Source organism: Muscardinus avellanarius (assembly GCF_963383645.1).
Source record: "Muscardinus avellanarius genome assembly, chromosome: 16".
Lineage (NCBI taxonomy): Eukaryota > Metazoa > Chordata > Mammalia > Rodentia > Gliridae > Muscardinus > Muscardinus avellanarius.
The window spans coordinates 28,565,518-28,708,583 of NC_137802.1; the positions used below are offsets into that span (position 1 = coordinate 28,565,518).

Below are 143,066 nucleotides of genomic sequence, written 5' to 3' on the forward strand. Positions count from 1 at the left end.
AAATTAAAAAAAATTTTTTTAAGTACTTGGGATTGAACCCAAGGGCACTCTACCACTGAACTACTTTCCAGCCCTTTTTATTTTATTTATTTATTTACTTTTTTTTTTTGCGGTACTAGGGATGGAACTCAGGGGCATTGTACCTCCGAGCTACACCTCCAGCCCTATATTTTAGTCTTTTTAGTTTTGAAAGAGTCTCACTGAGTTGTGAAGGGCCTTGCTAAGTACCAGAGGGTATCAGTGAACTGTTAACCTCCAGTCTCCGCCTCCCGAATGCTGGGATTACAAGCGTATGCCAACAACCTGGCTCTTTTTTATTTTTATTTTGAGACAGGGTCTTACTCTGTTGCCCAGGCTGGACTCAAATTTGTCGTCCTCCTATTTCAGCCTCCTAAGTAGCTAGGGTTGCAGATCCGTGCCATCACTCACAGCAGGAGGGATATTTTTTGGTACTGAGGATTGAACTCAGGGACAGTCTACCTCTGAGCTCCACTCTCAGCCCTATATTTCATTCTTAATTTTGAAACAGGGCCTCACTAAATAGCTGAGGCTGCTGGAGAACCAGGATCCTCCTGTCTCAGCCTCCCAAGTACTAGGATTATAAGTGTACACCACCATGCTCATCTAGGAGGGGTGTGTGTGTGTGTGTGTGTGTGTGTGGTACTAGGGATGGAACCCAGGGCATTCTACCTCCAAGCTACACCCCCCAGCCATAATTTTATTTTATTTTTTTCGGTACTGGGGATGGAAACTGGGGCGTTCGTCTGAGCTACAACTCCAGCCCTATTTTTTTTTTTTATTCTTTATTTTGAAACCAGGTCTCACTGAGTTGCAAATGGCCTCACTAAGTAGCTGAGGCTGTCCTCGAACCATGCTCCTCTTGTCTCAGCCTCCAAAGTGCTGGGATTACAAGTGTGCGCCACCATGCCTGGCCAGGAGGGATCTTTTTATATTACTTTCGTAATCAAAATCCTTCAAAGACTCCCCATTGCTCTTAGGGTGAAGCCCAAGTTCTTTTCTTAGGAAACTTATAGCTCTTCACAACCCTGCCCTGAGGGTTGGTACTGAGGCTTGATCTCTGAGCTATACCCCAGCCCTATTTTTGTTGCTGGTTTTTTTTTTTTTTTTTGGTATTGGGGGTGGAACCCAGGGGCTTTTCTGCCTCCGGGAATATAGAACCTCTGGGCTACACTCCCAGACCTATTTTATACTTTATTTGGAAACAGGGTCTCACTAAGTTGCTGAGAGCCTCACTAAGTAGCTGAGGCTGGCTTTGAACCTGTGCGATCCTCCTGTCTCAGCCTCCCAAGCGCGGGGATTACAAGCGTGTGCCACCACGCCTGCTCAACCCAGCCCTTTTTGAGACACGGTATACCTAAGCTGCTGAGGCTGGCCTCAAACCTGTTATCTTCCCTTCTCAGTCTCTCAGTCACTAGGATTACAGGCTGTGGCTAAGTCTGGACTCTTTACACTGACCACCTTGCTTTAACTTTCAGCCATACCCAATTGCTTGTAGTTCCCCTCCCACACGGGTGCTTCACATGCCGAGCCTTGCCCACGCGGTTCCTCCTGTCTGGAATACCTCCTCTTCACCTTCCCACATTGCATAGTTCAAGGGGGCATATCCTTTGGGGGGACTTCCTGGGTCCACACGGACTCCCCCCCACCACACACACACCTTTAGCTTCTATATTCTCTGAGGTTCTTGGAAATCTAAGAAATCCTAGTATTGAGCATGGCTGTTGGTTCCTAACTAAACCATTTCTGGAGGGCAAAGTCTGGGTCTTACCCATGTCTGTTTGTAGAAGCTCAATAGATATTCAGGCATTTAGTGGAGCCTGCCCAAGTTCTTTATACCTGCAGGGATGGCACAGTGGGGTATGTTGGTGAGAGCTGTCCCTGGGCTGGAGAAGCAGGCTCCAGGGAGCATCTGGAGGGCCAGAATACTACAGGGCTGCAGGCATCTCTGCAGAGCGGCCAACTCCCCCACATCCCCTTCTCCCAGTTCCCCTGGAACCAGGCTTCCTGGCCCAGGTCCTGGCCAATCCCCAAGGTCTGGGTATAAGAGCACCTTAGCCGGGGCAAGGGAGGCAGTGCCACTGACCTTCCCCCCCCCCCTCCCCCCACCAGCTGCCACTTATCCTTCTGGGCTTCTTTCCGTAAAGAAGTTCAGCTTCTCTTCTGTCCCCTCAAGGCTGTTTTCAAAATCACACCCCATGCAGACAGTTTTATTTACAAGGAAATCTTGGCAGGATCTTGACTTGTTAGTAGAGTAGAGATGGCGGGGGAAGGGTGATGAGAAACAAAAATAGTTGAAATGATCACACTTTCTGAAACTGAGATGAAAATTGGTGTCTGTAGCGAACTCGCCTAATTAGAATGAAGTTGATTTTCTTCTCTGGTTTAAGGGGAACAGTAAGTGCTGGGCGCGCTGGTCACAGGTGGCATGCTGAGGTTGGGGCTGTGCGTTTGCTTTATGAAGGTGAAGCCTTCCTTTCACCTGAAAAAGAGCCTCAGGTTTGGGAGGGGAAAGGAGAGGGCAGAGGCCAGGGCGTGGGGGGGGGCGGGGAAGAAGTTTGGGAGGGTGCAGCCTTGGTGCAGGCCAGGAAGACTGGGAGATATCACCAGGAATGCCAGTTACAGGCAGAGCCTCTGCTTAGAAGAGACGGACTCTCCTGCAGGGAATCAGCTGCAGATTCCCCCTTCCTTACTCTTTTGCTAACTTCTTTCTACATCCCCCTCTCCCAGGAGGGGAGGGAGGATAGAGAGCTCAGTGTGGTCGGTGTGGTCGCATGAAGCCTGGGCAGAGTCTTACAACTCCGGGTGCTGGGGTCAGAAGTCTAGGGTTTGGGACCCCAGACCCCTCCCCTCATATAACTTCTCCCGGCTTTCCCGGACCTGCCAGAACCTGAGGCCAGAGCATTAGAGGCAGAAGGGTAGCTGGGGGGGGGGAGGGGGGTCCGGTTCCCCTAGTTAACCCTGGCGTGGCCAACTTAGTGAAAACCTCGCTTCCACCTGCGTCACCTATCTGCTGCCTCCAAGGGAGCCTTAACCCGGTGGGGAGACGAGCCCGGGCGGGGGGAGGATGCCGGCGATCGGCCCCCACTTGCCCGCCAGCCCCGCCGCAGCCCTCCCGGGCGGCGCAGCTCGGAGCGCGGCGGCGGGGCGGGGGCCTGGGGGGTGGGGGCGGGGGCAGGGGGCGGGGCGGGGGGCCGGGCAGCCCCGCCCCCGCCCGCGCGCCGCCCGGAGGAGCCGGCGGAGGCGGAGACTGCGCGCAGAGCGGGGCCGCGGGCGGGCGGCGGGGCCCAAGGGCGCCCTCGCCGCGGAGCCGCGCGCGGAGGCCGGCGGCGCGGGGAAGTTTGGCGGCGGAGGCCGGGCCGGGGTCCCGGGTGGGCGCGCGGGCCGGGCCATGGGGGCGGGCGCGGAGGCGGCGGGGCGCGCGCGGAGCCCCCCGAGCGGCGCGGCGCAAAGTTAGCGCGGCGGCCCGGGACCCGCGGCCATGGGCGAGCACCCGGGGCCCGGGCCCGCGGTGGCCGCCGGCGCCGAGGCGGAGCGCATCGAGGAGCTGGAGCCCGAGGCCGGGCAGCGGCGGCCCGCGGCGCCCGAGGACGTGAGTGCCCCTCCTCCGCCCGGGCAAACTTTCTGGGGGGCCCCGGGGCGGGGGCGGCCATCCCACCCCCGGCGGCGCGCAGGGGCGCGGGGCGCCGGCGGGGGGCGCCGGCCGGTCCCCCCCGCGCCCCGGCCCCGGGCTCCCCTGCGGGACGCGGCCGCCGCTGCGCCAGGACCCGCCGGCCCGGCCCCCCCGCCGTGGTGCAGTGCCCGGGACACGGCGTCTCCCTGCAGAGGCGGCCGCGTCACGGCGGTGCCCCCCCGACCTGCGGACTCCCGGAGCCCGGGGAGGGGCGGGCGCCGCCGCAGAGCCCCCGGCCCCGGCGGCGCACACCCGGCCGGACACCCCCTGGTCCCTCCCCAGATTAGCGCCCGCCGGGCACCTGCCCCGCCGCGACACTGATGGAAATTGAAACTGGCCTCTGTCCCTGCGCCGGCCGGAGCCGCTTTGCCCCCAGAGGGGGCTCCCGAGTCCGAGATCGCGCGGCGCCTGGAACAGGCCCGGGGGCTAGGCGGGGAGGGGCCGCCCCCGAGGGCTTCCCCGCCATCTGCTGCCCTGGGGTCGGTCCGGAGGGTCCTGGGAGGCGACGGCGGATCCGTACTGGGAAGCCCTGGGAATTGGAGTCGCTTTAAGCGTCTGCTTCCAGGGTTAATCCGCAATAGGGACGACAAACGGGGCAGACCCCCTGCCCTGCCCCCTCCCTCCCTCCCTCCCTCAGGGTGGGGAGATGGAAGCGACCCCCCAGCCCAGACACACCTACAAAGCCAGAAAACTGGAAGGGGGCTGGGGAGTTTAAAATCTCTCTGGCATCTGTGGTTAAACCTATCACTTCCTTCTGGCCCTAAAACCCTTGTATAATCAATCGCAGGTACCCACCACTCACTCAGCCTTGGAAGAAAATAAGTGGGTTTCAGCACATTGGATAGCCCTCCCCCGGGGGTGGGGGGATTCAGCAGGCAGAATGTTCCTGTTTATGCGAGGGTCTGTTCAGTCGGGGTCTCAGCCCCAGCGGGGGCTGAAGGAGTTGCAGGCAGAGGCCTGGGAGTAGAAGCATAAACTTCAGGCAGCAGAAGTTATCAGAGCCCTTGAACGGAGCAGATGCCTTGATTTGGTAACTGTTGAGGATCGTCTTTTTTTTCTGTTCATTTCTCTACCCAACCGTCCCAGACCAGGGACACCCCCTTTGCTGTGAGTTCCCTCTCTCTGCTCATTTGGGGAATTCTAACCAGGTTGTTCCCGTCGACCCCTGGGCAGCAGCTGGGGGGTTAGGTCAGAGACCTCGGGGAGGCTGCAGAGACTGTGGTGATAAGTGTCTTTCTTTCTTTCTCTTCTTCCTCTCCTGCATGGCCTCCCTCTGCCAGCACTGGAAAGTCCTGTTTGATCAGGTATGTGAGCAGTTAAAAACACCCCCCTTCCTTCCAGCCCTGCTTGAAGTCAGGCTCAGTCCCCCTGCTTGCGTGGGTTTCCCTCGCTCTGCGCTCCTGGGATGGTGACGTCGGTGGAGGTGTGGCTTAGCGCATCCCCCAGCTGAGCCGGGCTCTCCAGGTATCAGAAGAAGGCAGAGGGCTCCCCTGGGAGGGTCCTTCCTTCTCTCTTCCCAACTCCTGCGGCACCAGAGCTGCGTTCATACCATGTAAAAAGTGGACAGTACATATACTGAATGCCTAGGACGTTTTTTTCTGTATGCAAGGGGATTGCAGTAGGAGACTGGGGAGGTGGGGGAAGGGCTCGAGTTAACCATCCATCCAGCTCCCTTTCTACCTCCCCCATCAAAGTCCCCGGCCACCGCTGAAGTCATACCTCTGCCAGCCCTGGGGGGCGGGGGGGGGTGACTCACAATATGGGCTCTTTTGAAAGCTGATTTTATTTCTTTAATTCTGCAGTAGGGATGGAGGAGTGCTGGGAGGTCATAAATAAAAAATAGTTTGTGATTATTTTAAATGCCCAGAGTGTAGGTGTGGGGCACAGGGTTGGGCATGCCAAAGCTTTTGGATCAGGAGATGGACGTTTGACCTTCAGTAAGGAAAAGGCTCTTTTCTTTGCTAGGTCCTCAGGTGCTACTGTGTTGCATTTCTTCTTCCGTCTTCATCCCCTGGTGCAGAAGGAGAGCAGGCGGGAGGTGTCCCAGGCTGTGTTTTAGGGGTGGGTAGTGAGCACTGCAGTCCTGGGGTGATGATAATTGTGCCATGAACTTCTATGCAACTTTAAGAGATGGTCTGTTTGAGCCAGAGGAAATGTGTTGCGTTAGAGGGGAGATGAGGCTGAAAAAGCAGTTTGAGCCAGATCCTCATTGTAGGCAGGGGAAGACTTTGAAAGGTTGTTTTGTTTTGTGATACTGGAGATTGAACCCAGGGGAATTCTACCTCTGAGCTACACCCCCAGCCCTATTTTTTATTCTTTACTTTGAAATATAGTCTCACTAAGTTGTGGAGGGCCTCACTAAGTAGCTGAGGCTGGCCACGAACCTGCAATCCTCCAAGCATTTGCCACCATGCCCAGCTAACTTTGAAAGTATTTATTTATTTATTTATTGTTTTTATTATTTTTTTTTGTAGTACTGAGGATGGAACCCAGGGGCATTCTACTTCTGAGTGACACCCCCAGCCCTTTTTTTCTTTATTTTGAAACAGGGTCTCACTGAGTTGTAAAGGGCCTCACTAAGTAGCTGAGGCTGGCTTCGAACCTGTGCAATCCCCCGTCTCAGCCTCCTGAATGCTGGGATTACAAGGGTGCGGTTGTTTCAGGTTGTTTCCGAATGATCCTATGTGATAGTGGGATAGACATAAAATGGATTGCAGGGATTAGAAATTAGCCAGTGGCCTGCTATAGTAAATAAAGGCAAGCACCTTTTGTTAGACCGCTTCCATAACTATAATAAATACCTGAAAGCTGGGCATGGTGGCACACGCTTGTAATCCCAGTACTTGGGAGGCTGAGACAAGAGGATCGCAGGTTCAAAAACTTGCTAAGTTGTTGAGGCCCTTCGCAACTTAGTGAGACCGTTTCTAAGTAAGAAATAAAATTGGAGCCGGGCATGGTGGCGCACGCTTGTAATCCCCGCGCTTGGGAGGCTGAGAAAGGAGGATCGCACAGGTTCGAAGCCAGCCTCAGCTACTTAGTGAGGCTCTCAGCAACTTAGTGAGACCCTGTTTCCATATAAAATATAAAAAAGTTCTGGGAGTATAGCCCGGAGGTAGAAAGCCTCTGGGTTCCACCCCCAGTACCACCAAAAAGAAAAAAAAAAAGAAAGAAAGAAAATTGGGCTGGAGCTTTAGCTCAGAGGTAGAATGCCCTTGGGTTCAACCCCCAGTGCCACCAAAATAAATAAATAACAGATAATTAACTTCTAAGGAGAAAATGTTTATGGTGCCTCATAGTTGTGGAGATTATAGTCCATGATTGTTTATCCCTGTTGCTTTGGGCCTTTGGCAGCACATCTTGGCAGAAACATGTGGTGGAGTAAAAAAACTGCTTACCTCATGGCCAGAGAGCAGAGAGAGATAGAGGAAGAGACCCGGGTCCCAAAATCTCCTTTGAGGGCGTACACTCAGTGACCTAGAGACCTCCCACTAGCCCCCCTCTAAAAGTTTCCACCACCTCCCAGTATCTCCAACCTGGGGACCAAGCCTTTTTATTTTTTATTTATTTTGTGTGTGTGTGCACGCGTGCGCACACGCGTGCTAGGGCTTGAACCCAGGGACGTTCTACCTGTGCACTACACACCCAGCCCTATTTATTTTTCATTTTGAAACAGGATTCCATTAAGTTGCTGAGGGCCTTGCAGTGTTGCTGAGGCTGTGCTTAAACCTTCAACCTTCCTGTTTCAGCCTCCCAAGTACTGGGATTACAGCTGTGTGCCACCACGCCCAGCTGGGACCAAGCCTTTAACACATATGAATGGAAATGGAGAGGGTGATGGGACAGTTGGAAGGTCTGAATAGACCTCCATTGGCCCAGGGGGACCACATACCTAACTGAGAGCCCGACCCTAGGAGGAAAGGGGCGGGTGGGTTGGCAATAGTGACAGTTTTGAAGCTGGACATGGTGGTGTGTGCATGTAATCCCAGTACTTGGGAGGCACAGACAGGAGGATCTCAGTTTTGTGGCCAGCCTCAGCCACTTAGTGAGGCCCTCTGCAACTTAATGAGACCCTTTTACCTATGAAGAATAAAAAATAGGCCGGACGTGGTGGCGCACGCTTGTAATCCCAGCATTCGGGAAGCTGAGACCGGAGGATCGCAGTTCGCAGACAGCCTCAGCTACTTAGTGAGGCCCTCGCAACTCAGTGAGACCCGGTTTCAAAATAAAGGATAAAAAATAGAGCAGGGGGTGTAACTCGGAGGTCGAATGCCCCTGGGTTCCATCCCCAAACTCACAAAAAAGAAAGAAAGAAAGAAAGAAAGAAAGAAAGAAAGAAAGAAAGAAAGAAAGAAAATAGGGCTGGGGTTGTAGCTTGGAGGTAGAATGCCTCTGGTTCTACTCTCCGTACCACCAAAATAATAATTAAAAAGTGACAGCTCTGGTTTCTGATGAGTTTCATTTGTGGAGCCAGCTAAATGCAAATGCCCAAGTGGGGATAAAGATGTGGCATTGCAGGGTGAAGGATGGGGTGAGCCTGGCGGAGGATTTAGGGTTCTCCTCTGCTTTACCCACGGGACCTGGCTGTGGCTTGAGTCGCCTCTGCCTGCTCCTGTCTGGATGGGTTAGAACATCTTGCCCTCCACTCCCGAATGCCACCCACTCTCCCTCTGGCCCTTAAGAGTGTAGCAGCTGCTGGCCTGATGCCCCACGCCCAAGGCAGGAGGGAGCACGCTGCCGCCACTGCTACTGCCACCACCAACTGCCAGCCCTTCACACCTCCTGCCAGATTTAGAATCAGAACCTAGAACAAAGTGTATCATGCTTTTTTTCTCTGTGTCTTTCACATTTGATTAATTTCCTTTGCCAGTTCCAATGTGTGTGTTTACATTTTAAAACAAACCACTTGGATGAATGGAGGAGAACTTGCAATGGGAAGAGTTTGGAACTCGAGGGAACAGAGAGAATGGGCAGCACCCAATATTAGCTGGTGGCCCATAGAATTCACTCTCTCCAACTGAAGGGAGGTCCTGTGTGTCACAGGGACATTTCCCTGCGTCTGGAGAGGCCCCTCCTGAAACCCTTCTGGGCAGACAAAATTAATTCAAGGAAAGAAACTGCCAAATCTTACTCTGAGTCAGGTGAGGTAGCACACACCTGTAATCCCAGTACTTGGGAGGCTGAGACAGGAAGATTACAGGTTCAAGGACAGCCTCAGCACCTTAGCTAGAACTTCTGTGGGTTCAGTCCCCAGTACCAAAAACAAAAACAAAAGCTTATTCTGGACAATTTTACTTCTCAATAAGTTCAACCTGTTATCCGCTCCTCATCCTTCACTCCGCCTCAGAAGCCTATTTCTTCCTTCCTGTTGATGCTTCCTGTTTAAGGAGAGCTGCTCCTAAGCCTGGCTTTGACTCTGACTGACCTCTAGTCCCTCTGCATTCGGTGCCCTGTGCTGTCAGCCATCCCTCCACCATTCCCTGATGTCCCTGAGTAGTCTTAAGTGAAGAAAGTATGAAGCTTCCCCATAGAGGCCCAGCCTCAGCCTCGAGGATGGCAGGTTGTTTAGAAAAGCTGGAAGTAGCAGGCGTGGTGGTGCACGCTTGTAATCCCAGCGTTCAGGAGGATCACGGTTCGCGGACAGCCTCAGCTACTTAGTGAGGCCCTTCACAACTCAGTGAGACCCTGTTTCAAAATAAAGAATAAAAAATAGGGCTGCGGTATATCTTGGAGTTAGAATGCACCTGGGTTCCATCCCCATTATGGCAAAAAAAAAAAAAAGAAAGAAAAAAGAAAACTGGAAGGTCGCAGTGGGGCACAGTGGCACACACCCATAATCCCAGTACTTGGGAGGCTGAGACAGAATTGATCACAGGTTCAAGACCAGCATGCAGTAACTTAGACCCTATTTCAAAATAAAAAGTAAAATAGGGCATGGTGGTATGTAGTTCAGCAGTAAAATGCCCTTGGGTTCAATCTCTAGCACCACAAAAATAAATATAAAGAAAATAAAATTGGAAGATTTTATCTTTCCTGCCTCTTCCTTTGTGCCAGCTTAAAGGTAGGATTTGGGGAGTGGAAGTTTCCATGGTCCCCTGTCCTGGCATCTGTGTGGTCTGCTCAGGCAGGGATGTGACAGGACCACTCCGTGCTGTTCCTTTGCCCCCACTCCTTCATGAGCTGCAGAAGTCTCCACAGACAGGACACCTGGGGGATGTCCGTTCAGCTCCCAGATGTTGTACCTGTCCATTTTAGACTCGGAACTTTTCCCGAGGGAAGTGTCTTTTCATATCTTTGGGATCTGAACTTTTTTTTTGAAATATTTAAATAGATTTTAAAGTTACCATAAACTTCAACCTGTTGTTATAGTGCAGTATCATGATAAAATGTCTTTTTTTTTTTTTTATACTGGCGATGGAACCTAGGGGTATTCATTGTACCTTCGAGCTATACCCCCAGTCCTATTTTTAGTCTTTTATTTTTTTTTAAACGGTCTCACTGGGTTGCGAAGGGCCTCGCTAAGTAGCTAGGGCTGTCCACAAACCACGATTCTCTGGTCTCAGCCTCCCAAATGCTGGGATTATAAGTGTGCGTCACCACGCCCGGCTAAACTGTCTTCTTTTTCTATTGTCAAATCAGTGTGGCTTCTCCTCCACGATTCCTTCCGTGCTTCAGACCTGAGACAGTTTGCATCCCTCTCCAGACATCATAAATATGTCCCTTTCCTGTTACTCTTTTATGATTAAGAACACAATCATTGCCAGGCATGGTGGCCTATGCTTGTAATCCCAGCGCTTGGGAGGATGAGACAGGAGAGGATTGCACAGATTCGAAGCCAGCCTCAGCTACTTAGTGAGTCTCTCAGTAACTTAGACCCTTTTTCCAAATAAAGTATAGCATAGGTTTGGGAGTAGAGCCCAGAGGTAGAAAAGCCCCTGGGTTCCACCCTCAGTACCACAAAAACAAAAAAACAATCAGAGCCAGGCATGGTGGCGCATGCTTATAATCCCAGCATCTGGGAGGCTGAGACAAGAGGATCACAGTTTCATAGCCAGCCTCAGCTAATTAGTGAGGCCCTTTGCAACTTAGTGAAACTCTGTTTCAAAATAAAGAATAAAAAATAGGTCTGGGGGTGTAGCTCAGAGGTAGAATGCCCCTGGGTTCCATCCCCAGTACCACAAAAACAAAAAACAAAAAAACCATCACAGCTGGGCATGGTGGCACACACTTCTAATCCCAGCATTTGTGAAGCTGAGACAGGAGGATCACAGGTTCAGAGACAGCCTCATCTACTTAGGCCCTTTTCAGCGCCCTGAGACCTGTTTCAAAATAAAGAATAAAAAATGGGGCTTGGGGTGTAGCTCAGAGGTAGAATGCCCTGGGTTCCATCCCTAGTACAACAAAAACAAAACACCATGCCTGGGTCTTATTCTTTATTTTATTTGTTTACTTTTTTTTTTTTTTTTTTTTGCGGGTCTGGGGATGGAACCCAGGGGCATTCGATCTCCGAGCTACACCCCCTGCCCTACTTTTTATTCTTTACTTTGAAACCGGGTCTCACTGAGTTGCAGAGGGCCTCACTAAGTAGCTGAGGCTGTCTGGGAACTGCGATCCTCCTGTCTCAGCCTCCCGAATGTTGGGATTACAAGTGTGTGCCACCACACCTGGCTTTATTCTTTATTTTGAAAGAGGGTCTCACTAAGTTGCAGAGAACCTTACTAGGTAGCTGAAACTGTCTATGAACTGCAATTCTCTGGTCTCAGCCTCCTTCTGAATGCTGGGATTACAAGTGTGTGCCACCACACCCAGCTGTCTTTTTTTTTTTAGGTTATGTTTTTAATTTCTTTCTGAGCCCTAGAGAGGTTTCATTCAAGGTCAAATATATATTTTTAAATTCTTTATTTTTGAAATGGGGTTTTACTAAATTGTGCAGGGTCTCGTGAAGTAGCTGAGTCTAGCCTTGAACCTATGATCCTCCTGTCTCAGCCTTCAAAGTACCAGAATCATAAGCGTCTGCCACTAATCCCAGCCAAGGTAAATTTTTTTTTAGTGGTACTGGGGTTCCTAGAAACCCTTCTACCTCCGGGCTACACTCCCACACACCTCTTTTTTATATTTTTATTTGGAAACAGGGTCTCTTAAGCCAACCTGCGTGATCCTCCTGTCTCTGCCTCCCAAGCCCTGGGGTTACAAGTATGTGCCACCATGCCCGGCCAAGGTCAAATATTTTAATCAAAGTGGAATAGTGGGCCAGTGGCAGATGTGCCCTGGAACTTTCTTAACCTGTAAAAGTTCTTCTGGGTTGAAAAAGCTATTTCCAAGCAGGATATGGTGGTGCACACCTGTAATCCCAGTACTTGGGAGGCTGAGGCAGGAGAATCACAGGTTTGAGGACAGCCTCAGCAACACATCGAGACTCTGAACAACCTAGGGAGACCCTATTTCAAAATGAAAAATATGAAGGACAGGGGTGTGGCTCAAAGGTAGAAGGCCCCTGGGTTCAACCCCTAATGCCAAAAAAGAAAGAAAAGAAAAGAGAGAGAAAAAAGAAAGAAAGAAAGAAAGAAAGAAAGAAAGAAAGAAAGAGTGAGTCGTTTCCAGGTTCACCCTTAAAAATGCATCCAAGATCTTCAAATGTTTAATGAATAAAAAGAGTTTGGAGCAGAGTTCTGTTGAGTCAACAAAGCACAATTGCTTTCCAGCTCTAGAGAGAGAGAGGGAGAAGAATCAGAAGCCACTCCATCATGCCTCCCTTTCCCCTTCTTCCTGGTTAACATGAATCTCCCAGACCCCCAAAAGAAGCCCTCATTTTGCTAATTTCCCAGACGGGAAGTAGACAAGTATTGGCTGTGTCACCAAAATTCTAAGCATGTGCTACACACAGAGCATGGGCAGCTCAGATGGGCTGCTGAGGGCTCAACCTTGGCATTAGAGACAGGTGAGCCTGGGTTCATATCTTACTGACTTTGTGTCGGGGCAATTACATTAGCTCTCTGAGCCTCAGAGTTCTCTTCTCTATAAATTGGGTTTAGGGTCACTGTGAAAATTAAGTGGCAGTGGCTACTCCCTTTGCAATCAGATTCTAGTGGACGTGGACAGGTGTGTCTTGACTGGGGATCAGACTTTGCTGGGAAAAAGCACAAAGACCACTTCTGAGATCTAGCCCCAGTGGGGAAGGCGGCTCCTCTGGAGAGTCACTTTTGAGCCCACAGGACTTTTCTGCTTTCTTTTCCCTCCCCCTCCTCCTCCTTCTCCTTCTTGTGGCACTGGCAATTGGACACCGAATCACTCTACCTCCAAGCTACACCCTCAGCCCATTTTATTTATTTTATTTCTTATTTGGAAACAGGGTCTCACTAGGTTGTTGAGAGCCTTGCTAAGTTGCTAAGGCTGGCTTTGAATCTTCAAGTCTCCAGTGTTCCAAGTTACTGGGATTACAAGTGTGCACCACCACCCTTGGCTGACTTTTCTGCTTTATTTTCCCCAGGGACTCCCCACCCAACCCCCTTCTCTCTGGCCAAGCCATCTTCCCCCGGCCTGACCCCAATGCCTATCTCATTTGTAGTCCTCCTGCAAGCTGATTGAAGGGGGTCCTGGGAGCTGAAAAGAGGTTCATATGAGACCGCTGAATGGATTAGTGAGGAGCCACAGAGGAAACACCTGCCCCAGAGACAGCAGCATTGGTCAAGGCCCCCAGAACACACGATTAACCATTAGAGTGAGGTTCCCAGAGAGGGATTAACCATTAGAGTGAGGTCCCAGAGAGGGACGAAGCCTTGGGTTTAACTGGAGCCTTTCCTGGGCTCTGTACCACCAACCCCTTATCAAGTGGCCTCCAGGACCCTGTGACCATGGCCTCCCCTCCACCACAAAGCCAGCCTTCACACCCTGCTCCTGCTCCAGGACCCCATTAGTTACGCTGGGGTTAACCCTTTTATCCCTGACCACTCACAGAAACACATTTGATAGTGGTTGAGCAGCAGGGCCAAGGGATCTGAAATCATGCTGGCGGACTGCCCAGCTGACACCACACACACACACACACACACACACACACACACACACACACACACACAAGTTTAAGCTAATGACACATCAGACTTCAGCCCTACATGTGCCTTCTTGGGTTAAAATATCCTTTCTGGGGCTATGGTGCTCCTGTGTCCCCCAATACTGGGTGGCTGCTGCCACCTTGAGAGCCATAGGTTATTAGAAGGTCATTGGAACCATCTTGTCCAACTGCTCATTTTGCAAATGAGGGAAGAGAGGTCAGTGGCCTTGTGAGGTCACTTGGGGTGATGGAGCCAGAGTGCCTGTGTTCCTGCCACCAGGCCCTGCAGAGTCTCATTTGCTTATTTGGTGCCCTGAGTGGTGACTAAGGCAGGCAGGGGGACATGCGTCTGGACCACGTACTAGCTCTGTGACAGTGGGCAAGCCAGGCATCCTCTCCAAGCCTCAGAGCTTACCTGTAAACTGCCTAGAACAGTACCTGCCCCTTGGGTGAAGATGGGTGCTGTGTGCATAATGCCTGGCACAGGGGGTGGTGAGCACTGGTTAAGTATCCGATGCAGCCAGAATTTAAGGAAATGAGCACTGTTTTCAAAATGTGGACTGACTTGTAATAGATCTGAATCTTTAAGCAAAGTGCCTAGACTTTCAGGTTCCTGTCTCCTGTTCAGCTGCTCTCTTTAGGGCAGAAACTGGACACCCCCTCCTTGAACTTTTCAGAGAGAAAGAAGAGGTTCAGACCCAAAGCTACCTGGGAAGTGTTGGCGTCAGGTGCTCTCCTGGCCTGTCTGCCTGCAGGGACAGGCCTGTGGTCTCCAGATGGGCTGGCCTGGCCTCCTCTCTGCCTGGTGTTCCCCTCTGGCAATTCTTGCTGGACCTTTAGTTGGTGGCCGAAGGTGGATTGCACCCAGAGTTATAGACCTGAGTCTGGAGTTCCAGACCTGAGTTAAAGTGTGTGAGTCTTCAGCCATGGACAGCTTTTCTTTGAAGCAAAGTATAGGTCTGCGTGGGTAAAATTTCTTTGAGGTATCAAACACTGAGTGTCTATTGTGTACACATAGGTCTGTGGTTTTGTTTTAATTTATGAAGTGAAAGTGCTGTCCACTCTTTTCAGAGGAGGAAACTGAGGCCCGTGGGGACGAGGCTTACCCAAAGCCTCTGTGGCTGGTGTGTTTGTCTCTGAGGCTTCTGGGTGGTTTGAAACAGGGTAGCAGGGCTGTAAGAGGTGGCCGGTTGCCCCTCGATCCTGTCTGCCTGCTCCTGGTCTGCATTCTGCTCTCCTCACTGTCCAGGAGCTCTCTTTCTGGGGGACCAGAGGGCCTTTGGTGGCTTCCAGAAGCAGCAGCAGAGGGCAGGGTTTAGGTTGAAGAGGAGACGGGGCAGATGACAGACCCCCTCCCTGCTCCTACCCGCTCGGGCCCGCTGCTCCTGGCTTTTTGGTCCCGATATGGCCTCAGTCCTCAGGTGGCCTTGACAGGCTGGCCAGATGAGTCAGCTCGGGCGCGGCATCACTACTTGTCCCGAAGGGGCCTGCTGCTGAGTCACAGCCCCCAGCGCCCCCTCAGAGTCTGTTGCATGGCAAAGAAAGAGGAATGGGGAATCCGTGGGCTGGGAGGCCTGGGGTAGCTTTGAAACAGGCTCTTCCAGTTGCACCCTCAGGCGGGGAAGGCTGAGGGAGAGAGGCTGACGCCTATTTCTCACTGCCCACTCAGTCCCAGCTTCCTGCATTCTGGGGCAGGTCTGAGGCCTCTGTCCCTTCACTGCCCAGGTGTGGGGAGAGCTAGGTGATTTTCTGGAAATTTGATTGTCCAGCCACGGATCCTGGATGCAGCCAGGATCCCCCTTTTCTGCTCAGTCCCCACCCCCAGTCAGCCTGCCAGTCCCCTGGGATTCAGCTCTTTGGCCTGCAGGAGTACAGATGCTCAGGGGCCTGGTGTAGGGACTCATGAAAAGTCCCCTGTGAGGCCTGAGCTGCCTCCCCAGCCCCTAGAGTAGCAGCTGAGCGCACAGACGTAATGTGCCTGGGAACCCTGCTTCTCTAGCTGGCAGGGGCCTGGCCTGGCCAAACCCGGGAAGTGGGGAACACCAGGGCCCCTCCTACTTTATCTGCGGAGGCCTGAGGTCTTTGGGAGTCCACTCCTCACCCCATCTTGGAACAGGCAGGATGGTGCCTGCTGCCCATGGAGTGCTATGGTCTGCTTGGCTCTCTCTGAGAACCCCAATTCTTTATCTGCTAAATAGGACTAATAGCACTTAACCTGAGGTTGGTGTGAGAATAAAAATATGAAAGGCTGGGCACCGTGGTACATACCTGTAACTATAGTACTTGGGAGGCTGAGACAGGAGGATCAGGTTTAAGGCCAGCCTCAGCAACTTAGTAGGGCTGGGCATCTAGCTCAGAGATAGAACACTCTTGGGTCCAATTCCTAGTACCCAAATTAATAATAATAATAATAATAATAATGATGATGTAATAAAAGAATTGTGGAAATCATTTTTTTTTTTGGTAGTACTGGGAATTAAATATAGGGGCATTCTACCTCTGAGCTACACTCCCAGCCCTATTTTTTTTATTTTTATTTTTTATTTTTTTGTGGCACTGGGGTTTCTGGAAGCCCTTCTACCTCTGGGCTACACTCCCAGACCTGTTTTTTTTTTTTAACATATTTTTATTTGGAAACGGAGTCTCTTAAGCCAGCGCAGCTGGCTTCGAACCTGCGTGATCCTCCTGTCTCCGCCTCCCAAGTGCGGGGATTACAAGCGTGCGCCACCATGCCCGGCTGCCTACTTTATTTTTATTTTGAAATGGTCTTGCTACTAGGTTGTTGAGAATCTCACTACTTGTTGAGGCTGGCTGCAAACCTGCAGCCAGGATCTTTCTGTCTCAGCCTCCCAAGTACTGGGACTACAGGTGTGCGCAACCACACGCAGCTCCCAGCCCTTTTTAATTTTTGTTTTGAAACAGGGTCTCACTAGGTTGCTGAGAGTCTCACTTAAATTGTTGAGGCTGATCTTGAACTTGTGATCCTCCTGTCTCAGCCTCCTAAGCACTTTGAGCTGTGTGCCACCATCCCCACCTGGAAGTTAGTATTTTGAAGAGTCTGGTAATAAGGAGGTCAAGAGGAGAGCACAAGGTTTTCTCCATGGGACAAATTAGCATCCACATTGGCAAGGAAGGAAGCACTGGGAGAGAAAGCTGCTGTTCCCACCACCTTGCCTCTGACCTCGGCAGCTGCAGCTGGGACCTAATTTATGGGGTTGTAAATATCCATGAATGGGCCAGAGTTCCCTGGTGGGCTTTGGCTGATGGGTGGGGACAGTTGTGCTGAGCCATAAATCCTTGGGCAGCCTTGTTAATTCTGCTCTGCTCAGAAGCCGGGTAATGATGCACGGAGTCAGCAGATGAACCACCCCTCCCTCCCCAGTGCACAGGCCTCCAGGGGTCATTTGCTGGGATACACTCTGCTTTGGTGGACCAAGGGGAGACAGTGGGGATGGCATGGGAACCTGTCCCGGCTTCTCACTTCTGTACTCAGAGGCCTTCACGGGTCGCAGCTGGTTCCGTGGCCCAGGTGCTGCCTTGGGTGTCTCTGTGAGCACTCACCGTCTCACTGAGGTCCTGGGCCTCTCTAGATGCAGGAGAGGGAGAGGGTCTTCCTAGAGAGAGAATTCATATGCTAAGAGTAGGAACCAGAATTGTGCTTGACCTGGAAACGCAGTTTGTGCAAGTCACACATACATAATAGATACGAAGTAGACTTCTTTCTCTTCTGCTTCACTGCTGCCGAGTAAACTCTGAAGCCGAGGTAGGGGAGAGTCGATGCTGCTGTCCTGGGTGCTGACAGAGTTTGCTCGCTGAGCGCTCAGCTCAGCGGCCCCATTAGGCCAGTCACTGATTTTTCAGCTTCCCTGGGGACCTCGTGTCCCCAGTCAACCTTTTGGCTGGGCCCGGATCCCACAGACTTCTAACTTTGCTGGGGGACTCCAGCGAAGTGTCAGCTGCCTTGAGAGTCTGTGCCGTTCGTGAGAGGGCTGGCTGGCAGTCACTGACAATGGGGCTGCGTTTCACAAAAGGGGAGCTTGACTCTACTGTGGACTCATGCATTTATCCTGGAGAGTGTCCATGCGGCCTCCCTATGAAAAAAATGCTATGAGCATGGTCAGATCAGATTGGAAAATGCTGAGTGAACAAAACCAGCTGGGTTTCTCTACCACCATCTTGCAGAGAGACCTGTCTGTGGGTTTGCGCCTTGTGCCCCTCTTTGAGGATTTCCCAAACCATGAGACCACAGAATCCTTATCTCATGCACTCCCTGGGGACTGGGGGTCCACAAAACACACTTGGAGAAGTTCTGCATCAGAGACTGTATTTCATACAACTGAACAGGACGGAGGAAAACAAGGGCAGGCAAGGCTGGGGCCAGCAAATACAGATCAGAAAGCCTCACATCGTCCTATCTTGAGCGCTAACTTACTCTCTGACCTTCACTTAGTTTTTTTCTCCTTTGCTTTCTGCATCTGTTGCCCTATCCAGAAAGTGTTGTGATGTGGGCCACACCTGTTATTTAGTAAGTATGTATTAGATGGAAGGATGAGAGGACTGGCCTGCTAGGGTCTCTTATGCTTTTTCTAGGCACAGCATCCCACAGCTCCTGGCCCTTCTGCCTGGGTATGAATTTATCTGCACTAAGTATTATCTGTGATAATGAATTTATCTGCACTAATTATTATCTGTTCAGACTTGAGCAAAACTCAGTTCTTGGTGCCTTGGTTTCCCAGCCTCAGGAAAAATGGAAATGGGGAAACTATATAATTTTTTTTTCTTTTTGCAGTACTGGGGATGGAACCCAGGGGCATTCTACCTCCGAGCTACACTCCCAGCCCTATTTTTTATTTTGAAACAGGGTCTCGCTGAGTTGCGAAGAGCCTCACTAAGTAGCTGAGGCTGTCCATGAACCATGATCCTCTAGTCTTAGCCTCCCGAATACTGGGATTACAAGTGTGCGCTACCACGTCCGGCCTGAAACTATATAATTTATAAGACAAGACACTTTGAGAGTGCAGGGATCCCTGCTAGTTGTCATCTTAGGAGTCTTATTGTAAACCAGGAGAGTTTCAGGCTAACGAGGATGGGTGTTGACCTCAGGTTCCTGTGAGGTAGCAGACATTCCATATGTGTCTGCAATCCCAATACTTAGGAAGTGGACACAGGAGGATCTCAAGTTCGACTCCAGCCTCATCAACTTTAGTGAAATCCTGTGTTCAGAAAAAAAAAAAAAAAAGAGTGGGGGTATAGATTAGAGGTAGAATGTCCCCGGTTCAGTTCCCAGTACCAAAAAATAAAACAAATCCAAATATGTTGGCTCTTACTGTGTCGTGGTTCAGCTAGGCAGTAGGCAGAAGGCCAGTATATGAACAGGCCTAGAGCAGAGGCTCAGCAATGCCCTCCCTGCTGCCCTGGGCCAAATGAACTTTGCAGTACTTCTGGGAACCGCCAAGATTCCTTGGAAGGACCATGTTTATTATAAGGCTCTAACCTGCTGTCCCTCTCCCCAGGATCACCAGGAGCCTCTCTGGCAGCATGGACCTGAATGGTCCCAGCTCCTCCTCCCCATGCAGAACCACCTCATCCTGATCCCAAACTCCCCTCAGCCCCTTGACTGCCCTGGGGTTCAGAATGGGAGACCCCCTGCCGGTGGGCCACGTGGCCTGTGGCTTTCTCTTCCCCTCCCCCCTTCACATGGTGCACTTGTGTGCACAGGCACAGGGTGGACATGGGCTGCCCAGAAGGGACAGCGGTGGCCACTTGATTGATGGAGAAACTGAAGCAGCATGGTGGATTGAACTACTTAAATGGCACTGTGGCTGTGGGACGAGGGCTTCTTCTGGAATGCTCCTCCCATCCCTTACCCCAAAGAGGGGAAAGGACCTCAGGCGGCAGCAATACAGAGACAATTTGGCAGATCCTTTCCAGGCTAAGCCCCGGGGTGGGAGACAGGGGATGGCTGCCTGTGTGTGCCTGTGCGCCTGTGTGTGTGGCCTCAGGCTGGGGAGAGCTGGTGACCTAGGGGATTAGGGGCCAGAGGGCTGGGCACTGGTGGGATTAAAAGTCCTTTGGAAGGTCTTTTCAAGGCGAGGCAGGTGGGCGGAGGCAGGGAGGGTCATTCCCGCTCCATGCCTTTCTCCTCCCTCTGCCCATCCTCCTTGCTTGCTGAAGGCTGAATGCGGACCCCCCACCCCAGGCTGGGCCCTATTCAGGTGGCCCCAGTGCCATTCACAGCTCACATTCTTCTAGCTGCCCCATCAGCCCAGCCCAGGTCGGACAGCCTTGAACTCACCCAGCCCCATCTTTCCAGGCGCGCCCGCTGCTGCTGCTGCTGCCGCCAAGGTGGGTGAATCCAGGGCAGGAGTCCCTGAGAGAGGGCAGCACGTTATTAAGGAGGAAATTGCATTTACAGGGCTCAATTCCCCGAAATCTCCAAAGTCTGTTGCTAGTATGATCTCATCCCTTTGGCAGGCCTGAAGGAGGCCAGTGGGTGTGACTGTGCTACCTCCCCACAGAGAGGTGCCCCTCGTGAGGCAAGGGAGGCTGGTGATGCAGGAGAGGTGCCCCTCACTGAGGCAAGGGAGGCTGGTGATGCCGCCCCAGGACCTGGCGAGCTCCTCCTGCCCGTGTTTGCTCCAGCCCCCGCTCCCCACGGGTGGCAACCTACTGGACAGATGGGGCAGTTGAGGCTTCAGCTGTTGGCTTACCCTAAGTCCCACAAACCCCCTCGAGTGGCTGAGCAAGGAGAGGGTTTTGCCATGCACCTTGCTGTCCCACCTCCTTTAGAAGCTCCTGGCTCCCTTTGGGGTCTGTGGGTTCTACCTCTCTCTTTCTCCCCTGACCTCGTGCCCACACTCACTGTCAGCCTCGGCCCTCGTCTTCCCAGACGTTGGTTGGGTACTGGTCAGAAGGTGTCCTGTGTGCATCCACGGAGCCGAAGCCAGCCCATCCACTCTCTCCCTCCCCCTCGTTATCTTCTAGAGTCCCTGAGGCCTCATTATTAGGGGAGCAGTGACCCCCATTGTCTGGCCTGTCTGGCCCTGGCGTGAAAGGTAGAGTTTTGGCAGAGAGTGGAGCCTCGGCCTGGTTCCAGCTCACTCTCTGCAGTGTGGAGGAGCCTGTTCTGTGCTTGGGGCAGGGTGGGCAGGCAGGGCGGGTCTGGGGGCTGGAGGAACCACAGGGCAGCCCCTGTCACTAGGACGACAGCAGGGAGCCCTGGCGGGGAGGCCCGGAGGAGAGCAGGTGGCTCTTTGTCTGATGCTGATCCCAGCCCCCCACCCCACCGCCCTCTGAGCCCTGGAGGAGGCCCCTGAGAGGGGACTGGCTTCCTGCCCCCAACACAGGCAAAACCAGTGGGCAAGAGAGACTCCCTTCTGTGGGGCAGACCAGTGCCCTCTGGGGTCTTCCTGGGACCTGCACCCCCACCTGCCCACCCAGCTCTGGCAGGGCCAGGCGAATGCATCTCCATAACAGAGGGAGTCAGCCAGGGGGTCCCTTTCTCCTCTAGACCCAGTTCCTGCATTTGAGCAGTAAGGAGGCCAGGACTGTTGCTGCCGAGGCTTTTTCCTGCTTTAAAAACCTCTGTTTAGCAGAGGGAGGGCAGGGTACACACTTGTAATCCCAGTACTTGGGAGGCCCACAGGTTCAAGGACAGCCTCAGCAAGTAGTGAGACTCTCATCAATCTAGTGAGACCCTGTTTTAAAATAAAAAGAAAAAAAATAGGGGCCTGGCGTGGTGGCACAAACTTGTAATCCCAGCATTTGGGAGGCTGAGACAGGAGGATCGCTGTTCTCGAACAGCCTCAGCTACTTAGTGAAGCCCTTTGCAACTCAGTGAGACCTTGTTTCAAAATAAAGAATAAAAAATAGGGCTGGGGGTATGGCTCAGAAGTAGAATGCCCCTGGATTCCATCCCTAGTACCACCAAAATAAATAAATAAATATAAATATAAATAGGGCTGGGGATGTAGCTCAGAGATAGAATGCCTCTGGGTTCAATCCCCAGTTACACACAGAAAATTCTGTTTAAACTGGGTGTGGTGGTGCACGCCTATAATCCCAGTACCTAGGAAACTGAGAAAGGAGGATTGCAGGTTGGAGGCCAGCCTCAGCAATATAGCAAGATTCAGCAACTTAGTGAGACCCTGTGTCCAAACAAAAATAAAAAAGACTGGAGTATAGCTTGGAGGTAGAATGCCCCTGTGTTCAGTACCCAGTAAAACACACAGTACACATACACATGGATCTACTATATCAGCTGTAAGGGGTCAAATAAATTATATAAATACTCTGCAAATATTAAGTACTTTTATCCTTTTTTTTTTTTTGTATGGAGGATTGAACCCAGGGGTGTTTTACAGCTACATCTGTAGCCCTTTTTTCAATCTTGAAATAGGATCTCACTAAGTTGCTGAGGCTGGCCTTGAACCTGCGATCCTCCTGTCTCAGCCTCCCAAGTACTGAGATGACAAAACGTGTGCCACCTTGTGTGGTGGTATTCTCATTCTTAATCTTTGCAGAGCAAGGAGTAGGTGAGTTTCCTGAACTATTTGGTGAGGAAAACCAAATCGATTCCAGCCCTGAAACCTGGTATGTAGAGTACAAGTTTTGGGGATGTGTAGGCTTTAAGTAGGTTTCCTTAGAGATGCCCTCTCTTGTAGGGTTCTGGGGAGGATGCTAACTGCTGACTCTTGCTCTCGGATGGCCTTAGAAACGCTGCACATAGACTCTGCTTTCCCAAAATAGTCTTCATTGACCTTATCTGAGAAGTGGGAAGCATGGCTTTGGTCTGTTGCCTGCTCCACCCCCCCACCCCCCCTCTGGTGCCAGGGATTGAACCCAGGAGCATTCTACCTCCAAGCTATATCCCCAATCCTATTTTATGTTTTATTTTGAAACAGGATCTCACTACGTTGCTGGGAGTCTTGCTACACTGGTGAGGCTATCATCAAATATGGGATCCTCCTATCTCACTATCTCAGCCTTCTAGGTACTGGGATTACAGCATGTGCCATGCCTAGCTTTATTTTTTTTTTTTTATTTTTAAAACGTTTTCGGTGTGCTGGAGGTTGAGCTCAGGGTGTTGTGCATGCTAGGCAAGCTCTCCACTACTCAGGAGAGACAAGAGTGTGGTTTCCTAGCAGGGGGTGTGTGGGGATGGGCATTGGGTGGCCCCTGCAAGGAAAGAGGGGCAGGAAGGTTAAGGGCTTCTGTGGGAGAAATAAATTAGATCCTGCCTTTTAAAAATGAACCCATGAGGCGTTTTGTGGAAAATTAGCACCTGTCTATTCGCTCAAACATCCTCTGCCCATCCATCCAGCAAATCTTGATTGAGTGCCCACAAGGCTAGCTCCGTGCCGAGCTCCGCGACAAGTTGTGATCCAGGCCCTGGAGGAGTCCTGTCCCGGCCAGGAGGCGGATGATGCTGAAGAGGACGGTGTGGGCGGGGCCCGCGGCTGGCCAGAGCACAGCGGGCAGTGAGGACCAGGGTGGGTGGGCGTTTGGGGAAGGGCATATCAAAGGAGTTGGAGGAGTAAGTCCGAGGCTCCTGGGAACATGGAGGAGGAAAGGAGTGCTGGATAGAGGTACTCATGAGTACAAAGCTGCAGAGGATTAAGAGACCGGTGTAAACCACAGGCCATGCCCTGAAACAAAAACAACAGAGCTGTGTGTCTTTGGGGGAGCCTGCCAGTCCTGCAGCCGTGGGTGTGTGTAAGTGGGGCTCTGGGAGGGGGCTGATGGCCAGATGCAGAGGCCAGATGCAGAAGGACTTCTCATGCAGTGCTTCCTGTGCCCTAGGGCTCCCTACATCTCCCATGAAGTTCTAGTGGCCCAGCCCCATCTCCTGTCACTGGGAAGGTCTTTTGTGAGTGTGTGTGTGTGTGTGTGTGTGTGTGTGTGTGTGTGTGTAAAACTGGGGATTGAACCCAGGTGCATTCTACCCCTGAGCTACACCCCCAGCCATTTTTATTTTTTATTCTTTTTATATTTGTGGTACTGGGGATTGAACCCAGAGGCTTTCTACCTCCGGGCTACACTCCCAGACCTATTTTATATTTCATTTGGAAACAGGATCTTAATAAGTTGCTGAGAGCCTCACTAAGTAGCTGAGGCTGGCTTCGAAACTGTGCGATCCTCTTGTCTCAGCCTCCCAAGTGCTGGGATTATAAGCGTGCACCACCATGCTGCTTGTTTTATTTTTATTTTGAAACAAGGTCTCACTCCCAATATGATACATACCTGTAAGCCCAGTACTTGGGAGACTGAGACAGGAAGATTGCAGGCTTGAAGCCAGTGTCTGGTAACTTAGTGAGACCTTGTTTCAAAATTTAAAAAGGGGATGTAGTGTAGCTCAGAGGTAGAGTGCCACTGGCCACTGGGTTCAATCAATTTTGTACACCGAACAAAAAACAGGGTCTTGCTGAGTTGCTGAGGGTCTTACCTAACTGCTGAGGCTGGTCTTGAAGCTGTGATCCTCCTGTCTCAGTCTCCCAAGTACTGGGATTACAGGTTTGCACCACCGCTGCTGGCAGCACACAGGTCTTCTGTTGAAATGTTCTCCTGTGTCCTCCCCCGTCCCCAGCCTCATAAATTTCTCACCTTACTCTGCTCATTGACTTTCATTCCTGCTTTCCTCTCTGCAAGCAGAGGAAGGGCTGAGGAGAGGTGGTGGTACTTCCCTGAGCCTCAGTTTCCCTCTCCATACTAGACAGCTGAATGCAATTGGTCCTGAAGGATGCTTGGGAACATCTCATACACCAGCTAGGCTTCTGTGGGCAGAGCACCAGGGACAGGAGCTGGGGGTGCTGGTGACCATCCAAGCCTGTCAGTGCAGGGCGGGCGTGCTGTCCTGCTGACCTCCCTGCTATCTCTGCTTCCCCCTCAGTTGGACCCTGGGAACACGGGCTATATCAGCACAAGCAAGTTCCGGAGCCTCCTGGAGAGCCACAGCTCCAAGCTGGACCCACACAAAAGGGAGGTACTCCTGGCTCTCGCCGACAGCCACGCGGACGGGCAGATCTGCTACCAGGATTTTGCCAACCTGGTGAGGGTGCTGGGGCCCTCACCACCGGGAGGGGCCTGTTTGAGGGGTTGTGACTGAAATGCATGAAAGAAATATAAACAAAGGGACCTGTTGGCTCACAGCATTGGAAAGGCCCAGGCTTCAGCAAGCGAAAGGGTGCCACTGAGTACCCAGTTTATCTTTGTCTTTCAGTTCTGCAACATCAGCCCATCCTCAAAGCAGCTCCTAGCAATTCCATACCCTCCCATAATGGCACCATAGTAGCTGCCGCTGTTCCAGCCCTCACGTACCCCCAGGCTGCACCATGTGGTCTCTTTCTCTGGTAGCTCTTGCCCAAGTCTTGGAATTTTTTCTTTTCCACCGACCTAGATTGTGGTAGTGGGATGTATTGACTGACTCTAACCAATCAGTGCCCACTCTTCATTGCTGCGAGTGGAGTCAGTTCCACCAAATGAAGTAGGTAGGTTATTGCCGGGAGCAGAGGGAGCGGGGGAGTCTGGGAGCAGTGCAGCGAGAGGGAGGCTGAGCTGGTCAGACCTGCTGGCGTGGTCCTGTGTCATTGGAAGGCTGGAGCTTGGAGGCTTGTTGTGCATCCTGCCCCAGGGTCTGGCATCTTGGGCTGGGACTTCTGGGATTACTGTGGTGAAATTGCATTGGAACTCCCAAGCCACAGAGAAGCAGCAGGCTCAAGCTTTGTGGGTTTGGAAGGACCAGGCTGGGACTAGCTGGAAGGCCTTCATCTGGGATGGCTTGCCAGAGGGGGTGGGCTGGAAGCCAGATACTGACAGCGAGAGACAGTGGGCTCGGGAGCGAGGAGGGGGCTCTTTGGTGGGGCTGCCACCACCTGGCTTGGCTGAACCCAGACCTTGCCGCTGCCTTCCAGGACAAGGGCTCAGACGCCTGTGCCTTGCTTTGGCCTGGCTCAGCTCTGCCTTGCTCCTATCCACTGCTGGGCCCAGTGTCTCACGAATACATCCACAGTCCCCACACTGGGTCCTGGGGCTGGGAGAGCTATGTCTCTGGGGCTCTTCCCCAGAGGAAGGGGCTAGGGCGTGGCCCTAGGGTGCAGGTGGGAGGCAACAGAGGCTTCTGGAGGCTGGAGTAAGCCAAATGACCAGCTGACCGCTGGGGGAGGCAGCCAGCACCTCACAGAGGGTGTGTCTGGGCTGCTGAGGGCAGGGCTCCATGTGCACAGAGCCTCACAGTCCTGGAGGAACTCCTGAGGAGGGGCGGCTCTCATGGCACTGCTCTGGGTTCTTATTTCAAAGACCTCCCTGAGAGAGAGCTGTGTATCCAAGGGCTGCTTCCCTTCTGCTCTGGGGTGTCTGAGGACACCACTCCTACTTGTCCCAGACATCACCCCCTCTGGGAAGCCTGCTGGCCACCTTGGGACAATTCAGGCTCCCTCCTGAATGCTCTGAGCTGTGGCTGCTGATTACCTCTGTGTCCTGAGCATCTCTGGGCCCCTGTATCTTGTAGCATGCCCGACACTTAGTAGTCGTTCAGTAAACTGTGTTAGATGGTTGACGAATGAGTGAATGAAAGGAAGATAGCATGAATACAAACAAAGGCTCTGGGTTTGAATTTGATGGCTTCCTAAAACTGCCTGTGCAAGCTGGGCGTGGTGGCGCACGTTTGTAATCCCCACGCTTGGGAGGCTGAAACAGGAGGATCGCACGGGTTCAAAGCCAGCCTCAGCTACTTAGTGAGGCTCTCAGCAACTTAGTGAGACCCTGTTTCCAAATAAAATATTAAAAAAAAGGTCTGGGAGTATAGTCCGGAAGTAGAAAGCCTCTGGGTTCCACCCCCAGTACCACCAAAATAAATAAATAAATAAAACTGCCTGTGCCTCAGTTTCCTGTGCGGCTGAATAGGGAGCTTTCATAGTCCTCATCTCATAAGTAGACTAGTTGTATCAAATGAGCCCATGTGAACCCTGACACACATTAGGAGTGCAGTGGCTGTTGCTTCTTATTAGTATAGAAAGAGAAAGGTGGGGTTAGGCCTCAACTAAGGTGAGTACTGGCTTGGTGTGAGTGGGCTCCCCGAGACCTCAGCTCTGACCTGGTACACCCTGTCTCCTGCACAGATGAGCAACAAACGGTCCAACAGCTTCCGCCAGGCCATCCTGCAGGGCAACCGCAGGCTCAGCAGCAAGGCCCTGCTGGAGGAGAAGGGGCTGAGCCTCTCACAGCGACTGGTCCGCCATGTGGCCTACGAGACCCTGCCCCGGGAGATTGACCGCAAGTGGTACTACGACAGCTACACCTGCTGCCCCCCACCCTGGTTCATGATCACAGTCACACTGCTGGAGGCAAGGACCGGGTGGGGAGAGGGTTGCCCAGCGTGGCGGGTGGGGGAGGGGCTATCGGAGATTATGAGGGGAAGGAGACATTCCCCTCCACTGAAGACTGGTTGAGTATAAAATGGCTGGTTGTCACTGCAAGTCAGACCTAGTTATAAGTGCAAGAGTTGCTATAATCCTGGACCGCAAAGGAATATCATCATCATTATTATTATTGGTACTGGAGATTGAATTCAGGGATGTTCTACCTCTGAGTTATACCTTCAGCCCTATTTTTTTTTTTTTTTTTTTTGGTGGTATTGGGGTTCCTGGAAGCCCTTCTACCTCCGGGCTACACTCCCAGACCTATTTTTTACATTTTCATTTTGGAAACAGGGTCTCCTAAACCAGCGCGCGCGGCTGGCTTCGAACCTGCGTGATCCTCCTGTCTCTGCCTCCCAAGCGCGGGGATTACAAGCGTGCGCCACCACGCCCGGCTACCTTCAGCCCTATTTTATTTTTTATTTTGGGGGTGAAACCCAGTGTCTTTCTACCTCCAGGCTATACTCCCAGACCTATTTTATATTTTATTTGGAAACAGGGCCTCACTAAGTTGCTGAGGGCCTCACTAAGTATCTGAGGCTGGCTTCGAACCTGTGCAATCCTCCTGCTTCAGCCTCCCAAGCTCTGGGATTACAAGCATGAGCCACCACACCTGGCTTTATTTTTTATTTTGAAACAGGGTCTCACTCAGTTGCTCGGGGCCTCGCTAAGTTGCTGAGGCTGGCTTCAGTCCTGCAGTCCTCCTCTCTCTGCCTCCCAAGTACTGAGAATACAGGTGTGTACCACCATGCCCAGATGCAAAGAGATATTATGAAGATTACTATTTCCAGCAATTTTTGTTGCAGTGAAGTCCCCACATGGCCACCCCTGTGGAAACAATAGCAGCAGAAACAAGGCAATAAATTCACTGATTTGAGGGTTTCAGCCAGGCAAATCCACTAAAGCACATGTTCCTCTCCAGCTGGGCAAGGTGGGCCAGTCCCTGGCTCCCCTGGGACCCTACTCCCCACCTAAAGTGGAGTCACCCACAGGAAGCATACCTCTATTTACAGTCTTTCTGAACACAAAAGCATCATGCACATACCTCTGGGAGGGAATGTTTATGAACAAGTAAATGTGGGCTTAACATATTTTAAAGAACATTCTCCCCTCTTGGGAGTCAGCCATACCTATTGTTATGCAGAAAAATATCTTGCTTAGGCAACATAATTCTAAGCTACTTTCTCTCCTGGTTCCCACGCGTAGTGGAATTCAGGTCCCCCTGCATTCAACCCAGGCTCCCGCGCTGCCCACCCCAGCACCGGCTCCTGGGTGGACCATTAACTTCCCTTTGGCATTTTATGATCTCACAGTGTTTGTCTTCCAATGCCATGGATCTAATTACTGCCTCTGCATATGTTCTTGCAAAGTTCCTGCCTAATCAGACGGCAGGACGGCTCCACACCCTTGCATCTTCCTTCTCCTTCGTCTGTTTCGCTAAATCAGAACACTCTGCTCTGCAGGCCAGAGCTCCTCTGTTTGTTGTTATGGCTTTGTCCAAGTACATATTGAAGTTGTGGTTTTTCTGAGATATTCTTGGACTCATTCTTCAAGTGCTTACTGTGTTGGTCTATTTATTAACATCTATTTGAGGACCAATAATAATGAGATGCCTTAGAAGCTGTACGTGCTGCCAGGCCACCCGCATGGAGTTTGGTGGACAGAACAGCTTCTCAGAAAGCCCCGAGGAAACGCAGTTGCCAGGAGCCTAAGCCATGCCCAGGCTCAGCCTGGCAGGTCTTAACCTGACACTAATTATAGCTTCCTTCTCTGAGTGTGTGCTGGGCATGAGGCTGGCTCTTTGTTAGCTTTATTATTACTTTTATTTAAAAAAAATTTTTTTTTGTACTAGGGATGGAACCCAGGGGCATTCTACCTCTGAGCTATACCCCCAGCCCTTTTGTTTTTGAAACGGGATTTTACTAGGTTGCCAAAGGCCTTGCTGAGTTGCTGAGCATGTCCTTGAAGCTAGGATCTTCCTCTCTCAGCCTCTCAAGAAATGGGGTCACCGGTGTACACCACAATATCTGGCCACTTCATCACTTTTAAACCTCATGATAGCTGGGTGTGGTGTGCATGCCTGTAATTCCAGTATTTGGGAAACTGACACAGGAGGATCATGGTTCGCAGCCAGCCTCTGCACATAGTAAGACTCTCATCAACCTAGTGAGATCCTGTTTCCAAATAAAAATAAAATAGGAAGCCGGGCGTGGTGGTACATGCTTGTAATCCCAGCATTTTGGGAGGCTGAGACAGGAGGATCACAGTTTGCAGACAGCCTCAGCTACTTAGGCCCTTCGCAACTCAGTGAGACCCTGTTTCAAAGTAAAGAATACAAAATAGGGCTGAGGGTGTAGCTCGGAGGTAGAATGCCCCTGGGTTCCATCTTCAGTACTGCAAACAAAACACAAATAAACAAATAAAAATAAAATAAAGCTATGGATGTAGCTCAGAGGTAGAAAGCCTCTGGATTCAATCCCCAATGCCACACACAAAAAAAACAACCAACAAACCTATATGGAAGGGGTTAGTGAATTATTATTGAAATTAAAGTTAAAATTTTCTACACCTGCCTGCATGGGCCGTGTGTGCAAAGATACCATGTGACCATGTCGTGATCACTTAATACAGAAGAATCAAACAAGTGGGGTGGAGGTGGCTGCATGTTGAGCTGGGCACTGGTTGTAGGATGCATCATGTTCTCTGAGAAGCAAGGCCGATGTCCCTGGAGGGATTCCCAGTGCTCATCAGCATGATAAAGAGGGCTTGGGGACAGTCTTGCTCCTGGTGACATGTCCTCTCCGCTCTGTGCTTTATCCAGATTGCTTTTTTCCTCTACAATGGGGTGTCGTTGGACCAATTTGTGCTACAGGTGACCCATCCACATTACCTGAAGAACTCCCTGGTGTACCATCCTCGGCTCCGCGCGCAGGCTTGGCGCTACCTGACGTACATCTTCATGCACGCGGGGTGAGCACCTGTCTTCTTTCTACTCCCAGGAGTCCTGTGGAGAAAGAATGGTCCCGATCGCCCGGGGTGAGATGTGTGAGTGTGCGTATCCACCCATATGTACACATTTTGGCAGTGGTAGGGATCGAGCCCGGGCCTTACACAATCAAGCCAAGTGCTCTACTGCAGCATTCGCTCCCCCTGGCCCTGAAGCCGAATTTTTGCTTAATTCCATGGACACAGGATTTGAAATGGCTGCTTGGAACTCATCTCATACCAAAATATACAAGTCAGTTATTGAGAGTGTATGGGAAAGGGAACTACAGAAAGAAAACTGCTAAAAGCCAGAGTGAGATCAGCGCTCACATGTATGGCAAGCCATTCTGTGTATTTGCTAGAGAGATGTGAAATTGGAGCTGCGCTCGCTCCTACAAAGAGGGGCGTGAGATCAGCTGCCAGGCTCCTGTGGGTAAGCTGAGAGTGTCCCCATGCAAGGGGCTCATTTATTGGAAACACCTTTTTTTTTTTTTTTTTTTGGTGGTACTGAGGGTGGAACCCAGGGGCTTTCTACCTCCGGGCTATCCTCCCAGACCTATTTTATACTTTATTTGGAAAAGGATCTCACTAAGTTGCTGAGAGCCTCACTAAGTAGCTGAGGCTGGCTTCAAACCTGTGTGATCCTCCTGTTTCAGCCTCCCAAGAGCTGGGATTACAAGTGTGTGCCACCACGCCCAACTTGGAACCACCTTCTTCCCCAGGAGTCTTCACACATACTGAGGCTCTTCTGAGAAACTGGCAATAATTGCTTTTTCTTTTTCTTTTTTGGTACTGGGAATGGAACCCAGGGGCATTCGACCTCTGAGCTATACCCCCTGCTCTATTTTTTATTCTTTATTTTGAAACCGGGTCTCATTGAGTTGCGGAGGGCCTCACTAAGTAGCTGAGGCTGTCCGTGAACCATGGACAGCCTCCTGAATGCTGGGATTACAAGTGTGCGCCACCACGCCCGGCTTCTCAGCTACTACTTAATGAGGCCCTTTGCAACTCAATGAGACTCTGTTTCAAAATAAAGAATCAAAAATAGAGATGGGAGTGTAGCTCAGAGGTGGAATGCCCCTGGATTCATTCCCCAGTACCTAAATAAAATAAACAGACAGACAGACAGATTGATTCCAGGGTGTTAGGAATTCAGGACACAAGCCTACCTATCCGAGGTGCCTCACAGGTGTCCTCCTGAGTAAGCAGGCACCCACAGGTCCTCAATGTAGCCCTGCTAGGCTTTCACACAGGGTCCTGCAGACCGGGAGCAGAGCCCAGTCCTCTTGTGTGCTCTATTACTCTAACTGAAATCATCCCCAGGTAGCTGTTCATGTGCTGTAGGCTCAGTTTATTTATCTCTTTTTTTGGGGGAGGGGGGGTGGTACTGGGGTTCCTGGAAGCCTTTCTACCTCCGGGCTACACTCCCAGACCTATTTTTACATTTTTATTTGGAAACAGGGTCTCCTAAGCCAGCGCATGTGGTTGGCTTCGAACCTGCGCGATCCTCCTGTCTCGGCCTCCCAAGTGCAGGGATTACAAGCATGCGCCACCACGCCCGGCTGTAGGCTCAGTTTAAATGAAATAATGGATGTTAAAATGCTTTGTAGGTCGGGCGTGGTGGCGCACGCTTGTAATGCCAGTGCTTGGGAGGCTGAGACAGGAGGATCGTGCAGGTTTGAAGCCAGCCTCAGCTACTTAGTGAGGCTCTCAGCAACTTAGACCCTGTTTCCAAGTAAAATACAAAATAGGTCTTGGAGTGTAGCCCCAAAATAGAAAGCCTCTGGGTTCCATCCCCAGCACCACAATAAATAAATAAATAAATAAATAAATAAATAAATAAATAAATAAAGCTTTGTAGTCTTGTAAGTCCACATTGACTTAATAATAGTAATGTTACAGTATTTTCTGGTACTATAAAGACTTGGCTACATACCCATACTTTTTGTGTGTGTGTGTGTGTGTGTGTGTGTGTGTGGTACTGAGGGTGAAACTCAGGGGCTTTCTACCTCTGCGCTATACTCCCAGACCTATTTTTTATACTTTACTTGTTTTTTTTTTTCTTTCTTTCTTTTTTTTTTTTTTTTGGTGGTACTGGGGTTCCTGGAAGCCCTTCTACCTCCGGGCTACACTCCCAGACCTATTTTTACATTTTTTTATTTGGAAACAGGGTCTCCTTAAGCCAGCCTGCGCGGCTGGCTTCGAACCTGCGCGATCCTCCTGTCTCCGCCTCCCAAGCGCGGGGATTACAAGCGTGCGCCACCACGCCCGGCCTATACTTTATTTGGAAACAGAGTCTCACTGAGTTGCTGAGAGCCTCACTAAGTAGCTGAGGCTGGCTTCGAACCTGTATGATCCTCTTGTCTCAGCCTCCCAAGCGCTGGGATTACAAGCGTGTGCCACCATGCCCGGCTACATACCCACACATTTAGCAATAAGATCTGGCCCCAGATAACTAGAAGTGTGCAGAGGCAGGCATTCACAGGGCATGAGGTCTGGGTCCCTCCCTGGCCTTGGGAGTCTTGGAGTAGAGCAGGTCTTTTCTTAGACCAGGAAAAAGAAGATTTCTTTATGCCACTATTTTTTGGCTATTTTTATCTTTTTTTTTCTTCCTTCCTTCCCATCCATCCATTTACCCATCCATCTATCATCTCTCCATCCATCCTGGGGATTGAACCAGGAGGAGTGCACTACCACTAAGCTACATCCTCAATCCTTTGTGTGTGTGTGTGTGTGTGTGTGTGTGTGTGTGGTACTAAGGATTAAACCCAGAAGCATTCTATCTCCAAGTTAAACCATAGTTCTCTTTATTTTTTATTTTGAAATAGGGTCTTGCTAAGTTACTGAGGGCCTGGTTAAACTGCTAAGCTAGCCTCAATGGTGGTAGTGCTAAGGATTGAACCCAAGAGCATTCTAACTCTGAGCTATACCCCCAACTCTGTTTTTTTTTTTTTTAATTTGAAAAAAGTCTCACTAAGTTGTTGAGAGCCCCCACTAAATTGCTGAGGCAGGCTTTGAACCTGTGATCTTCCTGTCAACCTCCCAGTGCTAGGATTATAGGCATGCACTGTTACACATGACCCCAGCTATTTTTAATTTTGAAACAGGGTTTTGCTGAGTGCCCTAGGCCGGCCTTGAGATCCTCCTGCCTCATGCTCTCCAAGTTGCCTTGCTCCTCTATAAGACTTGAAGGTCAAACTTTGGTTATTAAATTAAATTAAATTAAATTAAAATTTATTTTATTTTATTTTTGTGGGTATGGGGATGGAACTTAGGGGCATTCTACCTCTGAGCTACACCCACTGCCCTATTTTTTATTCTTTATTTTGAAACAGGATCTCACTAAGTTGCAGAGGGCCTCACTAAGTAGCTGAGGCTGTCCGCGAACCACGATCCTCCTCTGGTCTCAGTCTCCCTAATGCTGGGATTACAAGCGTGAACCACCACGCCCGGCTGAAGGACAAACTTTGAATTAATAAGTTACAAGAGATTTCTTTAATGCTTGCACTTTTTCAAGAGCATCTTTCTCTTTCAGTATCAGTAGCTCTAGCAATAGAACCAGAGTGACCACAGGACCTGGTGAACAGAGTGGGTCAGACCAATTATAAATCTGACCGCTCACCGGTGTCTGACTTTCAACCAGTTACCATCCATTTCTGAGCCTTGGCTTCTCACAGCTGAACCCATGGAGCTGCTAGGTCTGGACTAGTTAGTTGTTCTCATGGTGGCAGGTGCAGACACTGCCAGCCACCACCCAGGTCCCGTACATGTCCCTGTTTCAGCTGGCAGGAACACTCTTGCCAAGGTGATGTGTCTGCACTGTCCTCTCACCCCCTCCACCCCCAACCATGACTCCTCAAAGGCAGTCTCTCTCACTCCTGGGTCCTCAGCATCTCGGTACACTGTTTGATTGATTGATGAATGAATGAATGAATGAATGAATGAATGATGTGGTCTGTCACAGGATAGAACACCTGGGGCTCAACGTGGTGCTGCAGCTGCTGGTGGGGGTGCCTCTGGAGATGGTGCACGGAGCCACCCGCATTGGGCTCGTCTACGTGGCTGGCGTTGTGGCAGGTAGGCAGGCGGGTCATGTCCAAGACCTCCCCAGGTGGGCTGGGGTCCTATGGGTGGGACAAGCCCCAGATGCACAGAATGCTCATCACCAAGGCACTAAGTTGTCTGGCAAGCAAATCTTCCGCTTCTAAGGAGGTTGCAAGGGGCGAGCCCCCCAGAGAGGGAGGTGTGTGATCATGACGAGGCGGGGAGAATTCAGATCAGGAAAAGTAATATATATGTCACTTATATATTTTTTATATATACATATATATCTTTATCTTTGTGTGTGTGTGGCACTGGGGATTGAACCCAAGGGCATTCTACATTTGAGCTATACCCTCCAGTCCTATTTTTTAATTTTTCTTTTGAAACAGGGTCTCATTAGATTGATGAGAGTCTCACTACTTGCTGAGACTGTCCGCAAACCTGTGATCCTCCTGTCTCAGCCCCCAAGTACTGGGATTACAGGTGTGCACCACCGCACTTGACTTCTCTCTTCCCTCTTTTTTTTTAGGGGGGTACTAGGGATTGAACTCAGAGGTGTTCTACCTTTGAATTATACCCCAGCCCTTTTTATTTTTTTTTATTTGAAACAGGGTCTTGCTAGATTACTGAGAGTCTCACCAAGTTGCTGAAGCTGGTCTCAAGCTTTTGATCCTCTGTCTCCGCTTCCCAAGTACCAGGATTATAGGCATTCGCCACTGTTCCTGGCCCTTAACCATTGTTGGTCGCAGTAAGCTTGAACGGGAGCTAATGAGCTCTGCCTGTAGGGTTGTTAGAGGCTGGAGAAGCCATGGATGAAATGACAGTACTCCATAAACAGCAAGAGGCTGCGGCAAGATTGCTCTGGGGACACCAGGAGTGTGGGTAGGGCCAGGCAGCTTCCTGGCCAGGGCAGCACCAGAACCCACAAGGAGATCTTGCCGCTACTCGGACCAGCCCCTTGACTGACCCTCTGTGGACAAGAGCGTCTATGCTGAGAGGTGGTGGGCTCTCGCCCCACCGGGAGGAGGGCTGCCTTGCACGTGTGTGGCTGTGGCAGGTGACCATCGCTGGGCAGGTGGGAGGGAAGCAGGGGAGAGCAAAGCAGTTCTGCAGGAACAGTCTCGCCGCCCCTCTTCTGAGCACAGGGATCTCCCTGTGATGTCTCCAACTTTATTGCTGGCTCTTTTTTTTTTTTTTTAAACAAGGTTTGCCGCCTCATCTCTTCAGCTTGACAGCTGTGCCCAAGGGAGCTTTGTGTGTATGTTTAAGTAAGACCTTAATCCTTTCTGAGTGGCATTAAAATTGTCATCAGGAAAGAGGCACAGCTTCGGCCTTGTAAACGACAGGCAGGCAGGGACCCTTGGTGGTGACTGAAGTGGCTTCAGAAATGGGAAAGCCCCCTCCTCCCCCACCCCAGACACACACGGGCTGGTCTCATTTGTAAACCTTGGCCTTGGGCGAGTCTCCGGTCTGAATCCCTGTCACGCCTCTGCGGACCTTGGACAGCGCCCCCCAAGCCCTTCCAAGAATCCAGCAGCCACCAAGTCCTCCACAGAGGTCTAATGAGCACCTCTGTGTTCCAGATTGCTCAGCCACCCACGCACCTCCTGGTCCTGACATCTGGGGATTTATAGTCGCATTTCCCTACCTAGAGACTCAGAGTCCCCGATGTTAAATGGCGAGGAACAGGCAAGATACTCGTAACACTTGCAGTTCACAGTCAATTAGATGGGAGTGCCAATAACCTGGAAGACAGAAATAAGATCCAGAATGGCTCAGACTTCGTCCCGGAGCAGATGACACGCATCGCTTGCCAGTGATGTCAGCATAGGCAGAGCGGGGCGACAGGCAGCCCGAGCAGGGCTTCCAACCACGCGGGGGCCAAGGGCCTGCCGCATTCCGCCTGCCTCTGTCACTGAATCAGACCAGAGGGCACTCTGGTCAACACATAACACACCATCGATCTCCAGGGTTGAGTCCATTGATCTGCTGCTGCTCACCCCTGCCCCCAGCTCTCCTCTAAGAGGGGACCTGTTAACAGATGCGGGAATTTGAATGGATGCTAATCAGTGCCTACATGTGTAGCCATAATTAACTCTCACACCAACTCCACATGGCAGGTACTGTTACTCTTCACTGGGTACAGATGCGGACACCAGGCTTTGAGTAAAGTATGTGTTCAATATGTGGGAGGCCCTGGGTTCAATCCCCAGCACCCCAAGAAACAACCAAAAAAGAATCAGCTAGGAGTGGTGGCCATGCCTATAATCCCAGTACTTAGAGGCTGAGACAAGAGGATTGCAAGTCCAGGTCAGCCCTAGCAACTTGGTCCCTGTTTCTAAGTAAAAAATAGAAAGAGCTGGGGTATAGCTCAGAGGTAGAATGCTTCTGGGTTCAATCCCCAGTACTAGGAGAGAGGGGGGGGAGGGGAGTACAGCTGGGCATGGTGGCCCATGCTTATAATCCAAGCATTTAGGAGGCTGAGACAGGAGGATCTCGATTTGAGGACAGCCTCAGCTACTACTTGTGAAGCTCTTTGCCACTCAATGAGACCCTGTTTCAAAATAAAGAATAAAAAACAGGGCTGGGTGTGTAGCTTGGGGGTAGAATGCCCCTGGGTTTCATTCCCAGTACCAAAAGAAAAAAGAAGGAAAAAAGAAAGTAATGAAACTGAAGCTTACAGGGTAAGTGACCTGCCCAAGAAGACGCAGCCTGTCAGTGATAGAGCTTGGCTCAGGCCCAAAGGCTGCCTCAAAATGGTACCATAGTGTAAAGAGAAGCAAAAGGTAATCCTTTTCCTTTGTGCAGTTGATTAATTATTAGAAACCAAGTGAGACTGTAATAGAAATCTGGCCCTATTGTTTAATTCCTGTCCTGTGAACATATTTTAGACCCAGAAGCATCGTGCTTTGTAGATAACAGCTCATGGGCACATATGGTGCTCCAGGCCTGTGATGAGGGGTTCACATATGTCATCGCCCATAGTCATCGCAATAATCCTATGGGGGTACTGCTGCCCTCTTATTACAGGCAATTCAGAGAGGTAAAAGCACTTGTTTAATTTTCCCAGATAAAAAGTAAAACTGGGAGCCAAGCGTGGTGGCGGACGCTTGTAATTCTAGCCTTTGAGAGGCTGAGACAGGAGGATCATGGTTTACGGAGAGCCTCAGCTACTTAGTGAGGCCCTTTGCAACTCAGTGAGACCCTGTTTCAAAATAAAGAATAAAAAAATAGGGCTGGGGGTATAGCTCGAAGGTAGAATGCCCCTGGGTTCCATCCCCAGTAATGCAAAAAAAAAAAAAAAAAAAAAAAAAAAAAAGTAGAACTGGGGTAAAGCCCTGTGTGTCTAACCACCACATGTGGCCAATAAGTAAATTATGGCCAACAATTATGGTGCTAACAAGTGAGGTACTTTAAAGACCATCACCAAGTGTTTTATTATAGATTATAAGACGTGTGCATCCCCAGAGCCAGGCACTGCTAGTCAATAAATATTTTGCAGAATAAAAGAATCTATAAGTAAGCTGGGCATGGTGGCGCATGCTTGTAATCTTAGTACTTGGGAAGCTGGGGCAAGAGGATCAGGGTTTGCAGCCAGCCTTAGCTACTTAGTGAGGCCCTTCACAACTTAGACCCTGTTTCAAAATAAAGAATAAAGGTAGGGCTGGGGTTGTACCTCAGAGGTAGAATGCCCCTGCGTTCAATCCCCAGCACCACACACACACACACACACACACACACACACACACACACACACACAGAAGAATCTGTAAATAAAATTATATTGCTTAAAGGTAGAATAAAATAATCCATGAATAAAGTTACATTGCTTAAAGGTAGATGTTCTTCCCTTTGCTATTTGGGTTTTCCAAATGGCCAAGGGGGATGTTGGAGAACACCTGCCTTAGTTTCAGGCTAAAATTACCACACCTGTGCCTGATGGCGAGCTCACTAGTGTACCACATGCTGCTTGTGGGTCCAGAATGTGTTTTGGAGAACAGAAAGCCCTGACTAGAACTGGGCTGTTGGTCTGCTGCTGCGCAGAGGTGAGTATGTCACTCATTTGCCATTTTTCCCCAGATTTGTAACAGCTTATGCATCCTCTCCGGCCCAGATCCTGCTTTGGGATGGCCTTTATTTATATACATACACCCCCTGTGTTTGTGTTTACTCCCACACAATCTCTCCAGGCCCCCAGCAATCTGCAGGAGATCTTAGGAAAATCCAAGTCATTAACATCAAGATTCCACCACCTGGACCTGAGCCTGGGCCCCAGATCTTGGGCCAAGCCCGAGGTTGCTGAATTTCTGATGAAGAAGGAACGCCCGAAGCCCTCTTTATTGGTGGTGGTGGGGGTTAAGCTTTGCTTCCTGAGTCCCACCCCATTCAGCCAGAGTTGCTCCCTGTGCTCTGCCCCATGGGTTCGGGAACTCTCAGAAAGGTTTTCTTTGAAAAGGGTATTTCATGCTTACAATTTGGAAAGCCTTAGTCCAGTTCATTTATAGATGTAGAAACCAAAGCCCAAAGAATTCATGGGTTATGCCTAAAGTCATACAGCTAGCCAGCTGTGCCCCTGTTCCATACCCCTGTCACGATCCCGAGCTGGCCTCTGGCCCTGGGGTCAGTGCACCCAGTCATGGGTAGGGTGAGGGAAAGGTCAGTGCTGTGCAGGCTTGACCCTGCCGGGGCCCTCCACTGCCCAGAGGCTGTTCTGACGCCTCTCAGTCTCTGCTGGACCTGGCTGGGGCAGAATAAGGGATCTGGTTTGCACAGACCTGCAGGAAGAAAGAGGCCAGCCCAGGGAGACTGCAGCGTCCTCTGTCCAAAAGGTAATTAATGAGGAGCTGTCTTGGGCAGCCAGCCCTACACAGCCCTGCAATGCAGCCTCCTCAGACAGCCCTCCGCTGGGGAGCGTGGGAATCCTTTGTCATGCAGATCCTGATGTCTGTCTGTTTGCCACCCTGGGATTTTTTTCTTTCTGTTATATATGGCTGACCCCATGTCAGCCATATATAATTTTTTTTTTAAAAATTTAAAAAAAAATTTTTTTTTAAAGAGAAGAACGTTATCTGACAATAGGTCAATATCTAATTAAAGCCAGAGGGAAGGCATGAAGAGACAAAGAAAGATTTACAGTTGCCCTGGGTGGGAAGAAGAACTTGGGAGTCCTCAGCTCATGACAGTTTGGGTGTTTTTTTTTTTTTTTTTTTTTTCCTGAGGAATTACATCTCCATTGAGACCAAGAAATGGGTTGTAGGAATCTCTTCCTTGAAAGATCTCAGTGAATGCAGGATCCTTGAGAGAGGGCATGGAAAGAAGTGGTGACCTGTGAGGTCATGGCCAGGAAGCTGTGTCTGGATCCAGCTGGTCAGGTGCCCTGGTTCCTGGGCCCAGTCTCGTGTGTGTGTGTGTGTGGGGGGGGGGGTACTGGGGATGTAACCCAGGAGCATTCTACCTCCAAGCTACACCCCCAGAACTATTTTTTTTTTTTTACTTTATTTTGAAACAGTATCTCACTGAGTTGCAAAGGGCCTCACTAAGTAGCTGAGGCTGTCCATGAATCCAGATCCTCCTGTCTCAGCCTCCCAAATGCTGGGATTACAAGCATGCGCCACCACGCTGGCTCCCAGTCTTCTCTTAAGGTATGGATCTTCCACCTCTATAGAACTTGCAGAATTCGACTTTCTGCCTGTCCCTCCTCTCTCCAGCAGCTAATTGGCTCATGAGCCTGCGGGCATTTTCCAGTGGTGATTTCTGCACACTCACCCAAGCCAGCCACGGCTCATCCTCTGCGCCCTGGGCTCTACCTCCTAGTTATTTTTAGTCTCCTGTGTCCTTCCCTGGAAGCCAAAGCATTGATCACACTTAAATGAGACCAGAACAATAAATTTCCCATCTCCTCTCTGCCCAGCTTCCCTCCCAGGACAAAAGATTGTCATCTCTTAGACCAAGAGCTGTAGACCTCCCTTCCCCCAGAGGGTATGACATCATCTCTCTCATCCTGGGGACTTTTCAAGGACATTTTTCCTCCCGAGAAGCCCCACTTGGGAGAATCTATTGGCCTTTTGTGACTTAGCTCAGCTGGAGGGAGGTCAGAGGTGATGCTAAGCAGGTTTTTAGATGCTGAGCAGAGGGAGCTTTGGTAGAGGCAGAGGCAACTTCTGTGCTAGTTGAACGAGTGGCCGCCCCTGCGGCCAAGAGCACTGACTTTCATCAGGATAAGAGTTTGGGGCTGGGTCTGTAGCTTAGTGGTCTAGTGCTTGCCTACCTTTCTGGTCCTGGCTTTGATTCCTAGCACTGCAAAAGCAAAGAAATGGGTTTTGTGTTTTGTGTCAGACAGATCCCACTAGGGGACTCTGGGCTTGGAGCCTTTCCGCATCTCTGTGGTGAGGCTGCTAGCACCTGCATCAAAGGGTGGTCTTGAGAGTAGAAGGGAGGATGGATGTAAACACCTGCCCAGCATCTGACTCACAGTGCCCCCCACATGGCAGCTGTTGCTGTGATAAGTGCAGCTACCATTTTTGCTGCTGCGCCAGCACAATGCCAGGCTGAAGCTGGGATGAGAGGCAGATGGTCTGGGTTATAGCCCAAGCTCCACCCAGGACAATTTGCATCCCTTCTTTTTTTGCAGTCCTGGGGGTTGAACCCGGGGGCATTTGCCTCTAAGCTATACCCCAGCCCCTTTTTATTTTTTGTTTTGAAACAGGGTCTCACTAAGTTGCAGAGAGTGCCTCGCTAAATTGTTGGCTGCAGACCTGCAATCCTGTCTTAGCCTCCTAAGTACTGGGATTATAGGTGTGCACCCAGTTTGCTTCCTTTTTTTTTTTTTTTTTTTTTTTTGAGGGGGTACTGAGGACTGAACGCAGGGACATTCTACCTCTGAGCTATACCTGTGTTATACTCAAAGTCCTGGACCCCAGGGGGAGAAAGACCACCACCACACACAATAATGCAAGAAAACAGAAAGGGGTTTATTGGGGAACTTGCTCAACTTAGGGTCCAAGTCCCTCTAAAGCAGGGGAGTCTCGACAAGGACCCCGAGTCTTTGTTCCAAGGCAGTTTTATATATTTCAGTCATTCAGGTGGGCTGTGATTTACATTTCAGTCACTCGGGCTGTGATTTGCAAAGGAGTTATCTTTAAACCAAAAGGAATCTTTGCTGCTGTTATCACAAGCAACTGGACAAGATACTTGGTGCCTCCCATTTGGTTCGTGCCTCCTGAGGTTGGTTGGGAGTTTTTCATCCTGACCCAGGTGCCAAAACTGACACTTAACTGTTAGTTGTATTCCTGGGAAACTGAAACTCAGGCCTAGCATGTTTGCTGTATGGATAAAGCCTGTCACGGCCCCACTTTGGTCCTACAACCTGCAGCCCTATTTCATTTTTATTTTGAAATAGGATCTCACTAGTTTCGTGAGAGTCTTGCTACTTGCTGAGTCTTTCCTCGAACCCGCGATCCTCCTGTCTCAGCCTCCCAAGTCCTGGGGTTACGAGCATGCGTCACCGCGCCCGGTTCTCGGTTCCTTTCTTTGAGTCTTGGGTTTCCATCTCTGAAGTGAGACAGTTGACTCACTTAGTTCATTCAGCCATAAACAAATTCTCTGGGAAACTGATAGGGCTCCAGGGTCATCAGTGGAGGAGGAGATGGGCCTCTTGCTGTAGAGTCCTCCTACAGCAAGTGGGCTGGGGCTGGGGTGGGCAGCTGAGCCCCAGTTTCAAGAATTCTCTCTTTTTCTGTACAGGGTCCTTGGCTGTGTCTGTGGCTGACATGACCGCACCTGTCGTGGGCTCTTCTGGAGGGGTGTATGCGCTGGTCTCTGCCCACCTGGCCAACATCGTCATGGTGAGCTGCTCCTATTGCCCAGGTGGCTTCCTCGCCTCTCCTCTCTGCTGTCACTGCGCCTGGACATTAATGCACTCTTTCCCACTGACTGGCTGGCTGGCTCATTCATTCATTCATTCATTCATTCATTCATTCATTTATTGTGTGGTACTAGGGATTGGACCTAGGGTACTCTAACTTTGAGCTACACCCACAGCTCTATTTTATTTTTTTTATTTTGAAACAGTGATGCTAGTTGCTGACGGTTTCACTAAATTGCTGCGGCTGGCCTCAAACCTGTCATCCTCCTGTCTCAGCCTCCCAAGTACTGGGATTAGAGGCATGCACCACCATGCTTGTCACTTTATGTTTGGGAGGGGTTACTGGAGATTGAACCCAGGCACATTCTACCTCTGATCTACGCTCCTATGCCTTTTTGAGTGTGAAACAGGGTCTCACTAACTTGCCAAGAGTCTCACTAAATTGCTGAGGCTGGTCTTGAACCTGCAATTCTTCTGTTTCAGCCACCAAAATACTGAGATTATAGGCATGTACCACCATGCCCAGCTATTCATTGACTTTAAAAAGTTTTAAAATTTGTCCACTAAGCCGGGCGTGATGGCGCATGTTTATAATCCCAGTGCTTAGGAGGCTGAGACAGGAGAATCGCACAGGTTCGAAGCCAGCCTCAGCTACTGAGTGAGGCTCTTATCAACTTAGTGAGACCCTGTTTCCAAATAAAATATAAAATAGGTCTGGGAGTATAGCCTGAAGGTAGGAAAGCCCCTGAGTTCTACCCCCAGTACCATTAAAAAAAAAAAGTTGTCCACTAGCCTGCATGATCATTGAATTCCTTGTTTGTCATAGATTATTAGAAGTAAAAGGACCTTAAAGATTATCTCACAAGAATTCTCAAATAAGAAAAGAGGCTCTGAAGCTGGGCGTGGTGGCGCACGTTTGTAATCCCAGCATTCAGGAGGCTGAGACCTGGAGGATCACGGTTTGCAGACAGCCTCAGTTACTTAGTGAGGCCCTCTGCAAATCAGTGAGACCTGGTTTCAAAATAAAGAATAAAAAATAGGGCAGGGGGTGTAGCTTGGAGGTAGAATGCCCCTGGGTTCCATCCCCAGACCTGCAAAAAAAAAAAAAGAAAGAAAGAAAAGAGGCTCTGAGAGGGTAAGTGAGTTGTCCAAAGACACAAGCAGCCAAGCATGGTAGTGTGCACCTGTAATCTGGGTACTTGGGAAGCTGAGACAGGAGGATCACAGGTTCAAGACTTGCCTCAGCCGGGCGTGGTGGCGCACACTTGTAATCCCCGCGCTTGGGAGGCAGAGACAGGAGGATCTCGCAGGTTCGAAGCCAGCCACGCGCACTGGCTTAGGAGACCCTGTTTCCAAATATTAGGTCTGGGAGTGTAGCCCGGAAGTAGAAGGGCTTCCAGGAACCCCAGTACCACCAAAAAAAAAAAAAAAAAAAAAGACTTGCCTCAGCAACTCAGCAAGACTTCAATAACCTCTTTGGATCCTGTTTCAAAAAAAAAAATTACAAAGAGCTGAAGGTGTAGCTTGAAGATAGATTGCCCCTGAATTTAATCCCCAGTGCCACACACAAAGTCACAATCGGTTGGTTGCAAAATTCAGACTTGAACCCACATCTCTCTCCTGGTGCCCATTCAAGTGCTCCCTCCTGTGCCTTCACGGTGCAGGGCACTTCCATTTCCCACAGTCCTCTTTGCCTTTCGCTGAAGGGCACAGCATGATGGTTAAGAGCAGAGTGATGGAGCCCGGTGGCCTAGCTCTGACTCCCAGCTACTGACTTCCTCAAGGGTAACCTGAGGCAAGTTACTTAACTGCTTTAGGCCTCCGTTTCTACATCTGTGAGGTAAAAATGATATATAATAAATGAGCCGGGTATGGTGACCCACGCTTATAATTCCAGTATTTGGGAGTCTGAGACAGGAGGATCACAGGTCCAAGGACAGCCTCAGCAAGTAGTGAGACTCTCATGAATGTAGCAAGACCCTGTTTCAAAATAAAAATAAAATAGGGCTAAACATGGAGCTCAGAGGTAGAATGTCCCTGGGTTCAGTCCTCAGGACCAAAAAAAACCCCAAAACAATATAAAGCTGGGTGTGCTGGTGCACGCTTATAGTCCCAGCATTCAGGAGGCTGAGACAGGGAGATCATGGTTCACAGCCTCAGTCACTTAGTGAGGCCCTTTGCAACTCAGTGAGACCCTGTTTCAAAATAAAGAATAAAAAGTAGGTCTGGGATTGTAGCTCAGAGGTATAATGCCCTGGGTTCCATCCCCTGTACAGCAATAAATAAATAAATAAATAAATAAATAAATAAATAAATAAATAGCCGGGCGTGGTGGTGCATGCTTGTAATCCCAGTATTTGGGAGGCTGAGACAGGAGGATCATGCAGGTTTGAAGCCAGCCTCAGCTACTTAGTAATGGAGGCTCTCAGCAACTTAGTGAGACCCTGTTTCCAAGTAAAATATAAAATAGGTCTGGGAGTATATCCTGGAGGTAGAAAAGCCCCTGGGTTTCATCCCCAGTACCACAAAAAATTAAAAAATAAGACCATAAAAAAATATTAACTAAATGTTTCTCAGTTTTCTCTAGAAGACGTCAGGCTAGGCTCCGGCTAGGGAAAATCTCAAGGGCAAGATTACTTTTGTAATCCCAGTACTTGGGAGGCAGAGACAGTAGGATTTGGATTCTCTGCCAGCTTCAGTTACTTAGTAAGGCCATGTTTCAAAATAAAGAATAGAAAATAGGGCTGGAAGTGTAGCTCAGATGTAGAAAACTTTTTTTTTTTTTTTTTTTTGGTGAAGGAAGGAAGCAATGATGATCAGAAAAAGCACAGCTTCTTTGGGGCCTCTGCTCCCCCATTACTAGCGTCTCCACCACTGCGTTCGCCCACGTGGCAGTCATATGAATGGGCAGTTACAGCAGTTTTTGGAGTTCCTAAATTCCCCCAGGTTCTCTCTCTCTCTTTTCTTTCTTGTACTGGGGATTGAACCCAGAAGCACTCTACTTCTGATTTATATCCCCAGACCTTTTTATTTTTCACTTTGAGACAGGGTCTTGCTAAATCTCACTAAGCAACAGGCTGGCCTGGAACTTGTGATTCTCCGGCCTGAGCCTCCCAGGTCACCGCGATTGCAGGCGTACACCACCGCACTGTCTCTGTGTCGTCGCCTCTGTTGCTGTCATTGGCCTTCTCCACTTCCTCCTCCTCCTCTTCTTCTTGAACCCAGGGACATTCTGCCTCTCAGCTACACCCCAGCCCTTTTTATTTTTTATTCGGAAACAGGGTCTTGATAGGTTGCTGAGGGCCTACTAAGTTGCTAAGGCTTTCCTCAGACCTGAGATCTTCCCGTCTCAGCCTCCCAAGGGCTGGGATTCCAGGCCTGCACCACCACGCCCCGCTGTTTTCTTCTTGATTCAGCCCATCCTTACCTTCCTCATTCCCAACACCACCTGTCTCCTGTGTCGATTGAGAGGGAGCGAGGGAGGATGCAAGTGACTGACCACGCTTGTGCTTGGCCTGAATTCTGGCAGCTTCCAGGGAGTACTTAGAGACTGCAGTGCGGGGAACGCGTGTGTAACTGGGAAAGTCCAGTGTGTGTTCTTGTGCGCGTGTTTTTATATACACGCGCACGCAGTTCAGTCTGCTCAAAGCCCGAGAGCACGGAGCTGCCTCACACGGCCCTCTTAAATGGGTCATCCTGAATCGGTGCCGCAGCCATCCCCAGACACAGCTCTTCCTCCCAATTCTGCCTCCTCGTCTCCTCCTCCCCCTGCCCCAATTCCTCTCAGCAGGGGAGGAAGTACTGACCTCCTCCCTCCCGTCCTCCCAAGATGGGCATGTGTCTGGGGGATGAACGGGCACAGCTGAAGGAGAACACGGGAAAGAAGAAACAAACTGGAGTTGGTGGAGATGCCCGTCCCCCTTCCCACGTCATGGGCAACACCCGGGAGCTCCCATGGCGAGGGCGGCCACCCGAGGGCTGCAGAGCAAGGCAGAGGGGCCCAGGAGGGTGAGAGCGGTTTTGTTCCAGCTGCTTTCTGGCCAGTCGCCCGCAGCCGTGGCTGTGGAGGTGAGCAGGCCCAGCAGAGCCTTATGCCTTCCCAAATCCTTCCCAGCCCCAGGGCGCTTTGCAGTCCCTAGAGCATGGTGCGTGGGTAGCCTTCTTTAGAAAGTGCCATGGTGCTTATCGATGGAAAAACCTCACCTTCTCACTAGAAAGGTCACTTTCCTTCGGTCAGGGGTCATCTTTACCCAAATTAGCTCAGTGCTGAGTAATTCAGAGATGCACTGAGGCAACCCCATTTGAAATCCTTTTTTTTTTTTTTTTTTTTTTTGGTGGTACTGGGGGTGGAACTCGGGCTTTTCTACTTCTGGGCTATACTTCCAGACCTATTTTATATTTTATTTGGAAACAGGGAGCCTCACTAAGTAGCTGAGGCTGGCTTTGAACCTGTGTGATCCTCCTGTCTCGGCCTCCCATACACTGGGATTACAAGATGCGCCACCATGCTCGGCTGAAATCCATTTCTAACAGGGTGTGGTGGTGCACACCTGTGATTCCAGTACTTGGGAGGCTGAGACAGGAGGATTGTAGATTCATGGCCAGCCTCAGCAACTTAGTGAGGCTCTCTCAGCAACTTAGACCCTGTTTAAAAAAAAAAAATAAAATAAAGCCAGGTATGGTGGCTCACACTTGCAATCCCAGTACTTGGGAGGCCGAGACAGCAGTATCATAGGTTCAAAGCAGCCTCAGTAATGTACTGAGTCTTTCAGTAATTTCATGAGATCCTGTTTCCAAATAAAAAAAAATAAGTCTGGGGGTATAGCTTGGAGGTAGAATTCCCCTGGCTTCCATCCCTAATACCACCACACACACACACACACACACACACACACACACACACACACAAATTAGGACTGGGGTGTGGCTCAGAGGCAGAATGTGTTTGGTTACAATCCCCAGTACCAAAAAAAAAAAAAAAAAAAAGTTTAGGCATGGTGACACATGGCTGTAACTTGGGAGTACATGGGAGGCTAAGACAAGATTGCAAGTTCAAGGCCAGCTTTAGCAATTTAGTGAGTCCCTCAGCAATTTAGCAGATCTTTGTTTCAATATAAAAAATGGACTAGGCTGGGCATGGTGGTACACATGTGTAATCCCAGCATTTGTTAGGCTGAGACAAGAGGATCATGGTTCATGGCCAGCTTCAGCTAACTGAGGCCCTCCACAACTTAGTGAGACCCTGTTTTTTGTTGTTGTTTTGTTTTTTCTGGGTCTGGGGATGGAACCCAGGGGCATTTGACCTCCGAGCTATACCCCCTGCCCTGTTTTTTTTTTTTTCCTTTATTTTGAAACTGGGTCTCACTGAGCTGCAGTGGGCCTCACTGAGTAGCTGAGGCTGTCTGTGAACTGCAATCATCTGGTCTCAGCCTCCCAAATTCTGAGATTACAAGTATGTGCCACCATGCCCGGCTATGAGACCCTGTTTTAAAATAAAGAATAAAAAATAGGGCAAGGGGGTGTAGATCAGAGGTCGAATGCCCTGGATTCCATCCCCAGACCTGCAATAAATTAAATAAATAAATAAATAAATAAATAAATAAATAAATAAATAAATAATAGGGCTGGAGGATGAGCTTGGAGGTCGAATCCCCCAGTGCTGGGAGAAAAACAAAATGGACTAGGGCTGCGGTATAGCTCAAAAGTAGTTTGACCCTGAATTCAGTCCCCAGTACCAACTGGCCCAAACCCATGTGCCTGTAATCCCAGCTACTTAGGAGGCTGAGGCAGGAGGACTGCAAGTTCAAGGCCAGTCCAGGCACCATAGTGAGAACTCATCTCTCTCAAGTTAGTTCAGTGTCAAAACAGTTGCCTGGCATGTGGGAGGCCCTGGATTCAATACTCAGTACTGCCAAAAAAAGAGAAGAGAAAAGGAAAGAAAAGAAAAGAAAGGAAATCTAGATTTGAATCCCATTGTCACCATCTTTATGGCTGTGTCTATCACCCTCACCTTCGCGGAGCCCAGTTCTTTCATCTGAAATCCCATTTTCTCAAGGTGGTTGTTAGGAAAACATGCAAAAATGACCTGAAATGCTTTCCATAGGGACAATCACTATGCAGCTGTGAAATCACCTGCGCACATATGTATGTGCACACAACCAGAAATTGTGTTCTTTTGCTTCAAATACATCTTAGAAAAGTATTTAGCACTCTGTTCTCAGGAGTAGCTGTTTGAATGGGAGATTCTGCCTTAAATTAAAGTATGTCCAAGCCGGGCATAGTGGTACACACTTGTAATCCCGTACTTGGGAGGTTGAAACAGGAGGATCACAGATTCTAGGACAGTATCAGCAACTTAGTGAGGTTCTCTGCAACTTAGTGAGACTCTGTTTCAAAATTAAAAAAAAAAAAAATCAAGCTTGGAGTATATCTCAGAGGTGGTAGAATGGATTCCATCCCCAATACCCCCCCCAAAAAAAATGTATGTCTTATTTTTTTGTAAAAATATTGAATTCCAAGCCAGGTGTGGTGGCGCACGCTTGTAATCCCAGCATTTGGGAGGCTGAGACAGGAGGATCGCGGTTCACGGACAGCCTCAGCTACTTAGTGAGGCCCTCTGCAACTTAGTGAGACCCTGTTTCAAAATAAAGAATAAAAAATAGGGCTGGGGGTATAGCTCAGAGGTAGAATGCCCCTGGGTTCCACCCACAGTACCACAAAAAAAGAAAATTGAATTCCAACAAGCTTGCAGTTTACATCAAAGAATTAATCAAATATTTCAACGAAAGATCTGGGTTGCAAAAAAAAAAAAAAAAAGCCACCTGCCATCAAGGCTTCTCATTTTAAACGTTAGGAATATAAAAAGCTACCTCCTCATTGAATAATTTATTAATTGCCCTCTGCTCAGGCCCAGAGGCCAGAGTTACACTTTTTAAATATACAAGATATTTACTTGCACTTTGCTCATTGTGTCAGATGTTTTTCTAAAACATTTGAGATCTGAATTTTTGCAAATTGGACCAATATTATCAAGGCACAAGGAAAGAGAGTTGTTTGAAAGACGCACGATTCTATTCTAAGGTTTATGTTTAAAAGTGAAATTCCTTTTGCAGGACAGATAATTGCTCCCTGATTTATCTATGCCATGCTTTCATGTTTCCTCGGCTGGTTTTTCTTGAAGTCATTTGATAAGAAACTGTTTCTGCCAGGGATGTATAAAGCTTTAATGGAATGGAGCTCCCTGCCTGGTTTCCACCCCTGTGCTTTTTTGTTTGTTTGTTTTTGGCAGTGCTGGATGGGGCTGGGACCCAGGGCCTCACGCAGGCCTGGCAAGCCCTCTACTACTCAGCCACGCCCCCTGCCTCTGAGCTGCTCCGGGGTTGGGTGAACTGGGGCACAAGTGACTAGTTGGCCCTCTCTTTGCTGTTGTTGAGTTACTACCTCACCCTGTGTGGCTCTGGGAGAGAATGAAATTAAAGGACTGGGAAAAGGTTTGTGTTCCCAGGGGCCACAGGTGATTCCTCCTTTATAGCAGCAGCAGTGCCAGCTATGTGAGTTTTTTCTTCTCTCCTGGTGTTTCATTGCAATTGTTTTATTGGAGGAATAACAGGTCGGGGTGGGAGGGTTGAGGGAATGTCATCTCTTTCCTCCAGGGGTGTTATTCTAGTTAGCTGCTGGGAGATGGGTCACTTCCTGGCATTCGCTCAGTTTGGGGGTGGGCGGCTAGATCCCAGAGCGTGAGTGGATGCAGTGCGACCCCATCTCTGAGGTGTGGTGGATGTAGCCCTGCACTGGGAACCCCATCTGCTTGCCGTTAACTCACCAGGACCTTGGACTAGCCTCTCTCCATCCTCAGTTTCTTCTTCCCTAAAGGTCAAGGCAGAGGACTGGATCAGTCCAGTGTTTCTGGCAGGGGCCCGGCAGGCGCTGTAAACTCCCGAGGCTGCCCGGGAACACTGTGGGAAATGGGAAGCCCACCACCTGCTCTGTCCAAGGTCATCCTGATTTCAAAATGTTAAGGTCACTTTGCTTCAGGTCTGAATACTAATAGCAGACATTTATACAATGCCTGCCCTCTGGCCAGTTGTTAGTGCTTTATGCATGTTAATTCATTTCATGCTTATACCTACCTGAGGAGACAGGTAATTGACACAGGTGCTATTGTGATCTCCAATTCACAAATGAGGACACTGGAGAAAAAGGAATTCTGAGCAGGGGGAAATATATATACACAAACATACATATATATGTACACATACATACATATTGAGGGGGAAGCACGGAATTGAACCCAGGGCTTTCTACCTCCGAGCCAAATGCTCAGCCTCTTTTCAATTTTGAAACAGGGTCTTGCTAAGTTGTGGAGGCTGGTCTAAAACCTTGATTCTATTGTTGCACTCTCCCAAGTACTGGGATTATAGACATGCACCAGCACACCTGACCAGACCAGGAATATTGATGGTGCTTTGTATGTGTGTGTGTGGTGCTGGGGATTGAACCCAGGGACATTCTACATTCAGGCTACATCCCCAGCCCTATTTTAATTTTTATTTGGAAACAAGGTCTCACTAAGTTGCTGAGAGCCTTGCTAAGTTGCTGAAGCTGGCTTTGAACTTGTGAGCCTCCTGTCTCAGCCTCCCAAGGACTAGGATTACAGGCAGGTACTGCAACACTCAGCCTTGATGGTGCCTTTAAAGATTGATCCCTAAGCGGACCCTGAAAGATCATGGAGTCAGGGGACCTCAGCTAAAGGGGAGCCAAGGAGACCTTCTAACTTTGCTTGATTTTATCACTGGGACATAGCGAGAGACAGTCTATAGATAAGATATTCAGAAAGTTTTTTTTTGTGTGTGTGGTACTGGGGATGAAACCCGGGGAAATTGTACCTCCACGCTATACCCCCAGCCCTATTTTTAGTTTCTTTCTTTCTTTCTTTCTTCCTTCCTTTCTTTCTTTCTTTCTTTTCTTTCTTTCTCTCTTTCTGCAGTACTAAAAGTAGAACCCAGAGGCATTCTACCTTTGAGCTTTACTCCCAGCCCTAGTTTTTAGTCTTTTTTATTTTTTAATATTTATTTATTTATTTATATAGTGTGGTACTGGGAGTGGAACCCAGGGGCTTTTCTACCTCTGAGCTACACTCCTAGACCTATTTTATACTTTATTTGGAAACAGGGTCTCATTAAGTTACTGAGAGCCACACTAAGTAGCTGAGGCTGGCTTTGAACCTGTGAGATCCTCCTGTCTCAGCCTCCCAAGTGCGGGGATTACAGGCGTGCGCCACTACACCTGGCTAGTCTTTTTATTTTTGAAACAGGGTCTCACTGAGTTGTGAAGGGTCTAAGTAGCTGAGGCTCTCCATGAACCGCAATTCTCTGGTCTCAGCCTCCCAAATTCTGGGATTACAAGCATATGCCACCACGGCCGGCCTCAGAAAGCTTTTTTAAAAAAGGGATATTATAGAAGTATCTGTGCTTCTTCTGTTTGCAGTTATGGTAAATGCACAAAATTTGCCACCATAGCCACTTTAAGGTATGATTCAGTGGCATTAAGTTCATTCACACTATTGTGTGGCCACCACCACCATCCTGTGTCTAAAAGTTTTTCATCCTCCCAAACTGAAACTCTACCAATTAACCCCTCATGGCCTCTTCCCCCAGCCCCTGACAATCACCAGCTTTCTGTCTCTGTGAGTTTGACTTAGTCTTGCTGGGTAGGGTGGCCCATGGCTATAATTTCAGTACTTGAAAGGCTGAGATGGGAGGATCTCAGTTTTGAAGCCATCTTCAGTGATTCAATAACATCCTATTTCAAGTTTAAAAAATACAAAGGGTATCCGGGCGTGGTGGCACACGCTTGTAATCCCAGCATTCGGGAGGCTGAAACTGGAGGATCACGGTTCGCGGACAGCCTCAGCTACTTAGTGAGGCCCTCTGCAACTCAGTGATACTTGGTTTCAAAATAAAGAATAAAAAATAGGGCAGGGAGTGCAACTTGGAGGTAGAATGCCCCTGCGTTCCATTCCCAGTACCCATCTCCCCAAAAAAACGGCTGAGGATATAGCTTGGAGGCAGAAACATCAAGGTTTATCCATATTGTAGCATTCGTTAAAATTCCCTTTTTAAAACTGATAATATGCCGGGTGTGGTGGCGCACGCTTGTCATCCCCGCGCTTGGGAGGCAGAGACAGGAGGATCGCGCAGGTTCGAAGCCAGCCCCGCGAGCTGGCTTAGGAGACCCTGTTTCCAAATAAAAATGCAAAAATAGGTCTGGGAGTGTAGCCCGGAGGTAGAAGGGCTTCTGTGGTATGGTGTGTGTGTGTGTGTGTGTGTGTGTGTGTGTGTGTGTGTGTGTGTCATAGTTTGTATATTCATTCATCAATCCCTGGACACCTCCGTTGCTATACCTTTTAGCTTTTGTGAATATTGCTGTTATGAACATAGGTCTCAGTTTTAGGGGTATTTCTTGTTTTGTTTTGTTTTTGGTACTGGGGATTGAACCCAAAGGCATTCTACCTTCAAAATACACCCTTGCCCTGCTTTATTTTTTATATCTTTTTTTGTGTGTGTGGTACTAGGGATTGAACCCAAGGGCACCCTACTTCCAAGCTACACCCCCAGTCCTGTTTTTCATTCTTTACTTTGAAACAGGCCTCACTAAGTAGCTGAGGCTGGCTATGAACCTGTGATCCTCCTGTCTCAGCCTCCCAATTACTGGGATTACAAGCTTCTGCCACCATAGCCAACTACTATTTTATTTTTTATTTTGAAAAAGGTCTCACTAAGTTGTGGAGGGCCTCACTAAGCTGCTGAGGCTGGCTTTGAACCTGGATTCTGCCTGTCTCAGCCTCTCAATTACAAGTCCCATATCTTCAGGGGACTGAGGCAAGAAGATCACTTAAACCTAAGGGTTTGAGACCAACCTAGACAACATAGTGATACCAGTCTCAAAAAAAAAAAGAGAGCCTTGTGTGGTGGTGCACAGCTGTAATCCCAGTACTTGGGAAGCTGAGACAGGAATGCAGATTCAAGGACAGCCTTGGCAAGTAGTGAAACTCTCATCAATCTAGACAAACCCTGTTTCAAAAAATAAAATAGGGCCGGGTGTGGTGGTGAACGCTTGTAATCCCAGTGCTTGGGAGGCTGAGACAGGAGAATCACACATGTTCGAAGCCAGCCTCAGCTACTTAGGCTCTCAGCAACTTAGTGAGACCCTGTTTCCAAAAAAAGTATAAAATAGGTCTGGGAGTATAGCCCGGAGGTAGAAAAGCCCCTGGGTTCCACCCTCAGTACCACACACACAAAAATAATAAAAGAAAATAGGTCAGGGGTATAGTTTAGAGATAGAATGCTCCTGGGTTCTCTCCCCAGTGCCACAAAAAATAAAAACAAAAGAAACAAGACCATGAGTGCACCGAACAGGAGCTCCAGCCTAGAGATCAACGTCAAGAAGAGCTTCTCAGCGATCAGAGATGCCAAGCTTTTCTTCCCAGGGGCTGGAGAGCTTTTGGCTACTAGGCCACAGGCGCCCCCTCTGGAGGGGAGGGCCGCTCTCCAGGTGGTCCCCAGTGCCCCACACTCTGAAGACTCCAGCCTGGAGAGGGGCTGCTTGCGGCACCCACCACCCTTGTGCTGCTAGAGTTAGCTATGGGCCCACTTTGCTCCGGCTTCTAGGCAGGGGCCCCCTGTGGGCAGACAGCAGCAGGGGACAGTGTTATCTCGCCATCTGCTTCCTAGTATAGAACACGGCAGCTAGCGAAGATTAGACTGTCTACCTGGAGAGGGGCCACATGCTGCCACCCCCGTCTTTGAGGAAGAAGGTCTTTTTGGTCAGCAAAGAAAAATGGGAAGAGGGAGGAGGTGGGCACGGAGCTGCTGCTGCGTGGACGTGGCCCTCCTTCTGGCAGCTTCCCCGTGTCATCCTACTGTGGTGCCAGTGTTCAGGGCCTCTGTGAAGTTAACAGATGTTGCTGCGACCTCAAGGTGCCAGTTGTGCCCAGAGCGGGGCCTGGGGCGCTCATCGAGACAGAATGGTGGTGGGCAGGAGGGCACAGAAGTCCTCTCCTCCCCGGGGCTGGTGCGTGTGGTGTGCGTGGCATCTGTGCAAATGGAGCCAGGCTAAGAAACAGCGGGGCCAAGGGCCCCTCAAAGGAGTCCTGTGGCGAAGCCTTTTGTAAACGGAAAAATCCTTTTGTAAGGTGAATAATTGTACCCTGTTTATCTGCTTTGGAGGTTCAGAGTTTTTCTGAGGGGAGAGAACGACAGGTTTGGAGACCATCTGGCCCCCCTTCCAGACGCCTCATCCTCCTCTAGAGATTCTTTGAGTGATAAGAAGTCCCTTTTCAAAACCAAACTGGTGGGAAACCCACTGCTCCCCCCATAGATCATTGCATTTTTTTTTTCTTTTTGGTGGTACTGGAGGTGGAACTCAGAGGCATTTTACCTCTGAGTTACACTCCCAGCCCAGTTTTGTTCTTTTATTTTGAAACAGGGTCTCACTAAGTTGTGGGGGGCCTCAGCAGTTGCTAAGGCTGGCCGCGAATCTTTGATCCTTCCTTTTCAGCCTCCCAAGTACTGGGATTACAAGTGTGTGCTACCATGCCCGGCTGGACCATTCCATCTTTAGATAGTTCTGCCTATTAGAAATGGAAATTTAGAGCCAGGTGTGGTGGCACAAGCATTGTAATCCCAGTACTTGGGAAGCTGAGACAGGAGGATCACAGGTTTGAGGACAGCCTCACCAACATAGCAACCTGGCAAGACCCTGTTTCAAAACAAAAAATAAAAAGGGCTGAGAGTGTAGCTTGGAGGTATGATGCCCCTGGGTTCAATCCTTACAACCACACACACACAAAAAGTCCTTCTAGATAGGCAGTATTTGGGGTTTTTTTTCTTTCTTTATCATCCTGATGGTTCTGCTTTAGGAAAAAAAAACCTGGAGATTGAACCCAGAGGCATCCTACCTCCAAACTATACCCCATCCCCTTTTTTTATATTTTTGTTTTTGTTTTTTCAGTACTGTGGATGGAACCCAGAGGCATTCTACCTCCAAGTGACACCCCCAGCCCTTTTTTTCTTTTCCTTCTTTCCTTTCTTCCTTCCTTCCTTTCTTCCTTTCTCTTTCTTCTTTCTTTTTGTGGCACTGGGGGTAGAACCCAGAGGCTTTTCTACCTCCAGGTTATACTCTTAGACCTATTTTATATTTTATTTGGAAACAGGGTCTCACTAAGTTGCTGAGTACCTCACTCAGTAGCTGAGACTGGCCTCGAACCTGTGCGATCCTCCTGTCTCAGCCTCCCAAGTGCTGGGATTACAAGCGTGCACTGCCACACCTGGCTTATTCTTTCTTTTGAAACAGGGTCTCACTGAGTTGCAAAGAGCCTCACTAAGTAGCTAAGGCTTTCTGTGAACTGCAATCCTCCTGTTTCAGCCTTTCAAATGCTGGGATTACAAGCGTTTGCTACCAAACCCAAATCGCTAATCTTTTTTTTTTTTTTTTTTTAAACTGGGGATGGAACCTAGGGACATTCTACCCTAAGATACAACCCTAGCCCTATTTTGTGTGTGTGTGTGTGTGTGTGTGTGTGTGTGTGTGTGTGTGTGTGTGTGGTACTGGTGTTCCTGGAAGCCCTTCTACCTCCGGGCTACACTCCCAGACCTATTTTATATTTTTATTTGGAAACAGGGTCTCCTAAGCCAGCACAGCTGGCTTCAAACCTGCGTGATCCTCCTATCTCCGCCTCCCAAGCGCGGGAATTACAAGCGTGCGCCACCACGCCTGGCTAACCCTAGCCCTATTTTTTATTCTTTATTTTGAAACAGGGCCTCACTAAGTACCTGAGGCCTGTCTATGAACCATGATCCTCCTATCTCAGCCTCCCGAATGCTGGGATTACGAGTGTGCGCCACCACACCCAGCTCTAATCCTCCTGCCTCAGCCTCCCAAGTACTGAAATTGCAGAAGAGTATCACCGTGCCGGGCTCTGACAGCTCCACTTTGACTCTGCTGGCGTGTTCCCAGGCACAGTCGACACCACTCTCACGTGCTGTCTGGAGAGAAGGACAGGGACTTGCTTCTCCCTAAATACTGGCTTTCTGCCTGTTACAGAGGCAGTTTTTGCTAGTACAGCTCAAAAGCTTTTATGAGCTGGGACTTTGTTGTACACACTTGTAATCCCAGTACTTGGGAGGCTGAGACAGGAGAGCCTCAGTGAGGCTTTCAGTAACTCAGTGAGACCCTGTTTCTAAATAAAAAATAAGCCGGGCATGGTGGTACATGCTTGTAATCCCCACGCTTGAGAGGCTGAGACAGGAGGATCACACAGGTTCGAAGCCAGCCTCAACTACTTAGCAAGGTTCTCAGCAACTTAGACCCTGTTTCCAAATAAAATATAAAATAGGTCTGGGAGTTTAGCCCAGAGGTAGAAAGCCCCTGAATTCTACCCCCCAGTACCACCAAATAAAATAAAACAAAATAAATCTGTTAAAAAAAATAATAAGCCGGGCATGGCGGCAAATGCTTGTAATTTCAGCATTTGGGAGACTGAGACAGGAGGATTGACAGGAGGATCACAGTTCGGAGACAGCCTCAGCTACTTAGTGAGGCCCTTTGAAACTCAGTGAGACCCTGTTTCAAAATAAAGAATAAAAAATAGGGGTAGGGGTGTCTCTCAGAGGTAGAATGCCATGCCCCTGAATTCCACCCCCAGTGGAACCCTGCAAAAATAAAATAAAATAATAATAAAACAAAGCTAGAAACCAAGCGTGGTGGTGCACACTTGTAATCCCAGCATTCAGGAGGCTGAGACCAGAGGATCATGGTTTGCGGACAACCTCAGGTACTTAGTGAGGCCCTCTGCAACTCAGTGAGACCCTGTTTCAAAATAAAAAACAGGACAAGGGTTATATCTTGGAGGTCGAATGCCCCTGGGTTCCATCCCCAGACCCTTAAAAATACAAAACAAAACAAATAAAAAACAGGGCTAGAGTGTAGCCGGGAGGTAGAAGGCCCTGGGTTCTATTCCCAGTAACACACACATACACACACACACACACACACACACACACACACACACACACACACACATATATGGCTGGGTGTATAGCTCAGAGGTAGAATGACCCTAAGTTCAAACCCCGGCACCACAAGAAAAGAAAAAAAAGGCTTTTATGATTTATGACCGGGATAAATTTCCATTGCCCAGAATCTCAAAATCATGCTTGTGTGTTTTGCTATTAAACCGTAACTTTCTCATTCCTCGAGGTGATTTCTTTAAATGTCGGGTGTTCTTACGTGAAGCACACCTGCAGAGGAGCCTGACCTGCAGCTAATGGAACTCTCCTCTTTCTCTAGAATTGGTCGGGCATGAAGTGCCAGTTCAAGCTGCTGCGGATGGCTGTGGCCTTGATCTGCAGTAAGTACTGACGGGGCGGGCAGGGAGAAAGCCTGGTGCCAGGCCCTAGGGATGCAGCCTGGCACAGTCCCTGTCTATCGGCAGCTTGTGGTCAAGGAAAAAAAATACTAAGGGCCGACAGTAACGCACCAAGGCAGGGTGTGAGAAAGCCGGGCCCTCTGCGCGGCTCTTATTCTTCAGCTTTTTTGGGGGGATGGGTACTGGGGTTGAACCCAGGGGTATTCTCCCTCTGCACTCACTGATCCTCCTGTCTCAAACTGGGTTTATAGGTATGTGCCATCACACTTGACTATATGCTTTTTTTTTTTTTTTTTTTTTTTTGCGGGTCTGGGGATGGAACCCAGGGGCATTCGACCTCTGAGCTACACCCCCTGCCCTATTTTTTATTCTTTATTTTGAAACCGGGTCTCACTGAGTTGCAGAGGACCTCACTAAGTAGCTGAGGCTGTCTGCAAACCGCGATCCTCTGGTCTCAGCCTCCTGAATGCTGGGATTACAAGAGTGTGCCACCACGCCCAGCATGACTATATTCTTAATCTTTTTTTTTTCCCCAGTACCAGGGATTGAACCCCCCAAGTCCTATTTTTTTTTTTATTCTTTATTTTGTTTTTGTTTTTGTTTCTGTAGTACTGGGATGGAAAACAGGGGCATTCTACCTCTGAGCTACACCCCCAGCCCTATATTTTTTAGTGTGTGTGTGTGTGTGTGTGTGTGTGTGGTATGCAGATGGAACCAGGGGCATTTTACCTCTGAGCTACACCCCCAGCCCTATTTTTTATGTTTTATTTTGAAACAGGGTCTGAGTTGCAAAGGGCCTCACTAAATAGTAGCTAAGGCTGTCCTCGAACTGTGATCCTCCTGTCTCAGCCTCCCAAATGCTGGGATTACAAGTGTGTGCCACCATATCCAACTTTATTCTTTATTTTGAAACAAGGTCTCACTGAGTTGCAGAGGGCCTCACTAAGTAGCTGAGGTGTCCGCAAACCCTGATCCTCCTGTCTCAGCCTCCCAAATGCTGGGATTACAAGTGTGCACCACCACACCCGGCTTATTCATTATTTTGAAGCAGGGTCTTGTTATTTTGATGAGATTTTCACTACTTGCTGAGGCTGTTCTCAAACCTTTGATCCTCGTCTTTGAGACTAAAGACATGCACCATCATGCCCAGCTATTTTTTTGTGTGTGTGTGGGGGGTCTGGGGATGAAACCCAGAGGCATTTGACCTCAGAGCTACACCCCTTGCCCAATTTTTTTTATTCTTTATTTTGAAACAGGGTCTTGCTAAGTTGCTGAGAGTCTCACTACTTGCTGAGGCTGTCTTTGAACCTGAGAGCCTCCTGTCTCGGCCTCCCAAATACTGGGATTGCACATGTTTACCTCTATGCCCAACTATTGATCTATTTAAGGATATAAACCATGAGCTGGGCGCTGTGCACCTGCCTGTGATTCTAGTAGTTGAGGCAGAGTCAGGAGGATTGCAAGTTTCAGGCTAGCCCCAGCAACTTATTGAGATCCTGTTCCAAAGTAAAAACTAAAAAGTGCTGGTGGTGTGGCTCAGAGATAGAATGCCCCTGGGTTCAATCCCTGAAAAAAAAATTCAGAACCCGAATCAAGAAAAATAACTTCGTGACCTTTGAGTCATAGCTTATCAACTCCATGTCTGCTGGGATATCACTCCTTTCAGATCCATTGTGAAAGTCAGGGAGCCCAGTATGCATATTGAGCTGGGTGAGGTGCAGGCCTCACTTGGGAGGCTGAGAAAGGAGGATCACAGGTTCATGGCCAGCCTCTGCAATTTAGTGAGACCCTGTTTCAAAATAAAAGAATATTATTTTGGGTTGTAGCTTAGAGGTAAAATACCCCCGAGTTTAATCCCCGGGGGGGGGGGGGAGTGAAGGTGGGAAAAGAGAAGAGAAAACACAGCTTCACTCCTTCAGTTTCAGAACATGCCTGTCACTTAAGTATAATCCACAGGCAGGAACACTTCAGAATGAACTTTTTGTGAAAGGTAACCCAGGTCAAAATTCAGAGCCAGCCTGTGCCATCTCGTGCCCCACACAGCGGCCAGGCTGGACAGTGAGCCCCCTTGGCTCCATCAGCCTGGGTGAGCGCCCTGCTATGTGATGCCCGGAGAAAGGAGGCAGAATGAACTCAGCCGGGGCTCAGGCCCACCAGGGCTCCCCTCCACCCACCTCGGCAACCTTGCCCCTTGCCACATGGCCTTCAGGAGGCTGGGCCTGCCCTCACCTCCTGAGGGGCCTTCGGATCGATCTCAGTTTCCAGGATGAGTTGGAGGATCTCTAATTCCAGAGCAAACCCTCCAGCCTTAAACCCCTCGGACTGAACCAGGATGGGGCAGGAGCAAGGATTGCTTTTGTGGCTGCTCAGACTGTACTTTTGATCTGCTTCCAAAGAAGGAAAGTGGTAGCTCACGTCTGTAATCTCAGTACTTGGGAGGCTGAGGCAGGAGGATTGTAGGTTTGAAAACAGCCTCAGGGGGTAGTGAGATTCTCATCAACTTAGCAAGACCATGTTTCAACATGAAAATGAAAGCCAGGCATGATGGCGCACGCTTGTAATCCCAGCATTTGGAAGGCGGAGACTGCAGGATCCTGCAGTTTGTGGACAGCCTCGGCTACTATAATACACAAGAAAAATCTAAACATTATGAAAACTCAAACGCCCTTTTGGAATTGGGAACCATTGTTTCTGAAACCTGATAATCAGAGGCAGGAAGCTGCCTGGGCCCTGGGCAGGGAGGGGAGCAGTTTGTCAGTGCCTGGCTGCTCCTCTTCTACCACCTGTCGGCCATCGGTGGAGTTGCAGGGCCCAGTGCAGAAGCTCCGGCAGTCCCCAAGGGGACTGCAACGGTCCCTGGAAGTGCTGATACCCCTGGAGTGGCTACGTGGAGAGTGGCACACTGGGTAATGACATGGTAACAGAACAAGTGAAAAATCCTCAAGGCTCCTCAAGGGCTGTTTTTCAACCTGTCAGATTTGCCCTGGTCTCCTCTGTCAAATGGGGTTACCAATACCTACCCACAGTGTTTCTTTGGTATTGGGAATGAGAAGGTATAGTTGCCCAGAGGTCATCCTTTTGAGACTTTGTCCCAGCCAGGCATGATGGCACACACCTGTAATCCCAGTACTTGGAGGGCTGAGACATGAAGATCATAGATATGAGGCCAGCCTCAGCAATGTTATAGGAAAAACAACATTTGTGTTTCCATTTTGTTTGTTTGTTTGGTGGTACTGGGGTTCCTGGAAGTCCTTCTACCTCCGGGCTACACTCCCAGACCTATTTTATACTTTTTTATTTTTTGGAAACAGGGTCTCTTAAGCCAGCGCAGCTGGCTTCGAACCTGCACTATCCTCCTGTCTCTGCCTCCCAAGCGTGGTGATTACAAGCGTGCGCCACCACACCCAGCTTATTGATTTATTTATTTGTTTGTTTGTTTGTTTGTTTTTGGTGGTACTGGGGATGGAACCCTTCTACGTCCAGGCTTCTTACACTCCCAGATTTTTTTTTTTTTTTTTGCACTACTGGGAATGGAGCCCAGGGGGATTCCATGTCTGAGCACCTCCAGCCCTGTATTTTAGTCTTTATTTTGAAACAGGGTCTCACTGGGTTGCAAAGGGCCTCATTAAGTAGCTGAGGCTGGCGTGAACCCAGATCCTCCTGTCTCAGCCTCCCGAATGCTGGGATCACAAGCATCTGCCACCGTGTCCGGCTTAATAAAAGAGTTTTGGGTATAACTCAGAGGTAGAGTACTCCTGGGTTCAAGCCCCAGTACTCCCCAAAAAGAGACTGCATCCTATTTGACTGGCTAACCTAAAAAGTTGCCCCAAGAAGGAAGGACTGGAGAGCAGAAGGTGGCATCTCAGAACTGTTAAGGGAGAGATTCCTGGAATGCGTGGGGTAGGGGTAGGGTTGGGATTGTTGATTTCCACTCCTTCTTTGCTCTTGGCCCCTACATTCCTTCCTCCAATCATAAAAGCACTGGTTCTGGGGATTTTCTCATAGTGGGGATTTTCTCATAATTTTCTCATGACAACATTGCTAGGAACACACTGAAGTTGTTAGCAGTGTTACACTACTGCAGCCTTGTACACTGGGGCTGAGACTTTATACAGAAGAACGGCTGGGGAAACTGAGCCGCCAAGACTCAGCATGACCACGGAGGTGTGAGGGCCTTTGGGCTCCCACATAAGCCGTGATGCCCTCTGCTAAGAATGCCCTTCTTCAAGGTCTTCCCCTGGTGAGGCCCCGCTTGCTGAGTGGATCGCAGCTCCAGGGTTGCCTGCTGAGGGAGGTCCTATCTGATTCCCCAGAGAGTCCCCTCCTCATGCCTGCCATTGATTTTACATCATCCATTTTCTCCCCATAGATGAATATCTTGACGAAAGTGTCTTATGCATTTAATTGTTCACTGGTTGTTCGCCAGGGCCTGTAAGCTCTGGGAAAACAGTTTTATCTTCCTTGATTACTGTGTCTCCGGTGCATGGATGGTCCTTGGCCTCATGACAGGGAGTGAATTAATGGCTGGCTAGAGTGCCAGGGCTCTCCCAGCCCCACCCAGGACCCTCCTGTGACTTCTCTACCTTCCTCCTTTGCAGTGAGCATGGAGTTCGGGCGGGCCGTGTGGCTCCGCTTCCACCCGTCGGCTTATCCCCCGTGCCCGCACCCGAGCTTCGTGGCACACTTGGGTGGCGTGGCCGTGGGCATCACCCTGGGTGTGGTGGTCCTGAGGAACTACGAGCAGAGGCTGCAAGACCAGTCGCTGTGGTGGATATTTGTGGGCATGTATACCATCTTTGTGCTGTTCGCCGTCTTCTGGAACATTTTCGCCTATACCCTGCTGGACTTGAAGTTGCCGCCACCCCCCTAAGGGGCTGGAGGACAGAGCGGGGCGGGAGGATCAGCATGCAGAAGGAGCTCCTGTGTCTCTGCTCATCACCAGCTCAGGGAGGCCAGGCAGGGAGGATGGAGACTCTGGGACGCCGTGCTGTTTGTGTTTAGGGGGCTCTTTTCTCCGCTGCACTGGTGGCAGGGCCGGATGTGGCTGCTGCCACTTTTTCTGGGTACTTCTGATGACATCGGGCCAGGGCGAGGGCCTGGGACAGGGTGAGAGTGGTGTCCCCGTGGCTCCCTGCCACAGACGGAGCGGCAGCCTTCTCCCTCTTCCCCTCCGGGAGAGGCCCTAAGGAAGGCTGGGGGTTGCTGCGGCCAGGCAGTGTGCCCTCTGTAGCTGAGTCGACCTCTGGGGAGAGGAGAGGGCCTGCCGGTGGCGTGCTGACTTTGACCTGGGCAACCCTAGGATGCCCTCCTGGGTCTACCAGTGGGCACTGGGGCATGGCCTCTAGGACTTGGGCTGGGCAGAGGAAGGAGGTGCTGTAGGCTTGCCCTGGGAGACTAGTGAGGCGGAGCCAAGTCAGGGGGATAAACTTCGGACACAGTTCCCTAGGGGAAGGCCCAGGACCATTTGAGGCTTTGCCTTCCCCTTCATCTGTTCCTGCCTCGTCTTCAGGGTCTTGTCTTCCCTTCCACGGCCTGGTCACTTCCTTTCCACTCCTGGCCCTACTTTGTGCCTCTCATTTGGACATGGAGACTGTGTGTGTGCATGCACGCATGTGTGAGCGTGTACATGTGATGGGGAAGATGACGTCAAGCAATTTGGAGCCTGCAGAGGAAGCGTGTGGGGCACAGGCACATACAGACATCTGTAAGAGACGGGCTGGGGGAGCCATGCTGTGGTTGCTGAGTGCCCCTGTGTTGAGCAGAGCTTGCTTCCTCCTTCCCCATCTTCTGACCTTTCCAGACACTGCCCTGGACACCACTGAGCAGCGGGAAGGCTGTCCCTGCCGGAGGGAGACCCCTGAAACATGGAGCAGAAACTCAATCAGGCTCTGCTCCTGTTTCCTCCTGAAACGGTTTTCATACCCAAAAATGTCCTGTTTTGCCTCCCTTAGAAGAGATTCTTTTATGATGCGAAAGAGACTCTTTGAAGGTGCAGGAATATTGAGCCCATGTGCCCGCTTGAGTCAGGTGGCTGCAGTAGAAGGAATTCTCTTTGCCCCCAAGAAGAATTGTTGGGAGCTTGGACGTGTGTCCTTGGAGAGAGCACCCTGAGATTCCGATGCTCAAAGCCAGGAAAGTACTGGAGGTTAGGAAATCCCCTTACCCCAACTTCACAGGCGGGAAAATGAGGTTGTGGGAATGACCTCACCCCATTCCCATCCCCACAGACCCCACCACCACTGGCACCAGGAGCCTGGAGGGGAAGCCTGGCCTCTGCCCCTCCAGGAGGGAACATCCCTCTGAGGCCTGCACTGGCAGCAAGCCCCGAGCAGAGGACGCAAGGGGCGGGGGTGAGCTTGGCCAAAATCTGTCATTCCTTTTATATACTTCTGGAACTCGAGCCCTGACAATCCAGAAGGACAAAGCCCTCCAGGCCTGGAGACAGAGGGGTGGGCCATGAGGAACAGGGCAGGGCGTGGGAACTGCCTCCCACCAGCCTGTGCCCAGCACTGTGGAGTGAGGTGCAGCGTCAGGTCAGCAAGTGACATGTTTGGGGGTCTTGGGTGGCTTGTCCCAGTGATTACATGGAAATGGGCAGCGTCTGCCTTGCCCAAGCCAAACTCTTCCACATTTTTACCGAGCACTATTTAGACTGTCCTGGTCCCCAGTGTGTGGGTCCCAAGGCCATCCTATACTTGTGCCAACGCTGAGCTGAGGATGTCCACCTGGGGCTGCGGGCCACTATAGCTGAGCTGTGCCGGCCCAGAGCATCTTCTCTGTGCTCTGCCTGTGTTCTCTGCCCTAGTGAGACAGGAGTGTAAATGGAAGAGCCCATCTCTTAGAAGACACTGAAGTAGTGGAGCCATGGCTGAGAGGACTTGGGTGAAGACCAGAGGGGCCAAGACTTGGCTGCCTCTGCCATGGACTAAAGCCATACACGCCTGAGAGGTACTGTCCCCTCAGGAGGGCGGACACGGCTGGTTCCTTGAAGGAGGCCAGGCTTCCACTCTAGACTCATCCTGGCACCTGGGCTGCTGGGATGACTGGAGCTAGCAGAATCGCTCCCTCATCTTCATCAGGTGTGGCTAGAGTGGGGAGAGAAGGCAGTGAACTAGAAGACTAGAAAGACCTCAGAGAAAGCTGGAAGTGGTGGCACACACTTTAATTCCAGTACTTGGGAGGCTGAGACAGGCGGATCCCAGGATCGTGGCCAGCCTCAGCTACTTAGCCCTCCGCAACTTAGTGACACCCTGTTTTAAAATAAAGGATAAGATGCTGGGCGTGGTGATGCACGCTTGTAATCCCTGCACTTGGGAGGTCAGACAGGAGGATCTCGCAGGTTCGAAGCCAGCCTTGCTGGCTTGAGACCCTGTTTCCAAACAAAAATATAAAAAATAGGTGTCTGGGAGTGTAGCCTGGAGGTAGAAGGGTTTCCAGGAACCCCAGTGCCACCAAAAAATAAAAATAAAAAAATAAAGGATAAAATAGGGTCGGGGTGTAGCTCAGAGGTAGAATGCCCCTGGGTTCCATCCCCAGTGCCATATACACATACAAAAAAAGACCTCAGAGAAGTGTTCAGTTCCTTCAAGACTTCAGCTGTTCTTGGGAAGGGAAATATCCGCCTCTCACCCCATTAAGCCTGCCCTCTTGAGGTCTGGCACTTTCCCTGGGCATCCCGTCCACACCTGAGCCCCAGCTGCTCCCTGTCAGCACGCCCACCTCCTCAACCACCTCTCAGCATCACTCCCAAGCAGGGCCCAGGACCCAGGCATGTTTACTTTTGGCATCTGGCCTCCTCCCAGGTGCCCCTGCTCCTGTTCCCCCACCCTCCCAGGAGCTCTCATCCACCCAACCTCCTCCCCGCCTCCTGCCTTCCTCTCCAAAGGCTACTCGCCAGGATGCTGGGAGCAGAGGGCAAGGTAAATCTTCAGGCGGTGGAGGTCAGGCTTTCATCCCCAGGACACAGGGAAGGCTGGGGAATCCCCAAACAGCAGCCATGACGGGGCTTGCTCCTTAAACGGGAGAGGAATCACAGAAACCGAGAAGGGAAAACAGCCCTTCAAAGGAGAGATTTCACTTTAATGACACCATTCATCATGCGTTTTTTAATTAGGAGAAGCTCCCTAATGAGGCTCTTTTGCCAGCTAATGGGACTGTCAGTTTCCATGAGAACCACTCTTGCCCAGAGCATTAGAGGAGCCGTTGCTCACCAAGCCCACACAGGCCTCCAGCGGCTAGTGGTTTGCAGATGATGCAGATTGCCAGGTGCGATGGAATCCTGTTCTGGCCTCACTCCTGTTGCTCCCAGAGCTGGCCGCAAAGCACTGATTCTCTGCCTTAAAAACTGCCCAACAGCGAACTGCCCCTCCGAGGACTTGAGTAAGTAGAGAACATGAGCTGCGATGTTGGTTTCTAAATATTTTTGTATTGTGTACATTCTGTATATTTTTGTTGTAACATTATTTGAGCACAGATTCCATTAAAGATTTTTTTTTAAGCCACTGGTTATTCGGAAAGTGACTTGAAGCACTGGCATGGAACCTGTTTGTGTCTGGGCCTGGGTCAAGAGGTGGGAAAGGGTAAAAAACAGGGCTGGTAGATCCACAATTCAAAAAATACAGATGGGGCACCATGGCTGAGCATCAGTTGTCCTAGTGGTCCCTTCCCCTTCGTCTCTCCCTCCTTTCCTTCTTGGATTGAACCTAGGGGCATTCTACCTCTAGTTATACACCAGCCTTTTTTATTTTTGAAACGAGGTCTCACCAAGTTGCTGAGGCTGTCCTTGAACCTGTAATCCTCCTGTCTTAGCCTCCCAAGTACTGGGATTACTGGTGTGTGCCATCACACCTGGCTAGTGGTTCTTTCCTTTGTGTGTGTGCATGGGTGTGTGTATATGTGTGTGCATGGGTATGTGTGCATGGGTGTGTGTATATGTGTTTGCGTGGGTATGTGTGTGGTGTGTGGTGCTGGGGATTGAACTCAGAAGCATTCTACCTGTGAGCTATTCCCTCAGCCCTTTTTTTTTTTTTTTTTTTTTTTTTTGCGGTACTGGGGATGGAGCCAGGGACATTCTACCTCCAAGCTCCACCCCCAGCCCTATTTTATATTCTTTATTTTGAAACCGGGTCTCACTGAGTTGCAGAGGGCCTCACTAAGTAGCTGAGGTTGTCCCCGAACCACGATCCTCCGGTCTCAGCCTCCCAAATACTGGGATTACAAGCATGTGCCACCATGCCTGACTTGTTTTTTTTTTCCCCCTAAGTTGTAGAGGGCCTCACTAAATTACCAAGGCTGCTAGCAAAGCTGTGATCCTCCGGTCTCAGCTTCCCAAGTACACGGATTACAAGTGTGTGCTACCATACCCAATTTAGTGGTTCTTTCACCTTTCTTGAATTGCTGGACTCTTTTGAGTGACTGGTGAAAGCTGATTGCTCTTCTCATAAAGATGCGCGTAAGTAGACAGTTTTGTGGATGAGGATATCCATCCCTGGATTCAGGTAAGGAACCTCTGTGCCAGGATCCATGTGGGTGCTCCACCTTCTCCACTCATACTGCACCCTAGAAGAGTGTGATACTGTGACCACCATTATTACTGGAGAAATTCTTTTTTTTCTTTTCTTTTCCAGTACTGGGAATTAAACCCAGGGGAATTCTAACTCTGAGCCCAACCCCAACCCGCTTGCTTGCTTGCTCGCTCTTTCTTTCTTTTTTTCTTTCTTTCTTCTTAATTTTTTAGCAGTACTGGGGATTGAACCCAGAGGGATTCTACCTCCAAGTTACACCCCTTGCCCTAGTTTTTATTCTTTATTTTGAAACTGGGCCTCACTAGGTTGCCAAGGGCCTCACTAAGTAACTGAGGCTGTCCTTGAACCGTGATCTTCTGGTCTCAACCTCCCAAATGCTGGGATTACAAGCGTGTGCTGCCACACCCTGCTTTTTATTTTTTTATTTTGAAACAGAGTCTCACTAAGTTGGGGAGGGCCTCACTAAGTAGCTGAGGCTGGCTGGGAACCCAGATCTTCCCGTCTCAGCCTCCCAAGTATTGGGATTACAAGTGTGTGCCACCACACCTGCTTTTTTTTGGTGGTACTGGGGTTGCTGGAAACCCTTCTACCTCCTGACTACACTCCCAGACTTATTTTATATTTTATTTGGAAACAAGGTCTCTTAAGCCAGCGCAGCTGGCTTCGAACCTATGTGATCCTTCTGTCTCCGCCTCCCAAGTGCAGGGATTACAAGCGTGCGCCACCACGCCCAGCATGCTTTTTTTTTTTTTTAATTTTGAAACAGGGTCTCACTAAGTTGTGGAGGGTCTTGCTAAGTTGGTGAGGCTGACCTTGAACCTATGATCCTCCTTTCAGCCTCCCAAGTACTGGGATTATAGGTATGGACCACCACACCTATTTATAAATATATCTAAATGCTGCGAAAGTCATCCCAGAACAAACCAGGGTGCGGCTCAAGCTAAAGGTTAAAGCACCCTCTTTAAGCCAGGCATGGTGGCACACACTTGTAATCCTAGTACTTGGGAGGCTGAGACAGGAGGATTGCACAGGTTTCAAGTCAGCCTCAGCTATTTAGAGAGGTTCTCAGCAACTTAGTGAGACCCTGATTCCAAATAAAATATAAAATAGGTCTGGGAATATAGGTCGGAAGTAGAAAGCCCCTTGGTTCTATCTCCAGAACCACACACACACACACACACACACACACACACACACACACTTCTATTTAAAGCTTGGAGAATCAGCTTCCTTAGAAGGAACAACAATGAGGACCCTAACCACCTAGCACAGAGGTTCCATTGATCAGATTGTGTGTGTGTGTGTGTGTGTGTGTGTGTGTGTGTGTGTGGTATTCTACCTCATAGTGACATCCCCAGCCCTATTTTTTATTTTTATTTATTTATTTATTTTTATTTATTTATTTATTTTGCGTGTCTGGGGATGGAACCCAGGGGCATTTGACCTCTGAGGTACACCCCCTGCCCTATTTTTTATTCTTTATTTTGAAACCGGGTCTCACTGAGTTGCAGAGGGCCTCACTAAGTAGCTGAGGCTGTCCGCAAACCGTGATCCTCCAGGTCTCAGCCTCCCAAATGCTGGGATTACAAGCATGAGCCACCACGCCCGGCTTTATTTTTATTTTGAAACAGGGTCTCATTAGGTTGATGAGAGTCTCACTGCTTGCTGAGGCTGTCCTCGAACCTGTGATTCTCCTGTCTCAGCCTCCCAAGTACTGTGGTAAGGTAATCAGTAAGATAATTAAGAAATGAAAATAATTTATACAGCATCTACTAGACTGGTGCAGGTACTTTTCACAGCTACTTTATGGGAAGTGGTTATAAATATTTCCTTATTTGTACATGAGGGGAAGTTTTAGAGTTTAATTATTTTCTGATAATAGATGGCAAAGCTGGATTTACACCCAAGATGTCTGGTTCCAAAGTTCATGCCTCAGATATTTATATGAGATGTCAAGGATGCTGAACAGATGTATCAGGGTATTTGTTTAAAGGGCCAGTTTCAGCCTGGTGTGTTGGCACACGCTTGTAATCCTAGCATTCAGGAGGCTGAGACCGGAGGATTGCGGTTCATGGCCAGCCTCAGCTACTTAGTGAGGCCCTCCGCAACTCAGTGAGACCCTGTTTCAAAATAAAGAATAAAAAACAGGGCTGGGGATGTAGCTCAGAGGTCGAATGCCCCTGGGTTCCATCCCCAGACCCGCCAAAAAAATAAAAAAAATAAAGGGCCAGTTTCATTGCATTAGGCCTAGGGCCATTTGGTAACAGTAAGAAACCTTGGAACCTTTACTGGGGTTTCACTGACCAGGCCTTCCACTTTGTTCACCCTCCCAGAAGTATTTTCAAAAAACAAAAAACAAAGCTGGGCATGGTAGCACACACTTATGATCCCAGTACTTGGGAGGCTGAGACAGGAGGATCTTAGGTTTGTGGTCAGCCTCAGCAACCTAGTGAGACCCTGTTTGAAAAAGAATGAAAAATAGGGTTGGGTGTAGCTCAAAGTTAGAATGCCAAGCTGGGTGCGGTGGCGCATGCTTGTAATTCCAGCATTTGGGAGGCTGAGACAGAAGGATCATGGTTCCTGGCCAGCCTCAGCTACTTAGGCCTTTTGCAACTCAGTGAGACTCTGTTTCAAAATAAAGAATAAAAAACAGGGCTGGAGGTGTAGCTCGGAGGTAGAATGCCCCTGGGTTCCATCTCTAGTACCGCGAAAAAAAAAAAAAAAGAATGCCCCTGGGTTCAATCCCTAATACTGCAAGAAAAAAAAAAAAAGAAAAAGAAAAAATCCAGGCATAGTGGTGCATGCCTGTAACCCCAGTACTTGCAGGCTGAACCAGGAAGATCACAGGATCAAGACCAGCCTTAGCTACTTAGTGAGGCCCTCCGCCACTTAGTGAGACCCTGTTTCAAAATAAATAAAGCCGGGCGTGGTGGCGCACACTTGTAATCCCTGCACTTGGGAGGCTGAGACAGGAGGATCACACAGGTTCGAAGCCAGCCTCAGCTACTTAGTGAGGCTCTCAGCAACTTAGTGAGACCCTGTTTCCAAATAAAATATAAAATGGGTCTGGGAGTATAGCCTGGAGGTAGAAAGCCTCTGGGTACCACCCCCAGTACCACCAAAATAAATAAATAAATAAATAAATAAATAAATAAAATAGGGCTGGGATGTAGCTCAAAGATAGAATACCCCTGGATTTAGTCCCCAGTACCAAAAAACCAAAAACTGTAGAACTGTTGATTCATGACCACTTTGTCACCTGTGTTTACCAGAATCTAGGCATTTATGACACCTCATCAGTCTGTCTACATGGTTCAAAGTTTGCGAGGCAGTTAGAAACAACTGGTCTTCCCTCTCAGAGCTCCATATTGAAAGACTGCTTTGAAGCCAGTGGGGTTTCCATGAACTGAGAAGATATGTTGTTAGGAATACATGGTTCTGGTAACTCAATCTTTTTTTTTTTTTTTTTTTTTTATGGTACTAGGGATGGAACCCAGGGGCATTCTACTTCTGAGCTATACCTCCAGCCCTGTTTTTCATTCCTTATTTTGAGATAGGGTCTCACCAATTTCAGAGGGCTCATTAAGTAGCTGAGGCTGGCTGCAAGCCTGCGAACCTTCTGTCTCAGCCTCCCAGATGCTGGGATTACAAATGTGCGCCACCGTGCCCGGCTAACTCAATCTATTTCCGCGCAGCCTGCAGGTTTCCCCAGTCATCTGGGATAAGTGATCCTCTGGTAAAGGACAGGCACCATCAGGGCGAGTGAACGAGAGTGAAAGGAAGTGGCTTGGGCTATTGCATTCTACCGGTGTAACTTCACTTGACAAGGAACAAAACACTGGGAATAGAAACTGCTCTCGTAGCCGGCTGAGGGGTTAGGCTGGTGCCGGGGCCAATGGCCAGCATTGGAGCCTGCTGTGAGGCAAGGCCACTACTGGGGCCTCTGAGGCCAGGATCGGAGCCTGCCGAGGGGTTAGGCCGATACCGAGGCCAAAGGCCGGCATTGGAGCCTGCCGTGAGGCAAGGCCGTTACTGGGGCCTCCGAGGCCGGGATTGGAGCCTGCCAAGGGGTTTGACCGATGCGATGCCAGGGCCAGCAGCCGGCATCAGAGCCTGCCATGAGGCAAGGCTGGTGTTGGGGCCTCCGAGGCCAGGATCAGAGCCTGTGGAGGAGTTAGGCTACTGAGGCCTCCGAGGCCGGGATCGGAGCCTGCCTTGAGGCTAGGCCGGTGCTGGGGCCACTGAGGACAGGATCGGAGCCAGCTGAGGGGTTAGGCCATTGTCGGGGCCAGCGAGACCAGAATCAGGGCCTCCCATGAGGCAAGGCTGCTGCTTGAGCCAGCAAGGTCTGGATCAGTCCACCGGGTAGCCAGGCCACTACTAGGGCTGTCAAGAGTGGGATTGGTACTTGCAACGTGGCATGCACAGAGAAATATTGCAGGGAAAAAAAGACAGATTCTTCCCTTAATCAGCAATAACTAGGAGGAAAGGGGCAACAGGAAGAGGTCAAGCTATAAAAAGGACCCTATAGTGAAGCAATTAAGGTGACCAATCAGAGGGTATGGAATAGGGGAGGATGGAGCCTCTTTAAAACGCAGGAGGTACATAAATAAATATATCAAAGTTAATCACCAAACAAGCATGGGATCGAGGGAGGGGGAGGGAATGGGATGAGGGCTGGATGAGGGCTGATTGGATGATGTGTGCTTGTATATCCTCTCAAGTCTCATTCCAATGTGATATATGATTACAATGCACCAATAAAAATAAATTAAAAAAAAAAAAGAAACTGCTCTCGTGCCCCTCCTGATGCCTCCTGCAAGACAGAAAGGTGTATCAGAGCAGGTGACTTGATTTACCCCAAAACATTCCTTAGTAAAACAAGTGTAAGTTCCCACAAATTTGTTGGGAATTAATACAAATATGAGGCTTGAGAATTGAGCTCACTAAGTGAAAATGACTGCCTCGATTAGAAGTTGTTTTATTATTATTACAAATATTATTACACATAAACAGACCATTTAGATACATGATTTCTGTGTGGAGCACACAAATAATAAATAAATTTATTCCATGTCTGAACAAACACTTTTTAAACTTTTAAAGGTAATACATTAGCTTATTAAAATTTGAGTACAGTACATGTTTCTGGTCACAAGCTCTATTTCTTCTCATGACCAAGATACTCAATTTCATGATACCATTTTATTTGTCTACAATAGTAATACAGAATTTATCACAGTTTTTTTTTTTTTCCATATGGTACTGGTGATTGAACCTAAGGGCATTCTACCTTTGAGATAGACCTCGAGGCCTTCTTATTTTTTGTTGAAACAGGATCTTACTAAATTATCACACATGCTGGCTTCAAATCTGCTGTCCTTTTGTCTCAGCCTCCCAAGTTCTGTTACAGATTTATTTTAAAAAAATAAGACAACTGTATACAACTATGTAATGTAGTGAGCCTATATTGCAAAAAATATGTATATACAAACCCACTGACAATATATGATTAGAGCCAAGAGTGGTGGTGCACGCTTGTAATCCCAGTACTTGGGAGGCTGAGACAGGAGGATTGCAAGTTCCCAGCCAGCCTCCACTACTTAGTGAGGCCTCTGCAAAATAAAGAATGAAAAATAGGGCTGGGGGTGAAGCTCAGAGGTCGAATGCCCCTGGGTTCAGTCCCAGTACCACAAAAAGGGAAAAAGAATAGAGAATATATAATTAGGACTGAGATGTAGCTCAGTGGGAAAGTGTTTGCCTGGCAAATGCCACACCCAGGGCTCAGTCCCCAGAAGCCAAAAGTAAAACAAGCAAGGAGCGGTGGCACATGCCTGTACAGCCCGTACTTGGAAGGCTGAGACAGGAGGGCCATAGGTTGGAGGCCAGTCTCAGCACCTGAGTAAACCCTGTTTCAAAGAGTAAACCATAAGCCGGGTGTGGTGGCGCACACTTGTAATCCCAGCACTCAGGCGGGTGAGACTGGAGGATCGCAGTTCACAGCCAGTCTCAGCTATTTAGACCCTCCGCAACTTAGTGAGACCCTATTTCAAAAATAAAGAATAAAAAATAGGGCAGGGGGTGTAGATTGGAGGGCAAATGCCCCTGGGTTCCATCCCTAGACCGGCAAAAAAAAAAAAAAAAAGTAAAACATAAAATAGGGATGGGAGTATAACTCAGAGGTAGAGTACCATTGGGTTCAATCCCTGGTACTACCAAAAAATACACACACACACACACACACACACACACACACACACACACAATTATACCTTGACTATATCTGTAAATAATTTTGAAGCAGATATACCCTTTTATTTTGTTATTATACTTTACTTTGTGGCACTAGAGATTGAATTCAGGGGTGTTCTACACTGAGCTACATCTCCAGCATTTATTTTCTTATTTTGAGACAGAATTTTACTGAGTTGCCCAGTCTGGCCTTGGAACCTGTGATCCTTGTGCCTCAGCCAGAGTAGCTGGGGTTGTAGTGTGCAAGGTTGCACCCAGTAATACAATTGCTTTTATTTATTTATTTTTGCAGTACTGGGCATGGAACCCAGGGACATTCTACCTCCGAGTTACACTCCCTACTCTTCTTTTTGTGTGTGTGATACTGGGAAAGGAACCCAGGGACCTTCTACCTCTGGGCTACACTCCCAGACCTATTTTATATTTCATTTGGAAACAGGGTCTCTTAAGCCAGCTGAGGCTGGCTTCAAACCCACACGATTCTCCTGTCTCAGCCTCCCAAGTGCAGGGATTACAAGCATGCGCCACCACGCCCGGCTTCTGTTTTTTATTCTTTACTTTGAAACAGGGTCTCACTGAGTTGCAAAGGGCTTAAGTATTAGCTGAGGCTGTCCATGAAGTACAATCCTCCTGTCTCAGCCTCCCAAATGCTGGGATTACAAGCATGCGCCACAACGCCCAGTGGTGCTTTTAAATAAAAGGGCTGGGGAAGGAGTAGCAGTGCAGTCCAGAGGTAGAATGCCCCTGGGTTCGATCCCAGTATCAAAAAAAAAAAAATGCTACTAAGAATTTTTTATATAATGCCTATAATCAATATGTGTGTGTATATGTGTGTGTGGTACTGGTGATGGAACCCAGGAGCATTCTACCTCTGAGCTACATACTCAAGCCCTATTTTTTATTCTTTGTTTTGAAACAGGGTCTCACTGAGTTGCAAAAAGGCCTAAGTAGCTGAGGCTGGCCACAAACTGTGATCCTCCTGTCTCAGCCTCCCATTACAAGTGTATGTCACCACACCTGGCTTCAAATTTTTTTTTTTTTTTTTTTTTGCAGTACTGGGGATGGAACCCAGGGGCATTCTGCCTCCGAGCTGTACCCCTAATCCTATTTTTTATTCTTTTATTTGGAAACAGGGTCTCACTAAGTTGCAGAGGGCCTCAATAAGTTTCTGAGACTGGATTCAAACCTGTGATCCTCCTGTCTCAGCCTCCTAAGTACTGGGATTATAAGCATGCACCACCACGCCCAGCTAATCAAAGTTATTAAACTTTAAAACCATATGAAATCATTTATGAAGATCCTAAATTGTATTTCTTATTAAGAAAAAGAAAGGACTCAGTGAGTCATGTCTCTAGACTTACTTATGTAGAGAAAGCAGAAAGTCATTATCAGTCATTTTGAAAAGTTAAAAGTCAGCACTTAACGTGAATTTATAGTTGCTTACGAGGTCCTCAGTTTTACAGGCTCGTTCCCCTCTGAGCTCCTGATGGCAACAAGAACACAAGACTTCTGATCTTCTATACAAAAATCATTATCAAATGAATTAATTAGAGAGCTGTGCAGAACAAATATGTGAATAGCTACAACTGGCTTCCTTGGGAATTATAAATGGCTAGCCGAGGGCACTTTGAATTGATTCAGAGTAAAACAATCTGAGGCTTAGAACAAACATGAAAAACTAAAATCAATGACTAACCTTGATGTGAAGAATCTGTTAGCATTTTTTGTGTTACTGTTTGTTTGTAAAATTTACATACTTTGTTTCTTAATACTATTTAAAAAACAGGCATTTTTGTTTAAAGGGCTTGGAACCAGGTGTGGTAGTGGACAGCCAGGTGTGGTAGTGGACAGCAGGTTGAAAGAGAGCTGCAGCAATTTAGCAAAACCCTGCTTCAAGATAAAAAAAACACAAAAGGTCTGCTGGGCAGGGTGGCACAAACTTGTAATTCCAGTATTGGGGAGACTGAAACAGGAGGATCACAGGTTCAAGGCCAGCCTCAGCTACTTAGGCCCTCCACAATTTATTGAGACAGTTTCAAAATAAATTTTGAAAAATAGGGCTGGGGGTATAGCTTGGAGGTAGAATGTCACTGGGTTTGATTCCCAGTACTGCCCAAAAAGAAAAAAAAAAAGGAAGGGAGGAAGAAAGAAGGAAGTGATGGGGGCAGTTCTGCTGCAGCTTTCCATCAGAGCTAATGTTTTATCTTGAAGCTTGTGCATCTATTTTTAAAGCTCATATAATTTCTTATACACTCATGATTTATTTGCATATTGACTTAAAAGCTAGCTTCATCATCCATGCCAACTGTCAGACAAAATAACGTATTGGGAACCCACAGGATGCACGGATCTGTCTGAAATGGTGGGGTGGTAGTAATCTGTCCCGATTGTGAATGAAAAATTATATGTTATAATCTATTGAGAAAGAAGTACTATGATTTTTCTGGGAAGAAAAAAATTGCTAAATACTGCATAAACTTCAGAGAGAAGCCATGAAATCGCTTTTTTTTGGGGGGGTACCTGGTATTGAACCCAGGGGCATTCTACCTCCAACCTACCCCACCAACCCTATTTTTTATTCTTTATTTTGAAACAGAGTCTCACTGAGTTGCAAAGGGCCTCACTAAGCAGTAACTGAGGTTATCCGTGAACCACAATCCTCCTGTCTCAGCCTCCCAAATGGTGGGATTACAAGCATGGTGCCACCACACTCAGCTTTATTCTTTATTTTGAGACAGGCTCTCACTAAATTACGAAGAGCCTTTTTAAGTAGCTGAGGCTGGCTAGGAATCTGAAATCCTCCTGTCTCAGCCTCCCAAGTACTGGGATTACAAGTGTGCGCCACCACACCTGGCTACCTCTTAGGATTTTAGACAACAAATGTCTGAAGTTTAAAATTTTTTTTTTCTTTTTGGTGGTACTGGTGATGGAACCCTTCTACCTCCGGGCTACACTCCCAGACCTATTTTTTATATTTTTTATTTGGAAACAGGGTCTCCTAAGCCAGCGCGGCTGGCTTCGAACCTGCGTGATCCTCCTGTCTCCGCCTCCCAAGTGCGGGGATTCCAAGTGTGCGCCACCACGCCTGGCTGAAGTTTAGAATTTCTGGGACCAACAACAGACTAAATCCCACAGTTCTGACACGTGTCTACATAGGATGCAGTGAAGACGTTCCTCAGAATTTCATATTTAATCAAGCTAAAATTTAAAAGTACAAAAAGAAAAAAAAAATCTGGTATGCTTCAAATAATCTTAAACAGTAATCCTATGAACAATTATACCAACTGCAATTTCCGACACCAAGGTTTGAATACACAACTTTACAAAGTAGTTGTCTCAAGACATAATCAACAACCCTAAGTGAGCACTTCTTTCATGAACTCTTCAAGGACAGCTACCACATTTTTGGCTTCAGGCATTTCTTCGTGTTCAGCTTTAACAATCTTCAAAAGTATATCTCCACTACCACAGTTCTTCAGGAACATGTAACATTTAAACAAAGCATAATGATTCATTTCTGCCTGTCGGATGAATCTCTTCAAATTGTTTGTGTCTTGTATGGCCTAGAAAAAGATTGCCCAGTTAAATATTTGTTTAGTGAGATAATGAGCCTTGAAAAATACTTCCTATTCAGCTGAAAATTCAACAGATATTGCTAAGATGTTTGCTTTTTATTTAAATATTTCCATTACTTTTATTGTTGTTACATACCCCCGGTAGAAGAAAATTTCATAAAGTAAAAATACTTAAAATAAGGTGACAATGCTTCCTCCAGCCAGAATTTTGAACCACATTTTTGTGCTTTGCAACTATGATATATCACAAATTATAAGACTGATGATGGGTTTCTTAAATGTAAGTAAGCAAGCATTCAACCCAATTTATTGGAAATGAAATGTATGCAGAAGCTACTGAAAAATTTAAGTAAATGTCTTCTGATGATTCCAGATTTGAGATGTCTGTTGTTTAACGGACATCACAACTGTAAAGCAGATTTATCATTCTTTCACAGGTACCAATTAAAATTCAGACAAAAAGCCAGGTGTGGTGGCACATGCTTGTAATCCCAGCATTTGGGAGGCTGAGACAGAAGGATGGTGGTTCATGGACAGCCTGTTACTTAGTGAGGTCTTCTGCAACTTAGTGAGACCTAGTTTTAAAATAAAGAATAAAAAAATAGGGCTGAGGGTGTAGTTCAGAGGCAGAATGTTCCTGTGTTCCATCTCTAATACCTCCAAAATAAAAAAAATTCAGACAAAACACTATGTGGCCCTTGGCACACAGCCAATTAATTACCTTCAGTTTAAAGTTCTCCAATACTTGTCGGAAAAGAAAAGGATTACCCCCCTCAGCACCACTTAAAAACGCCTGCATCCAATCCTCACAAAACCGGTTGCTTCCTAGAAAATATTTTAGAGAGATTAAGTAAATGAAAATGCAACCCTACACAGCACAAGAGATTTCTTTATAAAAACATTTATAGAGCCAGGCGTGGTGGGCATGCTTGTAATCCCAGCATTCGGGAGGCTGAGACCAGAGGATCGAGGTTCTCAGACAGCCTCAGCTACTTAGTGAGGTCCTCTGCAACTCAGGGAAACTCGGTTTCAAAATAAAGAATAAAACATAGGGCGGGGGGTGTAGCTCAGAGGTCGAATGCGGCTTCAGAGCTGAGGCTCACCTGCATTGTAGAACTGAGGCTGGGAACCACTGCAGTCGATGACCACAGACTTATGCTGCTCCTCTGTCATGGCCATGCACAAAGATGTCATGGTGCCTTCATGAATAAGCCCCTGAAGACTGGCCACGCTCAAAAACCTGCCACACACATAAGTCCTTTTCCACAATCAATATTGGAGGATGAGAGGGAGAAAACTCATTCTGCATTGGGGGGGGGGGAGCTTAAAACGTAATAATCATGGTTGCTGTGATAAAGGTTCTCTTTGCGAAAACTATGTTCTTTACCTGTTTATGTCTCTCTTTGTTTTTTCATCAGATCCTTTAACCTCTACAGGAGTATAACTCAAAGCCTAGGAGAGGAAAATAAAGCCTGATTGATAGGTCTTCTGGTATTTCTTATTATGCAGTTACTTATGACTAAATGTTGCCTTCCTGAGTAACTACCACATCAGACAGTGATTGATGGGTACTGCCCACAGCGCTCCAGAGCCTGGTTCACCAGGGCCTCGCTAACGTTTTATGTGGTTAGAATCACTTCAGAATTTTGTCTTCCTTTTCAAAATGTTTTTGAAATTAAAACTCTTCCAGATCATTTCAAAAAGAAATTATTGCCCAGCATGGTGATGCATGCTTGTAATCCCAGTATTTGGGAGACTGAGAAAGGAGGATCACAGGTTCATGGCCAGTCTCAGCTATTTGGTAAAGTCCTCTGCAACTTAGGCCGTTTCAAACTGAAGAATAAAAAATAGGGCTGGGGATTTAGCTTGATGGTAGAATGCCCGAGTTCAATTCCTAGTATAAAAAAAAGTGGTCATCATCATCGTCTTACTATTATTATTTTTTTATTTTGGAACGGGGTCTCCAAAAGTTGCTAAGGCTGGTCACAAACCTGCAATCCTGTCTCAGCCTCCTAAGTACCGGGATTATAGGTGTGTACACCAAGCTTGGCTTGAGCATGGTTCTCTCTTGACAGCAAGCACGGTCTGAATGAATATTCAGGGGGGAAAAGTAATGTTCAGAGAAAGTGTATCTCTAATCTAGGCTATAGCCAGGTGTGGTGGTGCACGTTTGTGATCACAGCAACCTGGGAAGCTGAGGCAAGAGAATCAAAATTTCAGGGCCAGCTTGGGCACTTGTGAGACCTAGTTTTTTTTTTTTTTTTTTTGGTGGTACTGGGGTTCCTGGAAGCCCTTCTACCTCTGGGCTACACTCCCAGACCTATTTTCTGTATTTTTGAAACAGGGTCTCTTAAACCAGCGCGGCTGGCCTCGATCCTCCTGCCTCTGCCTCCCAAGCGCAGGAATTACAAGTGTGCGCCACCACGCCCGGCAGAGACCTAGTTTTAAAATAAGCCTTTGCCGGGCGTGGTGGCGCATGCTTGTAATCCCAGCATTTGGGAGGTTGAGACAGGAGGACAGCAGTTCCCAGACAGCTGTAGCTACTTAGTGAGGCCCTCTGCAACTCAGTGAGACCCTGTTTCAAATTAAAGAATAAAAAAATAGGGCTGGGGGTATAGCTTGGAGATAGAATGCCCCTAGGTTCCATATCCAGGACCTAATAAGTAAATGAATAAATAAAAAATTTTCCCCCAAAGCAGTCTGGGAATGATACAGCACTTGCCTAGTATGTGCAAGACCCTAGATTCACTCCTCAGTACCTCAAGAAAAAAGAAAATCCAAACTCTGCCAAAGTGACTCTCAATTAGGGAAATGCTCTTGTTTGAGCAATACTTACAGCATGTAGCAGAAAGGTAAGTTTCTCCTGAAAGAGAAGAACAACCCTTTGGATTGGGCAGACAACATCCTCAAACCAGCTGTTCAGATAGGCCTTTATGTGGTTCTCCAGGCCCTTTCCCTACATGGAGAGAAAAATGTTACCTGCTTTAATACCATACACACCTTCACATGATAGACTTAATATTTTTTTTTCTTTTCTTTTTTATAATATTTTTTTCAGTACTAGGATGGAACCCAGGGGCATTCTACCTCAGAGCTATACCCCCAGCCCTATTTTTTGTTCTTTATTTTGAAACAGGGTCTGAGTTGCAAAGGGCCTCAGTAAGTAGCTGAGGCTGGCCACAAACCACAATCCTGTCTCAGCCTCCCAAATGCTGGGACTACAGGCGTGTGCTACCACGCCCGGCTGAGACTTAACATTTTCTTCACCATACTCCTGACAGTAAAAGAACTAGAAGACTTCCGTTTTTAAAGCTAACACTAACAAAAAAGAATTTTTCTGTGTGTGTGTGTGGTATTGGGGACTGGACCCAGGGGCATTCTACCTCCAAGCTACCTACACCCCTAGCCCTATTCTATTTTGTGTGTGTGTGTTGTGTGTGAGTGAGAAAGAGAGAGAGAAAGATGGACAGACACTGGGGATTGAACCCAAGGCATTCTATCACTGAGCTACACCCTCAGCCTGACATATATTTATTTATTGACTTATTTATTTATTATTTATTTTTTGTGGTGCGGGGATGGAAGCTAGTGGCATTCTACCTCTAAGCTATGGTCCCAGCCTGATTTTTTTTAATTCTTTATTTTGAAACAGGGTCTCACTAAGTTGTGGAGGGCCTTATTAAGTAGCTAAGGCTTGCTGTGAACCCTGGTAACTCGTCTCAGCCTCCCAAGTACCGGGATTACAAGCATACGCCACCACTCCCGGCTTCTGATTTTATTCTTTATTATTTACTTATTTATTTATTTTGGTGGTACTGGGGTTCCTGGAAACCCTTCTACCTCTGGGCTATACTCCCAGGCCTATTTTTTATATTTTTATTTGGAAACAGGGTCTCTTAAGCCAGCTGAGGCTGGCTTCGAACCTGCACGTTCCTCCTATCTCCGCCTCCCAAGCACGGGGATTACAAGTGTGCGCCACCATGCCCGACTTTTATTCTTTATTTTGAATCAGGATCTTATTAAGTTACAGAGGGCCTCACAAATTGCTGAGACTGGCCATGAACCTGCGATCCTCCTGTCTCAGCTTCCCAAGTACTGTGGTTACAAGTATGTACCACCATGCCTGGCTTCACAAAAAGAATTATGTATAGCTTTCCTGGGAGAGTGAATTAATAGAGACCCATGCTATTCTTTACTGGAGGAATCGGACATTCACATGGCCATCTGTCTGTATACACTGTGTCCTGTGCCCCGCTTTGAGATACTCTTAATAATCTTCACAGCCGGGCGTGGCGGCGCACGCTTGTAATCCCCGCGCTTGGGAGGCTGAGACAGGAGGATCGCACAGGTTCAGAGCCAGCCTCAGCTACTTAGTGAGGCTCTCAGCAACTTAGTGAGACCCTGTTTCCAAATAAAATAGAAAATAGGTCTGGGAGTATAACCCAGAGGTAGAAAGCCTCTGGGTACCACCCCCAGTACCACCAAAAAAAAAAAAAAAAAAAAATCTTCACTTCCCTAGCATGATGTCTGAAACATGCAGAGCATGCACTTATTGAGTGACTACTGAATGACTAAAAGAATGTGGAGTTTGTCTGCATTCAAAATGTGAACAGGGAAGGAGACAAGTAATTCATGAAGGCACTGGAGCCCCCTTCGTTGTCAGACAGGCCACCATGAGCACCTCTGGCTGTCCAAGCTGTCCTGCTCCTGGGGACTAGTGTTCCACAGAGGTCACGTCCGGGAGGGCAGTGCCCCAGATTTGAACCTCTGGCTCACCCCTTCACTGTCCTTTTCTCTCCTCCTACAGTATCCAGTAATTATATGACAAACTAAAGGAACAATCTCTATGTGTAATGGCTAAAAAATTTACAAGAGTCATAACATTAACAACTGCTATAAGCTGAAAGCACAGTTTTTTTGTTTGTTTTTGGGTTTTTTGGGTGGTACTGGGGTTCCTGGAAACCCTTCTACCTCCGGGTTACACTCCCAGACCTATTTTTTTTTTTTTTTTAAATTTGGAAACAAGGTCTCTTAAGCCAGAAAGAATGGCTTCGAACCTGCACGATCCTCCTGTCTCCACCTCCCAAGCGTGGGGATTACAAGCATGCACCACTACTCCTGGCCTAAAAGCATAGTTTTATTAATTTACTTATTTATTTATTGAAGTACTAGGGATTGAACCCAGGAGCATTCTACCTCTAAGCTCTACCCCCAGCCCTGTTTTTTATTCTTAATTTTGAAACAGGGTCTCATTAAGTTGAGGATGGCTTAAGTACCAAGCCTCCTGTCTCAGCCTCCCAAGCACTGGGATTTGAAGTATGCACCACCACTCCCAGCTCTGAAAGCATAGTTCAAAAAAGTTTGAATTAAGGCCGGGTGTGGTGGCGCAGGCTTGTAATCCCCGCGCTTGGGAGGCAGAGACAGGAGGATCACCCTGGTTCGAAGCCAGCCTCACTGGCTTAAGAGACTCTGTTTCCACATAAAAATGTTAAAAAATAGGTCTGGGAGTGTAGCCCGTGGGAGTGTATCCCGGAGGTAGAAGGGCTTCCAGGAACCCCAGTACCACCAAAAAAAAAAAAAAAAAAAAGACTAAATAATGGGCAGGAGTGTAGTTTGAAGGTAGAATGCCCCTGGATTCCATCCTCAGTACAGCAAAATAAATAAATAATTAATTACTTAAAAAATAGGACTGGAGTATAGCTCAGAGGTACAGTGCCTTGGGTTTCATCCCCAATATCGAAAAAAAAAAAAAAAAAAAAAAAAAAAAAAAAAACCCAGGCGTGGTGGCGCACGCTTGTAATCCCAGCATTCGGGAGGCTGAGACTGGAGGATCGTGGTTCACGCACAGCCTCAGCTACTTAGTGAGGTCCACTGCAACTTAGTGAGACCCTGTTTCAAAATAAAGAATAAAAAATAGGGCAGGGGGGTATAGCTTGGACGTTGTTGAATGCCCCTGGGTTCCATCTCAGACCTGAAAAAAAAAAAAGAAAAAGAAAAATCGGGCTAGGAGTGTAGCTTGGAGGTAGAATGCCTCTCTAGAGAGTTCAGGCCCCAGTACCAAAAAACCCAAAAAAACAAAAAAACCCAGAGAGGATCACAGATTCAAGGTCAGACTTAACAACATACTGATACCCTGTTTCAAAATAAATAAAAGGGAGCAAGGCACACACACACTTGTAATCCAAGCATTTGGTAGGCTGAGAAAGGAGGATCAAGGTTTGTGGACAGCCTCAGCTAATACTTAGGCCCACTGCAACTCAGACCCTGTTTCAAAATAAAGAATAAGCCGGGCATTGTGGCACACTCTTGTAATCCCCGTGCTTGGGAGGCGGAGACAGGAGGATCACACAGGTTTGAAGCCAGCCTCGCTGGCTTAAGAGACCCTGTTTCCAAAGAAAAATATTAAAAATAGGTGTCTGGGAGTGTATCCCAGAGCTAGAAGGGTTTCCAGGAATCCCAGTACCACCAAAAAAAATAAATAAATAATATTTAAAAAATAAAGAATAAAAATATCAGGCTGGGGTGTAGCTTGGAGGTAGAATATCCCTGAGTTCCATCCCTAGTACCACACACACAAAAAAAAAGCAGTAAGTAAGTAAGTAAATAAATAAATAAATAAATAAATATATGGGCCTAGCAGTGTAGCCAGAGATAGGATGCCCCTGAGTTCGATCCCCAGTACCAAAATAAATAAATAAATAAATCACCATTTTACTAGCCCACAAGTTAAAGATTTGCTATTTAAGTTTTTATTTTGTTTTGGTTTGTTTTTTGATGGTACTGGGGATAAAACCCAGGAGCATTTGACCTGCGAGCTATACTCCCCACCCTATTATTTATTTTTATTTATTTTTATTTATTTTTTTATTTTTTTGGTGGTACTGGGGTTCCTGGAAGCCCTTCTACCTCTGGGCTACACTCCCAGACCTATTTTATTTTTTGGAAACAGGGTCTCCTAAGCCAGCGGGGCTGGCTTCGAACCTGCACGATCCTCCTGTCTCTGCCTCCCAAGCGCGGGGATTACAAGCGTGCGCCACCACGCCTGGCTATTATTTATTTATTTTTATTCTCTTTTTTTTGTGTGTGTGGTACTGGGGGTGGAACCCAGGAGCTTTTCTACCTCCAGGCTATATTCCCAGACTTCTTTTATACTTTATTTGGAAACAGGGTCTCACTAAGTTGCTGAAAACCTCACTAAGTAGCTGACTGGCTTTGAACCTGTGCAATCCTCCTGTCTCAGCCTCCCAAGTGCTGGGATTACAAGCGTGTGCCACCATGCCTGGCTCTTTTTGTGTGTGTGTGTGTGGTACTAGGGGTGGAACCCAGAGGCTTTCTACCTCCGGGCTATACTCCCAGACCTATTTTATATTTTATTTGGAAACAGGGTCTCACTAAGTTGCTGAGAGCCTCACTAAGTAGCTGAGGCTGGCTTCAAACCTGTGTGATCCTCCTGTCTCAGCCTCCCAAGTGCAGGGATTACAAGCGTGCGCCACCACGCCCGGCCATTATTCTTTATTTTTGAAACAGGGGACTCACTAAGTTGTGGAGGGCCTCACTAAGTAGCTGAGACTGATGCAAACCATGATCCTCCATTTTCAGCTTCCCAAATGCTGGGATTACAAGCGTGCACCTTCACGCCTGGCTCCATTTAAGTATCTTTTTGTCTACCTATATAATTTGACGAATGCCACAGTCATGGTAGATTTATCATTTCACTCTTTTATAAAATTTAAATCAGTCATCTTACCTCACAATTCATGTTATTTTTCAGCCCTTGAATGTATTTATCCAATTCAAGCCTGAAAGTATGCTCTTAAGGAAGTAATAAAGGATGAATAATCAAGATGTTTTCTCTCAATAGGAAAGATAAGATCTCTCAAATAATGCAAACTGTAAATTAAAACAAGCCAAGGCAAATGGCCACATGAAGGTATGAAATTCAAGCACATCTGCAAAGGAGAGAAGCTCGGGAGGATGGTAGATATTCCACTACTTGCCTTCCCTTCTTCTCCTTCCTGATACCCTAACACCAAAGAAAGGATATAGCTCCAGTCCTTTTTCAGACCCTCCTAAAAAGCAGACCACATACTCTGAGAGGCTCTGTTCAGAGCCCATTGTTGCTGTGTCAGGAAGCAGTTTTTCTTGTTGGAAAAGGCAATAATAACAACCAACTCGGTAACCTGGTATTCTAGAAGAGAAAGTAAAGGGTACAATGTAATATTTTGGTAACTCATGCATCTCATTTTGTAGTCTGCTCTGAACCTGGTCATCCTGATCTGGCAATCCTTTTTCTTTCTTTTGGTTGTACTGGGGATGGAATCCATGGGCATTCTACCTCCGAGCTACACCCCTAGCCCTATTTTTTATTATTTTGAAACAGGGTTTCACTGAGTTGCAAAGGGCCTCACTACGTAGCTGAGGCTGTCCTGCGAACTGCAATCCTTCCGTCTCAGCCTCCCAAAAGCTGGGATTCTGGCAATTTTTTTTATACTTTCTCCATTGTTTTCTATAGGGCTGAGGATCGAACCCGGAGCTTTGCGCATGCTAGGCAAGCGCTCTGCCACTGAGCCAAATCCCCTGGCAATATTTTTAAACCACCCAAGACTTCAGAACTGCCCAGACTGCTAGTCAGTTTTCTCCTAATAGAAGAGGAATAGAACTGTATACTGTGGTGGGCTTTAGTTAGAGCAGCCTCTAAAACAGATGAACTTTCCTTGGTTTTGTGTTCTTTTTTCTTTTGTGGTACTAGGGATTGAACCCAGAGGTATTCTACCTCTGAGCTATACCCCAGCCCTATTTTATTTTATTTTATTTTATTTGCAGGTCTGGGGATGGAACCCAGAGGCATTTGACCTCCGAGCTACATCCCCTGCCCTATTTTTTTTATTCTTTATTTTGAAACCGGGTCTCACCAAGTTGCAGAGAGCCTCACAGAGTAGCTGAGGCTGTCCGCGAACTGTGATCCTCCGGTCTCAGCCTCCCGAACGCTGGGATTACAAGCGTGCGCCACCATGCCTGGCTCTATTTTATTTTGATTTTGATGAGTTGATAAGGATCTCACTATTTGCTGATGCTGTCCTCAAACCTGTGATCCTCCTGTCAGTCTCCCAAGTACTGGGATTATAAGCTTGTACCACTACACCTTGGCATCAGGCTTCTGTGTGTGTGTGTGTGTGTTACTGGGAATTGATCCCAGAGGCATTCTACCCCCTAGGTACAGCCCTAGACTGATTTTATTTTTGTTTTGAAACAGGGTCTTGATAGTTTGAAGAGAATCTCACTACTTGCTAAGGCTATCCTTCAACCTTCAATCCTCCTGTCTCAGCCTCCCAAGTACGGGGATTACAGGCATGTGCCACACACCTGACTCTGGCTTTCTTTCTTTCTTTCTTTCTTTCTTTCTTTCTTTCTTTCTTTCTTTCTTTCTTTTTTTTTTTTGCGAGTCTGGTGATGGAACCCAGGGGCATTCGAACTCTGAGCTACACCCCCTGCCCTATTTTTTATTCTTTATTTTGAAACAGGGTCTCACTAAGTTGCGAGGCCTCACTAAGTAGCTGAGGCTGTCTGCGAACTGCAATCTTCTGGTCTCAGCCTCCCAAATGCTGGGATTACAAGCGTGTGCCACCACACCCGGCTCCGTTTTATTTCTTATTTGGAAACAGGGTCTCATTAGGTTGCTGAGGATGTCCTTGTACCTGCTATCCTCCGTCTCAGCATCCCAAGTACTAGAATTACAAGCATGTGCCACCATGCCTGGGTAGCACCAGGCCTTTATATAAAAAGTTACATTTAGCCGGGCGTGGTGGCGCACACTTGTAATCCCAGCATTTGGGAGGCTGAGACCTGGAGAATCGTGGTTCGCGGACAGCCTCAGCTACTTAAGTGAGACCTTCTGCAACTCAGTGAGACCCGGTTTCAAAATAAAAGATAAAAAATAGGGCAGTGGGTGTAGCTCAGAGGTCAAATGCCCCTGGGTTCCATCCCCAGACCCGCAAAAAAAAAAAAAAAAAGTTACATGTCAAACTGGGCATGGTGGCACATGCTTGTAACCTCAGTACTTGGGAGGCTGAGACAGGAGGAGCATAGTTAGTGGATAGGACAGCCTCAGCTACTTAGTGAGGCCTTCTGCATTTAGTGAAACCTTGTTTCAAAATAAAGAATAAAGCTGGTGTGGTAGTTTAGGTTTGTAATCCCAGCATTTGGGAGGCTGAGACAAGAAGAACATGTTTCTAGGACAACCTCAACTACTTAGTGAGGTCCTCTGCAACTCAATGAGACCCTGTTTCAAAATAAAGAATAAAAAATAGGGCTGGGGGTGTAGCTGGGAGGTAGAATGTCCCTGTGTCCCACCCCTAGTACCACACACACAAAAAAATTAAATTAAAAAAATTAAAAATAGGACTGAGGGTGTCTCTGAGAGGTAAAATGCCCCTAGGTTCAAACCCCAGGACCTAGGCCGAGCGTGGTGGCGCACGCTTGTAATCCCAGCATTCAGGAGGCTGAGACCGGAGGATCGTGGTTCGCAGACAGCCTCAGCTACTTAGTGAGGCCCTCTGCAACTCAGTGAGACCTGATTTCAAAATAAGAAATAAAAAAATAGGGCAGGGGCTGTGGCTCGGAACTCGAATGCCCCTGGGTTCCATCCCCAGACCCGCAAAAAAAAAAAAAAAAAAAAAAAAAAAACAGTACCAGGAAAAAAAAAAAAAAGAAAAAGTTATATTTTACTTCTTCTTTTCTGTCTCCTTTTGACTGACTGATTTATTTATTTATTTATTTATTTATTTATTTATTTATTTATTTATGGTACTGGGGATTGAACTCAGGGGCATTCTGTCATTGAGCTACACCAGCAGCCCTTTTATTTTTATTTTTCTGGTACTGGGGATTGAGCCCAGGGCATTCCAAGGTACACCCAGCCCTATATTTTATTCTTTATTTCGAAACAGGATCTTGCTAAGTTACGGAGGGCCTCACTACGTTGCTGAAGCTGGCTGCAAACCTGTGATCCTTCTGTCTCAATCTCCCAAGTACTATGATTACAAGGGTATGCCAACATGCTCGGCTTTTGAAACAGAAAATCACTAAATTAATGAGGCTGGCCTTGAACGTACAGTCCTCACATCTAAGTGTCCTAAATACTGGGATTATAGGTGTGTGCCACCATCCCTAGCTGAGATGAACTTTCTTTTAATTTTATTTTGTATAAAAAAATACATGCAAATTTCAGCCTTGTTCATAGTTATACCTATGTTTACATAAATATAAATATAATCCCCATATAAATATAATCCCCCCCTTCCTCAAACCTTGATTCTCCTAGCATATGTGTCAGTTTTCTCCTGTGGCTTTATCCTGGACCATGGATGCAAACCCTTTTTTTTTTTTTTTTTGGTACTGGGGTTTCAACCTAGAGGCATTCTACCTCAAAGCTACCTCCCCAGCCCAATTTTATTTATTTGGAAATAGGATTTTGAGAGCCTCCCTACTGAGGCTGGCTTTGAACCTGCGATCCTCCCGTCTGAGCCTCCCAAGTACTGGGATTATAAGCATGCACCACCACACCTGGTAAGACACATACTTTGTGTGTGTGTGTGAAACTGGGAATTGAATCCAGGGGCATTCTACCTCTGAGCTACATCCCAGCCCTAATAATAATCATCTTTGCTTTCAGTGCCATCTTGGCAAAAGGGATATTCTTTTTTTTTTTTTTTACAGGTCTGGGGATAGAACCCAGGGGCATTTGACCTCCGAGCCACACCCCCTGCCCTATTTGTGTGTGTGTGTGTGGGGGGGTACTGGGGGTGGAACCCAGAGGCTTTCTACCTCCAGGCTATTTTCCCAGACCTTTTTATATTTTATTTGGAAATAGAGTCTCACTAAGTTGCTGAAAGCCTCACTAAGTAGCTGAGGCTGTCCGCGAACCGTGATCCTTCGGTCTCAGCCTCCGGAATGCTGGGATTACAGGCGTGCGGCACCACGCCCGGCTGGGATAGTCTTTATTTTGAAACAGGGTCTCACTAAGTTGTGGAGGGCCTCACTAAGTAGTTGAGGCTGGCTGCAAACCTGCGATCCTCCTGTCTCAGGCTCCCAAGTACTGGGATTATAAGCATGCACCACCATGCCTGGTTCAAAGGTTTAGTTTGGTAATAAATTTTTTTTTTCCCAGTGGTACTGGGGTTGCTGGATACCCTTCTACCTCAGGGTTACACTCCCAGACCTATTTTTACATTTTTATTTGGAAACAGGGTCTCTTAAGCCAGCACGGCTGGCTTCAAACCTGCGTGATCCTCCTGTCTCTGCTTCCCAAGCGCGGGAATTACAAGTGTGCACCCGGTGTGTAATGAATTATTTTTATCTAAGTACAAAACTAAGTAAAAGTACACTTAGGTACCAGTGTCTCTACCATTCAATGAATCTCATTCCACACATATTTATGTGTGAGGCTCCAGGCTCAGGCTGCTTAAAAATAAAGACAAACTCTGCAGGTCTAGTATGAGTTGATCTTTTAGAGTTTCTTATCACTTCTCATATTTAGCTCAGAAATAAAAACTCAGGACACAGCACATTTTACACTTACCTCAGCTCCACAGATGCAACATTACCCAGCCCTTCGAAGACTGCTCCCTTGGAAAGACGCTTAGCAATGAAAGCGCGCAGCTCTGGCTCCACTTCAGATGGGAGATTAGTATCCGCCAAGGAGAGGCTTGACAAATGAAAGACACACATTACTTATCAGGGGACTAGTGCAGTCATTCCTGTACATCCAGACAGAATGATACCAAAACGTTTCTCTTTTTGTACTGGGGACTGAACTCAAGGGCATTTTACCTCCGAGCCACACTCCCAGCCCTATTTGATTTTTTTATTTTGAAACAGGATCTCACTGAAAGTATCACTAAGTTGCTGAAGTTGGCTGTGAACCTGCAATCCTCTATCTCAGCCCCCTAAGTACTGGGATTACCACATCCAGTACCAGGGTCTGTCTCTCTCTTTTTTTTCTTTGTAGTAATGGGGAATGAACCCAGAGGCATTCTATCTCTAAGCTACACCCCCAGCCCTATTTTTTATTCTTTATTTTGAAACAGGGTCTCACTGAGTTGCAGAGAGCCCAAGTAGCTGAGGCTGGCCATGAATCTGTGATCCTCCTGCCTCAGCCTCCTAAAAACTGGGATATTACAAGTGTGTGCCGCCACACCTGGCATATCTCAGGCATTTTTGACAGTAATGAGAAGCTGACCAACATAACAAGGCTTCTAGGAATGTACGTTGCCAAGTGTGACCCAGCTTATCACACAGTTTAAAATATTTCTATCTTTCAAACTCATTTTCTCCAGTACTGGAACTCCAGTGAAATCCCGAACCCACTGGCTCTACAGTCCCTCAAGGTTCTCATCTCCTCCCTTACTTTCACCTCACTCAGCTTAAATCCCCTGGCCAGTCATTATAATCACAGTCTGCACACAGTCTTGTTTTTCTTTCAACTTTATTGAGGTATAATTGACATGTAAAAACTGAATGTTGTTCACATTCTCCTTCAACTGCTTCTTTGGTTTCATCTCACTGGACTTGCTTTAGGATATTTCATCCCTGAGCTAGTCCAGATCTTTACCTGCTCTGCTCCTGTACCTGTGCACTGGATTGTGTTCAGGCAAAACTCCCCATCTGAGCCGGGCGTGGTGGAGCATACTTGTAATCCCAGCATTCGGGAGGCTGAGAGAGAAGGACTGTGGTTCATGGACAGCCTCAGTTACTTAGTGAGGCCCTTTACAACTCAGTGAGAACCTGTTTCAAAAATATATTTAAAAAAAATAGGGCTGGGGATGTAGCTGGGAGGTACAATATCCCTGAGTTCCATCCCCAGGACCACACACACACACACACACACAAATAAAAAATAAAAAATAAATAAATAAATAATCCCCATCTAGCCAGGCACAGTAGTGCACACTTAAAATCCCAGTACTCGGGAGGCTAAGACAGGAGGACTGCAGGTTCAAAACCAGCCCATTACTTAATGAGGCTCTATGCAACTTAGTGAGACCCTGTTTCAAAATAGAATAAAAATAGGGTTGAGGGTGTAGCTCAGAGGTAGAATGCCCCTAAGTTCAACCCCCAGTACCATAAATAAATAAATAAATAAATAAATAAATAAATCTTCACATCTACAGTGTCAAGTATCATTTTAAAGACCACAACCCTTGCCAGGCGTGGTGGCACACGCTTGTAATCCCTGCACTTGGGAGGCAGAGACAGGAGGATCGCGCAGGTTCGAAGCCAGCCACGCGCGCTGGCTTAGGAAACTCTGTTTCCAAATAAAATGTAAAAATAGGTCTGGGAGTGTAGCCCGGAGGTAGAAGGGCTTCCAGGAACCCCAGTACCACCAAAAAAAAAAAAAGACCACAACCCTTAAGTGGCCCCTAACTGCTGCCCAGCTATTATTATACTCTCCTATATCTATTTCCTACGTCTTTCTCTCTCTTTGAAATCCTCCAACTACCTGCTATCCATGAACAAATACAACAGTTTACTATCTTTTTGTGTGTGTGTGGTACTGGGAATGGAACCCAAGGGCATTGTGCCTCCAAGCTACACTCCCAGCCCTATTTTTTTGTCTTTTTTTTTTTTTTTTTTTTTTTGTGTGTGTGTGTGTATGTGGTACTGGGGATGCAACCCAGGGACTTTCTACCTCCAGGCCACACTCCCAGACCTATTTTATATTTTATTTGGAAAGAGGGTCTCATTGAGTTACTGATAGGCTCACTAAACTGCTGAGGCTGGCTTCAAACCTACCTGATCCTCCTGTCTCAGCCTCCCAAGTGCCTGGAATTAAAAGTATGTGCCACCATGCCCCATTGTTGTTTTTTTTTTTGAAACAGGGTCTCACTGTGTTGTGAAGGGCCTTGCCAAGTAGCTGAGGATGTGTCCGCAAACTGTGATCCTCTGGTCTCCGCCTCCCAAATGCTGGGCTTAGTGTCTTTTTTTTTTTTTTTTTTTTTTTTTTGCGGTACCAGGGATGGAACTCAGGGGCATTGTACCACTGAGCTACATCCCAAGCCCTATTTTTTTTAGTATTTTACTATTTTTTAAGTAGCTGAGGCTGTCCACGAACCGCGATCCTCCTGTCTCACTCAACCTCCCAAATGCTGGGATTACAAACTTGAGCTACCACACCCAGCGTAGGCCTGGCAAATTCCAATCTTTTTTCTTGTGTGCGTGCATGTGTGTGTGTGTGTGGGGGGGGGGTGTCTAGGGGCATTCTACCTCTGAGCTATACCCCTAGCCCTGTTTTTATTTTCTTATTTTGAAACAGGGTCTAATTTGCAGAGGATCACAGTAAGTTACTGAGGCTGGCTGGCAACCTGTGATCCTCCTGTCTCAGCCTTCCAAGTACTGGGATTACAGGCATGATACCACGCCCAGCAAATTTATTTTTTATTTTTTGTGGTACTGGGTATTGAATCCAGAGGCATTTTACTTCTGAGCTACAAGTCCACTCCTACTTTTTTTGTTCTTTATTTGGAAACAGGGTCTCACTAAGTTGCTGAGGCTGACTGTGGAGCATTATTTTTGTTTTCAGTGGTACTAGGGGTGGAACCCAGAGGCTTTCTACATCCGGGCTATACTCTCAGACCTATTTTATACTTTATTTGGAAACAGGGTCTCACTAAGTTGCTAAAAGCCTCACTAAGTAGCAGAGGCTGGCTTCAAACCTGTGCAATCCTCCTGTCTCAGCCTCCCAAGCGCGGGGATTACAAGCGTGCACCACCACGCCCCCCATCTGAGGCTGTGAACCTGTGATCCTCCTATCTCAGCCTCCCAAATATTGCCATTACAAGCTTGAGTCACCACGTCGGGCCCCCGCAAACTTAAATCTTGACAGCAATATGTTATTGAGTATTTTACTGGAGTTTCAATTAAGAAATAAAGAACAATCCTGACTATCACAGAGGCATTATCAGTATTTGGATCTACCCAAGCCTCATATGAACAAACCAATGAAGAATTTAGGAGAGGTTCTCAAGGGAAAAGAGGAATTGATGGTTTGTCTGAAAAAACTCACTGGAAACAGAGTACCCACTGATACCTACAGGCCAGAGATGCACAAAAGGTAAAAAGGCACATGCACTTACAGTCAGGCTGTTTTTACCTGAAATCGTCACCAGAGGGAGTTTCTGCATTTGTGCCACTTGGGCTTCCATCCTCACAGTCCCTTCGTTGGGGTGCCAATCTGCAAGCCACAAAAGCAACAGTGCTATCAATTATGGGCTCTAAGTCAAGCAGATTATGGGCCCTTGCACGCAGGGTAAGGGCAAGGAGTCAATTAAAATGCTGAAAGGTCAAAGTGATTGGGTCCTCTACTTGCCTCTTATGACAAGAAATCCCATAAAAGAACACTATTAAGAGTTCCTTCTCTCTCCAGACTACCTAAGGGGTAGAGGAAAGGCCTAATACCCCAAAAGTTCAAGGAACCTCTTTAAAAACAAACAATCCATCAAAAGGCAGACATTAGTGGGCTAAGAGAGGCCCCACGAACGTCACCCAGGAGAGAAAAGAGGCAAGGGCAGAGGAAACCGAAGAGAGAGGTGAGGGAGTGTGGTAGATGGGGAAGACTGGGGACATAATGACTGGAGGGCAGGAGATGGGAACTGAAATTACTGGGCATGCAAGAACCAAGCTAACCAAATGGCAAGTTTGGAGAGAGAGAGAGCCGGGGAGATAACATAAAGGCAGAAGTGCAGAGGCGCCCACCTGATGGCACACACCTGTAATCCCAGCAATCTCAGAGGCTGAGGCAGGAGGATCGCCAAGTTTGAGGCCAGCCTCTGCAACTTTGTGAGACCCTGTCTCAAAGTAAAAAATTAAAAAGGCCGGGGTTTTAGTTCCGTGGTAGAGTGCTCCTAGGTTCTATCCCCAGAACCGCTAAAGAAAGATACATTAATACATAAATACATAAAACGGGGAGTGGTGAGCACGGTTTGAGAGGGGCAGGCATAAAAGTCCAGGACAGAGCCGGGAAGTAGAACGAGGCCCGGAGGGTTTGGCCGGGAGAGGAGATTGGGAGCGGCCCGGCGGCAGGGCCGGGGCCGGGGTGCAGGGCGCAGGGTTCAGGGCGCAGGGCTCAGGGCGCTGGGCTCAGGGCGCAGGGCGGGCCGGGGCGGGGCGGGGCAGGCCAGGCGGGCGCCGGACCTGCTTCCACGGTAGCTGTAGAGACAGTAGTGGCTGCTGGGTGGCGGCTCGAGTCTCCGCTCCTCCGCAGAGCCACCCTCCTCGCTGCTCTCTAGCTCCTTTTCATCTCCATCCAGCGATTCCTGCAAAGACGGGATCATCGCGGCGGCCACTCGGCGGCTCTGTGTCTCCCGCAAACCGCTCCCCCGCTGCCGCACAGTCCTCGGCGGCGCGGCTCCTCCGGCTCCTGGCGCTCGCACACCTGCGTTCCGGGCTTTCCCCGGCCCCTAGCCCGGAAGCAGGCCCAGAGAAGGCGCTTCGCCCGACAGGTGCAGCGTGTCCCCCGGGTTCTTCCTCACCAAAAAGCTTTTACCTTCCATCCGGAGGCTTCGAACATGCTAGGCAAGCGCTCTTCCACTGTGCTACTTCCCAGAATACGGAACAGGTTTTTTTTTGTTTTGTTTTTGTAGCACTGGGGATGGAACCCAGAGGCTTTCTACCTCCAGACCTATTTTTATTTTATTTGGAAACAGGGTCTCACTAAGTTGCTGAGAGCCTCCCTAAGTAGCTGAGAGTTCGCTTCGAACCTGTGCAGTCCTCCTGTCCCAGCCTCCCAATTTTGGGATTACAAGCGTGTGCCACCACACCCAGCTCCTGAACAGTTTTTAATATCAAGGGTTTTGTTTGGTTGGTTCTTACCATATTTTGGAAATTATTTCTCTAGGTCTTATTTTCATAAGCCTTTGAAAACACTATATGCCCAAGAGATAGGTGTGCTGATGTATATTCTGAGAAAAACAGGCCTGGGTAAAATGGGATTTTAGAGCCCGAACACTCAAACTCAAATCCCAGATCTATCACTGATTAAACTGTGCAGCTTTGAGCAGTTTAGTAAATCAGGTTATATCTCAGTTTTCTTGTGTGTAAAATGGGGAAATACCATATTTTAAATATTTAGACAGTATTTTTTTTTTCTGTACTGGAGATGGAACCCAGGAGCATTCTACCTCCAAACTATACCCACCTCCAGCCCTATTTCCTATTTTTTATTCTGTGTGTGTGTGTGTGTGTGTGTGTGTGTGTGTCTGTGTGTGTCTGTGTGTGTGTGTGTTGTACTCTGTGTGTGTGTGTGTTGTACTGGGGATTAAACCTAGAGGATTCTACCTCCAAGCTATACCCTGAGCCCTATTTTCCTTTTCTTTCTTCTTCTCTTTTACTTTATGCAGTACTGGGGATGGAACCAAGTGGCATTTATTCTACCTCCGTGCGATACCCCCAGCCCTATATTTTTTCCTTCCTTCCTTTTCTTTCTTTCTTGGTGATACTGGGGTTCCTGGAAACCCTTGTACCTCTGGGCTACACTCCCAAACCTATTTTATACTTTTTTTTATTTTTGAGACAGGGTCTCTTAAGCCAGAAAGAATGGTTTCGAACCTGCGCGATCCTCCTGTCTCCGCCTCCCAAGCCCGGGGATTACAAGCATGCGCCACCACGCCCTGCTATTCTTTATTTTTTTGAAACAGGGTCTCACTGAGTTGCAAAGGGCCTCACAAAGTAGCTGAGGCTGTCTTTGAACCATGAGCCTCCTGTCTCAGCTTCCCAAATTCTGGGATTACAAGCATGTGCCACCACACTGGGCTTTTATTCTTTATTTTGAACCTGTCTCAGTGAGTTACAAAGGGCCTCGCTAAGTAGCTGAGGCTGGCTGCGAACCCAGATCCTCCTGTCTCAGCCTCCCAAATGCTGGGATTACAAGCGTGTGCCACTGCACTTGGCTGACAAGTGTAAAATGTAATAAATGTAATCCTAGTACTTCAGAGGCTGAAAAGGGAGGACTGCAAGATCAAACCAGCTTCAGTGACTTGGTGATACTAGAGACCCTGTTTCAAAATAAACAATAAAGCCGAGTGTGGTGGTGCACATTTGTAATCTCAGTACTTAGAAGGCTGAGACAGGAGGATTGCATTTTTTTTTTGTTTTGTTTTGTTTTTGTTTTTGGTGGTACTGGGGATGGAACCCTTCCACCTCCGGGCTACACTCCCAGGCCTATTTTTTTATATTTTATTTGGAAACAGGGTCTCTTAAGCCAGCGAGGCTGGCTTCAAACCTGCACAGTCCTCCTGTCTCTGCCTCCCAAGCGCAGGGATTACAAGCACCAGCCTCAGGTATTTAGTGAGGCCCTCTGCAACTTAGTGAAATCCTGTTTCAAAATAGTTTTTTAAAAAAAATAGAAGCCGGGCATGGTGGCACACGCTTGTAATCCCTGCGCTTGGGAGGCTGAGACAGGAGGATCATGCAGGTTCGAAGCCAGCCTCAGCTGGTTTAAGAGACCCTGTCTCCAAATAAAATATAAAATAGGTCTGGGAGTGTAGCTCAGAGGTAGAGGGCCACTGGGTTCCATCCCCAGTACCACCAAAAAAAAAAAATAGAGCCGGGAGTGGTGGTGCATGCTTGTAATCTCCATGCTTGAGAGGCAGAGACAGGAGGATAACGCAGGTTCGAAGCCAGCCTCAGCTACTTAGTGAGGCTCTCAGCAACTTAGTGAAACCCTGTTTCCAAATAAAAATATAAAATAGATCTGGGAGTATAGCCAGGAGGTAGAAAGCTCCAGTACCACCAATAAATAAATAAATATAAAATAAAATATAAAATAGGTTGGAAGCGGGGTGTGGGGGCACACGCTGTAATCCCAGCTCTTGGGAGGCTGAGACAGGAGGATCGCACAGGTTCGAAGCCAGCCTCAGCTACTTAGTGAGGCTCTCAGCAGCTTAGTGAGACACTGTTTCCAAATAAAATATAAAATAGGTCTGAGAGTATAGCCTGGAGGTAGAAAGCCTCTGGGTTCCACTCCCAGTACCACCAAAAAAAAAAAAATAATAATAATAATAATAATAAAATAGGTTGGAGGTGTAGCCCGGAGGTAGAGACCCCTGAGTTCCATCCCCAGGACCCCACACAACACAAAAAAAGGGGAGAGGGCTAGGGGTATAGCTCGGAGGTAGAAAGCCCCTGGGTTCCATTTCCAGTAGTACAAAAAATAAAAATAAAAAATAGGATTGAGGATGTAGCTTAGAGGTAGAAGGACCCTGGGCTCAATCTCCAGATATATTTATCACTTTGAACATTTATTATTTCATTGTGTAAATAATATTCAAATGAGCTAGTATTTTTTTAAGCCATACTGGGGATTGAACATGGGGCATTCTACCTCCAAGCTATACCCCATGCCCTATTTTTTATTTATTTTTGAAACAGGGTCTCACTAAGTTGTGGAATGCCTCACAAAGTAGCTGAGGCTGTCCAAGAACCTGAGATCCTCCTGTCTCAGACTCCGAAGTGCTGGGATTACAAGTGTACACCATCACAGCCAGCCCTTCCTCTATGTATGTTATTATGTATGTATGTATGTATGTACATGTGTATCATCTATTTATTTTGTGGAATTTGGTATTAATCTCAGGGACATTCTTTTTTTTTTTTTTTTTTTTTTTTTTTGGTGGTACTGGGGTTCTTGGAAGCCGTTCTACCTCTGGGCTACACTTCCAGACCTATTTTTTATATTTTTGTTTGGAAATAGGGTCTCTTAAGCCAGCGCTGCTGGCTTCGAACCTGTGCGATTCTCCTGTCTCTGCCTCCCAAGCACGGGGTTACAAGCGTGTGCCACCACGCCCGGCTCAGGGACATTCTAACTCTGAGTTATTCCCCAAGCTCCCCTCCATTATTATTATTATTATTATTATTATTATTATTATTATTATTTTGCAGTACTGGGGAAAAAATTCAGGGGCATTTTACCTCAGCTATTTATACCCTCAGTCCATTTTTTATTCCTTATTTTGAAACTAGGTCTCAGTAGGTTGCTGAGGGCCTCACTAGGTAGCTGAGGCTGGCTGAAAACCTGTGATCTTCTTGTTTCAACCTCCCAAGTACTGGAATTACAAGCACACACCATCACACCTGGCCCTTTATTGTTTTGAAACAGTCTAAGTTGCTAAGAGTCTCACTATGTTTCTGAGGCTGTACTCAAACCTGAAATACTCCTTTCTTAGTCTCACAAGTACTAGGATTACAGACATGTAACACCATGCATGGCTACCCCAGCCCTTTTGTTTTTTATTTTGAAACAGGGTCTCGCTAAATTATTCAGGCTGGCCTCAAACCTGCTATCCTCCTGCCTTAGCCTCCAAAAAATTACAAAGGCTTGTGGAATCATACCTTGCTAGCATTTTTATCATTTGTTCTTTGTTCTTTCTTTCTTTTAGCTTTTTGGTACTGGGGATGGAATCCAGGGTCATTCTAATTTGCCAGCCCTAAATTTTTTTTGGTGGTACTGGGGATGGAACCCAGGGGCATTCTACTTCCAAGTGACACCCCCATCCTATTTTTTATTCTTTATTTTGTAACAGGGTCTCACTGAGTTACAGAGGGCCTCGGTTAGTAGCTGAGGCTGTCCACGAACAGTGATCCTCCAGTCTCAGCCTCCCGAATGCTGGGATTACAAGTGTGCGCCACCACGCCTGGCTCCCTAGCCCTATTTTTGTTTTTTGTTTTTCTGGTGCTGGGGCTTGAACCCAGGAGTATCTACCTCCGAGCTATATGTCCAGCTCTATATTTTATTCTTTATTTTGAAACAGAGTCTCACTAAATTCCAAAGGGCCTCACTAAGTAGTTGTGGCTGCCCACCAATCTGCAATTTTCTTGTCTCAACCTCCCAAGTACTGGGATTACAAGCATGAACCACCACACCTGACCCTAGCCCTAGCCCTAGCCCTACTTATTATTCTTTATTTTGAAATAAGGTCTCTAGGTTGATGAGAATCTCACTACCTGATGTGGCTGTCCTTGAACCTGCGAACCTGTGATCTTTTTTATTTTTGAAACAGGGTCTCACTGAGTTGCAAAAGGCCTCACTAAGTAGCTGAGGCTGCCAGAGAACTGCCATCCTCTAGTCTCAGCCTCCAGAATGCTGGGATTACAAGCATACGCCACCATACCTGGCTTAATTTGTCATTTTAACTTTTGTGATAATGTGGATTGAAACCAGGGGTATTCTACTTCCAAGCTACACCCCTAGCCTTTCTTTTTATTTTTTATCTTGAAACAAGGTCTTGCTAGGTTGCTAAATCTCATTACATTACTGGGGCTGTCCTCAAACCAGCAATCCTCCTGTCTCAGCTCTCCAAGTACTGTGATACAGGCATTTGCTACCACACTCAGCATTATTTTTGGAACAGTCTTGCTAAATTGCTGAGACTGGCCTCAGACCTATGATTGTCTTGGTTAGCCTTCCAAATACTGGGATTACAGGCATGTACCACTACACTAACATTCTTAGGTCTCTTTCATCTAATCTATATTAACAGATTGATAATAATAGCACCCACATCACAGGTTTGTTGAAACAAATAAAGTAAAACTTATAATGCCTGGCACAATGTAAGTGGTCCATAGATGCCTTTTACTTTTTCACCTTTAGTAGTAACAGATAACTGACCTTCATAGCTATTACTCTGCGCTAAACTAGTCTAACTGCAGAAGATGAAGTTAAATGATTTTCCAAAGTCATGCAGCTAGACAGTAACACTGATGGAATATGAACCAAAGTGCTGCCTTTTGGTTCAATCCCCACTATCACACACACAAAAAATATATATAGCCTGGTGCTCAATCAAGTTCCTCATACCTTTACTCTCTCTCTCCAAGTTTCTGAGAAATCTATAAATCGCAAAGTTAGACAAAAAAATATAATTACTGTATCCACTGTTAACAAGACAGATACACTATCTTGAGGAAGCTATAATTTCAGGGACTTTTTTATTTTTATTTTTTTGGTGGTACTGGTGGTGGAGCCCAGAGGCTTTCTACCTCCGGGCTATACTCCCAGACCTATTTTATATTTTATTTGGAAACAGGGTCTCACTAAGTTGCTGAGAGCCTAAGTAGATGAGGCTAGCTTCGAACCGTGTGATCCTCCTGTCTCAGCCTCCCAAGCATGGGGATTACAAGTGTGCACCACCATGCCTGGCTTTCGGGGACTTTTGTTTTTTGTGTGGGTCTGAAGATGGAACCCAGGGCATTCAACCTCCAAGCTACACCCCCTGCCCTATTTTTTTTAATTCTTTATTTTTTGAAACAGGGTCTCACTGAGTTGCAGAGGGCCTCACTAGCTGAGTCTATCCCTGAAATGCGAATTGTGATCCTCCAGTCTCAGCCTCCCGAATGCTGGGATTACAAGCGTGGCCACCATGCCCGGCTTTCGGGGACTTTTTGTTTATTTATTTTTGTGGGTCTTGGGATGGAACCCACGGGCATTCGACCTCCGAGCTATACCCCCTGCCCTGTTTTTTAATTCTTTATTTTGAAACCAGGTCTCACTGAGTTGCAGAAGACCTCACTAAGTAGCTGAGGCTGTCTGCGAAACGCGATCTTCTGGTCTCAGCCTCCCGAATGCTGGTATTACAAGCGTGCGCCACCACGCCCAGCAAGGGGACTTTTTATTTTACCTTTTTATTTTTTTGGTACTGGGGGATTGAACCCAGAGGCATTCCATCTCCAAGGTATACCTCCAGCCCTAAATATATTTTTGTTTTCAAACAGGGTCTTGCTAGGTTGCTGAGGTTGTCCTCAAATCTGCAATCCTTCTTTCTCAGCTCCCTAGTATTGGGATTACAGTTGTGGCCCACCAGAACAGCCCTGGCTCCAGTCTATACCTGGATCAGATGAGGGAGCCCCTATCAGCCCAAGGATTCAGAAAACAACCAGACCACAAAAAATTGTATCATGAAGACCAGACTAATGTCCTCACATACCTTCCCATACTCATACACCATCCTTCACCAAGTTTCTCCCTCTCCACCCCCCATTTACTTTTCTTCCCCCCCCCCCCGCCCTTTGGAGCAAGGAATTGAATCCAGGAGCATTCTATATTCCAGCTACACCCCAGCCTTATTTATTTATTTATTTATTTATTTATTTATTTATTTATTTATTTGCTTGTAGTACTGGGGATTAAACCCAGGGGCATTCTTCCTCCTAGCTACACCCCAGCCCTATTTTTAATTATTTTTGAAACAGTTTCACTAAACTGCAGAGGGCCTAAGTAGCTTCCGCTGGCCTCGAAAAGTCTCAGTCTCAGACAGCCTCAGCTACTTAGTGAGGCCCTGTGCTACCCAGTGAGACCGTTTCAAAATAAAGAAAAAAAATAGGGCAGGGGGTATAGCTCAGAGGTCGAATACCCCTGGGTTTCATCCCCACACCCGCCCCCCCAAGGAAAAAAAAAAGTGTCAGTCTTCCAAGTACTGGGATTACAAGCGTGGGCTGCCACACCGGCTTGCTTATTTATTTAGCAGTACTGGGGAATGCTTATTTATTTAGCAGAGACACACCCCCGGCCCTATTTTTTATTCTTTATTTTGAAAGAGGGTCTCACTGAGTTGCAAAAGACCTTACTAAGTAGCTGAGACTGTCTGCAAACTGTGATCTTCTTGTCTCAGCCTCCCAAATGCTGGGATTATAAGCGTGAGGCACCATGCCCGGCTTTTTGTTTGTTTGTTTTTTTAATTTGGAAACAGGGTCTTACTAAGCTGTTGAGGCAAGTGGAGAACCTGAAATTCTCCAGTCTCAGCCTCTCAAGATATACATCACCATGCCCTTTATCCCCAAATGCATCTTCTTCTCTAGAGAGGTACCATATTCTTCCTTGAATGCATATATATTGCTTTCCTATACAAATTTCTATGTCTCTGGCTCTTAGTGAAATGCCTAGGAATCCCCCTTTTACAGAGCTGGGATTATGGATATGCACCACCATGCCCTGCAATTATCCTGCCCTTGCTATTCTTTTGGGGGGGCAGTCTAAAAGTATACCTCAGAGTGATGTAGGATAGAAGGAATAAGTAGGTAGAAAGGAGACAGACAGGAAGGAAAAGTAAAAAATATAACTTTGATATAAGAACCTGGAGCTAGACACGGGCGTGGTGGCGCACGCTTGTAATCCCTGCGCTTGGGGGGCTGAGATAGGAGGATTGCACGGGTTTGAAGCCAGCCTCAGCTACTTAATGAGGCTTTCAGCAACTTAGTGAGACCCTTTTTCCAAATAAAATATATATTTAAAAAAAAAAAGGTCTGGAAAAGGTCTGGGAGTATAGCCTGGAGGTAGAAAGCCTCTGGGTTCCACCCCCAGTACCACAAAAAAAAAAAAAAAAAGAACCTGGAGTTGAAGTGCTTCTGCCTCTAGTCCACAAACCAGTTCTTTCCCAGGCCTGACTCTACCATAAATCCTGTGAAACCTGTAGATCCTAGAATTAACAATATCTCTGAGAAAACCTATAATTTAGGATATCCCAGTTTATCCATCAATCAACTAATGAGGACCCCAATCAACCCAAGATCATCCATCCACCCTAAGGCTGACCAGACCAACAGACCATCAGGAAGCGCCTCGGGACTACTGGACTGAGATCATCCACCCTAAGGCTGACCAGACCACCTGCCCACCATAAACCGCCTTGGGACTACCGCGCTGAGCTCATCCTCGCATACCGTCTCTATCCCACCCCTCACGAAAGTCTCTTATGAAAACCCTGAACCCCCCAAAATGCCTTCCTCATCTTGAGGTGGCCCGCATTCTCTCTTGAATGTGTATTTCCTTCCCTTTCCCCCAATAAACCTCTATGTCTCTAACTGGCGCGTGCTGAAATTCTTTTGTCACGATAGCCAAGGACCCTGCAGACCTGAGCTGAGAACTCACCCCAACAAGAGGAGCTACACTTCCCTAGTCCTGTTTATTTTTCATTCTGAAACAGGGTCTATGTTGCTGAGGCTGGTCTTGAACCTCCCCTGTTTCCTGAGTACTGGGGATTACAGGGATGCGCCACCCATCACCCGGATAATTATCCCTTATTTGCAACTTGCTCTTAATTAAACTGGTAATCATTCAGGTTATTGTTTTTTTAATCGTTTTTGTTAAACCGGGTGTGGTGGCGCACTCTTGTAATCCCAGCGCTTGGGAGGCTGAGACAGGAGGATCGCTTAGTGAGGGAGGCTGAGACAGGAGGATCGCTTAGTGAGGCTCTCAGCAATTTAGTGAGACCCTGTTCCCAAATAAATATAAAATAGATCTGGGAGTATAGCCTCCAGTAACACACACACACACACACACACACACACACACACACACACGGGAATATAGCCTCCAGTATCTCTCTCTCTCTCTCCTCTCTCTCTCTCCCTTTAGTCAAGGAAACTAAGTTGCAAGTTCCTAAGAGAACCTCCGGAGATCTTCAGCCCAGCCCCGGGAGGGGTAAGCCCTCAGCCTGACAAGATGGCGGCGCCCGTCAGCGGCCCGTGGCCCCACCCACTCAGGGCGGGGGGTCGTCACGTGATCCGCCCTCGCCTGGCCCCGCCTTCCGCCGCAGTGCCCGACGGGAGGCGGACGGCGAACGAGGGCGTCGGCCATTTTGTGTCTGTTTCCTGCGGGACGCGGAGGTGGCGGTTTGGTCGGAGAAGTGAGCGGTTTTTTCGCCTCGTTTTTCCTGCTTCTTTCTCCTCCCCCTTGCTCTTTTGGTAGAGCGGTCATGGGTCGCAAGAAGAAGAAGCAGCTGAAGCCGTGGTGCTGATATCCTTTGTGAGCTTGAAGTCCCGGCCGAGCGGGGGTGCCGGTTGGTGAGGGCCGGGAGCGGGAGGCCTGGGCTGGGCCCCAGTTGGCTGGGCTTGAGTGTGGTTCTTTGATGCCTGGGATTCATTTGAGCAGTCTTGGGAAATGGAGTCCGGGGGTGGAGAGGCAGGGGCGATGGTGGCCTCCGTGACTCAGGAGGATCTGGTTTGGTGCGAGCGTTGGCGCGCGCGCCGCGGCCTGGACCTCCACCCCGGGGCCGCTCTCCCCGAAGGACTCCGGGGCCTCCGTTGTTTGGGTGACGATTCAACAAAGGGACTTTCTTCTAGTATAATAATATGCTAATTGACTCCTCGGAGGATTGGGGGGGGCTTCCGGAGTCTCGTCCTCTTCTATTTTTTTTTCTTTAATAAGAGTTGGTTTTTAAAAGCCTCAATTTAGCCGGGCGCGGTGGCGCACGCTTGTAATCCCAGCATTCGGGAGGCTGAGACCTGGAGGATCGCGGTTCGCGAACAGCCTCAGCTACTTAGTGAGGCCCTCTGCAACTGAGAGAGACCCGGTTTCAAAATAAAGAATAATAAAAAGGCAGGGGGTGTAGCTCGGAGGTCGAATGCCCCTGGGTTCCATCCCCAGACCCGCAAAAAAAAAAAAAAAAAAAAAAAGCCTCAACTTAGCTCTCGTTTTGAACCTCCCCCCTCTTGCCCTGGGTGACAGAGAACTAGCTTCCGCCTCTCACTCAGAGGCGCTTAATCTTCAGGAAGCATTCTCTCCATTGGGTGGAGTTTCTTTTCTCTATTACCTAACTTTGCGGGACCAGAAAGGGTTTTTATCTTACTAAAAAGGAAAACTTAATAAAACGCGGCATCTTTTTTAATATTTTTATTGAGAACGTTACTGTCCTTTAGGTTATAGTTAGTCTATTTACTGTCCTGCAGCTAAAAAACGGTTTCAGACCTGCATTTATACAAGTTAAAAATAGCGTAAAGTCGGTAGGGAATTTTGTACTGTTTATTGGTAGTGAGGATTGCACCCAGAGGCATTCTACCTCCAAGTTGTGCCTCCAGTCTGATTTTATTTATTGGAAACAGGCTCTTATAAGTTGCGGAGGCGTTGCTAAATTACCGAGTCTGGCTTTGATCCTGCGAACCCATCTCAGCCTCCCAAGTATTGAGATTACTAGCGTGCGCCACCATGTACTGTGTTTATTTAGGAAGCTTTTTTTTTTTTTTTTTTTGGGTACTGGATTCCACTCTACACCCCCAGTTGGATTTTTTTTTTTTTTTTTTTGCGGTACTGGGGATGGAACCCAGGGGCATGCTACCTTCAAGCCCCACCCCCAGCCCTATTTTTTTATTCTTTATTTTGAAACGGTCTCACTGAGTTGCAAAGGGCCTCACTAAGTAGCTGAGGCTGTCCACGAACTGTGATCCTCCTGTCTCAGCCTCCTGAATGCTGGGATTACAAGCATGTGCCACTAGGCCCTGCCAAATCTTACTGGAAACAGAGTCTTGATACATTGGTGAGAGTCGTGCTTAGTTACAGAGGCTAGCTTTGAACCCCCAGCTCTCTTCACTTAGCCCACCAGGTACCATGCCTGGCTATATAGGAAGATCTGATAGTGAGATATGAATTCTCAGTATTGTAGATTTAACTCATCGGTTTAATAAATTCTCTGTCTAGCCGAGCAAGGTGGTGCATGCTTATAATCCCAGTACTTGGTAGGCTGAGCAGGAGGATTGTGGGTTTGTGGCCAGCCTCAGCTGCTACTTTGGCCCTCTGCAACTTAGTGAGACCCTGTTTCAAAATAGAGTTAAAAATAGGGCTGGAGTATAGCTCCAAGGTGGAATCCCCTTGGGTTCCAATCCCTGGTACCGCAAAAAAAAAAAAAAAAAAAAAAAACCCTCTAACAATATAAATTAACACAGAATTGCAAGCAACTTCATATATTTTTCATTTGAAAGGATGTGTTGTCAACTACCATAGGTCAAAATATTCTTAATGTCTTATTTTTATCTTTTTATATAATGAATTTTGTTTTGAAATATATTCCTTTCTACCTCTGGGCTCTTACCTGTTTTATATTTTATTTGGAAACGAGTCTCACTGAGTAGCTGAGCCTGGCTTCGAACCTGTGCTATCGTCCTGTCTTGGCCTCCCAGTGCGGGATTACAAGCATGGGCTACCATGCCTGGCTCTTCTTTTTTTAAAAAATTTGAAACAGGATCTCCCTAAGTTGCAAAGAGCCTCACTATGTAGCCGAGGCTGTAGGCGAGCCGCTATCCTCCTGTTTTAGCCTACCAAATGCTGGGATTAAAAGTGTGTGCCAGCGTCAGCTAATTAGGCTCCCTATGCAACTTAGTGAGACCCTGTTTCAAAATAAAGAATAAGAAATATGGCTGGGAAGCGGGCGTGGCAGTACATGCTTGTAATCCCAGCATTTGGGAGGCTGAGACTAGAGGACTGTAGTTCACGGACAGCCTCAGCTACTACTTAGGGCCTCCGCAACTCAGTGAGACCTTGTTTCAAAATAAAGAACAAAAAATTGGGCAGAGGGTGTAGCTCAGAGGTCAAATGCCTCTGGGTTCCATCCCCAGGCCTGCAACAACAACAAAAAATATATATATATGGCTGGGGGTGTAGCTCGGAGGTAGAATGCCCCTGGGTTCCAGTACCCCCCCCAAAAAGCGTGCACTCCTGGCTAGTCTTTTTATTTTTTTATTATTTATTTATTTTTTGGTGGTACTGGGGTTCCTGGAAGCCCTTCTACCTCTGGGCTATACTCCCAGACCTATTTTTATACTTTTTTATTTGGAGACAGGGTCTCTTAAGCCAGTATGGCTGGCTTCAAACCTGCGTGATCCTCCTGTCTCCAACTCCCAAGTGCGGGAATTACAAGCATGTGCCACCACGCTCGGCTAGTCTTTTTATTTATTTATTTATTTATTTATTTGTTTTGTTTTTTGGTGGTACTGGGGTTCCTGGAAGCCCTTCTACCTCCGGTCTACACTCCCAGACCTATTTTTACATTTTTATTTGGAAACAGGGTCTCCTAAGCCAGCGTGCGCGGCTGGCTTCACACCTGCGCGATCTTCCTGTCTCTGCCTCCTAAGCGCGGGGATTACAAGCATGCGCCACCACGCCACCATGCCCGGCTAGTCTTTTTATTTTTGAAACAGGTTCTCACTGAGTTGTGAAGGGCCTAAGTACCCGAGACTGTCCATGAACCAGGATCCTCTAGTCTCAGCCTCTTTAATACTGGGTTTACAAGCATGTCCCACCATGCTGGGATCTTATCTTTTTGACATATACTTTGGAACTTTTTAAGATAAAACCCTTTTAAAAGTCAGTTTCAAACTGGGTGTGGTGTATGCTTGTAATTTGGGAGGCTCAGACAGGAGGATTATGGTTCACAGCCTCAGCTACTCAGTGAGGCCCTTTGCAACTCAGTGACACCCTATTTCAAGTTAAAGAATAAAAAATAGGGCTGGGGTGTAGCTCAGAGGTAGAATGTCCTTGGGTTCCATCCCCAGTACTGCAAAATAATAGTTTTACATATCATTTTTGTTGAACAAAATTTGACAAAAATCTATTACCCATTACTGAGATATGTTTATTTTTGAGTGGTGAAAAAGACTTGGGTTTCTAGGAAATTGAAAATAGGAAAATTACACAGCATGTGTAATTGCTAATTATAAATATTGAAAGGAAATTTACTATAAGGTAATGTTTTTTCCCCATGGTTTTGTGTGGTTTGGGGGGTGTGTATCTGGGGATGGGACCCAGGGGTGTTCGACCTCCGAGCTATAGCCCCTGCCCTATGTTTTATTCGTTATTTTGAAATAAGGTCTCACTAAGTAGCTGAGGCTGTCTGTATGTAAACCACCATCCTCCTGTCTTCAGCCTCCCAAATGCTGGTATTACAAGTGTGTGCCGCCACACCCACCTGTGTTCCCATGTTTTAATAATACCATTTTTCTCTTGTATGACAATTCTTCATCTTTTAAAGAAATGGGGCCCCAATGGGCATAATTATTGTGCTGTTTTTGCGCCTTAACAATATTGATCAGGTATTGTAATAGAGATTTTGATGACGAGAAGATCCTTATACAACACCAGAAAGCAAAGCATTTTAAATGCCATATATGTCATAAGAAATTGTATACAGGACCTGGCTTAGCAATTCATTGCATGCAGGTAAGGATTGTTTTGTATTTTTGTCCCCTTCTAATTTAGAAATAACATGAAAAATTAATATACTGGGGATTGAATTTATGGGAATTCTACCTCAGAGCTACACACCCAGGCTTTTTTTTTTTTTTTTTTAAACAAGGTCTCTTAAGTTGCTGAGAGTCCCCAACTTGCCCAGGCTGGTCTCAAACCTGTGACCTCCTGTCTCAGCCTCCCAAGTACTGGGAAGATAGACATATTTCACCATAGTTGGCTTTACTATTGAATTTATTTTTGACAACTCTAATTATTTTGTTTATTGTATTAAAGAAGATAGCCAGTCTACTTAAAACTACCCAGATCTTTTATTCTTTCTCTTTTGTGGTGTTGGGGATGAAGCCCTGAGAGCAAGTATATCCTCTAAGACCAAGCCACATCTTCAGTTCTCTTCGGTAGCCATGAAGATGATAAACAGATAGACTATGTTTAAAGAGTTTGCTCTTTATTTTATTTATTTTGGTAGTACTGGGGGTGGAACCCAGGGGCTTTTCTACTTCTGGGCTATACTCCCATACCTATTTTATATTTTATTTGGAAACAGGGTCTCACTGAGCTGCTGAGAGCCTCACTAAGTAGCTGAGGCTGGCTTCGAACCTGCGCGATCCTCCTGTCTCAGCTTCCCAGACGCTGGGATTACAAGCCTGGGCCACTACGCCTGGCTTATTTTTAAAGAGTGTAAATTAAAGTGGGGCATGGTGGAGCACACTTGTAATTCTAGCATTTGGGAGGCTGAGACAGGAGGATTGGGGTTCGCAGGCAGCCTCAGCTACTTAGGCCTTTGCAACTCAGACCCTATTTCAAAATAAAGAGTTAAAAAAATAAAAACAGCCGGGCATGGTGGAGCATGCTTGTAATCCTTGCTCTTGGGAGGCGGAGACAGGAGGATCGGGCTGATTCGGAGCCAGCCTCGCTGACTTAAGAGACCCTGTTTCCAAATAAAAAATATTAAAAAAAAAAAAAAAAAAGGTCTGGGAGTGTAGCCCGGTGGTAGAAGGGCTTTCAGGAACCCCAGTACCAAAAAAATAAAAACAGTGCTGGGAGTGTAGCTTGAAGGTAGATTGCCCCTGGGTTTTATCCCTAGTACCTCGCAAAAAAAAAAAAGTGAGAATTAAGCCTGGCATGGTGGTGCATGCTTGGAATCCCAGTACTTGAGAGGCTGAGATAGGAGGATTGCTCAGGTTTGATGTCAGCCTCAGCTACTTAGTGAGGTCCTCTGCAACTTACTGAGAACGTTTCGAAATAAAGAATAGGACCGGGCGTGGAGGTGAATGCTTGTAATCCTCACACTTGGGAGGCAGAGACAAGATTGTGCAGCTTCGAAGCCTGCTTTGCTGGCTTAAGAGACTCTGTTTCCTAATAAAATATTTTTTAAAAATAGGTCTGGGAGTGTAGGTCAGATGTAGAAGGGTTCTGTCTCCAGTACCACCAAAAAAGAAAGAAAGAAGTAGGACAGGGGATTTAGCTCGGAGGTTGAATGTCCCTGAGTTCCATCCCCAGACCCACACACACAAAAAAAGTGTGAATTAATCTTTAAATTACTGATAACATCTTTCATTTTAAGTTAAATTGGTGAAAAGTTGAGATCATGAAATGCCTCTAACCTAGGGTGAGAGAACAAGGATTGGTGATTTAGATTTTGAAGGCAGTATGACCTTAATAATACATGTAACTAGCTGCCATCACTTGAAGGTAGGCTTATTCCACAATGTATTCCATGAACGATCTCTTTTGGATTAACAGCATTGTGTTTTATAATTTTTAGGTTTCTTAAATCTTTTCACTATTAGATAATGAGCTTTGAAATTTATGATCTAATAATCTAAAAAGTTTGGGCCGGGGGTGGTGGCGCACGCTTGTAATCCCTGCAATTGGGAGGTGGAGACAGGAGGATTTCGCAGGTTCGAGGCCAGCCTTGCTGGCTTAAGAGACCCTGTTTCCAAATAAAATAGGTCTGGGAGTGTAGCCCGTAGGTAGAAGGGTTTCATCTCCAGTACCACCAAAAAAAAGTTTTAACATTTTTTCTACTTTTCCCAGTTTTAGAGACGCCTGAATAAATTTTTGCTAAATTAGACCTTAGAGAAATGAGAAGTGAGCAAATCCCTATGCATAGAAAACTGTTGGTGGAGAGTCAGGGAGAAATTGTACAAAGAATTAAATCCAGGGGCATTCTACCTCTAAGCTACACCCGCAGCCCGGATTTTCTACTTTTTATTTTGAAATAGGGTCTCACTATGTTCCAGAGGGCTTCACTAGCTGAGGCTGTCTGGGAACCTGGATCCTCCTGTCTCCGCCTCCCAAATGCTGGGATTACAAGTGTGCAACCACTCCCAGCATCCTTTTTTTTTTTTTTTGAAAATTGGTCTCCCTAGGTTTCTGAAAGTATTATTGTAGCTGAGGCTGTCCTTGAAGCAGGATCTCTAGTTTGAACCTCTGAGCCTCCTTTCTCATCCTTCCAAATAATGGGATTGCATGCCTGGCTCTTTTTCAGATTTACAAAGTTCTTTTGTCTGTATAACGAATGTTTTGATTTTAATGTAGGTGCATAAAGAGACAATAGATGCTGTACCAAATGCAATACCTGGGAGAACAGACATTGAGTTGGAAATATATGGTATGGAAGGTATTCCAGAAAAAGACATGGATGAAAGACGGCGACTTCTTGAACAGAAAACACAAGGTAAGATGTTATTTTTTAATGTAGCTTCATTTTAGTGAGATTATTACCTTTTTCTTTCTTTTTTTTTTTTTTTTTTGGTGGTACTAGGGGTGGAACCCAGAGGCTTTCTACCTCTGGGCTGTACTCCCAGGCCTATTTTATATTTTATTTGGAAACAGGGTCTCACTAGGTTGCTGAGAGCCTCACTAAGCAGTTGAGGCTGGCTTCAAACCTGTGCATCCTCCTGTCTCAGCCTCCCAAGCGCGGGGATTACAAGTGTGCGCCACCACGCCCAGCTCTTAATTCTTTATTTTGAAACAGGGTCTGAGCTGCAGATGGCGTAAGTAGCTGAGGTTGTCCAGGAATGAGATCCTCCTGTCTCAGACTCCAGAATGCTAATATATAAGCTATTACAAGCTAGGCTGAGAGCTGAGATTACAAGCGAATTCTGAGATTACAAGAGTGTGCCACCATGCCCAGCTAGGACCTCCCCTACTTTTTATTTCCCCCCAGGTCTGGGGATGGAACCTAGGGGCATTCAACCTCCAAGCTATACCCCCTGCCCTATTTTTTTTTTTTAATTCTTTATTTTGAAACAGTGTCTCAGTAAGTTGCGGAGGGTGGCCGAGAACTGCGATCCCTGGGCATGGTGGCACAGGCTTGTATTCCCAGCATTTGGGAGGCTGAGACAGGGGGAATTGTGGTTCAAGTTCAGCCTCAGCTACTTAGTGAGGCTCTCAACAACTTAGACCCTGTTTGACAAAAATAAATAAAAAATAGGGCTAGGATTCCCTGGGTTTCATCCCCACTACCATAAAAATAAAAATAAGGCTGGGATAGGGCTCAGAGGTAGAATGCTGGTTTTAATTCTCAGTACAAAAAGTAATAAGGTAAGAATTATCCTGGGTCAGTTTCAGTAAGAAACCATTTTCCATTCTATCACAAAATATAAACTATGACAAAGAGGTCTATCTGATCTATGAGGCTTTTTTTAAAAAAAAAGTGTGATTGATAATATCTAGCTTAGCATGGTGGTACATGCTTGTAATACAAGTATACTTGAGACAGGACTTAACATTCACAGCCTGCCTCCACAACTTAGTAAGACACTATTTCCTAATAAAAACTAAAATAGGGCTAGGAGATCCAAGCATGGTGGTACATGGTTGTAATCCCAGCATTCAGGAGACTGAGAAAGAAGGATCACGGTTTGCAGCCAGCCCTAGCTACTTAGTGAGACCCTGTTTCAAAATAAAGAAAGAGCCGGGAACGGTGGTGCATGCTTGCAATCCCAGCCCTTGGGCGCCTGAAACAGGAGGATCGCACAGGTTTGAAGCCAGCCTCAGCAACTAAGTGAGATCCTATTTCCAAATAAAGTATAAAATAGGTCTGGGAATATAGTCTGAAGGTAGAAAAGCCCCTGGGTTCCACCCCCAGTACCACACACACACACACACACACACACACACTAAAAAATAGGGCATGGGGTGTAGCTCGAAGGCAGAATGCCCCTGGGTTCCATTCCCAGTAACACACAAAAAATAGGGTTAGGATGTAGCTCAGGTAGAATGCACCTGAGTTCCATCTCCAATAACCCACACTCCCAGGCACAAACACAAAAATAGCTTCTACCATATGGCACGTGGTTTCAAATTCCAAGTCAAACACTACCACTACACATAAATACTGATAATGCCACTGTGATAGTCAGGATTGTTCTTTATTTCTTAATTGAAACTCCAGTAAAATACTCAATAACATTGCTGTCAAGATTTAAATTTGCGGGGGCCTGACATGGTGACCCAGGCTTGTAATGGCAGTACTTGGGAGGCTGAGATAGGAGGATCACAGGTTCACAGCCTCAGATGGGGGGCGTGGTGGTGCACGCTTGTAATCCCCGCGCTTGGGAGGCTGAGACAGGAGGATCGCGCAGGTTCGAAGCCAGCCTCAGCTGCTTAGTGAGGCTCTCAGCAACTTGGTGAGACCCTGTTTCCAAATAAAATATAAAATGGGTCTGGGAGTATAATCCGGAGGTAGAAAGCCTCTGGGTTCCACCCCCAGTACCACCAAAAAAAAAATAAAGAATTAAAAGCAGGGCTGGGCTGAGTGTGGGGGCGCATGTTTGTAATCCCAGTACTTGGGAGGCTGAGACAGGAGGATCCCATAGGTTGAAAGCCAGCCTCAGCTACTTAGTGAGATTCTCAGCAACTTAGTACGACCCTATTTTCAAAATAAAGTATAAAATAGGTCTGGGAGTGTAGCCAGAGGTAGAAAAGACCCTGGGTTCCACCCCCAGTACCACCACACACAAAGCCATGCGTGGTGGCACGCTTGTAATTCCAGCATTTGGGAGGCTGAGATCCGAGGTTCGAGGTTCGCTGACAGCCTCAGCTACTTAGTGAGGCCCTCCACAACTTAGTGAGACCCTGTTTCAGAATAAAGAATAAAAAAATAGAGCTGGGCATGGTGGCTCACGCTTGTAATCCCAGCATTTGAGAGGCTGAGACAGGAGGATCTGGGTTCGCGGTCAGCCTCAGCTACTAAATAAGGCCCTCCGGAACTTAGTGAGACCCTGTTTCCAAATAAAGAATAAATAGGGCTGGGATGTAGCTTGAAGGTAGAATGCCCCTGTGTTCCATCCCCAGTACTGCAGAAAAAAAAGAATAAAAAATAAGGCAGGGGGTGTAGCTCGGAGGTAGAATGCCCTTGAGTTTCATCCCCAAACCCCCCAAAAATAAAAAAAATAAAAGAAAGAATAAAAACAAAGGGCAGGGGATGTAGCTCGGAGGTCGAATGCCCCTGGCTGGCTTCCACCCTCAGACCCACGGGGGGGGGGGGGGATAAAGCAGGACTAGGGGTGTAGCTTAGAGGAAAATGCCCTTGGGTTCCAATCACAGTACTGCAAAAAATAAAATAAAACAAGGGGAGGTCCATACTAAGCAGCTCTGATTCTGTTTCAACCTCTCAAGTACTAGGATTATAGGTGTGCACCACCACACTTGGATCATTTTTACCTTTTATAGGTTAGGGTAAGGATGCTAATCTTTTCCTCTTGGTGAAATGTATATTTGAAAAATGGAGCGCCAGGCGTGGTGGTGCACCCTTGTAATCCCCACACTTGGGAGGCAGAGACAAGATCACGCAGGTTTGAAGCCAGCCGCACTGGCTTAAGAGACCGTTTCCAAATAAAAAAGTATAAAAATAGGTCTGGGAGTGTAGCCCGGAGGTAGAAGGGTTTCCAGGAACCCCAGTCCCACCAAAAAAGAAAGAGAAAAAGAAAAATAGAGAATAATACCAATTGAATATGTGTTTGGGGGGGTACTGGAGGTAGAACTCTCGGGCATTCTACCTCAGAGCTATACCCCTGCCCTATTTTTTTTTTTATTCTTTATTTTGAAACAGGTCGACAGCTGAGTCGTAGAGGCCTTATGAAGTAGCTGAGGCTGTGAACTGCGATCCTGTCTCAGCCTGCCAAAGGCTGGGGTTGGTTACAAGTGTGTGTCACCATGCTCAGCTACCAATTGAAATTTTAAAAAATGTCAAATGTCGCAAGGCATGGTGGTACACGCTTGTAATCCTGGTACTTGGTAGGTTGAGACAGGAGGATCACAGGTTCAAGTCCAGCCTCTGCAACTCAGTGGCATCCTGTTTCAAAATAAAGAATAAAGAAATAGGGCTGGGAGTGTAGCTTGGAGGTAGAATGCCCCTGGGTTCCATCTCCAATGTCCCCCACTCCCAAAATTAAAAACGTTGAATGTCAGGGCTTGGCAGTGTGGCACACGCTTGTAATCCCAGCATTCGGGAGGTGGAGACCATAGGATCGCTGTTCACTGACAGCCTAGCCTCAGCTACTTAGCAAGGCCTTTCACAACACAATGAGCCCATTTCAAATTAAAAAATAGGAGCTGGGCGTTGTGGTGCATGCTTGTAATCCCTGTGATTGGGAGGCGGAGACGGGAAGATTGCGCAGGTTTGAAGCCAGCCTCGCTGACTTAAGGGACCCTGTTTCCAAAAAAAAAGTATAAAAAATAGGCCTGGGAGTGTAGCCCAGAGGTAGAAGGGTTTCCAGGAACCCCAGTACCACCCCCCCAAAAAATAAACAAAAAATAGGGCTGGGGGGTATATATAGCTTGGAGGTAGAATGGCCCTGGGTTCCATCCCCATTACTGCCAAAAAAAAAAAAGTTGAATGACCTAAATTTGCTTAGTTTTTTTAAACTATTTGGAAAATATTAATTAAAACTTTCTAAGCAGAGAGTCAAAAGAAGAAGCAACAAGATGATTCTGATGAATATGATGATGATGACTCTGCAGCCTCAACTTCATTTCAACCACAGCCAGTTCAACCTCAACAAGGTTATATCCCCCCGATGGCACAGCCAGGATTGCCACCAGTTCCAGGAGCACCAGGAATGCCTCCAGGTAGAGCATTCTTTTTTCTTTTTTCTTTGCAGGTAGCACATTAGGATTTCATCGGTAAGATAATAGACATAATACCCTACATATTTAATATTAATTTGTGATTTTTTGTGTTTGAAATTATAGGCATACCTCCATTAATGCCAGGTGTTCCTCCTCTGATGCCAGGAATGCCACCAGTTATGCCAGGAATGCCACCCGGGTAAGAGAACTTTTAATTGGCTTTTGTCTGGTAATGATTTTTTTTTCCAACTTGGGTATTTCATGAATTAAATTATGTGCATTTTTTGCTTCTAGAAGGTATGGGCTCTCTGTAAGTCTTGTCTGATATAAGGAATCAGCCAATGAATTTAAGGTACATTTGCCTCTGAAGAAAATAGGTTTTGGGGTTTTAGGATGCATGTAGGCAGCCATCTGCTTCAATTGCATTTGCTGTAATTAAAGTAGTTGGTTATAGATTTGAGTGAGTTTCAGAAATATCTGTGACACTGTAGTTTGACAGGAAGCAGACTCTGTAAATGATTTGTCAAAGGACCAGAAACTAGAATGAATACGAGGTGCTCATGCTCATCACGTTTACTTAAATATTGTTGGATGTGAGAGGTATACAATACACTTTCCCACTGTATTTTGAAAATCACAGTTAGATTTTGATTTTGTCATACATTTTCACAGATTGCATCATCAGAGAAAATACACCCAGTCATTTTGCGGTGAAAACATGTAAGCATCTCATTCATAATGTAATTCAGGAGGTATAATCATGATGTCATTTTTTGTGTGTGTTTAATATCTATTCAGTTGACTCAAAATTTTTTAACCTTCCTCACTAAAACTGCTAAAGTTTGCAAGCTGATTGACACAAGTTTCTTAAAAGAGGAAATTAAAATGTGAGGAAACAGCCCCATCAAATAAAACGTTTTCTAAACGTGCAGTTATTTTTCCCCAAACTACTATAAAAGTAATGGGACCTGGTAATAAAAGTATCAAGTAATATATACTTAACGCCAAATTATATAGTTTATAATTGTAGAATATAATGACATTTTCTTCTACTTAGAGTTTGTAGCTGGGCGTGGTCGCGTACGCTTGTAATCCCAGTACTTGTAAGGCGGAGACAGGAGGATTGCGCAGGTTCAAAGCCAGCCTCAGCTACTTAGTGATGCTCTCAGCAACTTCGGAAGACCCTGTTTCCAAATTAAATAACAAAATAGGAGTGTAGCCCAGAGATAGAAAGCCCCTGGATTCCATCCCCAGTAGTACCAAAAAGAAAAGAATATAGTTATCTAACTATATATGCAAAAGTTAAACTTCTGGTATAAGTCCTAAATTCTGGGGCTGTGGATGTTGCTCAGTGGTGGAGTGCATGCTTAGCATGCATGAGGCCTTGGGTTAGTTCCCAGCACCAAAAAAAATGTACTAAATTCAGTTGACAAATGTGTAATTTTTTGAAGTGAATTGTACACTGATACTGAAGGTGATCTTTTTTAGGGGAACAAGAAATACTGGTAATGTTACTAAGTTATGATTTAGTGTTAGGTAATTATTGCAGATAAAAATTATGCAACTTGATTTCACTTTTGACAGTCTTTAATTTTGGTGGTAATTTTTTGTAGCCTCTCCAAAACAAAAATCATAGTGTACATTAGTTATTGTCCTTTTGAAAAATCTTGACAACTCTGGACCCCCCCCAGTAATGGGGATGGAACCTAGAGGCATTATTTGAGCAACACCTCCATTCCTATTTTTCTATTTTTCATTTTGAAACAGGGTCTCACTAAGTTGTGAAGGGCCTCACTTAGAAGCTGAGACTGGCAGTGAACCTGCAGTCCTGTCTCAGCTTCCCAAGTACTGGGGTTACAGTCTTGCCACCACTGTAGTCGGTGTGGAAGTTTTTTTTTTTTAATATATATATATATATATATATTCTGTGTGAATATTTTTTAAGTAGAACCAAAGATGATTTTGCTTGTTAGAGATATTTTAGGGTCTTCCTGTGTATGTACTAAGATGATTTGTGTGTGGGGCGGGTACTGGAGATTGAGCCCAGGGTTATTCTACCTCTGAGCTTCTAACCCCTCAGCTCTATTTTATTTTTATTTTGAAACAGGGTCTCACTAGGTTTCTGAGAATCTGAGGTTGACCTCAAACCTGCAATTCCCCTGTCTCAGCCTCCCAAGTACTGGGATGACAGGTGTGAATCACCACACCTGGCAAGAAGAGTATTATTTTTTTCTCAATGTCTTTTAATGCTTTATCAACAAATACTGATTTATTCTTTTCCCATTTACTGGTAAATCCAAAATGTTTGCTGGTTTTCTTTTTTTTTTGAGGCTTTATTTTTATATGATTGTAGTGTATGGTGCATTCTTTCATTTTGATTGGTTTCAGTATTAAAAGTCCAATTCACTTTTATCTAGTGTTGTTTCAGGTGTTGGCCAAAATATTTTCTCATGATTTATACTGCTAATTCATTTGTGTTTGAAATTTGCTTTCTAATAGAATGATGCCAATGGGTGGAATGATGCCACCTGGACCAGGAATACCACCTCTGATGCCTGGTATGCCACCAGGTAAGACATTTTAATTTCCTTTTAAATATTCTGGGTGGGTAGGCTTATTTCTAAGTGTATAAGAAAAGTAGATGGTACCATGCAAATTTTAGATTTCCATAGGTTGTTATTTCTTTCTATAATTACTATAAGAATTGTAAACAATGACTGGACCCTTTTTTCTTCCCTGAGGTTGACATGGTGGTAAAAACAATAGGTGCTTTCTGGGTGTGATGGCACATGTTTATAATTCCGGAATGTGGGAGGGTGAGACAAAAGGATCACAGGCTCAGCAGTTTAGCTAGATCCTTTAGCAACTTAGTGAGATCCTGTTTCAAAATTTTAAAGGCTGGGTGTATAACTTGGGAGGTAAGATACCCCTGGGCTCGATCCCTGATTTCTCCCCCCCCCACCCCAAACACAAATAGTGGGTGTATTTGATAGGAATTTTTAAAACAAGCAGTAGCGGAATCTAATAAGCTATTAATTTGTAGGCATTTGTTATTTCTTTTTTGTGTGTATTTGGCACTGGGATTAAATCCAGAGGCATTCTACCTCTGAGCTAAAGCCCAGCTCACCCAGTTAGTTAGTTAGTTAGTTTGTTTGTTTGTTTGTTTGTTTGTTTGTTTGTTTTTGGTGGTACTGGGGGTAGAACTCAGAGGCATCCTCTGACCTATACCCCCAGCCCTCTTTTTTATGGAGATGGAACCCAGGGCATTCTACCTCCGAGTCATACCTATTTTTTATTTTTATTTTAGCTGAGGCTATCTCGAACCTGTGAGATCTTCCTGTCTCGGTCTCCCAAGTGCTGGGATTACAAGCATGCACCACCAGTGGTCCAGCTTCGAAGCTCTACTTTTATTATTTATTTTGAGACAGGGTCTCACTGAGTTACAAAGGGCCTCATTAAGTAGCCAAGGCTGTTTGCAAGCCACGATCCTTCTGTCTCAGCCTCCCAAATGCTGGAATTACAAGGGTGCTCCAACATTACCAGTATTGCTTCGCTGACCATCCTTGTATATGTTTGTGTTCTTTTTATTTTGTGGTACTGAGGACTGAACTCAGGGGCGTTCTACCTCTGAGCTATTTTTTATTTATTTATTTATTTATTTATTTATTTATTTATTTATTTATTTATTTTGCGGTGCTGAGGATGGAACCCAGGGGTCTTCTACTTCTGGGCTACACTTGAAACCTATTTTAAATTTTATTTGGAAGCAGGGTCTCACTAAGTTGCTGAGAGCCTAAGTAGATAAGGCTGGCTTTGAACCTGTGCAGTCCTAGCATTTGAGAGTCTGAGACAGGAATATCACAGATTTGCCATCAGCCTCAGCTACTTAGGCCCTCTACAGCTAAGTGGGATCCTGTTTCAAAATAAGAAAAAAAAAAAAAAAACTGGGCGTGGTGGCGCACGCTTGTAATCCCAGGATTCGGGAGGCTGAGACTAGAGGATCGCTGTTTGCAGACAGCCTCAGCTACTTGGTGAGGACTTTAATTTAGTGGGACCCTGTTGCAAAGTAAAGAATAAAAAATAGGGCGGGGGGATAGCTTGGAGGTCAAGTTTCCCTGTTTTCTATCCCCAAACCTGCAATAAAAGGGGGGGGGGAATGCACTGTTGGTGGAAATGAGGGAAATTTTTTAGAGTGTTCAAAGAAATACTATCGCTTCGTAATATTTGTGATTTGTTTTTGCTGTTATTTACATTAGACTTTTTGGTACTGGGGATTGGATGCAGAGGCATTCTACCTCTGAGCTACACCCCAGCCCTAATTTGTTTTTCTGGTAGTTTGAAATACTTCTCTTACATATTTTGGGGACGTTTAAAACATCTTTGCTGCTGACGGGCGTGGTGGTGCATGCTTGTAATCCTAGCGCTTGGGAGGCTGAGAGAAAAGGATTGCACAGGTTCAAAGCCAGCTTCAGCTACTTAGGTTCTCAGCGACTTAGTGAGACCCTGTTTCCAAATAAAGTATAAAATAAAATAGATCTGGAAGTATAGCCCAGAGGTAGGAACACATCCCTGGGATCCACCCCCAGTACCACCAAAAAAAAAAAAAATTAGCTAAGTCAGTAATGAGTGAGTAAATTGCAGATTTGTCCTTACGCAGAGGCTCCTTATTCAGCAATCTGTCAGTCAGTAGTAATTCTTTAGTATAGAAACATTTTTTGTTTGAACTAAATATTTAATCTACTAAATACCTCTCTTTCCCTAACAAAATTTTTTTTGCAGGTATGCCCCCTCCTGTTCCACGTCCTGGAATTCCTCCAATGACTCAAGCACAGGCTGTTTCAGCACCAGGTATTCTTAATAGACCACCTGCACCAACAGCAACTGTACCTGCTCCACAGCCTCCAGTTACTAAGCCTCTCTTCCCCAGTGCCGGACAGGTAAGGTGAAATTCCTGGGGAAAAAAAAAGTGGTCTTATTTAAATGCAAAATGTACTTGTTTATTCAAAACTATGAAATTGTGTCATAGGTTATCTTTATCTTTTTAAATAAAAATTTTAACATAATTATACTAAAAAGTGCTCTTCTGTCCCTTTTCATGTTTATATACCTTGATCTTTCCTATTTATTAAAGGTTGGATTCAGAAATAGTTCTTTTTTCTTATATTTTTTTATTCTTGTTTGCAGTTAATGAAAATTTAATTTCTGAAGACATATTTAGAGCGCCTCCTTTTTTTATTGAACTATAAGTGTAATGAGGCTACAGCTTTTAAGAGCTTACAAAATCATTTGTTATACTCTTTCCACAATTTAGAACCATGTATATGCTCACTGGAAGGGCATCATTTAATGGCCTTTGACTTTTTCACACTTAGATTTTCTAGTGGTCAACTCAGTGAGACCCTGTTTCAAAATAAAGAATAGAAAATAGGGCAGGGGGTGTAGCTTGGAGGTCGAATGTCCCTGGGTTCCACCCCCAGACCTGCCAAAAAAAAAAAAAAAACACCTTTTTTTTTGCTTTTTTCATTTTTATTTAGAATTAAGTGCATGTAGTTAAGATCAGAATGCATAATTTTTATTTTATTTCTAGTTTTTTAAAATAGGTTTTCTTTTAGTCATTTTTTATCATGTTTATGGATGCCAAAGGTATTACCATTGATTGCTCTTGCACTTAGGTGATAGGTTCCCAATTTACCTTTGTGTATGTACCATTTCCTTTTCAGATTACAAAAGTTATTCGGACCCCCTTCCTAGAAATCTTATCTCCTTTAAGTGAATAAACATTTGGTGGCAAATTTATATTGTGTATATATACATTTTATTCTAGCACCCCCTTTGGGGCTGGTATTAACCTATTTTGGGAATATATATCTTAGGCTTTTTGGTAGGTGAGGATTTTTTTTTATGGAGATACGTTAAACTTTCTACAAAAATCTTTCCTAGAGTGTTGGTGTTCTAGAATTGAAATATCAGTATATCCCTATTCTCATTTTAATGTCTCGTTCTTGAAATATCACAATGCAAAACACATTAGTTTTGGAAAAGAAACTGGTTAACTAACTAGGTTTATTGGTATAGAATTAAATTTTTTGGAGGCTCCTACTTTCACTTTGTTTATTATAAATGCATTAACTGCCTGCCTCTTAAATATTTTACTTTTGATTGCATTAATATTTGCATTTGCAAAAGTGCAATCTACTAAAAAGTCAGCCACGTGGCTTATTTTCACCCATTTGTTTGGAGACTTTTCATTGTTTCCTTTCTTTTATGCTACAGATGGGGACACCTGTAACAAGCTCAAGTACAGCTTCATCCAATTCAGAAAGTCTGTCTGCATCCTCTAAAGCTCTGTTTCCTAGCACAGCACAAGTACGCAGGAAGTTGCAGTTTAAAATTGTTAAAATGGCTTTATAACTTAACCCTTTGGACCCTACATAAGAACTAAATCTTTAAAAATAGTTTGATTTTTAAAGTAAAATTAATTTTATTAATAAAAATTACACTGAAAACTTGGATTAATACTAACATATCCTATGGTTCTAAAGGGTTAAAAGCATGTAAGCAGTAAATGCATTATAGTGGCTTATGAATGGCCTGATGCATGGTTAAGCTATTTTTGATTTATGCTGTTTAATGCATCACATTCAGTATAAGGAAATTTGGTATTCTGCATTTGGTTCTACTGTTGACCTAGTCTGCTATTTTAGATGCTTGAAGTTATGAAAAATAACAAATTTTTCACTGGTACCTTTTTACTTAAAAGGGCCTGCTAAATTTATCCTTTTGTTCAAGAGAACCACCTAGCTGTTGCTAATTTTGAAAAGTATTGTATTTACTTTCTATAAAGAATACTCGTAAGGACATATTTTTGATGTGTCACCATCGATATTAAATTTTTGTGGTATAGTTGGTAACTAGAATTAATCTAAACCATAGTATTTTATATTTTTTAACATTAAACATTAAGTGACTACTTTAGAATACTAAAAGTGACCACATTAGATTCTATTATACTCTTATTTCAGCAACCTGGAATAAGTAAATACAAAGCATCATATATTTTTGGTGCAGAGATTAGAAGACATTTGAGAAATTACGTATACAGTCTTGATTTTCACTGCTATGATGTGACTTTAATCGAATATCTTGATACTGATCTGTATTATCTTGAATTTTGTGGAACATTTATTATGCTGACTTTGGGTTTCATTCAAAGTTTGGTGATTTATTTAATGGTATCTTGTTTGTTTTTTTTTAATCTTGTTAGACACACCTTTGAATTTTGTAGTTTCATTGATGGATTGTGTTTTTCAGGCTCAGGCAGCTGTGCAAGGACCTGTTGGTACAGATTTCAAGCCCTTAAATAGTACCCCTGCAACAACTACAGAACCCCCAAAACCTACATTCCCTGCTTATACACAGTCTACAGCTTCAACCACTAGTACAACAAATAGTACTACAGCAAAACCAGCAGCTTCAATAACAAGTAAGCCTGCTACACTTACAACCACCAGTGCAACCAGTAAGTTGATCCATCCAGATGAGGATATATCATTGGTAAGTTGTTTTTAGGTGTTTTTTTTTTATGAGCAGAATTTGATGGGAGTCAGTTATAGCAGCTTGTCTACTTGAAAACTGTTAATTTGTACTTAAGTGATAACTATGTGATGCAGTGCTTACCAAATCTTTACTCTTCTACTCTTCTGACTTTTACCATAAATAATGGGTAGATATATGTTTCAATCTTAGAAGCTCTTCTCTTGCATTTCTAAAAAAAATGGTGAGTTGGGTTTTCTTAATTTTTAGTTTGCCAGGCTTGGTGGTACAGGCTTGTAATCCCAGCATTTGGGAGTCTGAGATGGTAGGATTATGGTTCACAGACAGCTTCAGCTATTACATAGAGAGCAACTCAGTGATACCCTGTTTCAAAATAAAGAATAAAAAGCTGGGCGTGGTGGTGCACGCTTGTAATCCCAGCATTCGGGAGGCTGAGATGGGAGGATCACGGTTTGCGGACAGCCTCAGCTACATGTGAGGCCCACTGCAACTCAGTGAGACCCGGTTTCAAAATAAAGAATAAAAAAATAGGGCAGGGGCTATAGCTCGGAGGTAAAATGCCCCTGGGTTCCATCCCCAGACCCGCAAAAAAAAAAAAAAAAAGAATAAAAAAAGGGTTTTTGTTAAGGCCAAATATGGTGGCACATACCTGTAATCTAAGTACATGGAAGGCTGAGACAGGAGGGTTGCCCGTTTGAAGACCTGCACTCAGCAATTTTACAAGGTTCTCAGCAATTTAGTGAGAAGCCTGTTTCCAATAAAATAATGCTAGGGTTATAGTTCATAGGTAGGATGCCCTTGGGTTCAGCAACAACAACGTTTTAGACGGACATGAATTTTACATGTGTTGCCGGGTGTGTTGGCACACACTTGTCATCCCAGTACTTTGGAGGCTGAGACAAGAGGATTACACAGGTTTGAAGCCAGCCACAGCTACTTAGTGAGGTTCTCAGCAACTTAGACCCTGTTTCCAAGTAAAATATAAAATAGTCCTGATAGTGTAAAAGGGCCTTGGGTGTCATCCCCAGTCTCCCCCCCCCCAAAAAAAAAAATTACACCTGTTGATTGAAGAAAAAAGTGTAAGGTAGGATCTGCAGATCCTTTGAAACCCTTATAAAGGAATTTGTCTCTACATAAAATTAATATTTTATTAATTTACTGTAGTAGTGTTTAATGCAGGGTTCTCCCTGAGTGAGAATCTCTAACACCCCCCCTTACTTTTTAAGTTAAATTTGTTTATTCAGTACTATAGATAGAACCCAGAGGCACTCTACCACTGAGGAACACCCCAGATCCTTTTTATTTTTTAATTATTTTTTGTGGTACTGGTGGTTGAGCCCAGATGTACCTCTGAGCTATACCCCAGCCCTAATTTATTTTTTATTTGAAAACAGGGTCTCGCTAGGTTGATGAGTTTCACCACTTGTGAGGCTATCCTCAGACCTGCAATCCTCCTTTCTTAACCTCACAATACAGGGACTACAGGTGTGTACCACTAACACCCAGCTTATGTTATTTTTAAAATATGAAACTGTCTTTGGTAAATTTCTGAGGCTTGATTTGAACTTGCAATCTTCCTGTCTCAGCCTCCAAGAGCTGGGATTGACAGACCTGCACCACTTATTTAGAACTTTATTTTGAGATAGGGTCTTGCCAAAGTTGCCCAAGTGAGCGTCAAACTTTCAGTCCTCCGTCTTTCACCCTTCCAAATAGCTGGCACTCCTGCTCCCAGTTAATTATAAATTTGAGGCTGGGTGTGGTGGTGGTACGCTCCTGTAATCCCAGCACTTGAGAGACAGGAGAATCACAGATTCGGCAACTTAGTGAGGCCTTCCACAACTTGGTGAGGACCTGTTTCTAAATAAAACATAAAATAGGGCTGGGAGTATAGGTTAGGGTTAGATGCCCGCGTTCAATCCCCAGTACCTTTAAAAAAAACCTCATCTAGTCCGTTCTTGCCGAGGCCCTTCCTTTTTTTTCTCTTTAAAATTGTTAACTGTGTTCAAGTATACAAATAGTTAGGTTCCTCTTTTTTTGTGTGTGGTACTGGGAGTGGAACCCAGGGGCTTTCTGCCTCCAGGCTATACTCCCAGACCCATTTTATATTTCATTTGGAAACAGTCTCACTAAATTGCTGAGAGCCTCACTAAGTAGCTTAGGCTGGCTTCGAGCCTGTGCGATCATCCTGTCTCAGCCTCCCAAGTGCGGGGATTACAAGTGTGTATCACCACGACTGCCTTAGGTTACTTTTTTAAGTATAGAGATTTTAAGTAGTTCCACTCTTCTGTGAAAACAAAAGTAATTATAATTAGTTGATTGTTAAGTTTTGTAAAAAGTCTCTGTATAGCCAGGCTTGGTGGCACACATTTGTAATCCCTGCACTTGGGAGGCAGAGACAGGAGGATCATGCAGGTTCAAAGCCCAGCCGTGCAGGCTTAAGAGACCGTTTTCAAATAAAAATATAAAATATGTCTGGGAGGTGTAGCCCAAATGTAGAAGGGTTTTCAGGAACCCCAGTACCACCCCCACCCCCAAAAAAAGTCGCTGTATAAATAAGACTTTGATGTGTGTGTTTATGCTTACTTAACCTAATATATGTATTTAACATTGTGCTTATTTTTATTTTTCAGGAAGAGAGAAGGGCACAGTTACCTAAATATCAGCGTAATCTTCCTCGACCAGGACAGGCCCCAATCGGTAATCCACCAGTTGGACCAATTGGAAGTATGATGCCGCCACAGCCAGGCATCCCACAGCAGCAAGGAATGAGACCCCCAATGCCACCTCATGGTATTTTTTTTTTTTTTTAATAATTTAGTGGGTTTTCTAAGTATACGTATTTATCTACAAAACATGGTAGAAGTACACTGTATGAACCAACTCAATCTATGTTTTGTTTTTTAAATGTGTTTTTTTTTAGGTCAGTATGGTGGTCATCATCAAGGCATGCCAGGTTACCTTCCTGGTGCTATGCCACCGTATGGGCAGGGACCGCCAATGGTACCCCCTTACCAAGGTGGGCCTCCTCGACCTCCAATGGGAATGAGACCTCCTGTAATGTCGCAAGGTGGCCGTTACTGATCTTACTTCATCCAGTCTAATAGGTTTGGAGATTAAACCTTTTCTCAACTTGTGCTGTTTATATAGCCAAGCTTCCGTCAATAAGGCTTCATTGTGACTTTTAACAAACTTTATCTTCCCACATACCAGGAACTATTGGACATTTATTTTACATGGGAAAAATTATTTGGAATAATAAAACAGGAACTTTTCCTGAAGTTGCAATTTATACTGTATGGCTTCTTTTTCATGTTTCATCTAGGTTTTTAGAAGTGAAGTATAGTAAATTTGGTTCGTTAAATTGTGAAGGCGCTGGAATTACATGAACATACCACCTTAATAAAGGCAAGTTCTGTAAGCTTACATTGCTATTTGTAAAGTTATGCCTTCACAGCATTTCAGATGCTGTTGGACTTCATGTCCCCAACCTAGCTTGGTGAGGGCTGTAACTGTTTCCAAGTACCTGTACATTGGAAGTCTGAATGTGTAACAATATTTAATGTATTTAGAGTTCCTCATGTTGCAGGGTTTAAGGAATCTGACCCACTAAGGTCATGTGACTTTTCTGTACTGTTAAATTCCATTGTAATAAAATGAGAGAAAAATTTATGCCTTTTTATTCATAACTCAGCTGTGGACCACTGCCTGAAAGGTTTGTACAGATGAATGCCACAGTAGATGTCCACATAATAAAATTCATAGTTAACAATGCAGTTTTGATATATCATTCTGTCTTTTGAATTGTAGATTGTTCTTTAGCTGCATGTTTTAAACAGTATATAGAAAATTATATGTTACTGTTTTAGTTAACAAAAACTTTTAAGTATGAATGAATCATTGCATAATGGGCTTTAAATCTTGACACCGTTCCACATCCTTTGGTGTCATCGCATGTTGTAGGTATTTAAAATATAAGTGCTAATACTTTCTCCTTCCTATTGTGATGTTTAGAGCCTAGTGCCAGACCCATTAATTTCTTTCTGATTATTTTTGAGATTTCAGTACTGCATGGACCTCAGAAGCTTTTCAGGTGCAAACTTCTAGAAGCTTAGGTGCATGCAGTAATAGTTTTTGCTGTTAATGGGTCGGTATGTTATTCTAAGTGTAATGCTGAGAATCTAAATGCCATTGTTAGGATTATTTGGGGTTAACAGATGGATTAGCAATTTCTAATTTTTTTATGTTCCTGGAAGGTTATGTTACTCATTTGATTTGATGGATACTTTTAATTATTAAGCCTAGATGGCTTTACTGTTAAACTTTTCATCTTTGGAAATTTGAGTTTTACTTTGTTCCTGGAGAGAACTTTTCTGTAGTAATGATGCTGCTATTGAGTTTTTGTTTTTCAAATCTCTTAAAATAACAGCTCCTTGTTGACCTGTTTTTGGTCATTTTTCTGTTTTTCCAAGTATCAAGTCACTTGTGCAAGTTAACGAATTTGAATTAAGGTTTTCTCACTATAAACTTAAGATTTTTAAGATGACATTTTAGTAACTTATGTGAAGATATGAAATAAGGCTTTAGTTTTATAGGAAAATATATTGAAAGTGTTTTACATTCTTGGTGTGGTAGCACACACCTTTAATCTCAATATGTGAGATAATCCCAGTACTTGGGGAGATTAGACAAGAGAATCTCAAGTTCAAAGCCAGCCTCAGCAAATTAGGGAGACCATGTTTTGAAATAAAATATGGCTGGGGGTTATATTTCAGAGGTAGAATATCCCTGGGTTTAATCCTCAGCAATACACACACACACACACACACACACACACACACACACACACACACACACACACACACACACACAGTGTGCTTTACTTATTACAGAAGAGTTTGTTTTTAAGTGACAGGTAAAAATTTATTTAAACCAAACCTCTTCAATATTTTAAAGCTGAGTGGTTCTTTAAATATGATATTTTGTCCCATAACTGCCAAAGAAAAGCTTGTGTTCAAAGTAAGGTAAAATTGCATGGATAAGATTTGATTGATTCAATAAATGCTTTCCGAAACCAAATGTGAAGAATTGTGCAAAGCTTGAGCTGGGCACTGTAGTGGTACGTGCCTTTTACTTCCACCTACTCAGGTGGCTGAGGCAGGAGAGTCCTAATATTGAAGTCAGCCTTGGTGCAGCCAAGACCCTGTCTCTGAAAAGAACTGGGTGTAACTCAATTTTTAGCATCCCAGGGTTTAATCCCCACCCAAGTAACAAGGTAAAAAAAAAATTATGCAAAGCTTTATTTGCACTTTATGTAGAGAAACTCAGTATGTCACTTGACTTAACCACATGATCATCTTTTCGTTTTATAACTATATGGCTCGGAGATTGTGCCAGTTTTTATATTCAAAGCATAATTTTTTGCATGCATCTAAGGATAATTAAGCTTCTAGAAAATACCTTTTACCCGATTGCTTCTGGGGTCCATAGTGTGGTTTGAATCATGAAGAACAAATTATGTTGAGATAATTCGTGACTTAGTTTCCTTCAGTAATCTGAAGTTGAGTCAAACTGAATTTCATTTGTCCTCACAATACTATTTTGGGATTTCATGTGTTTGGGCAAGCACTGTGATTGCCATGATAATGGAATTTTTTAAGATTAATAAAACTGGCAGTGTTGGCTCTGCTTTTCATCCACACTTAATATTACCATATTAGAAAAACAAAAATAACTTAGAACATTTTGTCTGGCACTAGTTTCTATTTCATTGAGTTTACTAATAGTACTAAGACCAGCAGATAGGGATCAACATTTGAGTGGCTGCTGGGATTAATTATTTGAGTTGAATCAGTATTAGAAATATTTCACACATTTGTCATTAGGTATGGGGCGAGAAGAGTATCTATTCCACTGATCAAGTTACATATTGAACTTAAATTCCTGTTAATTAAACTTCAGGGGAAATTCTCCACAAGTATGGGCTCACAGTGGAATTGTAGATAAAAAGCTGTTCTTTTTCCTTTGCTTTGCTTGATCATTGGGATTTAAAAAAAATTAATGCATGTCTTTTAAATTAATTGGGTAATGTTTTTCTAAAATTAAAATTTTCTTCTTCCTATAGCCCTGCCATAGGACAGGCTGAGGCTGAGTCTCAGTGTTGCCCTGTTCAGTCTGAGGCAAGTGGGATTTATTTTATTCCTTATAGGGGCTTTCACAGCTTTATGGCTGTTGGATATTTATGTCCCCAAACTTGCAGCAAGTTTGGTGAAGGCCCCTAAATTTAATTAAACTTAGGGTTTTTATATTCTTTTGGCAGAGAAGGCTCTATATTAATATTCACGTTTGACTGTGGTGCTTATAAACAAAAACTAATTTATATCACATAGTTAACAGCCTCAGTAAAGCTTGTATTATTGTATTGAACTTTAGTAATTTGATGATGTTGGAGGCATGAAATGTTTTATTCAAATTTTTCATTCTTCTAGGAAAATCTTACTGGTTATTTTCACCTCAAATGATTAAATTTAACCTCAAGGATAAGTTTAATTATTGAAAATACCACAGGGTACTAAAATCTGTGTCCTCAGTCCTAAACTTGTTCATTGGAACATCAAGGTTAAAAGGTTATTCAGAAATGCTTTTGATTTTTAATATTTTTTAAACCTCACCACAATAGAGCAAATGTTAATGTAGAGCCCTATGGAGAGTGGGAAGGTGGTGTCTTTGTGTGCTTGTGTGGTATGTGTGGATATAGAATACACTTGTGATATGATTATCAATTTTCAAGATGGGCACAAGGGCACATGCCTCTAATCTCAATACCTGGGAGGCTGAATCAGGAGAAGCTCATGTTCAAGACCAGTCTCAAGAGTTCATCAAAAGAACTGGAGTTGTAGTTCAGAGGTAGAATGCCCCTAGATTTATTCTCCAGTTTAAAAAAAAATTCCTACTAACTTGCATTAAGCCAAAGTAAAATTGAATCGTGCAGTAGTTATTAATATGTTAAATTAGTTTTGAAATAATTATTTTGAGGTTCATTTTTAGCTTTTGCTGAAAAGTATTTTATGTAATACTCACATGAATAGTATCCACATTTGTTGCCAACCAAAATATCCTTTTATTTGGTGAGAAAAGTTATTATTTATGTGTCAGTTGTAGGGGATAAAGATGGAATTAGAAGAGACACCTAAACAAACATGTATTATGTTTCTTTTGTTTGAGCAACCACCTCTTCAGATAGTGTTTTCCTAGAACAGTAGCAATTAACTCTAACATTTAGCAACTTAGTATTTCAGTTTTTGAAGAATGAAAATGCATTAAGATGAATCTAATTTCTGACTTGCTTAATTTGAACATAGACTTTTTCATTTTCATAATTGTGACTGAATTATGTATGGAAACGGACATTTTAAAAATTGTTACTTCCTTGGCAAAAAGAACTCCACCAGAATTTGGTGCAACTTAGTAATTAAACATTTTAAGATTATTTGGAAGCCAGGCGTGGTGGGTGGTGGCTTGTGGCGTAGGTTTATAATCCCAGCATTCGGGAGGCTGATATACAGGAGGATCCAGGCTCGCGGACAGCCTCAGCTACTTACTATGAGGCCATTTGAAACTCAGTGAGACCCTATTTCAAAGTAAAAAGAAAAAAAAATAGGGCTAGGTGTGTAGCTTGAAGGTAGAATGCTCCTGGGTTCCATCCCCAGTATACCCCCCACACACACACACACAAAAAAAAAAAGATTATTTGGAGATCTGTTTTGTATTGCACCCACTATTCTCTAATATATAGAATCTTCTTGAAGTAGTTGGACCTAATTCTAATAGTAATAATTGAAATAAATGTAATTAAAATAGGCTTTTATCTTAAAACTGGGGGAAGGAGGGAGGGATTCATTGAAGGTGGCATAATTTGTTAAAGGTAGTAATACATAGTTTGAGGTATTCTTTGATATCTTTGTAATTCTGTAATTCAGATCAATATTTTGAAAAATGTAATTTTCAGGTGTTCATAATGTCCACTGGTGGTAAAACTTGACAAATGAAAGAAAGGAAAGGTGGTCACTTTACTGTGAAAAATTTTGTTTGGGTAAGCTGATGAAAGTAGGCACACTTGGGGAGAAAGAGTTATTAAATGTGGCTGGGTGTGGAGGCACACACTTATAATCCCTGCATTTGGGAGGCTGAGACAGGAGGGTCGTGATTGACCGACAGCCTCAGCTACTTAGTGAGGCCCTATTTCCAAAGAATAACAAATAGGGCTGGGGCGTAGCTTGGAAGTGAAATGCCCCTGGGTTCCATCCCCAGTACCGCAAAAAATGTTACTAAACGTGTACACTAGTCTTTCTTGTTTTGTTAATAAAAAAGGTATGTCTGAAGCCCAGCATGGTGGCACACGCTTGGAATCCCAGCATTTGGGAGCCTGAGACAGAAGGATCACGTTTCACAGACAGCCTCAGCTACTCCTTAGGCTGTTTGCAGCTCAGTGAGAACCTGTTTAAAAATAAAGAATAAAAAATAGTGCTAGGGATATAGCTCGGATGTAGAATGCCCCTGGGTTCCATGTCTGCTTTAAAAAGTGGTATTTAGCTGGGTGTTTTGGCACAAGCCTTTAATCCCAGCATTTGGGAGGCTAAGACTGGAGGATTACAGGTTTGAATTCAGCCTCGGCTATTTAGCAAGATCATCCTCAAGGCAATCCACAAAATAAGGACTTGGGGTTGTAACTTGGAGGTAGAATGTTCCTGAGTTCAGTCCCCAGTACTACAAAAAGGGAGGAGTGCTATTTGCTTACGTAATGAATATTTGTCTGCCAAAATGAAACTACTCTTAAAATGAACTGAGAAGTCGTCCTCCAAAGGGGGGATTCAATTACCCCTAACCTTTTTATGGTAAAGGAATCCCCTACTTTTTTTTTTTTTAAGCAAAATAAGTACTTAACATGTATATCGAATCTTGTACATAAATATTTTTTTAAGTTGAATTGATTTATGATTTTTAAAGTGACAATTATAAATTAATGGAGTACATTTTTCGAAGTTTTAATTCTTAAAACATTTTAAATGTTCTTCGCATTTTTGTTAGGATATAGATTAAAGTAGAATCTCAGAACAATTTCTTCAGCTGAGTGTTGTGACACAGACCTGTAATCCCAGCAATTTGGGATACCAAGGCAGGAGGATTACAAGTTCAAGGCCAACATTGGAAACTTAATAAGAACAAGATCCTTTTTCAAAAAGTACTGGGCGTGTGTAGCCCAGTGGTAGAACTGCCCTGGGGATAAGTGAGTAAATGTTAAAAATTAAAACAAAGGAGTAGTGATGTAGTTCAGTGGAAGAATACCTCTGGGACTGAATCCCACTACCGTGGGGGAGGGGAGGACTTCAGTAAGACTCAGAAGATAATTTAATAAGTTTTCTTATGTTTTGCTCTAACTCTACATTCTTGCATGTTTCTGTCAACAGAATGTTCATTTTCTTCCCAACTCTGGACAATAATTGTTTAAAACTTAGTTTAGCAGGATGTGGTGGCTCATGCTTGTAATCCCAGCGCATGGGAGGCTGAGACGAGTATTGCATAGGTTCGAAGCCAGCCTCAGCTATTTAATGAGGTTCTCAGCAACTTCATGAGACTTTCCAGATAAAATATAAAATAGGTCTGGGAGTATAGCCTGGAGGTAGAAAAGCCCCTGGATTCCATCCCCAGTACTACAAAAATAAACGAATTAATAAATAAAATTAGTTTATTCATATTGGTCTATTTTTCTTTAAATCTTTAGCTAATCTAATGTATTTTATTAAACAAAATGTACAGGTGATAATTAAGGTAGAGTCTCATGTGGTGGCACATGCTTGTTGTAATCCCAGCATTTGGGAGGCTGAGACGGGAGAATCTTGGTTTGCAGACTTTTTAGTAAGGCCCTTTGCAACTCAGTGAGACCCTTTTTCAAAATAAAGAATTAAAAAAAAATAGGGTTGTGGGTGTAGCTCAGAGTTAGAATGCCCCTGGGTTTCATCCCTAGTATCACACACACACATACACACACAAAATATATAAAAAAAAATATACTTTTATGTAAAAATTGCAACCTAAAAGATCATTGAAGTTAATTCAGACTTTTTGAGGCAAGTCAAACATGGTATAATAAATCAAGACTGGCTTATTAGATGAAAGTTGATAAGTTATTGAGAAGGCAAGGCATACAAAGTTAGGCATGGTGGCATACGATGGTAATTCCAGTACTTAGGAAGCTGAGACAGGAAAATCACAGATTTGCAGCCAGCCTCAGCTACTTAGGCCTTCTGCAACTTAGACCCTGTTTCACAATAAAGAATAAAATTAGGGTTGGAGATGTGGCTTGGAGGTAGAATGCCTCTGGGTTCAGTCCCCATTACAACCCCCCAAAAACATATATGAGACTATGTTTTTGTGTGTGCTTTAATTCTGATCAAATTATAGAGGAGATAGTTGTGAGTATACTGTCAGTGATTGCCTACTTGGACTCCACGCATTGTTTTAAATGCTGCAGTGGTATGTAAGGGCATAGTTTTAATGTGCTATGTTTGGTCATAAGTTCGTGAAATGTGTTTGTAAAATGCTGAAGTCCTTTATTGGCATTTTCTAAGTCCTCTGACATTTTTACAGTGTCTGGGGTTTTGTTTCGTTTTTTAGTATTATGGTTATGTTAAGTTTGAGGAATTGGCAATGCATTTGGGATAAAAATGGAAGGATGAAGCTAGGGTTATACTGCAGTGATGAGTTTGTGCTTAATAGTAAGAGCCCTGGATTCAATACTCAGCACCAAAACCAGAAAAAGAAGACTGAAGAACGATGTTTCCTCATCTTATTATATATTATTCTGTAGAAAAAACATTGTATAGTCTTTAGTTATAAAAATAACAGCATTTTTGCTGTTGTATTTTTTAGGGTTCACCACATTTTTATGTAAATTATTACTATTATTTTATTTATAAGTAGTTCATTCTTAACCAGATATCAGAATAAGATTTGCAGAACCATTTCCCAGACTGCTTAACTACCCAAGTGGATCAAGAAGAAAGTTATTGGTCCTTTGTTTGAATCAGAAACATGGGACATCTACTTACCTAGCCGAGCCAGCCCCTTTTATAAACTATTAGCTTGGTAATAGACTTTAAGGAGAAGTCATCAAATTTGCTTTTCAGCTCATGATTTTAAAGTTGAAAATCTTTAATGAATTTTTATGAAAATTGAAAGCTGTTTAAATTGTCTATGAGGATGTATCTACATATACTAATTTAGAAATTACTGTTTTGGATATATGCCATCCCCTTTTTAGGGTAACCAAAATTTCCAGCACAATTCACATTTTTGGAATACATAGTTTTATTAAAGCTGAGATGTGTCCAACAAATAATCAGTGTTATTAGCTCACTCTAAATTTAATAGCCAATGTAGGTAACATGTTAAACTTAGGGAAATTTTTCAAATGTATTACTATCAGGCTCTGAGGAAATAAAATGCACATTGATTTTTAAATTAATGGATTGAACTCCTCAGTTTAATACAATTTGTGTTTTTGTTAACTAGCAGCAGAATTTCAGCATTTGCTACTTACTGGTAGAGAAGAAAAATCCCACAGCCCTGCCAGTACAGGTTAGTTTAATCTGTAAGTACCTGATATTCCTTTTTTTTTTTTTCCCCAAACATATCCATATAACCCACACAAGGAAGAGAGCTCTGCAGTTTCTTAAATGTGAGTATTTACTAATATATCCAATGGACACTCAAACACTTAATACTTGGGCCACAGTAGCTTGAGGTTTGCTACCTCAGTTGTGATAAAGGTGTAGTACTGCTCCTTTATTATCTAGTTGTGGTTGAACCTAAGTAGATCTAATGTGCATAAAAAAGTGAAAGTTTCAACTGGCTGCAATTAATTGGAATATAATAAGGCGTCCAAGGTTGGGTTCAGGGTCTTTGGTTTAAGTTTCTTCATCGTGGTTCTCATATTCACCTTTTGACTTTTTGCAGTATCAATTAACCTTAGGAAAAGCAAGTTCCCTCATCTCCAGCAGTGAAAAATATGTATAATCATTAGTTAGAACTGTTTATTTTTTTGAAAATAAGTGCTTTTAGTAACACTTGCAACATCTTTTTTTTGTTGTTCTTTTTGTAAACTATGTAGTAGCACTGTGGGTTCATTTTACTTGTAAGAGTAACATCTTTTAATACTGAAATTAAAGCTGTCAACATGCTTAGCCAGATTGCCATGAAATCCTTTTGAGGGGCAGCAGGGATTATAACAGGTTATGAAAGATGTGTTAGCATTTTTTTTTATTATCTTTTCATTCTGGAGTGCATTGTTTGAATCATGCTTGTGAGTTTTTTTAATCTTTAAATACTGTGCTTTTGTTTAATATATAAACCGAGCCAGGCATGGTAGCACACACTTAATCCCAGCATTTGGGAGGCTGAGACGGGAGGTTCACAGGCAGCCTCGGCTACTTAGTGAGGCCCTTTGCAACTCAGTGAGACTCTGTTTCAAATTAAAAGAATTAGGGCTGGAAATGTCCATTGGAGGTAGAATGCCCCTGGGTTCCATCCCTAGTACTGAAAAGAAAGAAATACAACATAAACTGAAAACATTGATAAAGGAAACAAAAGGGTAAAACTTTAAGTTCTACAAGACTGAATCCTCTTTCCAGTCTATAGTATTGATATGAGAATGTATGGCTTCCTCTGCTTATGTGTAATGTTTTAGCTTCCGAAGATCAAACCATAAAAATAGCTTACCTCTTTAACTAGATGGTGATTAGTCATCCTGAAAGTAGATCGATTGTCTTAACTTTATCTGGAAGTCATGTGTTGAGTATTCAAAAAATTTACTGGAGATAAATACTTTAAAAAGTATCTAATTGTTTATTAATATAAAATTACCCAAGGGCTTAAAGTTACATTACCTTTCACAGTTTATATTAGAAATGTCAATAGATACAGTGGAAATTGTTTTCCTTAAAACTATCTCTTTAAAAGCTGGGCATGGTGGCGCATTCTGAGTCCAAAGGATCGTGGTTTGAGGACAGCATAAGTTACTTAGGCCCTCCACAATTTAGTAAGACCCTGTTTCAAAATAAAGAATAAAAAATAGGGGATGGGTATATCTTGAAGTTCGAATACCCCCTGGGTTCCATCCCTAGACCCGCCCCAAAAGAAAAATCTCTTTAAACTGGGTGTGGTGGCACACACTTGTAATCCCAGTATTTGGGAGGCTAAGGCCAGTGGATTGCGGTTCGAGGACAGCCTCAGCTACTTAGGCCCTTCACAATTTAGTGAGATACTATTTCAAAAATAAAAGCCAAAAAATAGAGCTGGGAGTGTAGTTCGGAGGTAAAATGTCCCTGGGTTCCATCCTCAGTATTGCCCCTCCCACCAAAAAAAATCTCTTTGGCTGTGGATGTAGCTAAGTGGTAAAGTGCTTATCTGCCACATGCAAGGTCCTGTGTTCAATCCCCAGTACAGAAAAAATCCCTTTAAAGCTGCCTTTCTGGTGAGTATTGTTTTATACTTCTGTGTGTCGCAGTTTTACCTTTTAAAATTAATTGAAGTGGGACACTGAGGGGCTGGGTGTGGTGGCGCACGCTTGTAATCCCAGCATTCAGGAAGCTGAGACCGGAGGATTGCAGTTTGTGGACAGTCTCAGCTACTACTTAGTGAGGCTCTCTGCAACTCATTGACACCCTGTTTCAAAATGAAGAATAAAAAAAAATAGGGCAGGGGGTGTAGCTCGGAGGTTGAATGCCCCTGGGTTCCATCCCCAGACCTAAAAAAAGTGTGTGGGGAGCACTGACCAAAGAGGTTGAGCAGTCTGAAATTGTTCATCTCTTTGGGTGTTACTTTAGGGATATAAAGGTGATTGTTTTATCACCAGACAATTCCCTGTTACTCCTAGTTCCCAGACTAAATATAAAACACATAAATCATTCTGTAGATTTGGTTCTAGGCACTTAAACTCTTAAAACTTGAGATTTTCTTTTTAGTTGATAGTGAAAGAAGTTTTTCAATATTTACTTTCCACTTTTCATATATAAAATTAAGATACAAGACTTCTATTTAAGCTGATTTTGCAGTAAACTTGGATTTACCAAAATTAGTCATGTTAATTGTTTCCTGGGTTCTCTTTGAATTTGGGTATTTTCAAATGTAGTATTTAAGGCACTTGAATCCTGCATTTAAAACGTGGGAAAGAAGTACTGATTTCTGAGATGTATGTGTACCAGTGAAAGTTTGCCTCTAGTTTTTTTTTTTTTTTTTTTACTGCTTTATTCCCTGTTTTAGCCTGTATAACACAATGATTTCTTTCCCTCTAGTTTTTGGCCTTATCATAGGTAATGTCAGTATATCCTAAGGGTGTTATCTCATTGTAATTCCTGCTGTGATCTTTGTGAACCAATAAACAGTCAACTGCAATGCTTTTTAGTATGAACAATAGTAGTTTTCTAAAGTAAATCCAAAATCTATAATTCTAGGATGTGATATGATATATTCGAGATAAGCACTCAACAGAGTATGGACCCTCAGTTTGTATCTTTTAAGATTTAAAGTGAAGTAAATTTCTAAGGAACTCTGCCCTTTCCTAGCAGGGATAAGCAGACAATGAAAAACTGGTAAGTATGTAATTTTAAATGCATGTAATAGTAATGAGACTAGCCAAATTTCCTTAGTTTAAGATAGTATTTAGAAGTGAAGAAGTCTTGAATATTTTTTGTGACTTAATGTGTATGCTTAATATATTTCCAACTATGTGTGAACAGTGATTAAACTGAATATACCTTACTCTTTGTCTGGTTTGGTTTTTTGCTTTTTAAAAAATTTTATATGGTGGTTTAAATACTAATTTACAGTTGAAGATTTTTCTCAGGGTAGAAATAAGGTGATTATTAGGGAAAGTATCTTCAAGAAGAATAACTTAAATGTCCTTTAAAAAAAAACTTAGTGATAACTTTTGTTTTACATAAGTTCTGTTTTTCAGCTCCAGTTAAAACTGACTATAGGCAGCTGAGCAAAATGAAAAAAATATAGCTGAGCATGTTGGCACACACATTTCAGTGCTTCTGAGACAGGACCACAGGTTCCAGGTCTGCCTCAACAACTTAGCAAAATAAGTTGGGTGAGGTGGTGAATGCCTGTAATTCCAGTACTTGGAAGGCTGAGACTAGAGAATCTATGGTTTGAGTGCAGCCTCAGCAAGTTGTAAGATTCTCATCAACCTAGTGAGACCCTGTTTCAAAGTAAAAATAAAAAATAGAGTTGGGGTGTAGCTGAATGGTATACCCTCGTGTTCAATCCTGAGTATCAAAATAAAACGGGCTGGGAGTGTTGCTCAGAATACCTCTGCAAGAATGGAATTGGGTGTGGAAGCAAACGCTTGTAATCCCTGTACCTAGGAGGCTGTGTAATCCCTGTATTTAGGAGGCTGAGATAGGATTGCAGGTTCGTAACCAGCCTCAGGTACTTAGGCCATCTGCAACTTAGTGAGACAGACCTTGTTTGAAATAAAGAATAAAAAATAGGCCTGGGTGTGTAGTGTAGCCAGTACCAGGAAAAAGTGGGAAAATCTTTAGGGAAAAATTTAGGAGTCAATTCATAATATTAAAATGCAATTGAGCCAATATTTGAATTGTGGGGAATGTTATTTTTTTGTGTGGTACTGGGGTTCTGGAAACCCTTCTACCTCTGTGCTACACTCCCAGACCTATTTTATACTTTTTTTTAAAAAAAATTGGAAACGGGGTCTCTTACACCAACAAGGCTGGCTTCAAACCTATGTGATCCTCCTGTCTCCGCCTTCCAAGCGCAGGGATTACAAGCGTGCACCACCATGCCCAGCATGGGGAATGTTCTTTAAAAATGTTGGTGATGTTTGGAGGTCCTCTCCCTTTTGTTGTATTAATAATAAAAGCTGGGGCATGGTCAATCTTGCCTGTAAGTCCTATACGTTGCTGAGAGTCTTACTCAGTAGCTGATGCTGGCTTCAAACCTGTGCGATCCTCCTGTCTCCGCCTCCCAAGCACTGGGATTACAAGTGTGTGCAACCATGCCTGGCTGATGCTGGATTTTAAGTTGAAAGTAATTGTTAACATGGAAGATTTATTTCTAAACTTGCACTGGTTTTTTTTGAAGTATAAGATCCCAAGGGAGCTGGGGCTGTGTGTGTACACTTGTAATCTCAGTACTTGGGAGGCAGAGACTGGAGGATCCAGGTTCGCAGCCAGCCTCAGCTACTGAGTGAGGCTCTCAGCAATTTAGTGAGACCCTGTTTCCAAATAATAAATCAGCTGGTGGTGTAGCTGGGAGGTAGAATAACCCTGGGTTCAATCCCTAGCACTGCACACAAAAAGACCCTTAGGGCTTATAAGAAAGAGGAGACCTGTCTCAATTCTCAACTTGTAATCATAGGGAATGGACCCTTTGGGCCTAATAAAAGTCATTGAATACTAGCTTAAATTTTGCCAACAAGCCAGGCATGGTAACACTTGTAATCCCAGCATTTGGGAGGCTGAAACAGGTTTGGGGACAGCCTCAGCTACTTAGGCCCTTTGCAACTCAGACTCTAATTTAACACAAAGTACTCTTGCATCTTGGAGGTAGAAGGGCTTCCAGGAACCCCAGTACCACCAAAAAAATAAAAAGTGTGCTTAGGCAAAGTTTACTTTTTGTCTACTGGTAGAGTTTGGGGGAGAAATGTTCCTTAATATAGTCGCCTAATAAAACTCCAAAAAGGTCGCTGGGGTTTTTTAGTTAGGGGACTGGGGACTGGGATTTTAGGCTTTAAATGAAAACATCCAGCTGGGCCTGGTGGCCCATGCTTGTAATCCCAGTACTTTGGAGGTTGAGACAGGAGGGTCGCACGGGTTCAAAGCCAGCCTCAGCTACTTAGGCTCTCTGCAACTTAGTGACACCCTGTTTCCAGATAAAATAGAAAACAGGTCTGAGAGTGTAACCTGAAGGTAGGTAGACAGCCTCTGGGTTCCATCCCCAGCACCACAAAAATAAATGAAAACTACCATTGAAAAGCAATGTTTTCAGGTCTTAACTAGCAATCGCTAATTGTTTTTATCCAAGAATTCTAAAGGTTTACTTTTTTCTTTTCTTTGCAATACTAGGGGTGGAACCCAGAGGTTTTTCTACCTCTGGACTATACTCCCAGACCTTTTTTATACTTTATTTGGAAACAGGATCTCACTAAGTACCTGAGGCTGGCTTCAAACCTGTTGGATCCTCCTGTCTCAGCCTCCCAAGTGCTGAAATTACAAGCATGCCCCACCACGCCTGGCTTGTTTTTACATTATTAAAAAGTTCCTGTCTTGATTAGGAAATGGTAAATATTGTCATTAACAAATCTTTTGAGTACCTGTTATCTACAAAATTGAATAAAGTACTTCATTTATCATATGATACCTGTCTGAGTTCATTTTTTCAATGTATCCAAAACAGTTTATATAGGACAATGGATTGTGATAGACATCTGTTCTTCCTGAGGAGTTTTGAGGATACCCTGGAAAATATAAAGCAGTTATTTTCATTACACATAGAATGCTAGGGCCTGGAGTGGCGGCACAGGCTTGTAAACCCAGCGCTTAGGAGGCTGAGACTGGAGAATTGGACAAGTTCAAAGCCAGCCACAGCTACTTAGTGAGGCTCTCAGCAACTTAGACCCTTTTTCCAAATAAAATAGAAAATAGGTCTGGGAGTTTAGCCTGGAGGTAGAAAGCCTCTGCCCCCCTCCCCCAGTACCACAAAATCAACACTGTGCCTGCAGTGAAAATACATTGGAGTAAATGCACTTAGTGTGAAGGTAACAGTGCTAACTGAAACTTTATAGATAAACCATAGCAATTTAGAATAAATGCAATCCAGTCTTTGCTTTTCCATCATTTACTAGTTACATGACCTTGAGCAAGTTACTGAATGAAAACATCTCTGACGGTGGTGCACACTCCTCTAATAATCCCAGTACTGGGGGGTGGCGGGCTGAAACGATTACAGGTTGAAGAAAAATCGCAGCAACTTGGTGAGGCCCTCATCAATTTAGTGAGACCCTGCTTCAAAATAAGTTTCACTCTGTAGGTCAAGTAAAATGCTCTTGGATTTGATACCTTAACTACACATTGACACAAGAAACTGGTCTGGTCTTTGTAATGGCTCATTGAGTATTATAATCTGCATGTGTTCTGAAAGAACTGGCATGGTAGACACGTTTTGGAATAGTCCTTTTGAGCCATTAGGCATGGTGGAGGCAGGGAGTTAAAATCTAAAATTTTTATTTGGTAAGTACAAGATGATTCCTGTGCTTGGATGCTGTCTCGTGCAGACAAGAGAATGCATAAGAAAGAATCTATGAGCTGGGTGTGGTGGTGTGCATTTGTAATTCCAGCATTCGGGAGGCTGAGACCCTAGGGCCGTGGTTCACGGACAGCCTCAGCTACTTAAGTCCTCCGCAATTTAGTGAAACACTTTCAAAATAAAGAATAAAAAAGGGATGGAGTGTAGCTTGGGGGTCGGATGCCCCTGGATTCCATCCCAGACCCACAAAAAATAAACCATGAAACTTCAGATTTCAGCCAGTCCTCAAGACTTGTTGGCAGTATTTCAGACTGGAACAATGCATCCTATAACAGGAAGAGGTCTCTGAGTGGTGCAAGAGGCTGTGTATGTGTGTGTTAAGTGGAGGTGGGATAAGCTAAATCACAGAACAGTGGTTTGAATTTTTTTTTTTTTTTTTTTTTTTTGGTGAAACTGGGGGTGGAATCCAGAGGCCTTCTACCTCCAGGCTATACTCCCAGACTTATATTATTTCTGGAAACAGTTTCTTACTAAATTGCTGAGAGCCTCACTAAGTAGCTGAGGCTGGCTTAGAACCTGCGCGATCCTCCTGTCTCAGCCTCCCAAGCGCGGGGATTACAAGTGTGCGCCACCACGCCTGGCTCAGTGGTTTGAATTTTATTCTATAAGAACTTTGGAGAGTAATGCATGGTTTGTGATTAAGAGCTCATTTTATGCCGGTTGTGGTGGTACACACTTTCCCCGTACTTGGGAGGCTAAGACAGGAGGATTGCACAAGTTCAAAGCCAGCCTCAGCTACTTAGGCTCTCGGCAACGTAGACCCTATTTCCAAATAAAATACAAAATAGGTTGGGAGGGTAACCCATAGGTAGAAGGCCCCTGGGTTCCATCCCCAATACCACACATACACGAAATCATGGTAACACATAATCCCAGTACTTGGGAGAATGAGAAAGGAAGAATACAGGTTCACAATCAGCCTTAGCAATTCAAACCTGCAATTTAGTGAGACCCTGTTTCCAAGTTTAAAAAAAAAAAATAGAACTGGGAGTGTTGATCAGCGATACAACACCCCTGGTTTCCATCCTCAGGAACCCTCCCCCTCCCAAAAGAAATTTACTCAAGATAGGTTGGTGGTGGGTAAGGAGCTGCTGGAGAGTTGGAGTGGATTTAGCTGGTGGGCAGTACAGTGACCAATTAGATGGGAATAAGTGCAAAACAGGTGTGCATACCTGTAATCCCAGGATTTAGGCATGTGGTGCAGGAGGATGGCAGATTCAGGAAGCCTTGTCAAGTAGTGAGACTCATCAGTTAAGCAAAACTGTTTGAAAAATAAAATGGGGCTGGAGGTGTGGTTCCGATTTAGAATGTTAGAATGCCCCTGCACTTAATCTCTAGTACGTACACACACACACACACACACACACACACACACACACACACACACACACAGCTTGCCTAGTAACTGGATCATTGGAGAAACTAGAGAATGCCAACCTTCAATGTGAGAAGCACAGAGGCAAAAATTAAAAAGACTAGAAAAAAATTAATGGATGTAATCATGTTTTTATTCACCTGTGAGTTAACATTTGGTAGGTAGGTGAAGCTGGAAGGAGTTGAAGACTGAGAAGGAAAAGAGTCTGACCTGAAGTGCAAATTATTTGTACAATGATCTTCCCCAGTGTTATGTCACATTGTCCCTGATATCCTTCAGAGGAAGTAGTGAAGGGCCCAACATTTCAGTGGCAATTAAACTCTGGCTCCAGTTCTTAGTAGCACTCTGATTTTTACTGTGTCCTTTTTTCTTAGTTTTGGTGATTCTCGTTTTTACTCAGCATGGCTGGTAGTGGCCACCACTGCGTATCCCCACCTTGACAGTGCCCCTACCCCAGTGCTTGCAAACTGCATCCTTACCCTTACTTCACCTTTCCAGGTTCCCGGAGATGGAAGCATTTTCATGGCAGCCTATGATATTGTGTGTGTGTATAGTGCGCGCGCGCGCACACACACACACACACACACACACTGGTTCTGGGGGTTGAATCCAGGACCTTGCACGTGCTTGGCAAGTTCTTTTTGTTTGTTTTGTTTGTTTGCTTTTTGTTTTACTGGGGATGCAACCCAGGGGTATTTTGCCTCCAAGTTACAACCCCAGCCCAATTTTTTTTTTTTTTTTTTTTTTTTTGTGGGTCTGGGGATGGAACCCAGGGGCATCCGACCTCCGAGCTACAGCTCCTGCCCTATTTTTTATTCTTTATTTTGAAACCAGGTCTCACTGAGTTG

General features: G+C 45.7%; 3 protein-coding genes across 10 annotated transcripts; 2 read left to right on the forward strand and 1 right to left on the reverse strand.

The window, feature by feature from the left end:
- Positions 1-3,499: 3,499 nt before the first annotated feature.
- On the forward strand, positions 3,500-62,341 carry RHBDL3 (rhomboid like 3; the record flags this gene model as incomplete). Of its 4 annotated transcripts, none has more annotated exons than XM_080713607.1 (9): positions 3,500-3,610; positions 4,972-4,995; positions 24,628-24,786; positions 26,816-27,079; positions 29,973-30,121; positions 34,101-34,213; positions 41,924-42,024; positions 57,393-57,453; positions 62,070-62,341. In XM_080713607.1, the coding sequence occupies 9 exons, from the start codon at positions 3,500-3,502 to the stop codon at positions 62,339-62,341; spliced, it is 1,254 nt and encodes a 417-aa protein (XP_080569733.1). The 4 variants fall into 4 exon arrangements, with proteins under 4 accessions (XP_080569733.1, XP_080569734.1, XP_080569735.1 ...); XM_080713608.1 differs by having other exon boundaries at positions 26,855-27,079; XM_080713609.1 differs by lacking the exon at positions 4,972-4,995 and having other exon boundaries at positions 26,855-27,079.
- Positions 62,342-76,603: 14,262 nt separating this feature from the next.
- Positions 76,604-94,149, reverse strand: LOC308275654 (protein Njmu-R1; the record flags this gene model as incomplete). Its single annotated transcript, XM_080714012.1, has 10 exons — positions 76,604-76,810; positions 77,544-77,647; positions 77,926-78,062; positions 78,210-78,274; positions 79,659-79,778; positions 84,570-84,634; positions 84,820-85,010; positions 89,400-89,525; positions 92,970-93,050; positions 94,010-94,149. 10 exons carry the CDS (start codon positions 94,147-94,149, stop codon positions 76,604-76,606), a joined length of 1,236 nt encoding a protein of 411 aa, XP_080570138.1.
- Positions 94,150-103,563: 9,414 nt separating this feature from the next.
- ZNF207 (zinc finger protein 207) lies at positions 103,564-125,540 on the forward strand (the record flags this gene model as incomplete). 5 transcript variants are annotated; one of them, XM_080713474.1, is made up of 12 exons in its annotated part: positions 103,564-103,604; positions 107,669-107,795; positions 110,367-110,505; positions 114,738-114,905; positions 115,029-115,104; positions 115,578-115,625; positions 117,405-117,475; positions 119,685-119,842; positions 121,179-121,271; positions 122,217-122,459; positions 125,090-125,249; positions 125,380-125,540. In XM_080713474.1, the coding sequence occupies 12 exons, from the start codon at positions 103,564-103,566 to the stop codon at positions 125,538-125,540; spliced, it is 1,485 nt and encodes a 494-aa protein (XP_080569600.1). The 5 variants fall into 5 exon arrangements, with proteins under 5 accessions (XP_080569600.1, XP_080569602.1, XP_080569603.1 ...); XM_080713476.1 differs by lacking the exon at positions 121,179-121,271; XM_080713477.1 differs by lacking the exon at positions 121,179-121,271 and having other exon boundaries at positions 117,405-117,463.
- Between the last annotated feature and the right edge of the window lie 17,526 nt (positions 125,541-143,066).